The 144,179-nt window shown below is 36.0% G+C and overlaps 3 protein-coding genes and 1 long non-coding RNA gene across 4 annotated transcripts; 3 read left to right on the top strand and 1 right to left on the bottom strand.

Moving 5' to 3' along the window:
- Positions 1-3,888: 3,888 nt before the first annotated feature.
- Positions 3,889-6,612, bottom strand: LOC126709139 (uncharacterized). Its single transcript, XR_007649323.1, has 3 exons — positions 6,473-6,612; positions 5,379-5,465; positions 3,889-4,271 (listed from the first exon to the last, which is right to left on the bottom strand). It is a non-coding gene; the product is annotated as an uncharacterized LOC126709139 (long non-coding RNA).
- A 44,690-nt stretch (positions 6,613-51,302) lies between these two features.
- On the top strand, positions 51,303-60,800 carry LOC126710182 (uncharacterized). Its single transcript, XM_050410567.1, has 7 exons — positions 51,303-51,890; positions 54,229-54,378; positions 55,096-55,173; positions 55,395-55,496; positions 55,611-55,751; positions 59,534-59,889; positions 60,216-60,800. Exons 1-7 carry the CDS (start codon positions 51,305-51,307, stop codon positions 60,798-60,800), a joined length of 1,998 nt encoding a protein of 665 aa, XP_050266524.1. The 5' UTR covers positions 51,303-51,304.
- A 25,067-nt stretch (positions 60,801-85,867) lies between these two features.
- LOC126710180 (uncharacterized) lies at positions 85,868-87,327 on the top strand. Its single transcript, XM_050410564.1, has 2 exons — positions 85,868-86,047; positions 86,722-87,327. Exon 2 carries the CDS (start codon positions 86,722-86,724, stop codon positions 87,325-87,327), a length of 606 nt encoding a protein of 201 aa, XP_050266521.1. The 5' UTR covers positions 85,868-86,047.
- Positions 87,328-93,544: 6,217 nt separating this feature from the next.
- Positions 93,545-118,817, top strand: LOC126709991 (uncharacterized). Its single transcript, XM_050410374.1, has 7 exons — positions 93,545-94,273; positions 94,528-94,677; positions 94,872-94,982; positions 110,832-110,894; positions 112,291-112,404; positions 112,734-113,296; positions 117,872-118,817. The coding sequence occupies exons 1-7, from the start codon at positions 93,727-93,729 to the stop codon at positions 118,496-118,498; spliced, it is 2,175 nt and encodes a 724-aa protein (XP_050266331.1). The 5' UTR covers positions 93,545-93,726; the 3' UTR covers positions 118,499-118,817.
- Positions 118,818-144,179: the final 25,362 nt, after the last annotated feature.

The raw sequence follows: 144,179 nt of genomic DNA, 5'->3' as shown, positions 1-144,179 counted from the left end.
AAAACTTTTCAGTTTTTCCCTCAAACATTTCTAACTGCTCATTGTCTTCTTCGTTTGTCTCTCTCACACTCTCACCGTGTTTCACTCACAAATCCACCATTTTCTTCATCATTTCTACTTCAATCTTCAAGAAAAAGGTATGGGTTTTCTTATTCTCACTTAACATTTCATGATTATGGTTTTGTTTTCTTGATTTGTGAGTTGTTATTGAGATTTGAGATATATAGTGTTCGAACATGGGTTTGGTTTATTTTGTTGAGTGAGTTTGATTGAGTGTTGATGATATTGACAGTTAGATGCTTATCTCACAAGGTTTCCTAATGGTGTTTATGTTTTGAGTTGTGTTTCATGACTGTATTGTTCTATGCATATCATGTTCATGGTAGAGTGTCACAATGATAGTTATTTGTGACTGTGTGATGTTCGTTGATTACTTTGTACTGAGTTGTAACTGAACTATCATCATTTTTGATCACCTGTTGCATTCTTAAATATACAATGTATCAGTGTTGTTTATGCCTTCTTGGTGTTGACTTGGTTCATGTTCTGTGATTGAGTGAGATCTCTCTCTGAATTCCATCGCGTTTTTTTTTTTTTTTTTTTTTTTTTTAATTAACCTGAATCTAATCAAGTTGGTGTTTGTGTCTTGTGGTGTTGCACTTGGTTCTTTACTGTGTGTTTGTTTTTCTGCAAATGTCTCGCTGATCCTCTAAAGGAAAAGAGATTGTAATTGATGTTCCATCATCCCCAGTTGCTAAACGGACTCGACTCTTGTTTTAGTCGTCTAAAGACTCTAATAGTGAGAGATTTAGGACTCCTCTTGATTCACAGACTTACTCAAGCATTTTTGTAGATGCTTCTACTATTGTGGAACGTGTAGTACAATTTAATACCTTGGGAACAACATTTATCCCTAGGATTTTTGAAGCAAGAGATTAGGCTAATTTGTTCAGGAATTTCAAAGACTCGGTTGATTAATTAATTAAGGAATTCTACTCTAATGCCAGATACACCGGAGTAGAGTTGAAATGTTGGGTAAGAGGAATAGAATTCTCCGTCAATACAAAATACATTGCAAAGGTTTTTCACATCACCAGACCAGCAAATGTGGACCTCACTTCATATGATAACAGATTACTTCAGGTAAAAGACATTCTTCAAGTTCTTGGGCTTGATCATGATGTTAGAAGCAAAGGCTCATCTATAGGCACTACACAATTTACGCCTAAACTGACGACTCTAAAATTGATCATGTTCTCCAACCTCTACCCACTGTCTAACACCGCTTTCATCAATCTTGGAAGAGCACAATTTCTGTGCGATCTCATTACCGGAGTTCCGATTGACATTTGTGCCCACATCTTTCAGACCATTGGGAAAACAGCGGCTTGATCAGTAGCACGAACATGTATTCCTTTTTGTAGTCTCATCATGAAGATCATGCTTCTTGAAGGTATCCGTCCTCTAACAGATGGAAAAATTGTGCCACGTCCTGACCAATATCCATGATAACTCTCCAAGCAAGCAAGAGTCACTCCTCTAAAGCACCTAAGAGTGAGCCATTCACCCATGCCACTCCATCTGGTCATGATTCAGCTACACCTATGCATACCAAGTTTCTCCCATTCCTTCTGAGATGCAAACAACTGGCACTCCATTTGCACATAGCTATCAAGCTGATAGGTTAAGCACTTTGATTGAGAGTGTGTCTCAGCGGATTTCCGGATTAGAACGACTTATATACTCCACCAACAATCACGTTCAAATGCGTCTAACAACCATTGAGACACAGTTCAACAAAAGCTAGAAGACAGCCTTTAACTATTCGTGCCAAAAAGGGGGAGAGCACAGTGAAAGGGCATAGTGAAAAGGGGAGTTGTCTACTCAAAAAGAGGAAGCTGATACATTCACTCATACATACCTTTGGATAGTCTAACTTTTGGCTATTTTTTTTTTTTTTTTTTTTTTTTTGTTTTTGTTTTTGTACAGTTATCTGTTTATAGTTTATATATACTTCTGGTCATGGTTACAGTGCTTTTGTGAGTTTGTTTTAAATGATGTTGGTACATTGATTTATATATATATATAAGTTTATATTCAGTCTATGTACTTTGGGTTTTGTACCTTTGCTTTGTAGCGTAGTACTTGTTGTTTAATATTTTGCATTTTCTTAAAGTACATCACTTTTGTGCCCTAGTAGGATCTTGTTCCTAGATACATATATATTTTGTGCATTGGTTGAGTGTTGGACATACAAATGATACTTTGCATTTAAGCTTATTAGCTTGCATGTTCGGATGATCATTCCTTATGTGAATGAGCATTGTGGTCACTATTCTATAGTGATTGCTTGTATGGTCAAGCTATGGTTTATTGCTTTATTCCATTTTGCTTGATCGCATTGTGCTTGCTTCATATGCATTACAAGTTTTCTGCATATAATGATCAAATTGTGTTGTTGTGTTTTAGGAGATACTTGTTCTTATGATTCAAGAGCTTTACAGATTCTAGAGTTAGGTATAAGTGAGTTTTGTTCAACTGTTCCCAACTCACATGTTAAGTTTAGAGTTTGTTTTAGGGTTTTGTCATGGAATAGCTAAAGGGGGAGATTGTAAGGTTGAATTTAATCAACCATCTTGTTGGCTTTATTCCGTGCCAAATTTGCTTGTAATTTAGCAATTAGTAACCCGGTATTTAGGTGGGAATCATGTAAAGGTAGTGTGTGAGAGAGTGTGAAGAAATGCTTAAGACTGTGTAGTGAAGCAGGGACTCGCGGCTAGATCTCGCGGGTGGCTCGCGGCTTGCAAGCCACCAAAAGATGCACACGAGTGAAGCATGCAGAGAAGCTGAACCGTCATGCCAGCTGTAGCACTACAGGACAAAAAGTCCAGACTGGCCATTCAATTAGCTTACGGCTTGGACTCGCGATTCAGTCAAGTCACGAGGCCAAGTCGTGAGCCCACTCTGTTATGGAAAAACTGACTCTTCGCATTTCTTTCTCACTCCAGTATAAATACCCCTTATACCCATGAAATATTGAGAGCTTCTAGAGAGAATTTTGAGAGAGAAACCCTAGAGAAAAACAAGATTGACTCATTCACAATCTTCACATAGTGACTTTTCAAATTCCTCAACTCTCACCCTCTCCATTGTTACATCCTTGAGAGGTTCTTTAACCAAATCATTTTCTCACCTTACCCACATCTGTGAGAAGGTTTTTGGTGCTTTGGGAAGCAGTTTGGAAGGAACCAATTCATATTGGTTGATGCTATAGGTTATAGCAGAATCCGGTAAGCTAAAGAAGAAATAGGTTCGGCGTAACCTCGTTGAAGTAGGAGCTTGGAGGGCTTAGGTACACTGGGTAGATTGGGCTTGGAGGGTCTTTTGCTGTTCATGTATCCCAACTACATTCTTTAGTGGATTATTTACCGCTTGGAGGGCGGCGGAGAGGTTTTACGCCGAGGGCTTCGGTTTCCTCTTCGATAACACATCGTTGTGTTGTCCTTGTGTTTACATCTCTCTTCCCTTAATCTTTGCCATTTAATTTCTGCTGTGGATGTGATTTTATTTGGTTTAGATTGTTTATCAATTATGTTATATGCTTATGTTCATATTCTACACATTAATTGTTTGATAATAAATTTGAATTGGATAATTTGGAAATTGGGGGTCTAAACGTTCATAGTGTTTTATACACATATTGAACTTTCAACTTGTATTACAAAATTCTTGACAAGAAGAGTAGGTAGGAGCAAATGAAAAGAAAGAAAAAGAAGACTTGAGCTTCTATTAATTGTTATTGGTTTGGACAATTGTCACGCCCCAAACCCAAAAGGATCCAAAGCATGAGGGAAGTACCATTAAAAGTGAGAACGTAGGAGGTTTTTTTTTTTTTTTTTTTTCATTTGATAAAATAAATAAGTATATTGATCTCTCCATAATACAAGTCAGAGCTCTATGATACATTTACAAGCAATACAAATTACAAATCATGTGTCTCCAAATACACTTAACAATCCAACGTTCCAAATAAAATAAACACAAAGCCATGATCCTCTCTAAGGTATGCAACCTCAACAGAAAATCTAGGCCTACCACACCCAAGGCTAATAGACCTCAAGTATCTAACCTCCAATAGAATTGATTATGATCTCGTTGAACTTTGCAAGATGGAGTCATCAACTATTAATGGCCCAAGTCTCCCTATTTAATATAGCACTCCAATCACCACCAATAAATTAAGCTCCATGCCCGATGTGTAGCTAATTTATCTAAAAAACTGTTAGAGATTGGGATGAGCTAAAGCCCAGTAAGTAGCATAATTAATGGGGGTGGGGGAAATGCAAGTTTCATGATTATAAACAGTTTGCAAAACATGTTTTAGTTTGGGAAATTGCTAACTGGATACTGCAAGATCATTTTTGTAATAATGTAACAAGAATGATTAAATGACGAAACACAAAGTTTCTCAAAATAATACCATGAAACTGTATATTATAATCTGTGAGCACTAACAATATAATTTCCAAAGCCATAAAATCTACATACGGTAATTTTATCATAAATCTACCATACTAGCACATAGACCAGTCATGGGATCCACCCATTCACAACTGACATGATATTGTCCTCTCTGGTATGCAGACTCTTGGCCCCATGGACAGCAACCTCACCCATACTCTCAAGGTTTTTCTCTCCCCCTATGGGCAGCAGAGAGAGCACGTCAAATAGGACCTCTCTTGCATGCGGTCTCTTGGCCCCATGGGTAGCAGCCTCACCCACACACAATCAAGAAACCTCTTCCTTCCATGAGCAGCAGGGAAGAATGCATCATCCAAAGTGAAAGGGCACTGACCTGGATTTGATTCCATTGTCACAAAGACTACGGAGACCAAATCGGGTGATCACTGGGAAATCACACATGGCATAGGGCTAAAACCACATAAACTCAGGTTATATTACTTTGAAACACATAGTTTATATCCAAGTAATTTCAGAAAAACCTTAAAAAAAAACTAACTTCCACAAGGTTTGCAAGGTTTTCAACTTCATTCTTATCAAAAGATTTTCTAACAATTTCCCACAAAATAAGACAAGATAAGCATCTTTAAATTTTCTAATATACCATAACATCCAAGATTTCCTTATCAAAGATTAAATAAAAGATGCTCATTTTTTTTCCATATCAACAATTCATGCATTTCCCTAAATGCTATACCAAATATGATGTACTTTTCATATATAATAATATATAATAGGGTCACAACACAATACTTTTAAGAAAACACATATATAATTTTCCAAAATGTGTTTGACCCAAAAACAACATTTATAAAACATGGTTATTTTCCAAAAATACCCATTAAAAAGATACTTACCTTGGAAGGCCAACCAATTTTATCTCAACCGGGCACCACAAAATCAACTAATCTAGTCACTAGGTCCATCACCAAGAATATCAGAACCTAGAAACATAATGATCAATCCTATCAATAACAAGGTCTTTCACAAAGTACCATCACACTTATCTCCATAAATCGCAACAATACCCTAAAATCAAACCAAAGGCCCTAAAGTCTAGCTTGCCCATCCTAAGACAAGTACCCTTCCCAAGCAGAAACCAAACAAGCATCCAAGAAATTCATAGTGCTTACACAACCAAAACATTTTAAATTCACTACCGCAAAAATGTGCATCATAAGATAAAATAACATACTCATGAATCTCTTTAAGTACTAAATAGTATATTTAAACCAAGATAAGATCAACCGAGGTATGGAATTAATTCCACAATTTCTCAGCGTTTTAGTCTTACTTTCAGATTCAATACAAAACAGGGCAGCCATTTGTAAAAATTGTTTGGTCAATGAAAGGTTATCCGATTAATTCAAAACTTTAAGGGAACATTCCCCTATATGTATACAATGTACCACAGAAAATTTAGCCCAAAACGATTTTTCTGTTATTTATTAAAAATCATGCATTGCGGCTGACTCAAATCTGTCATGACAACTTTAGAAAATTGCTATAGTTATAAGACTAGCCCAAATTATTTGAGAATTCACCCACATTAAAACCACCAGATTTAAAGCATATTAAGAACAAGGAATCAAATCCAAAATATCATATAAACCACTTATCAAACACTAGGTATGCAAAAACAAAGCACATTTCAGAAATTCAAAGTTAACACTCTTACAAAAAAATCAGCCTCAAACTTCCACAAAATCAACTCATACGATTTGCTCAAGGAAACCCAAGTTTTTAACCATGAAGAAACCCCAAATGATCACCATTTGTAAAAACCCTTAACCATTTAACAATTAAGCCCACCAAGTCAAAAACCCATATACATAATTACAAGAACATCACCCAAGAAGCTCATAAATCTCATGAACATCATTATCAAAGCTTAGATTAAAATAACCTTAGGCAAAAGTATAAAACCCACTAAAAGATTAGATATTTTTACCTTAAATCAAAAGAGATGAATATGCTTTAGAGGTTCCTATAGAGCTTTGCGGTGATCATGCCGGAAAAGATGGTGGAGATGGTGGGGAAGGAGGTACACGGTGGGAGAGAGTGAGGGAGGAGTGCTTGTTATGTTTGGGAGGAAAAAATGAACAAAAGAAAAGTGTAGAGGGACACTTACTTTGACCGGCCAAAGAGGGATAGAGGGAGATATTTTGAGAGAATGTGGTGGTTAGTGGGGTCACACATGTGGCTCCTTAAAAATCTGATTCCCTTTTTTTTTTTTTTTTTTTTTTTTTTTTTTTACAACAATAACAAAATTTTGTAAGAAAAATATCTTATACACAAGTCATGTGCAGACTGGTTTCTGAATCTAAGTTGGAAAATTCAATTTTGAGAGAATGTGTGGTGGTAAGTGGGGTCACACATGTGGCTCCTTAAAAATCTGATTCCTTTTTTTTTTTTTTTTTTTTTTTTTTTTTTTTTTTTTTTTTTTTTTTTTTTTTTTTTAACAACAATAACAAAATTTTGTAAGAAAAATATCTTATACACAAGTCATGTGCAGACCGGTTTCTGAATCTAAGTTGGAAAATTCACTTTATAATATTAGAGCATCCGCATCAGTCCATGGAAACTCTTGCAAAATACAAAAAACAGCTCTTTTTACACAATTTGACCCAAAAGTGCTCCACATCAGTGCTTTTAAAATTGTGTAAAAATGTGTATATTTCTACACGAGCTACAGTAACCGTGGAAATATACACGGCTACTGTAGCTCGTCCATTTATTATTTTATTCATTTCCCGTTCGCTCCCTTTTTTCTCTCTCTTCTCCGTGCTCAACAAACTGAGTAACTTCTCTTCTCCTCATCTTCTTCTTTTTCCTCAGATGCACACAAACACACCCATACACAAACACATCCACACAAAAAAATCAACACAGAGATACGCTTGCTCAAAAAAAAAAAAAAAAAAAAAAAACTAGAGATACAAAAACACACCCACACAAACAAACCCAAACACACAAACAACAAAGAGACAGATCGGTGCTTATCGAAACGATCGGTATTTGATCGGTGCTTGACTGGAACGATCGGAGCTCATGGGTCTTGCTTGATCGAAGCTAGTGGGTCTCGCTTGATCGGAGCTCGTGGGTATGGATCTTGCTTGATCGGAGCTAGGCAGATCAGTGCTTGTGGATCGGAGCCTGATCAGAGCTGTGAATCGGTGCAGCTGTGGATCGGAGCTGTGGATCAGTGCTTTTGACCGGAGCTTGTGACCGAGAGGGAGAGAGATGGGTGGATCGGTGCTTCTGACTGGAGCTTGTGACCGAAGCTTGTGACCGAGAGGGAGAGAGATGGGTGGATCGGTGCTTGTGACCGGAGCTTGTTACCGAGAGGGAGAGAGATGGGTGGATCGGTGCTTCTGACCGGAGTTTGTGACCGAGAGGGAGAGAGATAGACTGGAGGGATGGGTATACAGAGACCAAGAGGGATGGGTATATAGAGAGAAAGACCAAGAGGGATGGGTATACAGAGAGAAAGACCAAGAGGGAGAGAGATGGGTGTAGAGAGAGAGAGAGAGCAACAATCAAATAAAATGGGTGGAGAGAGAGCGCGCGCGTATAAAAAGGGTTAGTTGAGAGATATAATAAAATAATTAAGAAAATTGATTATTTAAATAAAAGAAGTAGTAGAATAGATGAACTGATGTGGGTGTTTTGTAAAAGTAGATGTGTAAAATAGAAAAAATAGATTTTTTCGTGTAAAATAGACAGAAAATTTAAACGAGCTGATGCAGTTGCTCCTATAAGGCAATCACACACAAAGACTGTAAATAAATGTTCAATCTGACCAACAAATTAGAAAGAGCATGGAACCTTAAGACCAACCAAACAACGATATGTATTGGGGGGGGGGGGGGGGGGTGTTGGGCTGTTACAACAATGATATTAATAAACATATTTATAATTTTATATTGATTGATTGTCTTTGTGTATAGGACGCCCATCGCTCAACGAAGCTCAATCAAAGCTTCCACATATTTACAAAGCCTGCTTTGAGTTTGTAAAACTTGTATCCAAGGCAGTGTTATCTAAATTTAGTATTCCCCCTTATACCCTGCTTTATTTCTGTTTTGTTGTCTTTGTATATGTCAATGTAATGACACTTTCATTTGAGATATGCCTTATAACTGAGTTCCTTTTCATTTTCAGTATTTTCTTCGATATGCTACAAGAAAAGAAAACGCCCAAGGAGGGAAGCTGACACAGAGAACCCTCAGGAAAGTAGATACTTTATATCAAAGCGAGAAATGTTCACACTAATTGTATGAGTGTTAAAGAAGCTTTATTTTATTTTATTATTATGACAATTATAGAAGTTTGAGAGAAAGGTAGCACATAAATTTATTTGAGTGGTATAACTTGAGCTTCTGTTGCTATTGGATCTTATCAAGAGAACGATACTTTTAAATGAATTGGTACATTAGTTTGTAAGACTTGCGTGGTGAAATTTGTAATATCCCAACGTTACACTTATTCTTTGTATTGCAGGAGAATTATCACCCCATGGAGATCGAGGGCCTCGATTAGCAGTTCCACCAAATTACAAAACCTGCTGTTTGCCTGTAGGACTTGTCTCCAAGGCAGTGCTAACTATATTTGGTATCCATACACTGTCCAAGGCAGTAGTTCTATTATTGTATTACTTAAAAGACACGAGTCCAATTGGTTGTATGTCTTTAGGATCGGATATGGCATGGAAGGTATGGGAGAGGAAGGTGAGGCATACGTGGTCCATTCTAGTCATGAACAAACTACTGCATCACACTTCAATGTATCAACTTCCAGCTTCACAAAGTAAATCTTCAATTCCTTCCAACTTACCCGGTGATAACTGTCCATGCAAAATTTATTTCTAGTCTATTCTACCTTAACTTTTTTCAAGGAACTAGAAGAATGAAGGAAAATTACAGGATTCCATTTTAAGAGTTTGGGATAAGTAAAAACTTAATCAAGAATTTTTAATTGTGACAAAGAAATCCTGAACTTAAAAAAAAAAAAGAAAAAAAAAAAGAAAAAAAGAAAGAAGAAGTTTCAATGCGTTCTTAAAAGCATTTTGACACAACTCCTATTAAGATGGATGTTCTTTTACTTGTGAACATCCATATTTTACTCGTTAACTTTCAATTTTCGAATAAGTTTCATGCAAATTATTTTCCTTATTAACTGATCAACAATTTGAAGTTTTGTAGTAAGTTTTATTTAAATTAAACTATGTGGTGTCGAGTCTATTGTGTATTGAGGAATGATGAAATCAAATTAGATGATTGATTACCAGCATGAAACTTGAAACCATTTTAATTGAAGTAATTTGAAGTTCAAGATTTAATTTATTACCAGCATGAAGCTTTGGAGAAATTATGTACTTTTCTTCAAAGGGGGAAAAAAAAGAATAAATATGTTGCAGCTGCCCAATAGTTTTTAGGCTCCCAAAAAAGGAAGAGTTTTGGTTTTAACTAGAGTAAAATTTATTGTCTTGTGCAATGACAGAGCAAGAAAAGAAAAAGGAGTTCCTTTTTCAGTCAAATGCAAAAAGTAATGCAACACCGATACTAATTGCAGCAAAGAATGGAATTTCCGAAATGGTTAAGGAAGCCCTTAAACATGATCCCGTGACCATGTATGACATGGATGAGAAAAAGAACATTATGCTATTGTCAGTGGAGCATAAGCAATCTCATGTATATGAGCAAGGTTTTCAGACCCGGTCCGTTCATTGAACCGTAAAAGGGAGAGATTCAAGGATTTTTAAGGTCGAATCGGGATCGAACCGTGATGACGTCTGTGGGGCCCAATAGTTTGTGGGTTCGGCCCGCTCGCTTATGGGGAGTCCACAGACCCCAAACTGAAGGAGGCCAGGGCCCAAGCCCAAAAATATTAAGCCCAAAGGGGCCCGAAGATATGGCCGAGGACAGCTTAGTCCTCGGCAGATCCAAAGTCTCATTGAGGAAAGTGGCATACAAGCAAACTTAAAAGATCGGAAAATATCTCGGGGAAATTGTCCTTAATACCCCTCATTGATATGACATTGCACCTGACAGAACCGGATTCTTAGGCTTTATTAACCATGCCCAACAATGCTGGGATGGGATTGACGGGACAAATATCAGTCCTGGAAAAACTGACCCTACACGTGGACGAGGGACAACGAACGTAGGCCAGTATAAAAGGAAAGGTAAACTAATTAGGAAGAGGCCCCCCATCTCATTTCCTGGAAAAAACTCCAGGAACGAGAATGCCCGGATAATATATGCGCTCCACCATGGAAAGCCCATCGACGGGTAACCGGAGAAAAACACTAGTGCTCCTCGGACATGATCCGAGGAGTTCAATCCCTCAATTTATAAAGTTATTAGGCTTGGATATCCGGATTGAAGCCTTTTCTAGTCTAGGTTTATCTAAGGTTCGGCCTGTACTAACGCCCCGTGACCCAACGCTAGCCTTTCAAGCCCACTCTCTACAAATATTATTGTGGGGGATCTTTCACGTGCGAGCTCAACGTCGTTGTTGGGCCGTTTAAGAGTCGTGTCCCTACAATTGGCGCCGTCTGTGGGAAAAGCTTGCGCGTTGGCACGGGTGGCGCATGAGTCAACTCTCTAGCAAGCAGAGATTCACGAGTTTTTCCCATCTCCGGCGACGTGCAGTTGTTGCTCCGCCATAAGCTTCTGCCAGGGGCTACGCCTTGCACTGCTAACGGCGCAGGCAGCTCTAGAGGCTTCCGGCCTCGAGCCAACTTTCCCCTCCTGTTTATTTGGGCGTATATAAAACAACTTTCTCTCCCTCCTGTTTATTTGAAAAGATAAGGTGGTGGCAGTCAACTCACGCGGCATCCTAAGGTACGCTACAGACAAAACAGTTCTGGCTCAACTTCCAACATCAACTGCAACCACAAGATTAAAGAAGCCTCGTAAAGGCGCACCTCGATCATTGTGACATCAGAGAGTACCGCGTGGCCAGAGATTGCAGAAATATCTTTTAATTCATGGGCTAAGTGGATTCGCGGCCCAGGCCCGCTTTGCGTGAAGGCCTAGGGACTGCGGCCCACGCCGAGAAATAGCCGTCACTGAGGACAACCCCTGCTCGGCGCCTTATGAAATGCCTGATGAAAGGGAGAATCTGAACTCGAAGAGTTTTGGACAGAACCTAAGACTTGTATGGTCCTCGGACTCAAGTCTATGGGAAAATCAAGTACATAAAAGAGAAAACATAAGTCTTGGACAGAACCTGGGACTTGTATGATCCTCGGACTCAAGCCTATGGGGAAACCAAGGACATAGAAGTCCTGGACAGAACCTGAGACTTGTATGATCCTCGGACTTAAGCCTATGGGAAAACCAAGGACATAAAAGTTTTGGACAGAACCTAGGGCTTGCATGGTCCTCGGACTCAAGTCTATGGGGAAGCCAAGTACATAAAAGAAAAAGCGTAAGTTTTAAATAAAACCCAGGCTTTGCGAAGTCTTCGGACTCAGGCCTTTTGGGAAATCAACTGCTCGGATGGAGAAGTTTCTCGGCTCAAATACGGGAAAAAGTTAAGGCCAGTGTGTTAAGAAGATGGCGAAACGAACTGATGATCGTTAGCCTAAGGAAATTGTTCATTGGGAGGGTGACATGTCCTCGGATAACTACTTCTTACACCTCATCGAACACTTAGTCCCCACCTCGACTAATTTTAAGGTAAGTCTCGTTCTTCACTGGTCGGATTGTTATGTCGAATAATAATTTGGTTAAAGTTATTATGACGTCTTTTTATTAGCGAGTATTTTGGCCTTAGTTGTTATTGGTTCAAATGCTATACTACTGTACCGAGCAGAGCTTGCAAATTTATTAAAACATATAAACAGAACATGCGAAATAGAATAACAGTAACTTTTATTAATACAAAAAATTATTACAACGTACAAGGAAGGGCTTAAGCAAGCCTATACAAAAAATGAACTACCGAAGCAGTAATAACATCCGTAATACAGATAAGTAAACCGTCAGGTGTCCTTTAAACTCGCCTTCAAAGTCTCTCTAAAATCTCTGCCTCAGTACTGTTCGTATCAGAAAAAGAGCCTTATATAGAAAAGGAGAAGGAGAAGGAAGAAGAATTGGAACACATGGAAGCACTTCAGCAAGCTTTTGTCGCTGAGGAAAGCAAAGGGAAAAGAAGATGGAGGACATGAGCAGGAAGGAGGAGAAGAAGAGAGAAGAGATGAAGAAAATAGAAAGGAGCAAAAGAGAGAGAAGGGGAATCAAAGGATGGCGCCAGTGAACAAAGAGAGGAAGAAGCAAGGGCATTTAGTCCCTGCCTCAATCCTAACTCTTAGCACACTGGAGCCATATTAGGTATGCTCATGAGAGAGCGGGTGGAGATGATAATGGAGGTTTTCGACTCAGTCACACCGAAAGTGAGATGTGACGAGTCTCTGCTTCGGATTTTGGTTAAAAGAGTGGGGAGGCAAATCTTGAGTCTCCACCACCCTTGCCCCGACCGAGCCATCTCAAGTTTTGTTAGGACATGGCGTTTCTGGGGAAGGAAGGGCTTATTCATGGCTGACTGCTATGATGGACATACTATTGGATAGGATATAACCAGAGGAAAGAAGTGAACTTGGGGAAGAGCCTGAGGGGTTCGAATATGAGAGAATCACCTTTTGTCTTCTCTCTTTATATAGGGGAGGAAGGCAAGGGTACGTAACACGTTCTAATACCCAAGGAAATCTGCAGATAAATATACATCCGTTTCGTTCCTCACACTGTCAGTAACCGTTAGATCTGGGAGGTCTCGTAAAAGGAAGACATTAAAGGTGTGCTTCGAATAACCAAACGGCATAAACGCATCACGCGTAAATTGAGGGAAACGTCTTGTAGACCGGCGCATTCCTCGGGGAGGTGAAGAGTCGCCAACGTTGGTCAAGGGCTGAATTAAATGAACCGCAGTAAAGGCTTGGTATTAACAAAACCCACCTTTCCAACCAATACGTTGGACAGCAGGGTTTTGAGGGGCTAATGTGGGGCCCAATAGTTTGTGGGTTCGGCCCGCTCGCTTATGGGGAGTCCACAGACCCCAAACTGAAGGAGGCCAGGGCCCAAGCCCAAAAATATTAAGCCCAAAGGGGCCCGAAGATATGGCCGAGGACAGCTTAGTCCTCGGCAGATCCAAAGTCTCATTGAGGAAAGTGGCATACAAGCAAACTTAAAAGATCGGAAAATATCTCGGGGAAATTGTCCTTAATACCCCTCATTGATATGACATTACACCTGACAGAACCGGATTCTTAGGCTTTATTAACCATGCCCAACAATGCTGGGATGGGATTGACGGGACAAATATCAGTCCTGGAAAAACTGACCCTACACGTGGACGAGGGACAACGAACGTAGGCCAGTATAAAAGGAAAGGTAAACTAATTAGGAAGAGGCCCCCCATCTCACTTCCTGGAAAAAACTCCAGGAACGAGAATGCCCGGATAATATATGCGCTCCACCATGGAAAGCCCATCGACGGGTAACCGGAGAAAAACACTAGTGCTCCTCGGACATGATCCGAGGAGTTCAATCCCTCAATTTATAAAGTTATTGGGCTTGGATATCCGGACTGAAGCCTTTTCTAGTCTAGGTTTATCTAAGGTCCGGCCTGTACTAACGTCCCGTGACCCAACGCTAGCCTTTCAAGCCCACTCTCTACAAATATTATTGTGGGGGATCTTTCACGCGCGAGCTCAACGTCGTTGTTGGGCCGTTTAAGAGTCGTGTTCCGACAACGTCATAATTGATTTAATAATTAATTAAAGCCTAAATATAGATATTAAATTAATAAAACTAGCAAAATTGACAATATATCTATATATATGAGGGAAATTTAAGGATTTTCAAGCATATATTTAATAATTAAATAAGAAAGTTAATAAAATAAAATAATAACCATGAAAACATTAAAATTAATGATTAATTTTTGAAGTAAAGTTGAATATCTTTAAAGGATTTTAATTTTAATTTTTTTTATTCCTTGTAAGAGATGGATAATTTAATTAAGTAGAATAAAATTGTGTTAAGTTGTTTTTTTTTTTTTCTAAAAAAAAAAAAAATTGCCAAGGGGTTGGACCGCACGGTTCTCACTAGTTCGTGCAGTCCAACCCTAGTTTTAGCGGTTCACGGAATTAACAAAAAATCCGGTTATTTATACTTAAAAAACCGGTTTTATCCCGGTTTTCGGTTTTCATGGTCCAACCTTCTGGTCCAGTCCGGTTCTGAAAACTATGTATATGTGCTTCTACTCTCACTCAAGAAGGATAATATATATATATATATATATATATATACACATATATAAAAGCATATTCTATGAAGCGGATGATGAAGGGAATAGTGCATTGCATCTTGCTACGATGAAAGCAGAATTTGATTGGCCAGTTCCTGGAGCCGCATCCCAAATGCAGTGGGAAACCAGATGGTATGAGGTACGAGCCCAAAACAACCAAACTTACGAGGAATTTTCTTATCATTGATTCCAAGGCCTCTATACATAATATTTTTCCTAGGTTTACAAAATAATGTGATGATCACGATAACATTCTCAGCATTTGATTTTGTTGAGAGAGAGAGAGAGAGAGATCACTCAAAAAAAAAAAAAAAAAAAAATTGAATGCGCTTAATACACCTCAAGACTGGTTCAATTTATTTATTTATTTTTATTTTTATTTTTTGAGAAATTGGACTAGTTCAATTTTGAGTCTCAAAGTACTGAACTTTTAGTTGACTTTATAATATATTATGTTATATAAGCTTTTGAGCTCTTACAATTTTACATGTCATTAATTAATATTTAAATTTACTCTATATTTAACCCTCCATTAGAATCTTGGTAAATCATAATTTCATTAACTAGCTGAATACATAATTCCATAATTCCATATATAAGCACCATACAATAAATGTCTAATGCAATAATATATAATTAAATATACAAATATAATCATAATAAATGTCTATTAATAACTATTATAATGATAAGATTTCATATTTAGACAAAATGAAAATAAAAGAAAGAAAGGATCCTATTATCGTAAACTTTCTCATGCATTACATGAATTACTGACTAGCATATTACATAATAAAAATTGGGTTCTAGAAGTTTTGGTTACGCCAAATTGCTATATTCTCTGTGACAAGTGGTTATAGTCTCACTAATTATTAACTTATTTATTAATTCTTATTGTGTAAATCATACATTGATAATACAATATAAACCAATAATCATTCTTAGTTTACAATGTAAAATTTACATGAATAACACAATGTAAACTAATAATTTTTTATATTTTTAATAAAACGCAGTATATTAGGAAATCCATGCCAAAAAGGTTCCTCTTTCTCTGCAACAAAAAAGACAAAACCCTAGAGGTAGTCTTCATCGAAAACCACGTGAGTGTTGTTGAACAAGGCCGAAGTTGGCTAAGTAGCACATCAGAGGCATGCTCAGTCGTAGCAGGTCTCTCGTCTCGATAACCTTTTCCATGGCAACCTCCGTGCCAGATGATGTCAAAGGTAACAAACACGTCAAGGCATCCAAAATTTTCGCCGCCTCATCCTTTGTCTCCTTCTACACTTCACTCATAGCAGTGGTCATATTCCTTTCAATTCTCACATCTGGGTGTAAAGAAAGAGATTTTCGCCATGCCTTACCATGGAAGCTTTTGTTGGGTTTGATAGCATTCTACATGTCTATAGCTTCTACCTTGGTATCTTTCACAACCGGACATTTCTTCATCTTTAGGGCTCAACTAAAATTTGTGTCTTCCACCTCGTATATAGTGACCTACTTGCTGGTAACCTAGAAAGCATAGACGCGGCTCGGAGGGTGCCGCACCAGAGTCCGATGCGATTGACCGCGCGTCGGTGCCGCGTCTGAGTTTTTTTTTTTTTTTTTTTTTTTTTTTTTTTTTTTTTTTTTTTTAGATTCGCGCCTACACGGCTCGATTCGCGCCGAATCGGCTTCGATTCGCGCCGAACTGGGCTGATTCAGCCAGAATCAGGCCTTATCAGCCATATCGGTCCATATCGGCCGGCGACCGATACGGTCGATACGGCCGAAACATGTCGGAAACGGCCGAAACAGGCCAAAATCGCCGTGAAACTCGCCGGAGCAGCCGAAATTCTGACCTTAGATGTGTTTCTTGTGTTCTTCTTTCTTTGTTTTGTGAATCAAGTATATTAATGTGTTTTTTAAGAATATTTTAATAGTAAAAATATATAGAAAATATAAATAAAAATATTTTTAATAATTTTTTAATCGCCGAGTCCCGCCGCACCCGCACTCTACTTTTTCAAAAATTGCCGAGTCCCGCACCCGCACCCGAGTCCTGAAACGCACCCATGCTTCATAGCTGGTAACAATGTCTTCTATGGTAGTCTTTCCACTCTTCTTTCATTTGATGTGGGCTACCTTCAAGAAGGTGCCCCAACGTAAATACTTGGTGACTATTCCTCACTGGCTTTATTTGGATAAGTAACTAGTAGTTACATTCCAATCTTCTTCAAAAGCATGATGACTCAAGTTATTGATTGATAAATTTTTTCCACTAATATTGATGATGGACTTATACCATGTGTTCTATTTCAATGAAGTAAAACATTTATCTGGATGAATTGAATATTATCTACCTACTTAATTAATTTGTTGAACTACAATTTATCATTGGTAGTTCACCTTGTCTAAATGTTTTATTTTTTATTATCATTATGAATTTGATTGTTTTGAGTTAATCAACTTTAATTTTATATAGAGTTTGTAGGAAATAAAGATATTATAGAGTTGGTCATTTTCATTTAAATTTGTCGGATTAGTCTTTGTCTAAACAATTATGTTCATGCTTTAACATGTAGTTCGAATGCTCTCATCTCTTTTGAGTAATCTCCCTGAGCTAGTTAGAGATTGGATTATAAATTAACTGGGCTATTTAAGAATAATTTGAGCATGACTTGAGAAAATGCTTGTTTGTGTTTGTGTATTTAGCAAACAAACCAGTCTCATACTCATGTTTAAACTTGACTATAAAATGAATCAAGCTCAAATATAATAATATGTTCATAAACAAGTTTGTGTGGATAAGACTTGATTTAATGTGTGCATGAAAGCAAAAAGTATCTGACCTCTGCATTTAACTACGTCAATCTCATTATATTGGGAGAATGTCATTTAGAAAGAATGAGGAGCAAAAATAAGCTTTTTGCTTTTTTTAAAAATGTGCCACTGAAGATCGCTAATGTATTTTCATTAGGAAAAAAGTAAGAAGAATATAATTTCAAATTAGATTGCATAATAATTTAGGGACAAAGTTTTTATTTCCTTCAATCCATTGTATAATTTCAAATTAGATTGCATAATATAATTTCATATGTATTTTTTAATCAAGTCAGGTCACATGACTAATTAAATATGCAATGTGATTAAAATTATATGGTTAATAGTTTTAGCAGTTACCACGTAGTGGGTATGAGTAGTTTTACATTTTTCTTAATTAATCAAGTATATGTCTTATAGTTTCCAAAAATGTCATATATGTTTAAAATTTTATAGTTCCATATGGGATCTAAGTCTCAAAATAAATTCGATAATATTTATTTATAAGGTAGAAATTTGGTACAATTCTTTAGATGCAATACATTCAATTTCATAACTAAGAATTTGTACCTATATTTTCCCTTATTTATATATCCAACGAATCAACTCAACATGATCATATAGCTTCAAGTAAACATATGTTTGGGTTACTTCATAGAGATTTCAAAATCATAAAATGTTTCCAAAGTTTCAGTTCTCTTTTAGATCCTGCACAAAAGGCAATCTTAATATACTTAGATATTAGAAATTACTAGCCGATTTCTTTGTGCACTGCACAAATATGGTATAAATTTATTTTAAACTATTTTATTAGAAATTATCTTTCAGACCATGCATAAACTCATTATGTGATTTAACATTTGAGGAATTAGTTTCAACTAGTTGTTAAACCCGTGCGATGCACGGGAAACCTATTTTGTATAAAGATGAAACATTAAATTACTTAATGAAAAATAGAAATCAAACTTAAGTTTAAAATAAAATGAAGAATTAAATCTTAAATATCCTCAACTATCCATAAAATGTATGAAACATAAAATCTTAAGGTAGTTATTCATTGCCTTACCATATACTGTCGTGTATGTACTACAATGACCAATCACCACTTACCAAGAGATGCAAATAAAACATTTGCTTTGACTTCATCACCGAATTGCAGAAAAAGAGTAGCACAATACGAACACACTACAGATTAAATAATTCCCAGCCAAGCAATAATCTGTAAGAGACAAAAAGGCTTTAACCTCATATAATATATTATAAGCCAACTATATTTCAAAACCAAACAATGCAGCGCAGGCACAATACGCACAGACCAGCAAATATATAGACCAATGCTCAGTCAAACAAAGATTCAAGAAGACAAATATCTTAATATAATATAATTTAATTAATCCCACCACTACTTTCAAGCATCAAAACAACTTTATACAATGGTTGGAAAATATCTCAAACACAGTGCAAACACAGTAAATATGACAAAAACTCATAGACAGTTCATTGAAGCATTTCATCAAAGACATAATTTGCATTCCACAAACGAAAATAGAAATAGAAAATAAAGACAAACCCAAAACAAATATTTCAGTCATTTAGCAATATTCAACAATACCCACAAAAAGAAAATTCCAAAACCTGCTTAAGAGGCTGCGTTAGATTACTCATAGCTTCCTCGATGACATCGGCGGCATCTGAGTTTTGGGTTTTCGGGTTTTGATTTTGGGGAAGGAGAGGATTTTTGCTCATAGCTTCCTCGATGACACCGGCAGCATCTGAGTTTTGGGTTTTTGGGTTTTGATTTTGGGGAAGGAGAGGGTTTTGATTTTCGGGGAAGGAGAGGGTTGCAGAGTTTTGGGTTTTTGGGTTTTGATTTTGGGGAAGGAGAGGGTTTTGATTTTCGGGGAAGGAGAGGGTTGCATGAAAGAATCTGAAAAGAGAGTGGAGGGCATCGGGTATTGAAAGTTCAAAAACGTGTACAAAAACACTTTTGAACGTTTAGACCCCCAAAAATCAATTTAATCAACACAGCAATATGTTAAACAACTAGTGTGCGGAAACTTAACATATGCTATAATAAGGAATTGATTAAACAACTATCTAAGCCACAACAAAATACACCACAGCAGATAATGTAAAGGCAGAGATAGAGAGGAAGGAAGATGCAAACACAGCGATAACACCAGATATGTTATCGAAGAGGAAACCGAAGACCTCGGCGAAAAACCTCTCCGCCGCCCTCCAAGCGGTAATCAATCCACTAGAAAATACAGTTGGGATACAAGGACAGCAATAGACCCTCCAAGCCTAATCTACCCAATGCACCTAAGCCCTCCAAGCTTCTTGCTCCAACGAGGTTGCGCCGAACCTTTTTCTTTTCTAGCTTTCCGGATTCCGCTACTACACCGTAGCATCAACCAATGAATATTGGCTCCTTCCTAACTGCTTCCCAGAACTCCAAACGTCTGTCTCACAGAGATGATAATGGTGAGAACCAGGTTTGGTATAAAGGCCTCTCAAGGATTTGACAATGGAGAGGAAGAGAGTGAGGGAATTTGATGAGACTCTAAGGTAGAGATTGTGGGTGAAACAATCTGGTTTTTCTTTAGGGTTTCTCTCTCAAAATTCTCTCTGGAAGCTCTCTTTCAATCGTGGGTTAAAAGGGTATTTATACTGAAGTGGAGTGGAATGCGAAACATCAGGTTTTTCCAAAACAGGGGTGGCTCGCGGCTTGACCTCGCGGCTTGACTAAGTCGCGAGTTCCAGTCGCGAGTTAACCGTATGGCTAGTTGTCCTGTTTTGTCCTGTAGTGCTCCAGCTAGCATGACTGTTCATCTTCCAGCATGCTTGGCACGTGTGCATCTTCTGGCGGGTTGAAGCCGCGAGTCCAGCCGCGAGTCCCAGCCGCGACACTCTGTTTTCTTGCACACTCTTGAGCAATCTTCACACTATCTCACTCACTACCCTTACAACAATCCCACCTAAATACAGGGTTACTAAATGCTGAATTACAAGCAAATTTGGCACGGAATAAAGCCAATTAGATGGTTGAATAAATTCAACCTTACAGGTATTTTGGGAGAAAAAAAGAGTACCAGATTTAGAAAAAATATATATATTGCCGGTAGCAGTTTAGGCAGCCTGATGTTGATGAGCGACTGGCTTGCCGGTGGATGATAGTCTGACACTCCGATGATTCTTTCTCAATCTCCTTTTTTCTGTCTCTGTTCTGAGGAAGAAGATGTTTTGGTGAAAGAAAGGGTAGCGCATCGTGAAAGAGAAGGCAGAGCATCGGGGGTTTTAGAAAGGTTTTATTATATTTATATTTTTATTTTTTAATATTATGCTGATGTGGAAAATTGTGGGAGCTTCAAAAATTTCGGTAAGGACGTGGTGTAAAGCCTATGTTTTACCTCTCTAATCTCAACATGACACATCATCTTATCACATATTTAAGAATAAGCACAACCACACCCAATCAATTTTAATACCCATATATAAATCCAACCAAATTAGGAGTTTATTGATATGTTATTAGGTGTGGTAGGATGTATTGAATTTTAAGTAAAATACTAATGTGACAATCTTTTATTATATGATGTAAAACCTAAGTTTTACACCTCCATTCTTACCAAATTCAGACTCTATTGTGATAAGCCAAAAATGAATTGACCCGTTGTGATAAATTAACCAATTAATTTAGCCAAGTGAATTAATTAAGTTAATTAACATGCAAACGCGTGGTAGCACATACAAATCACCAATAAACTAATTATGCAGCGGAAAATAAATAACACGGTGATTTGTTTATGAATAGGGAGCCCACCGGGTGATTTTCAGGTCACCACTTCCAAAATTCCACTATTATCAAAACAAGCGGTTACAAGTAAAAGAATCTCAGTACCTTATACCAACCTACAGTTGAACCCTTATCCCAATACCCAATTGGACTTGTTCTGTAGGTGACAATTTCCCCTTTTGATGCACGGCTCCCAAATACGTGACTAACCAATTACACGGATCCCAGTACAGGACTTCAATCACCAATTAGAGAAGGTTGTTGAACAAAGTTCTTTAGTTCATCCCAATGATTAAGATTAAGAAGATACTTGGTCACAAAACCCTACGGTGTACATACACAGCAACTTCTTCACAAGAATGATGAACTAGGGAAAAACTTTGTCTCCGGTTACAAACTGCTTGAACAATTTTTTCTCAACACTTGTACAACTTGTGTACCCTTTGACGGCCCTTAAAATAATCTTTGTATATGTCTAGGGTTAGAAGAAAAGAAAACCCAAACACATAATCCCGGATTAGAGTCAAAACAGAACTAGAATTTTGTTTTTTATAAAGCTTAACAGATAGCTGTCTGTCGAGATGCTGTCGAGCAGCTGTAGAGCCACGGGGCTGGAACAGCTTCTTAAGCTCGATGGATAGTTAGCTGTCGAGTTTTAATGAACAACACTTCTTCAGCTTGAATCTTGGAAAGACTTGCATGTCTTTAACACTTGATCTTGAAACACAGTTTCTTGAAGTATTAAACACATCCTAGATCTACCCAAATACAAGTAAAGTGCATTTTGTTAAAGGATAAGTCAATTACATAAAATAGTGACATATGTTCCTAACAAATGAATCACATATGTCCTAACATATTGAAAATAAAGTAAATATAAAGTTTTGGTCCAATTTGGTTCATTTTGGTCCATAGTCCATTTCGGTCTGATTCGGTCCACTTTGGTATATTCCGGTCCAATTCAGTTTACTTCAGTCTATTCAGTTTACTTTAGCTTAGTAAGGTCCACTTCAGTTTATTTGCTTCATTTCGATTCAATTCGGTCAACTTCAGACCAATTAGGTCCACTTTAGTTCATTCTTTGTCCCTTTTGGTCTACTTCAATCCTTCAAAATCTATATATAAAAAGTGGGAATGAGCAAAGCTATAGTGGTAATGCTACAATTGTTTGGTTTGTTCAAGTCACATTGTTTCACTTTCACTGACCGCTTTTTATTTTTAATATATATATAATGCTACAGTTTTTAATATATATAATAAAATATGAGCACAACAAATTGCCACAATATTTTCACAATTGTTAATTCCTTATAAATCGAAATAAAATAATAAAATATTATACCGGAACTAATCACAACTAAAAATAAAGGTATTTTGAAAAAAAAAAAGTACTATATCCACAACATTTTTCACAACATTTTTATAATAAATCGTAGGTGATAAATTGTTATTACTTCTAATTTAAGCTTACCAATAAAATTACTTTGTTTCCCACCAATAACAACCCGTAACAACTTACGTACTACTTATAATTTGTTGTGAAAATGTTGTGGACATAACATTTCTCTTGTGAAAATGTTAAAATATTTTGTTGTCGTCACAATATTTTCACAATTACTGAAGTGTTAATTCTTTATGAGTCAAAATAAAATAAAATAAAATTATAAAGGTATTTTAAAAATGTTGTGCCATTTTGTTGTGTTTCTAGAATTTTTTTTTTTTTTTTTTTGGTTTAATCAACTTTTTTTGAACCAAAATTCATCGTTTCACATATAGTTTTCTTGGGTTTACTTTTTGTATTTTTTTTTTCTTTATGCACAATTTTAAGTAAAAACACATGGTTTTACACACAAAAAACAAAAACAAAAGCAAAAATTTAGGATAAAAACACTTTTCATCCTTTATGTTTGGGGTAGGTCACAATTTTTCCTTAAACTTTAAAATTAAGCAATTTTCTTCTAAATATTTTGGAAAAGAGAAAATATGTCATATTGTTATTCTCTTAGTTAAATCTTAATGAAAGCTTATCATCTTAATATATTTCATTGTGTAATGTTTAAAATACTCCCACTAAATTTTAACATCCCCCAAAATTTTCTTCACATATTTTGAGTTTTAGATGGTAGTAATACTTGGAAAGTTGGAATGATAACATAAGGTGTTTTATTTGTTACCTAAAGAACATTGATTTTCTAGGTTTTAATTTTTGAAATTTATAATTTATCTAAAAGAAAATTTAATGACACATGCATTTTGTTATCTTTTTTTTTTTTTTTTTTTTTTTTTTTTTTTTTTTGCCTAAATGGGTGTTCATTAAAAACTAAGTAAGCTAAACATTGCACCTAGGCTCTTGTAGAATGCTGAAGAAATTATGAATGACAAAATTTTCATTATGTATGGTTTAAGGTATTTGATGAAGAGCATTAATTGTAGCATATGACATCATACATTACGAAAATTTAAATATTGTGACAATGTCTTAGCAAAAATCAATTGTATATTGTTGGAAGATGATGATATTTGTTATCATTTTTAGAACTTTTTAGAGAGTGAATATTACCTTTAGTAAATAAGTACTAAGAAACTATTATAATAAAATAAATATTCATATGTTAAATAGCTACCATAACTTTGTGTGTGATCAAAATTCTTATATGAATGAAATTAATTTTATATAACATACATTTTTTGATGTATATAATTTCATATTTCTTCAAATAGAAATTTTATCTTAATTTTGGCCACCATTTGAGCTTCACTAGCATCACCCTTAATCACTGTGGGACTCAAGAAACACCATCCCTGGTTCTTCTCCTACTCGTACAGCCCATACAGCATATTACCATGTCTTATTGGCCCATCACTTCCGGCACTGGCCCCATAGTCTCTCATCAAATTAATTGGGTTTAGAGTGCATGTTGGTGTTATATTATTGAGTGAGATTGGAGGACCGTTAATTACTAGTACTATGATTTTCTAGAATACTGATAATTTATGAACGATGTGATCCTTTGGTTTCTCGTAAATATTAACTCTCCTTTTGTCTTTTGTATATATGGATCACGATATTGTTGTAGGCAGTTCACCATATGCAAGCCTGATATATTTATGGGTTTTACTAATGCATGCTTTTAGCGCATACATTAGTAAACCATTTAAAGAAATTTTTTATAAAAAAAATGAAAAAGCGGTGAACTTTTTAACAGCTTTTTCAAGGACAAAATGGGCTTCTGCCCTTTTCCACAAAACTAATTAGCCTTTTGCCCTTCTTCCCAAACTAAATAGAGAAATGCCCCTCTTTTGAAACTCGACTTTTTCAAAATCGAGTTAAACCCTATAGTAACGTTTTTAAGAACCTATAGTGACGTTTTTAAGGACCTATAGTGGCGTTTCGTAACTTGATATCCATAAAATCGAGTTATAGGCAATTTTATTGCCTATAACTCGATTTTGTGAATATCAAGTTATAAAACGTCATTATAGGTTCTTCAAACGTCACTATAGGTCCTTAAAAACGTCATTATAGGGCTTTAGATTTTTTTTTTTTTTTTTTAACTCGATTTTGAGAAAGTCGAGTTTCAAAAGAGGGGCATTTCCCTATTTAGTTTGGGAAGAAGGGCAAAAGGCTAATTAGTTTTGTGGAAAAGGGCAAAAGCCCATTTTGTCCGCTTTTTCAAAGAATTTTTTGACAGCTTTTTCAAATCATTATAAAAAAAATGGATGGTTATTGTATGTCTTAAGGACATATATTAACTGGACCCTATATTTATTATGGTAGGGTTTGGATCCACGTTGCGAGTTTGTGTTTCCTTTTTTTTTTTTTTTTTTCAGCAGTAGATTTTGACTTTTCTTTTGTGAACAGTGCATGGGTGCACTGTTCACGGGACTCACGAACTCCACTTTTAAACCAATTTTTTTATTAAAAATGGGTTTCACGGTACTATTCATACATTTAAAAATTATTTTGCTACAATGTTTTCAGTTTTCAATTTCAGCAAAATAAATTTTATCCAAACGTACCTTATATGTACCTACCGATTATCCAGTTGCAAGCAGCATTTACTTTTCACGTGACTTTCTTGATTTTCTTGATCTCTTCCTTCTTTCTTTGGTTTTCTATTCCAGTTTATAATATAGTTGTCGTATATAGAACCAAAATTAACAAATACTACATAATATAGCCGGTATAACATACTTTAGGCCTTTATAAGAGACCATTTATTTACCAGACTTATACATGAAAATACAGTAAATTGAGCAACTTAATTATTCACCAAATTCATATCTAGATCACAACCCGTGTCCATACCCTACAGCCAATAAACTTGAGCATGCATGTATGAACTTATGCTTCAGTATTACACAATTTAGGCCTTTATAAGAGACCATTTATTTACCAGACTTACACATGAAAATACAGTAAATTGAGCGACTTATTATTCACCAAATACAAATCTAGACCACAACCCATGTCCATACCCTACAGCCAATAAACTTGAGCATGCATGTATGAATTTATGCTTTAATTAATTCAGCTTGTTCGATCTTCACAGGAGCAAGATTAGGATCACCTAAAATGGCTTCTAAGTCCCCTCTCTCACCTTCCAAAGTACAAGCTTTCAACATTGCCACAACAATCCCACCCACACTCTTTCTCATGGGGTCCCTGGACCCTCCCCATTCACACAGAACAAGTTTCTCATTAGATCCGTAAACGTATCCGATAGACTGTCGTTTAGCATGTCCAAGTGACCATAGTCCTTAGTAACAAAATGGGCACATGGGGGTTTGCACTCATTGAAATACTGTACGTGGTTAAAACCTTCTGGAGCAGATGGGAATGGCTTCAAAAGCTCTTTCTTTGGACCCAAGCCAGTGCCAATTACTGTAACAGGAATTGATATGTTGAAAGATCTAGGGACATTGGTGAGAATATAGGGTTCCAGTTTCCCATGTTCAGTTCCGGCCACGGGGTCGATGCCTAGTAGCACTGAAAATTTTAACGATGTATTGGCATGTCCTAGTGCTAGTGCAAATGCCGCTTGTCCACCTCTGCAAGCTTGAGTAGGTTTGCTTGAATATTTTCAGGAAGCTGGGGTTGGAGGCCATTGGATAGCCAGTCTCTCACTCTTGCAGCTGATTCAATTTCTTCCGGTCCGCTTGGTGCTGTTAACATGTTGGGTTTGTATAACTAAAGAAGAAGATGAGAGAGAGAGAGATCAGCAACAATTGGAAAAAGATTTTATCTTAATAAATTTGTTAATTGAATAGTAAATAATATCTGATTTGAACAAAATTTTATATTCATAATAAGAACATAAAGAACATGCAATCTAATGACTAGATTTTATAAATTTATATCAAATAAAAATATATAGGAAAAATTTGAAATATTTTTTTCCAAACTAGTTTTGAGAGAAATCTTATTCACAACAATTTAGAAAAGAACTTTTTAAGACCATTAAAATATAATTTTTAGTATAGACTATTTTTCACCTTTTTTTTACCCATAAGAGTTAATATTGTTTATTGTGATTAGAATAAAGTCACTTTTATCTAGCATCATTATTGACACCACTTTTATTATACGTCAACATAAAAAGTTTTATAAAAAATATGTTTTTCTTTTTGAGTTTAGGATAAATTACACCACTTTTAATAGTTAAATGTCTTGTAGAAGATCTATTGCTTTCTTTAATATAATTTAGTCATTCCATCTCATTTCGTCCATTAGCAAAACTTTTTTTTGTAATTTCATTAGCCTATAGTTTTACATTAGATAACCCCCTTTTCTTTGCATATCATTCAGTTTGCATTTCTTCAAATATAGTTAAATTTTTGGGTAAAATACTATTTTAGTTTCTAAATTTTATTAAAAATATGTTTTTCATCCCTAAATTTTAAAATGTTTTTCTTTCATTCCTAAACTTTGTGAAAAGTTTTTTCAATAGTTTAGAAACAAAAACAAGGATTAAAAAAATTAACATTTTTAATAGTTTAGGGATGAAGAACGAACTTTTGGTAAAGAACTTATTAAGACCATTAAAATATAATTTTTAGTATAGACTATTTTTCACTGTCTTTTACCCATAAGAGTTGATATTGTTTATTGTGATTAGAATAGTCACTTTTATCTAACACCATCATTGACACCACTTTTATTATACGTCAATCATAAAAAGTTTTATAAAAATATGTTTTTCTTTTTGAGTTTAGGATAAATTACACCACTTTAAATAGTTAAATGTCTTGTAGAAGATCTGTTGCTTTCTTTAATGTAATTAAGTCATTCCATCTCATTTCGTCCATTAGCAAAACTTTTTTTTTTGTAATTTCATTAGCCTATAGTTTTACATTAGATAACCCGCTTTTCTTTGCATATCATTCCATTTGCATTTCTTCAAATATAATTAAATTTTTGGGTAAAATACTATTTTAGTTTCTAAATTTTACCAAAAATATGGTTTTCATCCCAAAATTTTAAAATGTTTTTCTTTCATCTCTAAACTTTGGGAAAAGTTTTTTCAATAGTTTAGAAAAAAAAATAGGGATGAAAAAAATAACATTTTTAATAGTTTAAGGATGAAAAACGAACTTTTGGTAAAGAACTTATTAAGACTATTATAATATAATTTTTAGTATAGACTATTTTTCACCGTTTTTTACCCATAAGAGTTGATATTGTTTATTGTGATTATAATAGTCACTTTTATCTAGAACCACCATTTACATCACTTTTATTATACGTCAACCATAAAAAGTTTTATAAAAAATATGTTTTTCTTTTTGAGTTTAGGATAAATTACACCACTTTTAATAGTTAAATGTCTTGTAGAAGATCTATTGCTTTCTTTAATATAATTTAGTCATTCCATCTCATTTCGTCCATAAGCAAAACTTTTTTTGTAATTCCATTAGCATATAGTTTTACAATAGATAACTAGCTTTTCTTTGCATATCATTCCATTTGCATTTCTTCAAATATAATTAAATTTTTGGGTAAAATACTATTTTAGTTTCTAAACTTTATCAAAAACTTGTTTTTCATCCTTAAATTTTAAAATGTTTTTCTTTCATCCCTAAACTTTATGAAAAGTTTTTTCAATAGTTTAGAAACAAAAATAGAGATGAAAAAAAAATAACTTTTTTAATCATTTAAAGATGAAAAACGAACTTTTGGTAAAGTTTTGGAACATGAATAAAATATTTTCAATAGCTTAGGGATGAAAGACGAACTTTTTAATAGTATAGGGACCAAAAATGAACTTCTTAAAATTTAGAGATGAAAAATAAACTTTTAATAAAATTTAGGGACTAAAATAGTATTTTACCCTAAATTTTTTTTGTAAATTGAATGCTAATTATAAATGTAAGGACGGGTTTTAATCCTTGGCCCAAAGTGTGATTGGATCCAAACCCAATAGGCCCAATACAATGAATTTGTAGAGAGTTGGTTGGAGAACTAAGCTCTAATGAATGACTTAAAAGTTAGAATGGATTTTAACTAACAATCAAACAGAGAAGGACTGAAGTTCTCTAAGTAAATTTGTCCTTGGCCCAATCCGAGGACGTTTGTTCCAGTATATATTGATTGAAAAATGTTACAGATATAGTTCAAGTTGTTACAGTGCTTTCCCTTACAAATTTCCGATCCTCTCTCCATGGAGGGTCTCTTACATTATATAGTTCCTTTTTGATGATCTTGATCCTACACTTGTTGATCATCCAAGCTACTACTTGAGTGTTTGTTCTATCAAACACCCCCTTTGACCCTCTATAAGTTGGGGTAGCTAAGGTAGCAATGTTCAGGGGTCTTCTTAACATAAATGCGGCCAGAAAGTTAGCTGTAGAGCATTCAATGCGGTTGCAACAACTTTTCCTATGATATTTCCTAGCTCCCATTCTTTTAGCATGTTCATAATGCATGTTGCTTTCAACGAAATTTTATGGAAGGTCACTTGGAGTGATAGAATATACCTTTGATCTGTACTTTGTTTATCTGAGGAGACAATCCTCCTCGGACCACCTTTCCCAACCTTTCCACTTGCATGTTACTTATGGGACTCCGAATCTAACACCTTCACTACTGTTTATTCGTCCTAGGTCCAATCAATGCTCTTGGCTAAGGCCCAAGGCCCAATAGATAATTTTGGGCCCAAGGCTGGACAGAGGATTAAGACTCCTCCTAGTGGATGTTTGGTGCATATCTTTGGCATTGATAACACTTCTTTATGTACTCTTGTGCTTCTTTCTGCATGTTTGGCCACCAGTAGCCCTAAGTGATGGTTAGGTGAGATAAAGATCTGCCTCTAGTGTGACTTTCACAAATCCCTTCATGTGACTCCTCAAGGAGTAGTTCTGATGCCTTAGGATGTATGCATAGCAAATATGGTCCAAAAAAAGAGCGTTTGTACAATTTTTGGTCCTCGGATAGCCAGAACCGAGGAGCTTTCCTCCATATCTTATCAACTTTCGATTTCTTCTCGGGCAGGATTTCCTCCCTTAAGAATAGTACCAGGGGGTCCATCCAGCTAGGTCCTACTCTAATCGGGTGAACGTGGACCATCTCTCTCTTCGCGTCTGTGGGTTTGTACAAGTCCTCTACCAGGATGACCCGAGGTAAGCTCTGCGCCAAGGAGATTGCAAGTGTGGCTAGGGAATCAGCATATGTGTTTCCACTCCTAGGGATATGTAGTAGGTTGAAAGATTCGAACCCTGATTGCAAATTTCTAACTTGACTCAAGCACCCTTGCATTCTCTCGTCTCTCGCTTCTAAATCTCCCTTCACTTGGCCAACGACCAATCTTGAGTCTGAGAACATCTCTACTGCTTTTCCACCCATTCTTTGAACCATGATCATTCCCATCAATAAAGCTTCATACTCAGCCTCGTTGTTCTTGGTCGAGAATCCCGGTCTTAATGATTTTTTGATGATGATTTTCTCAGGTGAGACCAGAACTAGACTCACTCCGGATCCTATTTGATTTGTTATGCCATTAACATATACCTTCCAAAATAAAGGTTCTTGCAGGATGATTGCGCCAACTGATTTTCCATCCATGTATTGTGTTTCTACTTCTTTCTCAAGTGAGGATTCAACGAATTCTGCCACCAAATCTACGAGAACTTGACTCTTAACAGAGGTACGAGGCATGTAGTTGATGCCAAAAGCCGTTAAGATCGTACCCCACTTGGCAATCATCCTTATGTAATCAGCACTTTGAAGCAGGGCTCTGAGCGGAAGCTGAGTTAGGGCAACAACTGTGTGTGCTTGGAAGTAATGGGGGAGTTTACGTGTAGCATGTACCACCACAAAAATGGCATTTTCCAATGGTAGATAATGGACTTAACCACATGTAGTGACTTACTCACATAATAAACTTGTCTTTGTATGCCGCTATCAACTCGTATCAATACTAAGCTTACAGCGTAAGAGGCCACGACAATGTAAACAAACAGAATCTCATCCATCTCAGGACTGGACATGATAGGTGGCCGAGAGAGATATTCCTTAAGTCATTGGAAGGCTAAAGCACACTTCTCGGTCCACTCAAATCCCTTCCATTTATTCATCAGTAGAAAGAAGCGTCTGCACTTGTTTGCCGACCGAAAGATAAATCTGTTTAAGGCAGTTGTCATTCCTATTAGTTTCTAGACCTCCTTGGGATTCTGAGGTGATTGTAAGCCATTAATTTCTTTAATCTAATTGGGATTGACTTCAATTCCACGATGGGTGACCATATAGCCCAAAAACTTGCCTGATCCCACACCAAAAGAGCACTTAGAAGAGTTAAGGTGCAATTTGTGTTTCCTCAGAATTTCAAAAATGCTCCCGAGGTCTCCTATATGCTTGGACACAACCTTACTTTTCACCACCATGTCATCTATGTAGACCTCGATATTCTTGCCTAATTGTGACTCAAACATCCTAGTCATCATCCGCTGATAAGTAGATCCCACGTTTTTTAGACCAAAAGGCATCACCTTATAGTGATAGTTTCCAATAGGGGTGACAAAAGCTGTCCTCTCTTGATTGTCCAAGGCCAGTGGTATCTAATGGTATCCCTGGAAGGCATCTAAGAAACTCATCCAGGAATGACCTACTGTTGCATCTACCAATTGGCCTATTCGAGGCAAGAGGAAGGGGTTTTTTGGACAGGCTTTGTTTAAGTTTGTAAAATCTACACACACTCGCTACTTCATACTTTTCTTTTTTACCACCATGGTATTGGCCAGCCACTTAGGGTAAAATGCCTCCTTGATAGCCCCCGCTTGCTTAAGCTTCATCACCTCGTCTCTGATAGTATCAGAATGATCTTTGGATGAGTGCTGAGGTGGTTGCCTTTTGGGGGTGACAGATGGATTAACATTTAAATGATGGCAGATAAAGCTCTAATCCACTCCTGTGGCTTCGTAAGCGCTCCATGTGAACACATTAACATTTCTCCTAAGAAACTTTACTAGCTCTTCCTTTTCCTAAGGAGGTAGCTGAGCTCCGATCTGAAAGAACTTCTCAGGATCATCACTAACCATAACCATTTCTAAATCTTCACATTTTGCATCCTCGGCTGGTCCATTGACGGGCAATACCAGAGCTCTTGATTGCTATAAGCCCCTCTCAGCAGAGGTCGAGGACTCAGTTTCGGGCTGATGTAAGATGGCAGCCACCAGGCACTGCCTAGTCGTGGACTGATTCCCCACAATCTTCTTGATTTGAACTTCCGACAGATATTTCGCCTTCTAGTGCAGAGTAGAAGAGACTTCTCCAAGAGCATGAAGCCAGGGCCTGGCCACAATGGCTGTGTAGAGGGAATAAGCGTCCACCACGATGAAGTCCACCTTCACCACTTTTGAACCAGCCTGCATTGGTAGTCTAATCTAACCCTTAGGAACGACAACCTTTCCATCAAAACTCACCAAAGGGGAATCGTAGGCTGTTAGGTCTTCAAGTCTTAACTTCAACCCCTTGTACAAGTCGGGATATATAATCTCAATGCCACTGCCTTGGTCCACCATAACTCTCTTCACGTCATACCCCACAATCCTGAGTGTATGCACCAAAGCATCATCATGGGGCTGTATGGTCCAAATTTTATCCTTATCCGAAAAGCTTAACGCCGGTTGGATACTCATTCTAGCCCTCTTTGACTCAGGATTAGTGTCCTCAATAGATAACCGAGCCACATACATTATTCTGGAGGGACAAGAACCGGTCCTCACTGGAGTAGAAAAGATGACATTTATCATGCCCAAAGCAGGCCTCGAAAAAAACATCTCTTCGGGGTTTTGAACCTGTCTGGCCCCCCTGGCCACTGGAATGATGCAAAAACTGCTTTAATTTTCCTTCCCGAACTAGCTAGTCCAAATGATCCCACAAGTTTTGATAGTCTTCCATAGTGTGTCCCTGGTCTAGGTGGTATTGGCAATAAAGACTCTGAATGCCCCTCATGGGGTTTCCTGTCATCTTATTCGGCCATTTGAAGAATGACTCATGCTTAATCTTCTCCAGAACCTGGTGCATCGGTTCTCGGGATACCGTGTTAACCACCTGAGCACTGGCAAACCCTGACTGCCCACCAAAATCTCGTCGAGGTCAGTTGTTGTTGTACTGGTCCGACCTAAAATCCCTCCTCTCCTGAGGGATAACCTTGGCCTTTCCTTTCCCCTGCTGTTGGTCTTCCTCAACCCTTTTATACTTATCAATCCAATCCATGAGCTGACGCACACTAGTAACAGGTTTTCCAGTCAAAGACTTCCTTAAACAGTGCTCGGTTGGGAGGCCGACCTTGAAAGTACTGATGGTTACATCATCAAAATCACCATCAATTTTATTAAACGTCTCCTAGTATTTGTCCAAGTATGTTTTCATGGTCTCCCCTTCTTGCATGGATAAGGACATGAGGGAATCCAAGGGTCGAGGAACCCTGCTACAAGTAATAAAATGAAAGCTAAATGCCTGGGTAAGCTCTTTGAAGGAATCTATGGAATCCGCCCCTAAGCCATCAAACCATCTCATCGCTATAGGTCCCAGACTAGATGGGAACACCATATACATCAAGGCTTCATTCTTGGAATGGACGACCATTCTTTGGTTGAAATGGCTCACATGCTCCATAGGATCCATTTGACCATTGTAAATGGTGAATGTTGGCTAATTAAATCATCGAGGAAGTCTTGCCCCGTTAATCTTGTGCGTAAGGGCGACTAATCTTGTGCGTAAGGGCGACTTGGAAATCTGGTTCAACGCTTTGCTCATAGTGTCATTTCCTAGGCCTTTGCGAGGCAGGCTCTTATACCTACATTTATGGTGGTGCTCCTCTTCGTAGGAGAAAGACTTGCTAGGTGGGGTTCTTGATCTTCTTCTAAAACTAGCATCCTCTCCTTCATCAGAGGAGACATTAGAGTTGGAAGGGGTTCGCTTTCGCCATGCATGGCGCAACTCCTTTTTTAGATGGTCAATCTCCCTTTGCATGGCTCTATTATTCTGCTTTTGAGAGACATGACTTCCAACTCAAGAGTGGCTTCTACTAGTATGTGTAGTGTGCACGCTACCCTCTTGATCTCTTTTGTGTTCAAGATGGACCCTGTGGATTCTTGTTGATGGGGACCTGATCCTATCATAATTAACCATTGCACTCACTATTACATAAGTTCTTCCCACAAACAGCGCCAATTGTAAGGACGGGTTTTGATCCTTGACCCAAAGTGTGATTGGATCCAAGCCCAATAGGCCCAATACAATGAATTTGTAGAGGGTGGGTTGGAGAACTAGGCTCTAATGAATAGCTTAACAGTTAGAATGGATTTTACAATCAAATAGAGATGGACTGAAGTTTTCTAAGTAAATTTGTCCTCGGCCCAATCTGAGGATGTTTGTTCCAGTATATATTGATTGAAAAAGGTTACAGATATAGTTCAATCTGTTACAGTACTTTCTCTATGGAGGGTCTCTTACATTATATAGTTCATTTTTGATTATCTTGATCCTACACTTGTTGATCATCCAAGCCACTACTTGAGCGTTTGTCCCATCAAACACCCCCTTTGGCCCTCTGTAAGTTGGGGTAGTCAAGGCAGCACTGTTCAGGGGTCTTCTTCACATACATGCGGCTAGAAAATTAGCTGTAAAGTATTCAATGCGATGGTAGCAGCTTTTCCTATGATATTTCCCAGCTCCTATTCTTTCAGCATGTTCATAATGCATTTCCCTTTCAACGGAATTTTATGGAAGGTCACTTGGAGTGATAGAATATACCTTTAATTTGTACTTCGTTTATCCGAGGAAACTATCCTCCTCGGACCACCTTTCCTAACCTTTCCACTTACATGTTACTTATGGACTCTAAATCTAACACCCTCACTACTGTTTATTCATCCTCAGTCCAATCAATGCTCTTGGCCAAGGCCCAAGGCCCAATAGATAATTTTGAGCCTTTATCCCTACAATAAACTCAAACGAGCTTTTAGAAAATGTCAAAAACCTCATTTTAGTTTCACAAATAATACTTCATTCGTTAAGGTGTTGACATAGATAATAGATACCCTCCTATATATGACCACTTACATGAAATTAAAAATTAGGCCAAAATACTTGTATTCTAAATTATAAAAGTATCCAAAATCTTAGACAATGTTTACCAATTTAACTGGTTATATGATAGGGAAAATCAAGAAAAACAAAATAAAAGTAATACTCTCAAGGGGATAGTTATCATCATATATACTATATATAATAGCAGAAGTTAAGAGAAAGTGGATTCCTACAACTAAGGCCGTGCTGACAAATAGGATAACTGCCTATCCAAAATTCAGACACGTTTCACTTTAAAAAGCGATACATTATATTGTTTTAAAAGTACAACACCGTTTGACTGTTATTTTGGTATATTAAAAAAAAAACCAAAAAAAAAAAAAAAAAACACGTTGCAATTAAAAAAACCCTAGCCATCTTTTGTCATTAGACTCCGCTGGACATTTTCTCTCTCTAAAAGAAAACGCCTACCGATACTACGGCACAGAGGAAGGGAAAAACTTGCGATCCAGTGAAGATTTGTACGGCCGGCCATCACCATCCCATGCCAGACTTAGACAATCAAGCCATATTGTGATGCAGAGAAACGAAAGAAAAAAAAATTTAGAAACTGCAATCCAGCGAAGAATCGTGCGATTAAAGGTTTCTCTTCTTTCTTTTTTCCGTTTCCTTTTGGATTTTCTTTCTTCATATGTTTTTTGGTTTGAAACACGCTATTCTGATCTGTGTGTATATGGATTTGCACCGGAGAGGTGGAACTGTGGGTGAATCTGAACTTTCGATCGGGCACTTTCTCCTTCCCTTTCTGTATCACTAGGTTTTTTTAGTTGCAAGCCTTTTGTTTATTTTACTTAAACCGTTTTTAATAAAAAAATTAATATATATATATATATATATACACACACAAAGCCATATGTTTTGTTTATAATTTTAGACAGTGGGTTTTTTTTTTTTGAGAGATCCATTTGGGCATTATTTATGATTCAGGTATTTTGGTTAGATTGGTTATGATTTAGGTTCTTTGGTTAGGAGTAGTTTTGTTTAATTTATGTAAATAGACGGGTTAGAATTGGTTTAATCTCTTACTCTATTGTCTTCTTTAGGTTTGCTGTCAATTTAGGGATTTGAGATACGGAGATAGAGTTCGGCGCAACTCCATGACTAACATAATCGGAGCTAACAACAAACCGACGAAAGGTACGTATCAATTTTCTGTGTTCGGATATGAACTTAAATTTGGATGTTCATTCTCTTTCTTTAGATGTTTTGTTGTGAATATTAATTCTTACAGCATGATTTGCATTCAGAAATGCATAATAGTGAAAGCTTTTCAAACTTGACAAAACCAAATCACAAATGCATCCTATATAGATCCCTATCACTTTTTTAATCTCTATACTTCTGAACATTCGTTTGTTTAATTAATGACTTTTCAAGCTCTTTGAATTGCTGCCTCTCCTCTCTTTTTACTGTTTTCTCTACTAGAAAATGAAAAACCCATTTCTTTTTTTACTGTTTTCTCTTCCAGAAAATGAAAAACCCATTCCTTCTTTGATATCTAAAATTTCAAATACAATTATAAATAATTTTTTTCATTTACTCTATTCCTGTTTCAATTGGCTTTGATTTGCATGTTTTAGCCAGCTTCTGTCTTTACAAATTGATTTCTTTTGCCAATTCTCTCTTCTACTTAATTTACATCTTTACTGCTGCTTTTTGTTATTCGAATTTGAATTAAAATCCGGATGTTTATTCTGTCTCTTTCAATGTTTTGGCCTCAGATTATAATTTTAGTTTTTCCTACTTTATTAATATTATAATCTTTTCCAAATTGGAATTATTATATTCTTTGATTATTTACTACCTTCTTTGAAATTGAAAATTATAGGTAATACTAAACAAAGGTGCACAATGTCATCAGAGACAATCTAAGTCATTATTTGTTCTGCATTCATAGGGATAGGTAGTTGGTAAAAGAAAAAACGGCCAAATAAAAGCTCTCCCTCCTTCCAATTGTTAATTTGACACCCATTCTATTTCACTTCTTTTCTGCAGCACCTATATCCAAGGTCAGCATTTTGTTACTTGATGTGTTATACACTTTATTTTGATGCTTTCTTTTTGATTTATTGTAATCCTTTTTTTTTTTTGGGAGTGGCATCATGGGGTTTAGTCCTTGAATATGTGTAGGAAAAAATATGTTCGTCGTTCAATAATGGTTGATTTCTTAGCGTTTAATTTTTTTAAATGTTTGTAGGTTTTGCTGATTGGGCTGCACTGAATAAGTATATGATTCATAAAGTATTTCATGTTCACATAATTTTTCATATGTGCGTGCATCCAGCCTTTGGTGTCAGTTTTTGAGTTTTTATTTAAAATTTTGCTTTGCAACTCAATGAAAAGATAAAAAGAAGGTAGTGGGCTGATTTTATATTGATGAGTAAATACTGTTTTGCTGCATTATTGAATCAAGATTTAAGGTTTGGCTACCTTTTTCCATAATTTCCTTCTTTTTTTTCCCAATTTCTTGAGCTCTGTTCTATTTAGTTTCTCTTTTTTAATTATTTTCTTTTAGTTCAAACACAAGCTTCTGATATGTGAGTGTATATTTATGTTAAACCTCCTGCTATATATTGATCATAGATTAAGAAAGGTGAATGAAGAAAAGCACCAACTATATTGACCTATGCTGTAGATAGATACTTTAATAAAGAAAGGAGGAGGGTAATGATTGTTGTTTATCGATTTTTACTGAAAAGTTTACTGAATATAAAAGTAATTGCATTTTCTTCAATGATCAAAATGAAACTCATGTTTTCAACTTGAAAGATAGTAGCTTTAGAGATTTACAGAATATCCATCCAGCTTGGCTTTTCTCAAATTTGCTTTAGGCATATGTAAGGTAGTACACTTCCAAAGTTTCTTATTGAGTTAAAATAAAGGAAAACATTATGAAAGTGTATGTAAATGATGCTGACAAAATGTGAATAGGTAAAGTTTTGCTGCTGACAAAATGCATCCATCCGGGTCTTCAACACCAGTTGATGGTGCCCAGTTTGTTTCACTTGCACTGGTTCAATTAAAATCTGCCATTTTAGAATCTCAAGGGAGTCTATTACCTCCACAAGCAGTATTTACTTCAGTTGAAATTGAATGTTGCAGATTTTTTTTTTTTTTTTTTCCTTTGATTTGGTTATGAACTAAGAAATATAAGTTAGTTTTGATTTAAGCTTTTGGGTTGGGTTAGTTGTATAGTGAAAAGGCATGTCTGTTTTATTTCAATGTAATTTGTCAGGCTCCTAAGTAAATACCACCAAAGTTCAAAATGTGAAGTTGTATTTCTATTGTAAAATTTTATTATATTTTCACTTTGACACTTGATTTGCTGTCATTTTTAACAGCATGATCAAATGATTAAAATAAATAGAGTGAGAAGTATGATGTGTTGAGATTTGAATACAAAGTAGATTTACCTGCTAAGCTGACCATTATTTTAAGTTATGTGTGTTTGGCTATCTACATAAGCTCATTAGATTATTGTATAAGTAAAAAATGCTATGTAGAGTCATTTTTGGTGAGTAGGCACAGTTTTGCTGGTAGCAAAATTGAAATTGAATGTTACAATTTTTCATTTTTCATTTTTTAATTTTTTTTCTCCTGGGTTGTGATGATTGAGAGTCTTTAGAATGTATAGTGATAATAATTTCTCTTCTACTTATGAGATTTCAAATGATCCCGTGCATTGTGCGGGTTAAACACTAGTTTCTATAAAGGACAAAGTTTAACTACAAGAATAAAATAAATATTATAATTCATCTTGAAAATTTAATTGTTGAATTTCATGTTCTTTATGTTCTTAATATATATGTCAAATTTTATATTAATTTTGTCATTTTATAAAATATGATGAAAGTTTATGATATTTCAAATCTCAAAAAAGGTTAGCATAATTTATTTTAAATTTTTATATAAAACGTGGTTAAGTTAGGATTTCGTTCCCTAAATTATTATAGGTTTTATTTAAATTTTGTCGTTGAATCAATTGTCGTGATTTAGTCCTCAGAGCTTTAATAATATCTCAATTTCACCTATATTTAATTTTGTGTGGTTTTTTCTATAAAACATACACACAAGGTCTGAAATTAATTTCAGTCAAAACAAACGTAGCCTAACGCTTTGTTTGTTTCACTGGAAAACCTTCTGTAAAGATAGTTTTCCACATTTTCCAGTGTTTGGTAGCACAAAAAAAACCTGGTCAATGGAAAACTATCTTTGGTCAATGGAAAATTCTAATAAAAATAAGGCTTATTTTCTATAAGCTGTTTTCCAAAAAAAAAAAATTGGAAAACAATCTTTCTCTCATGCGTTGCATCTTTTATAAATATTATCTTTATCTATAGCCGTGGGAAATATAATTTTTTGGCGCCTTCTCTCTCTCATGGTAAGTTTTCTCACTTTTTTTCTCTTCCCTTTGCTTTTTCTCTCCTCACACCCTCACCGTCACTAACTTTGGTCTCTCCTCTACCCATAGATCTCTCTCTTTAACTGTCTCTCTTCTCTCTTTTCTCCATGTTTCTCTTCCCCTCTGTAACACAATTCTTTGATTAGATTTTTCTTTACTTCACTAATCGATCAATAGCTCCGACTTGCAAAGGAGAAAAATTTTCAACGGTAATCATTTCATTCCTCTCTACCAAAATCCCAATTCTTTGCTTTGAATTTCAAGCTTAATTTTCTTTTTTCTCTAAGAAATTTTCAATTTGATGGATTCCAGGAAGAAGTTACTTCTTTTTCGTACATAAAGTGCAAAAAAATAAAATAAAATAAAAAATAATAGAAGAAGAAGAAGAAAGAATGAAAGAAGTAAAAGATGAAAATTTTAAACATAGTACCTATATTGCTCTAAATTGCTTTTACATGGGACAATCTTTACCGTGGACTAATAATATTGTTATATAATGAATGATAATTGTTTAGGAGAATTGCATTTGTTGGCAAATACATTTTTTGTTGGCAGATCCTATGTAGTGATGATATATTATGCAGTACATTATGTAAATACATAATTTAAAGTAATATTGAAAACTTGTGGTTGACCATAGTAGACAAATGGTTGATATGTGTGTGTGTGTGTGTACGTACGTACATTATTGTCTATATATATGAGCAAGATGAATGGTAGTGATCATGAAAATTTGACAACTAATTAATTTTGTTTGTATCTATTGTCAAAATTTTAGATTAATTAGTATGAAAACCAAATTCATTCTTGATTTTTTATTTATAATGATTATATTAGTTAGTTTACATAATAAACATGTTTTAAATTATATAAGAAATATTTTAAAAAAATTACATACCAAACACCAGAAAACATTCTCAAGTGCATTTTCAAGGACGTTACCAAATACTGGAAAATAAGATAGTTTTCTAGAAAATGCTCTTTGGAAAATGAACAATTTTTCAGAAAACATTAATATTGAAACAAACAGAGCGTAAGGTTTGCTTATAATCCAATGTAGCGAAAATTTTGAGAAGTACGAAATAGAAAAGAAATAAACCAAGAAAGTGACTCAAATCCATGTAGCAACTCTTAGGAAACGGAAATGAAAACATAGTTTATGTTTGTATGGAAATCTTTAGAGGTGGTGCGACGATGAAAGCGAAAATACAATTAACTTTAATTTTCATTTGGTGCTTCAATATATAGCTAGCTCGCACTCGATTGTTAATTTTCTAATTCTAACGAAAAATGTTAATTTGTTATGAAGACCAATTTGCTGCTTCAAAATACATACCATATATTAAAAAAGAACAAGAGCTTAACTTAATTAATGTATGCGAATTATATATACCTGAGGAGCAACGACTGTAAAACCATGAGAGGATATGTGTTCAAGGAGCTGAGAGTAAAAGCCGTTACGGAGGAGGAAGCCATGAAGAAACAAGATGACAGGGTATTGGCCACTAGTAGTTGGCGTAACAATTAGCACTGGTTTGGGAGGTTCGAGCCACGGCTTGATATCTCCACTTTCTTGGATGTAAAAGGAAATTTTCCTAGAGAAAAAACAGTTATAGCCAAAGCTGGTTTAGCTTCCAATTGTGCCATGGTTTTCACTTAGTGTTGGTTGTGTGTGTATTTGTGATTCTATAAGAGATCAAAGGAGAGAACACATTTTATAGGGAAAAGTTAATCGATGCTTTAAAAATATTAGTTTAGGAAATATTTTTAGAAATATTTTATAGGAAAAGAAAAAATAAATAATTTTTTGACAACCTTTTTATGTTTTTCATGAAAGTGATATAAAACTTTTCTAAAATAATTTATTAACAAATGTTCTAAATAATCTGTTTACTGGATTCTATTTTATATCGTTCAGAAAGCTGGCTTTTTTTTTTTTTTTTTCAATTATTTATTTATTTATTTATTATCTCTTTGGTCGAAATATCTTGATTAGGTTAGACCATTAACTGCATAGAGAGGCCACATCATTTAATGAAGTACTTGCAAAGGTTATATATTTGTTAGTTATAGTCAAGTTAAGGGAAAAGAAGAAGTTGGTAACATTCTTTTGTTGGATTTTGTTAGCTTCTCCTAAAAAGGACCACATCACTTAAATAAAGAACAAATTTTTACAGTTTGCTTGAGTGAATTTGTAATTGGACTATATTACTTATATATGGGAATGTAATTGATACGTATAAAAAATAAAATTGTTGTGCACCTTTTTATCATAAATTGACATTTAAACATGTTGTAAAATTGGTTATGTTTCAAGAATTTTTTTTTCATTTATAATTACGCGTTTGAATTTACTAAAAAAGTAGAAAGTCATAATACTTACTAGATTAAGTGTGCAAAAAATTCAAATTAAAAATGATAACTTCATAATTTGGGGTATTTACAAATATTATTCTTGTACTTACGCACAGTGTTAATGTGACCCTTGGACCTACACATTAAGTTTGTAACAAATTAGACCTTTGGTTGGTATTTTCAATTAAAATTAAATATTTTTTATAGAGAGTTTCAACTTTTAGTGTCCGTTCTTGATGATAGTTTTTTATTATTAGACCAAGACACCAATCAGTTTTTAGTATAAATGAAGATTGAATCTTAAATCTCTTATTCAATCATCAGAAATTTTACCCGTTAAGTTACCTGAAACCCAAAAATTAACCTATTTAATTGCACAATATATACTTGATAATATTGAATTTTCTTAATGAGATAAATTCAAATTACAACTGGTTTAATTTACCAATATTTTACCTCTTTCTTAGGAGAAAGTATACCATGTTTCGATAATACCAACTCAGCATCTATTTTGGTATTTCTTTCCCAATAAATAAGTGACACATATTTCAAAAAACCACATTAGACTATTTTAATAAATTAATCACAATCTTCTATACTATCGGGAAGATAAATTAATCATTTATTGGAGTAATTTGATGTGATTTTTTGAAACATATGTCACTCATTTATTGTAGAAAGTATACCATGTTTCGGTAATACCAATTCAGCATTTGTTTTGGTATTTCCTACCCAATAAACGAGTGACATCTATTTCAAAAAACCACATCAGACTACTTCAATAAATTAATCACAATTTTCTATACTATTGGGAAAATAAATTAATCATTTATTGGAGTAGTCTGATGTGGTTTTTTAAACAGGTGTCACTCATTTATTGGGTAGGAAATACCAAAACAGATACTGAGTTGGTATTACAAAAACATGGTATACTTTCTCCATTTATTGGGTAGGAAAAACTAAAACAGATGTTGAGTTGGTATTACCGAAATATGGTATACTTTCTCTTTTCTTAGATAGTTCATGTCATCAACATTATAGAAATTGATGATCTAAAAAGCATTAAATCTCTCTTCAGCAAAAAAAGAAAAAAGAAAAAAAGAAAAAAAAAAGTATTAACTCTCTCTAGCCTCCACTGTCTTCCTCTCTCTTTAAAGTTTAAACTCAGACCCTCTTTCGCAGTCATAGCTATCAAATTGCTAAATCTAACCATATCCTGTGCTTCATATCCCACTACAAGTCGATAACTACTTTTTTATGAGTTAAATTACGCATCCCCAACTGGACCAATAAGAATCGTTTAGATCCCAAATAGGAGGATCCACATTTAGTGCATGCCTTTTTTTTTTTTAATGTTTTTATTTTATAGAAAAATTAACAAATAATTTAAGGCATTGATTTAGCAATTATTTTTAGAAATTTTTATAGAAAAAAATGCCTTAAGTTCCTATAAAAAAAAGGCCTAAAGCCTTGTAAAAAAATCAAATTCCTTAAGTCTTCTAAAACAAAATGCATTAAGCCTTATAAAAAAAAGAAAATAAAAAAGAATGCATGAACCCATTAATTGGACTTTAGGTAAATTGCAAATAGTACCCCTAAAGTTTAGAGGTATTTGGATATTACACCTTAGATTTTTAGAATTTGAATTTTACCCCCATGAAGTTTAAGCGTGTTTGGATTTTACATTCTGACGTTTCAAAATTTGGATCTTACTTTCTAAAGTTTGGAGGTGTTTAAATTTTACACATCCAAATTTTAAAATTTCATGGTGTAAAATTCAAATACCCCCAAATTTTAAGGAGTAAAATCCAAATACCTCTAAAATATAAAGGATAAAATCTAAATTCTAAAATGTCAATGTATAAAATCCAAACACTTCAAACTTTAGGGATGTAATTTGTAATTTACCATTTGGACTTTTTATTTTCTTTCCACTGAGACTTTGGGTAAATTTTTATTTTTATTTTTATTATTTATTTATTTATTTTTTGAGGTAAAAGACTTTGGGCAGTTGGGTGCGAGAGAAGTTTTATTTTAACCTGCCATGTTTACTTTCATTTTCTACAATCACTAATTTTCCAAATTATAACACACTTAGGTTGCATTTGGGACAAGTTTATATTGGATAGTTTCTTTAACTATTTACCTTATTTTTGTTACTACTTATGAGTTTTATTATGCTTTTTTTGTACCATTTATGAGTTTCACATTACTATTTCAGTTAATTTTTTACTTTATCTATAATAATTTTAGTAAAAGAATTTCATTTTTAACTAAATAAGCTCTTCTCGAACGATTTTTAATCAAAATATAAGACTCCAATTTTCTTTTCAATCACCAGCCTACCACTCCGTAGAGCGCTTGAGTCGCTTTTTTATTTTTTCAAACTTTATCTTCCACCATAGTTTTCAAGAGAGCTTTCATTAAAAAAATAATATATCTCATCCTGGACTTTCTTCATGGCCCGGTGGCACTGATATGATGGTGTCCGTCAACTTGTTACTATTAATGGAATTGGAGAAAAAGGAGACGTGAAACAAAAAAAATAAATAAAGGGTCAATTGCAACTTTCTCTGATTGAATTTTATATTATCAAGTTTTAAATTTTAAATTTTACCCCTTGATGTTTAGGGATATTTAAATTGTATTGATATTTAGAAATATTTGAATTTTACAGACGTTTTAAAATTTGGATTTTAGTTTTTAGATTTTATGAGTGTTTAGATTTTCCTCTCTAAAGTTTGGAGGTGTTTGGATTTTACAATTTAAAGTTTCATCATTTTGGGGTGTAAAATCTAAATAGTTACAAATTTTAGGGGGTAAAATCCAAATTCTGAAATCTTAGAGTGTAAAATCCATACACCCTAAACTTCAGAGAGTAAAATTTAAATTCTGAAATTTTAAAGTATAAAATTCAATCACACCCAAACTTTAGGAGTGGAATTTGTAATCCACCCATAAATAAATAAGAGAGAGAGAGGTTTAGAGTGACAGGATACCTACCTAGCTAGTTGGCTCAGAGAGGACAAGACAACAATGGAAACCATTTAATGCTTTTTATAATCACTAATTTGTATAACGTCGACATGGTTCAAACCAAAAGTTGCCTACTCATAAATAACTCATTCAGTACCCTGAAAATAATGGAGAAAAATTATTCAATTCCAAGTCTCCTTTCACACTCATAAGTCATATTTGATTTTAATGGATGTCCGAGTAACGGTTAATAATTAATTTTAGAAAAATTTTGATAATATTTTTATGAGAAATAAAAAAATTGTCAAAATGTTAGGGTATGTTTGGTAATGGTTTTTCTCTCTTATTTTCTATTTTTTTTAAAAAAATCTATTTTTAAAACTAAAAAACTTATTTGGCAATTCAAAATGGACAGAAAACAAAAACTGTTCTCAAAATTCAATTTATGAAGAAAACTGAAAACATGCAAAAGACTATTTTCAGTTTCTAATTTTCAAAAGTCAATAAAAATACACACTTAATTTAATGAATTTGTCTCATTTAATGAGTTAGCATTAAAGTTCAAATCCTAATAACAACATTTTTTAGTATTTTCTATTATTTTTTCAAAATATATATATATTTATATTTTTTATTTCAACTAACCAAACATGTTTTTGATTTCAAAAATACAAGAAAATTATTTTTTCTTTATATTCTCAAAAACAAGTTTTTGAAAATAGAAAACAAGAACGGTTACCAAATATTTTTCCCAAACTTTGTTGCTTTTGCTAAGTTTTTTTTAAAAAAATTAAAATTGATAAAATCCTACTTAAATTCCATTATATAACAAAAGGAATAAGTGAATTAGTCTTTATTAATTATTATTATTCAAAAGGGAGATGTTAGAAAAACTAAAATACAAATGACCTTTAGTTAGTAATTTTGATTCTCTTTCTCCTCTCCCCTCTTCTACACTTTTGAGAAACAAATAGCTTGCCTTGTGTGGTAATAGGAGCAGGATTCCCTAGAAGGTTGCACCCATATATTATACGACATCCAGAAAACTTTTACTCTCAAGTATTGCACATCTCTTATCACCGAGGCCGAAAGGTTTATAATTTTACCACCATGTTCTCCAAATACAACACATCAAAGCCAACCTTAGTCTAGTTCGTTGTAGGAAAGCAACTCTCAGTGTGGTTTAAATCAAAAGTGGCCTACTCATAACTCATTCAATTCCCCGAAAATAATGGCGAAAATTGATTCAATTCCAACTCCCCTTTCAGACTCATAAGTCATATATATAAGTCATTTATAAGTAGGGACTATCTATGACTAATCGATTCACATCTTGAAAGATCATCAAAAAAGGGTCCACATCTTGAAAGTGTTGAAACACATGATCAGTCAGTACATCACAAATTAACAAACAAGTCCAGTTGTCGTGTACTGCGATGACTACAATGAAAAGAGTAAATGTGTTCATATAGCAGAGATCTTGTTGCGTTATTTATTATGCAAAGTGATTTTCCTTTGAGATGATTCAATTACGAAGTTCATGAAAGCTTTATAATGGGGTACTTTAAGTTTTGTTTTTCAAGTAACACATGACTTCATCTAATTCGCTCAAATGTCCTATTTTAAATAACATATGATAATAGTTCATTAGATTACTTATTTTGCTTTAAGTAAAAAATCGACACATCTTTTAATAATTCATATTTAATGACACTTTGGCAAATTCTTATTAGTTTCTTTAATAGCTATTGTTGGACTCCCTTATATTACTTGATATGTTGTGATGGACTGGTTTAAACATACGTACTACAAGAATATGATGAAGTAATTATGTGGTAATTTATAATTGGTTGAAAATTTGTCTCTCAACATGGGCTATAAAAAATTACACAATCAAGGTGTTGTATCCAACACAGCTATAATATATTAGTCATTATTTTCAACTAAACAAATATCTATTTTTATTTTGGTGGTTGATAAGGGATATGTTTTCACTTTGTTAATAAAAGTAATTTTTATTTTTTTCTATCTTGGAAGGTGGCAAACTACAGATATGAGCTATGTGAAAGTTGGTTTAGATGACCCTTTCAGTTTAAGGAGGGACATTTGTTTTTGTTTTGTTTTTTGTATTTTGTTTTTCTGTTTTTTGTTTTTTTTGTTTTTTTCATTTGTAACTACCTTGCTATCTAGTACATATTGTTAGGTTCTAAATATTTAGGTTAAATGTTTAGATTCCAAATTTATGTATATTGGCAAATCGAGAACAAAAACATGTTTAATTTAGGTGTTAGACATTGCTCATGATGGTTCATGTCAAGATTCAAGAATAGTCAAGTTGCAGTAAGAGGTGTTCGGAATCTGTGAAGCTCGAACGATTGAAAGAAAGGCTCAACTGATTGAAAGTCATATTCAGCAGAATTTAAACCAGGCCCAAAGTCTGCGAAAATGTTTAAGGTTTGTGTCCAACACTATTTAGTATAAAAGAAAAATCCTAAATAAGTTTCAAAAAATTCTTGGAAATCTTGTAAATTATTCCTGTGAGATTTGTGAGGTTTCTATAACTTTCTAACTCAATAAGCATCTACCGAAAACTAGATCTACAATCAAGAACTAGGGGAGACAAGTTGCTGCATAAAGATCAACTATTGATAGTGATCTAAAACTTTTGAGTGGGATCTCAAAGTCACAAACATGGGTGTCTGTGTTCAGCAAATTCAAATAGAAGAGTTCATTGATTCGGAGCTATAAGTGGTCATGTGAGTAAGTACTACAAGAGGTAGCTTTAGATTTTAGGAAGAAAATCTATTGTAAAAATTTCATTCTATCATAGTGAATTTGTTTTCCTTGAAGATAGTTAAATTAAATCATCCCTAAGTTTTTTACCATGAAACTATTAGTTCCATTGGTTTTCCTAGATCATTATGTTGCTATCTTCTTTATATTTCTACACTTTGTGATATGATTGCTTGAGTTTGACCTAAATCTGAATAATTAACCTAAATAACTACTTGGCTAATTAAGTAGGTTAAACAAATCTAGTTTACAATGGTCTAAACAAAAAAACACATATTATAATTTTATATTTTAGATAGGATTTCTGTTATTTGTAAATATTATATATATATATATATATATATATATGAGATGTGTTCAAATTACACCTAGTTTAACTCTTTAAGAGTTATACCATTTTTGTACCATAAATTTCTAATAGATCCAATGATTGAAAAAATAGCATTAAATGATTAAGGATTTCCACCTTATTTACCTAATTAATAATCGATTTTCTCTATCCTCATTTACTACTTTCCGTAGACCTTATTGGGTGTTGTTTAACTGTGTCCCTTTCTTCCTTTAAAAAAAAAAAAAAAAAAAAAACTTTTTGCAAGCTTAGTAACGAAAATTATTCTTATTATAGAACACACTTTTGGCACTGCCATCTTCTCTCATTGATTGACACTCCACAAGATTTGATGCTTTCTTTACATAAACACTCTTCTCGTCCTGCTCCCTTCTTTATTTTATTTTGTGATCTCATATCCACCCTATCTTCAATAGATTTGAGTTTTGTCATGTGTTTTTGCTATAATGTGTTGAAAAGTGGAAACCACAAGGCTCTTGATCATTTTATGAATTGTTTAGGGATAGTTCTGGCAGACTAAGTGTACTTATAAAATCACAAATTATATATCCTTAAATCTTACTCACCGGCACCCAAGGATTTTGAGAGAAGAAAAGTTTGAACTTTTTTAGTCTTTGTTTTTTGCCTAGATTCATATATATCCAGCAATTTTAGGAAGAAAGAGACACAGTTAAACACCCAATGAGGTCTATGGAAAGTAATAAATAAGGATAGAGAAAAACTGTTATTAATTAGGAAAATAAGGTGAAAATCAATAATCATTTAATGCTATTTTTTCAACTATTGAATTTATTAAAAATTTACGGTACAAAAAAAGGTGTAACTTGAATCCATCTATATATATATATATATATATATATTCTACAACAAAATATCAATCTCAATATGAAAATTATAGATTTTCAATCTAAAAAAATTATAATATGTAATTATTATAAAAAAAAAAAAAAAAAAGACTTAAAACTATCATCTTAAGCTTCAAGTTACATTGAATTGACCCTATTCCCTAAAAAATAAACTCCTAACTCCACCATTTCTATAGTTATTGCGTGTTCATTTCTCTAGCATCGAATTCTTTACTTTTTATTTTTTAGAAGAATCAAATTCTTGAAATGATATCAATACATTGTACATATTTTAATCAAATTCTTTAAATAATGAAGATGTCCCCTTTCATTTAAAAAAGTTAACATGTTCCCTGGCCTCTTTCACTTTTTTAAGGATTACTCAAACGATATGGAATATTAGCTTAATTAAACTCCAAGTCTTATGGGGCCCGTTTCAATGCACAATCTCCTTTAAAATCATTAGCCAACATGATGCTATAAATAAACGGGTAGATTTCCGTGAGCTTTGGACAATATTGCATCAGAAAGCTAGCTCAACACCAACATATAGTCTTGGAGCCGACTTGGTGGCCAGCGACATTTTTCCTAGTAAGTAGAACTATTTTTCGGTAAGTGGCCAGAGATATAGACCAAAAGTAATATCTACTCTCTTTAATGATTAAATTGATGCTTCTTAGTTAGTTTCAAAAAAAGAAGAAAAATCAATATATATATATATATATATATATAATATGATTTAATTGGCAACCTCACTCCTAGGCTATTTGCCATATAGAAAGTGATCTGCATGTGAGTACGGGACTGCTTAATTAGTATGCAGATCCGAAGTACACGTTATAGTTTTCCAATATGTCAAATATGTTTAAAATTTTAAGGCTCCCTCCTGATGGAGTAATGATCAACCCAAGATGATCATATAGGTTCCAGTAAGTAAACCTATGTTAGGGTTACTTCACAAATTTTTCAAAAGCATAAATTTTCCTACGTTTCAGATGCCTGTACTCTTTTAGATGCTATACAAATGTCAAATATGTTTATAAGTTTACGGCTCTTTAGTTTGTTTAAAAGTGCTACTTTAGTTAGAAGTCTAACGTGAGTTTTTTATTATAAAAATAGAGAAAAACTGAAAGAAATAAATCTAAAATTCAAATAGAAATCTTAAGTCTACAAAAATACTAATTTGGAAACTAAATAAAATGAAATTAATTAAGGATGTAATATGTTTCTTTCCCAATTCTACCCTCAAATATTGACATTATTTTCTTCATTGTTTCTGGACCTCAATTTGTTAGGATTCTTGCCTTTTGCCACTGAATTCTGGAAGGATGACTGCTAGAAGTGCTAAAATTGAATTGGAAATAAAAATACAGGAAGAGGATGAAATGCCCACAGACCCTGAGGTACTCAGATGTTTTATTTCATACCCTTGATATAATATACTTTCTTCTCATATAAAGATGAGTCTCATATATAATATCCACATGTGAGACATATATAATCTTATGTGAGAGGAGGATGTGTCACTAAATTCACTCTTAGAGTTGTAACATTTAATTTGAATTATAAAATCCATCAATTTTAAAAAAGATTTAGATTTTTTTGAGTATTTATTCAATATTTTAAGAGTATACATAATAATAGGTTTCACTAAGTAAATTCGTGAACTTTCCTATTTTCCTTTCATCCATGACATAATTAATGTTTATTAATTTCATCAAACAATTTAAAATCATTTTCAAGAATATAATCAAACACCTAAACATAAATTTTTTTTATTGAAAATGTTTTCAATTATAAAAAAATATTTTACATATAAACTTTTAAAATTTTATAACAAAACAAACGGGCCTAAGAGATGCAATCTTGATGATTCTTTTCTACAATAGAGGTGATGGATAAAAACGAGATTTAGTAACATCTTCAAGTCAATAAGGACATTTGCAAATTGCTGTTAGAGTACTCTTTCCATTGACTGCAGGTAACTAAATTCAAGAGTGGTCTTTATATTAGTCCAATTTAATATTTTTGTGACTTCACAAATCCACAACATACACACGATACGTACTAAAATTTCCACAATGTGGCAACCATTCATACCTATATTTATAGGTTGCAAAAATATTGTCTTATTTTGTATTCTATGTGGACGTTTGACATGACTTAAAAAGCTAGTTTTTTTTATTATTCAACTTATTTTTTACTATTATTTATGAGTTCTACTAATTTTTTGATACTATTCATAGGTCACACTGTATTATTTCAACTACCTTTTAATTTTATTTATAGTATATTTAGTAAAAAATTTTCAGTTTCAACAAAATAAGTTGTTGCCATTTAACTAATTATATGCATAATTTTTAGTGTTTTTTCCATTTAACTAAAATATATTTATTTTGCTCAAAGGGATGGTATGGGGTTCGGGGGATTAATGCATTAGCATGAAACTCGTTTTCTAGTACATATACAATGATTACAAAAAATCCATTGTTGCAAACTTGTTCTACAACCCTAATCCTAATTTATGTCCAATTTTCATCTTCATTGTTCTAAGTAGATGGATGCTGTTGCACATTGGTTTGAAGGAGAAGTCGACCCAGCATTGGAGGAAGAATTCCAGTTTGAAACCTGTCTCGACCTTGAACTCCATCCCTTGAAGGACGAAGCAAAAAAATTGTCTCAAATTGCTGCCCAACGTGATTGGAACGAAGTTCGTGAGATATGTGAAGAAAACTGGCTTTTAGATGTCCAGATTACCAAGTTAGGAGGCACAGTACTCCACATAGCAGCCTACTATAAGCAAGAAAATATTTTTGAACTTCTTCGACACCAATTAGTTCCGGGGAGTCTTCTCGCAACATATTGTTTAACAAAGAAAGACAGTAAAGGAAATACCCCTCTCCACTACGCAGCATCGGTAGGGAGTGAGAGGATGTGTTACCACATCATCAATATGACAGCGCCAATAACGGTACTAAATGTTCGTAACCATGAAGGTGAGACCCCTCTCTTCTTAGCAGCACTTCATGGTCACAAAGACGCTTTCCTTTACCTCAATCGTGTATGCGGCCCTGGAAAAGACTACTGTATAAGAAGAAATGGTGACACCATTCTTCACTGTGCCATCTCTGAAGAACACTATGGTGAGCTTTTTTTTTTTTTTTTTTTTTTTGATAAACAAGCAAGAGCTTTTATTAGAACACAGCACCAGGCTCTATTTACAATGGAATACTTTCTTCAGACTTGAATTTTTCACCATGGATAATTTTGTTTCTTTAAATCCAAATATGGTAGACTGTAGTAGCTCCCCATGACAGATTGACAGCTTACTAATAACAGTTTGTAGACTACTCCCTTTTCCATTAATTTGTTCATACCCAAATCCACCACCTTTTCCCATTCAGTTGGAGAGTTTTCAAACAAAGATCCATGGTCTTCCTCCAAACTCTCTTTGTGATATCACACTCAAATAAAAAATAATCACTACATTCCCAATTGTTTCTGCAGAAAATCACAGTATATGTCTCTAACTCTAATGTAACCTCATTGAGCAAGCCTATCTCTTGTAGAAAACCGATTGAGCATAGTTAACCAAAGCATAAAAGCGTGTGTTTTGGTTGAGCAGAAGGAAACCTTGCCTGATTACACCATTTAAATTCTTCCTTCTTTGGTGTCATTCCAAGTATCTAAGGTGTATGGTGAGCATCATACATACATACATACAAACATACATATATACATATATATATATATATATATAATATCAAATATATGTATGTATGTATATATATCCCCCAAAAAATGTTTTATTTCATCAATTAATTAAGTTATGTTTCGAATTTCGGATAGCATGTAAATGGATTATTAATCTTTCTAATAATTATGACATAAGTAAACAAATGTAATAACACAGTTGATGAAAATTGGCTATAGTTGTGCAATAGGTTGTTATTAGATACATACGATAGAATATGTTAGAGATATATTAGCCCATTAGTATAGGTCCAAACCTAATTCTACTTTGTGTGCAAGCCAAGTTTCCTACTTGTACTAAAAGTTTATTAGTTTAGGGTTTAGTCTACTATATATACACACAAGGTTGTCAAAATCGGGATCCTACGTAAGATCGTTGGAGGTATGTGGGATCGTGAATCGTAGGATCGGATCGTGGATCGTAAGATCCTACATTATTTAAGGAAAAAACAAAAAATACACATTGGTATATTAAATAATCAAATAAATTATACATTCATTGATATAATTACCATACATCATTACATCCATTTGTAAGCATCATTTAAAGAGACCAAAAACCTCAAAATATGACACTCTATTGGGATATTTTTTATTTGAGTCCAACTGACACTCTCTCTACATTAGAGTGGAAAAACTTGGTCTATTGGGATTTTATTTTTCATTTGGGTCCAACTGAGTCTTCTGTCAAGTTAAAAAAGATTATAAGAAACCAAAGTTGTTTAGGATCGTCAAAATCATGCGATCCTACCGATCCTGAATGATCGCTAAGATCCTTGAAAGATCTAGATCGTTTTGAGTAGGTGGAATCGTAAAATCGTAGGATCGTAAGATCCAGATCGGGATTTTGACAACCATGTATACACATGTTATGATTTATTGTAACACAGGATTTGTATTACACTCTAATATATTATTGAGGTAACACTTTAGGTTTTCTTCCGTGGATGTAGGCCGTTAGGCTGAACCATGTAACTCTCGTGTGTTACTATATTCTATACTTTATGCTTTCGCTTCCGCATTTATACTAGCATATTCAACATGGTGTATCAATGCTAATATTTAACATGGTACCAGATCCACCTTCCTGTGGCTATTGTTTTCTGTCTTTACGGTATATTTAAGAGCAATCTTTGTCTTCCTCGGTATTTTTTTTTTTCGTTGCGTTCATCTTTTTTGGCTTTTTACTGCTACCGTCAAAACTCTCCAGTATAATCAAGCCACCATTTGAAGTCGCATCAACACTACACGACCATTGCCTTTCTCAAACTACCGTCACAGAGCCAAACTTCATTTAAGGGATCTTCTCAACCTTATCAAATCTCAAGATTACTTCAAGTTTCCATCCTGAGTTTGAGAGGGGGTATTAGAGATATATTAGCCCATTAATATAAGCCCAAGCCTAATTTTATTTTGTGTGTAAGCCAAGTCTCTTACTTATACTAGAAGTCTATTAGTTTAGGGTTTAGTCTACTATATATACACATGTTATGATTTATTGTAACACAGGATTTATACTACACTCTAATATATTATTGATGTAGCCCTTTAGAGTTTCTTCTGTGGATGTAGACCGTTAAGCTGAACCACATAACTCTCGTGTGTTACTGTGTTCTATATTTTATGCTTTTATTTCCACATCCATACTAGCATATTCAACATGGTGTATCAATTCTAATATTTAACAGAATATATTATTAGATCACATTTGGTTACTGTGCTTGGCAGAATTGTCCCTAATTATACTTCACCGGTATAAAGAACTTGTAAACCTTGGTAATAAGAAAGGCATGACCCCTCTCCATCTTCTCGCAAGTAAGCCTTCTGCATTCAAAAGTAGCAGCGATCTTCGATGGTTTGGAAATATCATTTACCACTGTAAGTGTTTTTTGTTGAATTTTCAAGTTTGATTGTGTATCTCTAGAAAACAAACATCAAGCCACTGGTTTTTTCTTTCTTTTCATTTCCGCTGCCCCACTTCCTCTTTTAATATGGGATTATGAATCAATTTGAATTTAATCACTAAATTAAATTTTCAACCCTTTCAGAGATATAATAATATCACATATAATAGAATCCAAACCGAATGTAAATTAGCTTCTAATTGTACTTTAATGTTTTGCCAAATAATGCAGTCATAATTTTTAGTATAAAAAATGAGATAATTACCTCACTTACCTAGGTAAGAACAACTTATCATTATTACCGTAGTCTAAAGTTAGCGTGCGTAAGAACAAGTTATATCCTAGTTTACATTTATTTCTATAAATGTAAATTGAATTTTGGATGTATTTCACTACATCCACATCTAATTGAATTTTGCTATAATATCTAACAGGCAATTATTGTGCATATCTGTAAATTAGTTGTTAGCTAGGAGGATGAACGAAAATAAAATTATGGGACCACTCTTAGAGCCTCTAAAACAACAACAAATCGTGTAATTAAGATAAACAACCTACGATAAGAAGTCACCTAGTAACTAGGGAGATTATACTTTGTTTCGGTGTGGTATGGCCCGATCTTACTTCATCAACTTGGAGCATGAAAAAATAATTTACAATGTGCTTTGTAACTGAGTTGCTTTCATTCCAGCGTTTGTCATAGCAGACGAAAAGGAATTAATTTGGCAAGCAGATGCAGAGAACTTTGCAGGACAAGTTACAGACGGAGGTAGACACCAATGTCACAAATGTTCACACACACATACACATCACAATGTGTTACCCAAAAAAAAAAAAGTATACAGTGTGTTCAAGTAGTTAGAGAAAATTTTTGAATAAACCAACAACAAAAAAAAAAAAATTGGTTTCATGACTTGAGCTTCTATTGTAATTGGTCAAGTCAATGATATTAACAAACAGACTGATAGTGGTTATTGTCTTTGTGTATAGGACGCCCATCATCTGACGAACCTCCAATTCAGCGTCCGCTTAATTACAGAACCTGCTTTGACTTAGTAAATCTTGTTTACAAGGCAGTGTCATCTCTATGTGGTATTCCGCTTTGTACTGTGTTATTTTGTCATCTATATAAGTATGTACTGAACTCTTTGTAACACTCTTTCATTTAAGATATGCTTTACGACTGGAATCCTTTTTCATTTTCAGGATTAAATTACCCATGGAGGGAAGGTGATATAGAGAACCCATTACCCATTCGAAGGCCTCAGATATTACAAGCTCCACCTAATTACGCAACCTGCTTTTCGTTTGTAAAACTTGTCTTGAAGGCAGTGCTATTTGTACTCGGTATTCACTCACGCTCCGTTGTTTTCTGTTCTGTTTCCTTTATATATTTCCTTGCTCACATTGCCTTGCACATTGGTGGTATAATATGTCTTTAGAACGTTCGGAGTTGATAAGGAAGGTAAAGAAGATGAAGGTGAGGCACGCATGGTCTATTCTGATCATGAAAGAACTGCTGAAAAACGCTTCAATATATCAGTTTTCACCAGGACGCAAACGCTTAAATAATATGCATGAAAAAGGTAACCATATAATCCCAGTCTATTCTGCCTTAATTTTTTAGGGAAATAATTACATTTTTTTATTTTTTGTTTTTTATCGAATCCGAATGATTTTTGATGATTTAAACAATTTTTTTTTTTTTTGAAAATTTGATGATTTAAACAATTATACTTTAAAGTAATTGATATTTAATTTCTTAATTATTAAAGCCTAAAATTGATAATAATATAGTCTTTTAAAAGTAAACCAATAAAATGAACTAGTAAATGGTGGTTATGATATGTAGTGGCAGGACAATAAATTACAAATCCCACTCTGTGGTATACCTTTAAAATATGGAGTTACCCGGTATATTTTATGTGTATTGTGTGATGCTTATCTTTTTCGTGGATTGAATTATGAGGCATTTACCTTACGTATGGTTTATTAATTGAACTTAGGGCACATTTGATATGCTAGATAGAAATTATAGCAGGAATAGTAATTTTTATTATTGGGAATAAGAAGTGTTGTAATGGAATAACTAAACTTGTTTATAAGTTTAGTTGTGAGTTGTAAAATTAGAATAAAACTTAAGATTTATTTTAAAAAATATCTTACTCATATAATTATATTTCTTAAAAAATAATAATTTAAAAAAAATTGAGAGAGAGATGAGTTATTTTTTATAATTTTTTTATTTCCATAATTGTTATGTGATTAAGGAAAGTTTGTTTATTTGGAAATATATTAGGACACGTTCGGTACATTGTAATGGTGATTGAGTAATGCTAAAAACACAAACTATTTTACAACATTTTTACAAATTGCTGATGTGGCTTTAGTAATTTTCAAGTAATTATTGGTAAGTATAAATGTGAAGTTAGTGGTAGACTCATATTAGAACTAATAAAAATTTGCCATATCAAGAATTTGTAAAAAATTTGTAAAATAGTTTGTGACTGTATCATTACTCATGGTGATTACATATGAATAGAAATAAATATTACAAGGAATAAAAGAAGTTGTAATGAAATAACTATTACTATTCATTTCTTTGGTAACAATAAAATAAAGATGTTGAAGTAAAAGCCTAGATAAATTAAATTTCCTAAAATACCATTCTTTTTTAAAATTATATTTACAATTTTTGTGGTTCTACCTTTAACATTTTATTAAGTACAAATTAAATAATTTTACAATTAATACATGTGTTGTTTGTTCAAAATTAATATTTGCTTAAATGTTAAAAACAAAATTGATTGAGAGGATAAAGCTCATGATTCAAAAATGAAATGGCAAATATCCCCATAAAAAAAAGGAAAAGATCAATTAATATTTTTTTTTATTAATTTTAAATTGATTACTCAAAAATATTAATGTAGAGTAAACTAATGGCACGAAACAACCCCAACTCTCATGGATTGTAATATTGTTTTCTGATTTGGACCTTCATTTGTACTTCGTTGTTTTCGTTGTTTTCATTTTGTAATGAAATAGCCAGTTTTGTCGAATCAAAAACAAAATAAAAAAACTACTGTCAATTCCTTATTCATCTATTAACCAATATCCCAAGGACTAGTTTCGTAGAGAAATATAGCAGCAGAAAAGGGACCTACCTAATTGTTGTTTGTGGGTCTAAATCTAATATGGCGGAGAGAGAGAGAGATGTATATTAGCGGCAAAAAAAAAAAAAAAAAAAAAAAAAAAAAAAAAAAAATTGACGGGGGAGCCAAGGAGATTTTAGGAATTTAAAATTTGCAGGTTTAAGAAATAGAGATTACATATAGCTTTTTAAAAGAATAGCTATTCAGCATTTTAAAGAATAGTCATTCCTTTATGAATAGCTATTCCTTGCCACAAAACACAACCAAATTACTGAATACGTGTTCCCCATGAATAGCTATTCCTTACAGTGTACCAAATTTCTCCTTAATGCTAGAAATTATTTCATCTACTCAAGAATAGCTATTACAACCCTTTTGGAGAAGAATAATTATTTCTCATTTTAAAAAAATAACTATTCATAAAGAATGACTATTCCTTATAATAAAAAATATAACCAAATTAATTACTAAATAGAAAAAACATAGGAATAACTATTACATTACCGTATCAATTACAGTCTACCAAATATGTTCTTAATGATGTGATGAACACCTACATCACATACAAAGTGTATCACAACACTTTCTTACATCACATTGGAATTGATTCTCAAAGAATGGTGGAGCCTCTACCATCCAAACTTTGTATTTTCTACAACTAGAGCATGAAATGTCAATCTGTGTGCCAGGATACTGCTCATTCGTTCAAGGGAAAAAGTTGTTACACAAGTTCAGTTTTTTTTTAGTGTGTGCGAGAGCATGTGTGTAATAAATACAGCTCTTCATTCAATATACCAAACACACCATCCCCAGAACATTACAAGACCTTGTGAAGGAGAGGGCCCACTGCAGTATCATATGGTTCATCATTCACCAGAACTTTTATCCTCACCATACAATCCCCTTTCAACATGATATCTCAAATGCGGTGAATTCAATTGTGAGAAGGCAGGTCTCCCCTCAACTCCTCCCCCCGTCTATGGTTATTAAAAAAAAAAAAAAAAAAAGTTAGGAAGAAGGGATTTGAACTCTGGAAATATCCATTAAGAAACACAAGAAGATATTTAGCCACAAGACTTTTGGTCCTGCAAATAAAGTTAATTGAGGTGAAAAGAAATGAATAAATTGAAAAGTATTGGGAATACATGTGAGAGTAAAGTCCCACACTGAATAAAAATGACAATAACAAGTTTTTTTTTTATTTTTTATTTTTATTTTTTTTTTTTTATGAATAACAATAATGAGTAGTTAATATAATATGAACAAAATTTAGGTATAATACCTTAGGTATTGTTCTTTAAGTTCCTCACTTAAGATTAAGCCATATGTCTACTTAATTAAAAAATATACTTCCATTCCATGAGGAAAAATCCACATGGTAGAATTTTAAGAGGGGAACCTAAAAAACAGTATCTAAATACTGTACTTAAGTCTTGCCCATATAATATAGTTGAGTACAAACTCATAGACTTAAGTGTTTGTGGGGTGTGGAAGGCAAGGGCCGGGGTTCAAATCTTCAGGAGGGAGTTTCATACACATATACACTTAGATTAGATTAGAGTAAAATTTCTCTTTTGTATTTTTAAAAAAAAAAAAAAAAAAAAAAAGTCATTTGAGTTAAGTGGTGTCATGTTACATTAACCACCCAACCTTTTGAATATTTTGGAACTACTCAAGAACAACTCAATCAAAATTAATTGGTACTTAAGACTCATACATGAAATTCAATAATTTCATACATGAATACTTGGTATATTTCTGGAAAGATGCTTTTAATTTATCTATATGTCATGTTTATTCTCCAACTAAAATAATTAGAAATTCAGAATTTGATTTATTGCCAACCTAAAACTTTAGAGAAAATAATGTATATTAATTTCTTAAATTATTATAAAAAAAAAAATATGTTGCAGAGAAAGAAAATTATGAATTTTTTGTTAAAGTTGAAGTAAAATCTATTGTTTTGTGTAATGACAGATAGAGAAAAAAAAGAGGAACACATTGATCCGCCTCCAGATGTAATACTATTTGCAGCAAAGAATGGAATTATCGAAATGGTTGAGGAAATCCTTGAAATTTATCCTGTGGCCTGCAATGAGGTGGATGAAAAACAGAAAAACATTGTGCTATTGACAGTGGAATATAAACAACCTCATATTTATGAGCTCCTACTCTCACTCAAGGAGCGGGACTTGTTAGAAGCCAGCTTATTTCATGAAGTGGATTGTGACGGTAATTCTGTATTGCATCTTGCTGCGAGGAAAGAAGAAAATTATAATTGGCCAGTTCCAGGATACGCATCCCAAATGCAATGGGAAATCAGATGGTATGAGGTACGAGACCAAACCAACCAAGTTAAAGAAGACATTTCTTGATCATTGATTCCAAGGACTTTTTTATATATGTGTAATATTTTCTGTAGGTTTGACTTTCTAGGTTTAATCAGATTTACATAATAACGTGAAGACTAGTATAATACAAATTATTTCCCGATAAGACTTTTATTTGATTTTGTGAGAGAGAGATACAATGGTGTCGACCGACTGGACCTTGCTTTTAGAATGAAACTAATGTATATTTTACTTTGTATAGGTTCAGTAGGTGTCCAAACACAGATATAGTGAAAGAATAACCTTGTCTATTTTATTTTGGAATACAGTACATACAGAACTCGATAGATAGAAGCATCCTTCGTCGCCTCAACAAGAGTGGCCAAACCTCAGAGGAGATCTTCACTGAAAGCCACAAGGATCTTCTTATAAAGGGCGGCGAGTGGCTAACCAGCACATCAAATGTAGGCATGGTTGTAGAAGGTATCTTGGTCACGGTTACCTTGACCATGTCAACCACAGTGCTTGATAGTGCCAAAGAAGGAAACAAACACAGGAAGCCATCCAAACTTTTCACCGGCTCATCATTTGTCTCCTTCTGCACTTCACTCTTAGCAGTGGTCATGTTCCTTTCAATTGCTACATCAAGGTACAGAAGAAGTGATTTCCGCTTTTCCTTACTAGGAAAGCTTTTGGTCGGTTTAACAGCATTGTACTCGTCTGTAGTTTCTACCTTGATATCTTTCGCTAGCGGATTCTTTTTCATCTTTCGGGATCAACTGCTATCTGCAGCTTCCTCGTATGTGCTGGCCTGCCTTCTGCTTATAATATTCTTTTCTCTCACCCAATTTTCGCTATACTTCCATTTGGTGTGGGCAACCTTCAAGAAGGTGCCAAAACGTATTACAGAGTGACTATAACTAACTGGCTTCCTTTGGAAGATTAACTAGTATTTACATTCCTATCTTCTTCTTTAAGTGCCAAAACGTTTGCTCTTTTTCCGATAAGATTGATTCTGGACTTGTATTGTTTATGTGCTCTATTTCAATAATGTAAAACATATTTATCTGGGTGAGTTGATTATTTATCTACCTTTTTAATTAAGTTGTTGGCCTACAATTTATCTTGGGAATTCAATTTTTCTGAATCTTTTATTTTTTATTATCAATATGAATTTGAGTGCTATGATGAGTTCAAGTTTATATAGTTTGTAGAAAATGAATAGTTTATAGAGTTGCTAATTTTTTAATCAAATTCGTTGATTATTTTTCATTATCTTAAATTAGTCATTGTCTAAAAAAAAAAAAATTTCTTTGATGGACCTGTAATTCTAAATAAATCTCTAAATGTGCAAGAATGGAGGTCCTTCATTTCCTACAAAATATATTAGAAGAAGAAGAAGATAAAAAGAAACGTAAAGAAAAGTTTAGAGTAACTGGATATATAGAGAGAGAGAGATAATGCTTTTATAACCAATAATTTCTATATTGTTGACATAGTCACTACTAATGTTTCAAGTTAAAGTGCAAATATCAAGTTAAGAAAATTGGACATAACTATGATATTATGTGTGCGTTTGGGACAAAGTGAAAATTTCAGTTTATTTGCAATTTTAGTTTATTTTTGTTACTATTTATGGGTCATTTTGTATTTTTTGGTACTATTCATGAATCCCACTGTACCATTCAACTAGCTTTTACTTTTATTTATAGTACTTTTGGCAAAAAATTTCAGTTTTAGCAAAATAAACTATTTCCAAACGGACATTAAATTAAAATTATAAAATACAAATTCCACATATTTTGACTCACTTTCTCCTCTCCCTCCTCTCTTCTCTTGTTGAAATTTGAGAAACAAATAGTTTTCCTGTTGTTCTAGTAGGAGCAGGATTGCCTAGAAGGTTGCACCATCCAGGAAATTTTCTCTTAATTAAGTATATTGCATATATCTTCTCCAAAAAAAAAAAAAAAAAAAAAAGTAGTATATTGCACGTATCTTTCTTACCAATGGGTTTTTACGAGGCCGAAATGGTGCTTACGTACTACCATGCACGTACTCCAAATACAACACATCAAGGCCAACCTAACCTAGTTCGTAGTAGGAAAGCAAATCATAGTTCAAACTTCAAATAGAAAGTGGCCTAATCATTAAATTCCCCGAAAATAATGGAACCAAAAAGATTCAATCCCAAATCTCCTTTTAGACTATATAGTCATAACTAGGGACATATATATGAGAATATGACTAATCCTCACAGGCCCCCTTCTGAACTAGAAATAAATTAAGCACCACATGTTATCATGAAACACATGATCTGTAACATCCCGGTCCCAGTCAATTAGACCAAAAAAGAAAAAAAAAAAAAAAAAAAAGAAGGAGGTTATATAAATCTTGGAGAAAATTATGATTTTGGTGTCATGGGTCACTTGATGATGTTATATAAATTTTGTGGGAAGTACTTATAAAGTGTGGAGGTTTCGATGTTAGATATGACACCTTGAATGATTTATGAGTATAAATGGGAGTCTATACCTTGCATATTAAATTGTTTTGAGAAATTTTGGAAGTGGAATACATTACATGTGAGGTTGAATACTAGGCTTGCCTAATTAAGTTCTTACTTGGCAATTCCTAATTTGTAGTTAGATACAATTTCAAGCTTTGTGCTCATTGTGATAGGTTTGCTTGATATTGTTTAGGTTCTAGCTAATCTTCCTTGAGCTTGGAGAGTTGGGCTTTTTGCAAGTTGTAAGGTAAGTAGCTTTTTAATGGGATTTTGAAAAATAACCATGTTATATAAATGTTTTTGGTTTAGACACGCTTTTGGAAATTACCTATGGTAATTATATTTTCCTAAAAACTATTGTGTTGTAACGTAATATATATATATATATATATATATATATATGATCATATATGGAAATGCATCATATTTGGTATTGTATTTGGGGAAATGCATGAATTGTTGATATGTAAAAATGAGCATCTTTTATTTAATCTTTGATAAGAAAATCATTGATTTTATGATGTATTGAAAAATTTAAAGATGCTTATCTTATCTTGTATTGTTTGGGAAATTGATAGAAAATCTCTTGATAAGAATGAAGTTGAAAACCTTACAAAATTTGTAGAAGTTAGATTAATTATTTAAGGTTTTCTGAAATTACCTGGATATGAACTGTGTTTCAAATTAATGTAACCTGTGAGTTTATGTAATTTTAACACCATGCCATATGTGATCACCTGATTTGGTTTTCCATAGTCTTTGTGACAATGGAATCAAAATCTAGGTCAGTGCCCTTTCACTTTGGATGACACGTTCTTCCTTGCTGTCCATGGGGGGAAGAGGTTCCTTGATTGTGTGTGGGTGAGGCTACTGCCCATAGGGCCAAGAGACCACATGCAAGAGAGGTCTTATTTGACGCGCTCTCTCTGTTGCCCATGGGGGGAGAGAAAAACTTTGAGAGTATGGGTGAGGCTGCTGTCCATGGGACCAAAAGTCTGCATACCAAAGAGGACAATATCATGCCAGTTGTGAATGGGTGGATCCCCCGATTGGTCTATGTGGTAGTGTGGTATATTTGTGATAAATTACCGTATATTAGATTTTATGGCTTTGGAAATTATATTGCTAGTGCTCACATATCATAGTATATAGTTTCAAGGTATTTACTTTGAAAAACTTTGTGTTTCATTATTCAATTATTCTTGTCATATCATATTATTATTATTGAGAATGAAACTTACATTTCCCCCACCCCCATTAATTATGCTACTTACTGGGCTTTAGCTCATCCCAATCTTTTATAGTCTTACAGATTAATTAGTTATATCATGGGGATGAAGCTTGCCTTGTCGGTAGTGATTGGAATTTTATGCTGAATTGGGAGACATACATTACAAATGGTTGGTGATTCGATCTAGTTGTTTTTAAGGAAGCTAGTAGTAGTTAATTTATTAGAAGTTGGGGTCTTGAGGTTTGTTAGCCCAAGAATTTTGTTGGGATTGCATATTTTAGAGAACATTAGGATTTTCTATTTAAATCATTTGGAGTTTTGTAATATATTCATGTATTATGTGGAGGCACATGATTTTTGGTTATTGTTTGTAAATGTGTTATAGAGTTTTGACTTGTAATGTGGAGATTTTAGTATGGTTGTATATTCTTATCCTTTGGAAAAGAAAGGAAAATAAAGATCTCCTATAGTTTGATTTGCCAAAAATGAAAAATCTACAGGTACCCTTAGGATGTTTTTCTCATGCTTTGGACCCTTTTGGGTTTGGGGTGTGACATGATCAGTTAATACATCACAAACAAGTCCAGTGGACGACGGATGTTACGCCACCTATGGAGCCTCGAGATGAGTGCATCATGAGAATGGAAAGTGCGGATTTGCAAGAATCTTCTAAAACTGAAAATCTGACAAGATTGACAGAGATTCTCTCGGACAATGATAAATTCCAGGCGCATATCAAGGAGATTGATATTTCCCTCAATAATAACTTTGATTTTGTTGCATTGACTAATAATCTTGATGATGATATTGATTGCAGGAACGATGAAGGTGTTAACAAGGAATTGGCTGACAGTAAGAGTGGTAGGCCTATTCTGGTGGAGATGCTAAATCAAGGCCGAAGTTTGAAGGCCATTGCATTTAGTGGGCCTCTAACCAATAGCCCAATTATAAAAACTTGGAAAAGAATTAATATGGGGCCGAAAATTGCAACCCTAGTTACTGAGGAGACCCATGCTGGGAGTAAAAGAGGAGCCCAAGATCATGAACAGAATGAGTTAGAGAATACTCTAAAAAAGAAGAAAACAGACACGGAGGTGGCAGAAATAAGCAGGCTGATGGTTATGGAATTCAATGAAACGGTGGTAGCTGCTTGGCAGCACCACTGAGGATAATGATTGCGTTAATCTTGATAAATTTCAGGCACATATCAAGGAGATTGATATTTCCCTCAATAATAACTTTGATTCTGCTGCGATGACTAATAATCTTGATGATGATATTGATTGCAGGAACGGTGAAGGTGCTGACAAGGAAATGGCTGACAGTAAGGGTGGTGGGCCTATTTGGGTGGAGATGCTAGATCAAGGCCCAAGTTTGAAGGCCATTGCATGTAGTGGGCCTCTGACCAATAGCCCAATTATAAAAACTTGGAAAAGATTTAATATGGGGCTGAAAATTGCAACCCTAGTTACTGACGAGACCCATGCTGGGAGTAAAAGAGGAGCCCAAGACCATGAACTGATGAGTTAGAGAATACTCTAAAAAAGAAGAAAACGAACACGGAGGTGGCGGAAATAAGCAGGCTAATGGCTATGGAATTCAATGAAATGGTGGTGGCTGCTTGGCAGCACCGCCGAGGATAATGAGTGCGTTAATCTTGATAAATTCCAGGCGCATATCAAGGAGATTGATATTTCCCTCAATAATAACTATGATTCTGCTGCGTTGACTAATAATCTTGATGATGATATTTATTGCAGGAACGGTGAAGGTGCTGACAAGGAATTGGCTGACAGTAAGAGTGGTGGGCCTATTCGGGTGGAGATGCTAGATTAAGGCCCAAGTTTGAAGGCCATTGCATGTAGTGGGCCTCTGACCAATAACTCAATTATAAAAACTTGGAAAAGAATTAATATGGGGCCGAAAATTGCAACCCTAGTTACTGAGGAGACCCATGCTGGGAGTAAAAGAGGAGCCCAAGACCATGAACAGAATGAGTTAGAGAATACTTTAAAAAAGAAGAAAACAGACACGGAGGTGGCAGAAATAAGCAGGCTGATGGCTATGGAATTCAATGAAAGGGCGGTGGCTGCTTGGCAAGCAGCACCGCCGAGGATAATGAGTGCTTTAATCATGATAAATTTTAGGCGCATATCAAGGAGATTGATATTTCCCTCAATAATAACTATGATTCTGCTGCGATGACTAATAATCTTGATGATGATATTGATTGCAGGAACGGTGAAGGTGCTGACAAGGAATTGGCTGACAGTAAGGGTGGTGGGCCTATTTGGGTGGAGATTCTAGATCAAGGCCTAAGTTTGAAGGCCATTGCATGTAGTGGGCCTCTGTCCAATAGCCCAATTATAAAAACTTGGAAAAGAATTAATATGGGGCCTAAAATTGCAACCCTAGTTACTGAGGAGTCCCATGCTGGGAGTAAAAGAGGAGCCCAAGACCATGAACGGAATGAGTTAGAGAATACTCTAAAAAAGAAGAAAACGGACACGAAGGTGGCGGAAATAAGCAGGTTGATGGCTATGGAATTCAATGAAACGGTGGTGGCTACTTTGCAGCACCGCCGAGGATAATGAGTGTGTTAAGCTGGAACTGTCGGGGGCTTGGGAACCTCCGAACAGTTCGAGCACTCTAGAAGGTGATTGCCTCTGAAGATCCCAGCTTAGTTTTCCATATGGAAACTAAGTTGTCCAAAGAAGATATGACATGTAAAAAGTACACGCTTGGATTCACGGAAGGATTAGTAGTGGGCAGCATTGGAAGTAAGGGAGGTTTGGCCTTACTGTGGAAGAAGGATGTCATGGTAGACGTTCAAACATTTGGCCCATGGCACATAGATTCTGAAGTAGGAGGAAATGACAGTTCAGGGAGATGGAGGTTTATGAGGTTCTATGGGCAACCAGAGACAAGTAGAAGGGAGGAGACATGGCAGATTCTTGAGAGGTTAGGAACTTCAAATTCACTACCTTGGTTGTGTATAGGGGACTATAATGAAATACTAAGTGATGTTGAGAAAATGGGTGGCAATCCGAGAGCACCGAAACAAATGGAGAGGTTCAGAGAAGCAATGAATAGATGTCGTTTCAGAGACTTGGGCTATGTGGGATCACGGTTTACTTGGAACAAGATTTTTGCAAATGGAGATTGTGCCCTAGCCACTCCAGAATGGTACTCCCAATTCGCAAATGCAAAGTTGCACCATCTATCCACCATGACTTCAGACCATTGCATGCTCACCATAAAGTGGGGTCAGAATGGGAGACGAAGGAGAGTTGGTGCAAAACTTTTCAAGTTCGAAGCCATATGGCTCCGTGACCCTCGATGCAAGGAAGTAGTACGTGATGCATGGGAGCATGGCTTATGTACTTCCATAGGCCATCCACTGAAAAACTACATATCCTCGTGTCATGCTCAACTCACTCAGTGGAATAATTGAGAGTTTGGTCATGTTGGCCGCCAGATTAAGTTGCTGAAGAATAAACTACAAGTGCTTGAAGCTTTCCTAGGGAACAACATGGACAATATTCGACAGGTCAGACTAGCCTTTAATTCTTGGCTAGACATGGAAGAGGTAATGTGGAAGCAAAGGTCTCAAAACAGGTATCTGAAGGAGGGAGATAGAAACACAAGCTTTTTCCATACAAAAGCTTCAAACAGAAAACAACAGAACTAGATTCAGGGATTAGAGGATGATAATGGCTTATGGCAGGAGGGGTTGTATGATATTGAGCATGTTTCTATGCAGTATTTCTCTTCTTTGTTCACTTCTCCTTGGCCTGGTGAAAATACAGAGCTCCTTAATGTAGTTCTTCCTTCAGTCACAAATGCAATGAACCAACTCCTAGCAAGAGACTTCCAAGCTTCAGAGATAGCACAAGCAATAAAGCAAATGCACCCCCATACTATGCCAGGACCTAATGGATTGTCCCCTCTATTTTACCAAAGGTTTTGGTCCTTCACCAGCAACTATGTTATTCAAGCTGCCCTTGACTTCCTCAATCATGGTATTGTTCCTCCTGACTTTAATGACACCCATATTGTTCTGATTCATGACGTTCATAATCCTAGGAAAATCACTGATTATAGACCCATTAGCTTATGTAATGTAGCTTACAAAATAGCCTCTAAAGCAATAGCTAATAGATTGAAAAATGTACTATCTATTATTGTTAGTGAGAACCAAAGTGCTTTCACAAAAGGGCGCTTTATAATTGATAATGTACTGGTGGCGTTTGAAACTATGCATCATATTAGCCAAAAAAAAGACTGGAAAAGTGGGAGAGATGACTCTAAAACTAGATATGAGAGTGGAAATGCTTGGAGAATATTATGGGGAAGATGGGTGTTCACCATAAAATGATTGAGGTGATCATGAGGTGTATATCTACTGTCACATATTCTATCTGTATTAATGGGCAAACCCAAGGCAGAATTGTTCCCTCCAGGGGCCTTCGCCAAGGGGACCCACTATCACCTTATTCATTTCTCTTCTGTGCAGAAGGTTTGTCCGCTTTACTTCATCGTGCAGCAAAACGACAAACCATCCATGGAATTGCAGTGTGCTGAAGAGCCCCAAGAATCTCCAATCTCTTCTTTGCTGATGATTGTTTGGTGTTTTGCCAAGCAACTCTAGAAGAGTGCAATGAGCTCCAACGCATATTCACTCTATATAAGGCTGCCTCAAGTTAGCAGCTTAATAAAGCCAATACCACTCTATTCTTTAGTAAGAATACCCCACGTGCACTTTAGGAGGAGATCAAAAATAGATTTGGAGTCCAGGTCATCCGTCAACATGAAAAATATTTGGGTCTCCCATCCTTGGTGGGTAGATCCAAAAAGAATACTTTCAATGACCTTAAGGATAAGCTTGGGAAGAAGCTTTCAAGATGGAAAGAAAAGCTATTGTTGAATGCAAGAAAGGAGATTCTAATAAAATTAGTAGCCCAAGCTATACCCTCATATACCATGAATTGCTTTAAGTTACTGGATTCACTATGCGATGAGCTAGCTAGGATGGTCAGGAAATTTTGGTGGGGGCAAAATAATGGTGTGGACAAGATGGCTTGGCTTAGCTGGGAGAAGATGTGCACACCAAAGAAATGTGGTGGGATAGGCTTTAGGGATTTGAAAGCATTCAACTTGGCCTTGCTAGCCAAGTAGGGGTGGCGGCTCCAAACTTGCACCAACTCTCTGTTCCACTGTATTTTCTGGGCAAAATATTTTCCTCATGGAGACTTCCTTTCTGCATCTTTGGGAGCTAAGCCGTCTTATGCTTGGAGAAGCATATTTTCTGCACAGCAGATTGTCAAAAAAGGTAGTCGTTGGAGGATAGGAATTGGGGCAAAGGTGCAAGTCTGGGGTGACAGATGGCTTCCTATATCCCCTACCTACCAAGTAGTTACACCGTGTCCAGAAGTTGGCTCTAATGTGCTAGTGACCACCCTTATTGACCACCAGAAAGGAGAGTGGAATCTAGAGGCCCTTCAATGCATTCTCATGCCTTTGGATGTAGAGTCTATCCTATCCATTGCTCTGAGTCCAACTCTGCCTGAAGACTGTTTTATATGGGCTCTTAGCTCTTCCGAAAAATTTTCGGTGAAGTCAACCTATAAGGTCGCTTTGCGAGAAAGGAGTGAGCAATTATCTAAGGAAAGTTCTAATGCTACGTGTATGAAGGAATTCTGGAAATTCATTTGGCGCTTGCAAGTCCCAAACAAAATCCGGAATTTCACGTGGCGGGCATGCAGAAATATCTTGCCCACGAAAGCTAACCTGTACCGTTGTCAAGTAACTCAGGACAGCAAATGCGAGGTGTGTGGAAATGCAGAGGAAACAACATGATACTTGTTTTGGCAGTGTCATCATGCTAAGGAGGTATGGAATGAGGTGGGTCTTGCTAAAGATCATGTCATGGATAGTTGCCCCGAATTCTTGGATTTGCTGTGGTATGCTCAAAACGTTAAAAAGTGGTCGGAGGAGGATATCGAGTTGATGGTCACGACGGCGTGGGTTATTTGGACAAACCGAAATGAGGTCCTGCATGGGAAGAGTAGAAAGCCAGCCATTGTTCTTGCTCAGTGGACAAAAAATTATTTGGAGGAATATTTAACAACCAACCATGAAGTTCGGCCTTACCATGAATCTGTGGAAGCAGTGTGGCAGCTCCCTAAACCACCCTGGTACAAGGCGAACATGGACGGTGCGACTTTTGAACAACAGAAGGAGGCCGGTATCGGAGTTGTTATCCGAGATCACCATGGTGTAGTTGTGGCAGCGTTGAGTAAGAAGTTGACAGCTCCACTGGGTGCTCTCGAGACGGAAGCTAAGGCCATGGAAGAAGCAGTTGAGTTTGCTTGGAATATGAGAATCAGGGATTGTGTGTTTGAGAGTGATGCGCAAATAGTAACGAATGCCATGCTTCACCTCACTGAACCGCCTTCGTCCATTGCCAATATCATAGCTGGTGTCGTATCCCATCTTCACAGGTTTCGGTCTATCCAGTTCAGTCATGTACTGTGCACTGGAAACAAAGTAGCCCACACGTTGGCATAGTATGCCAGAGGTGTGTTGTCCTTGCATGCATGGGTAGAAGAAACACCAAGTTGTATTGAAAACCTGGTGACCCAGGATGTAACGTTTTTGTCGTGTTCTGAATAAAGTTGTCGTATTTCACATCAAAAAAAAAAAAAAAAAAAAAAAAAAAAAAAAAGTCTAGTTGTCGTGCAATGACTTGAAATAAAGAGCGAAGTAATGCTAGAACCACAATTTATTATACAATTTTTGCCATAATTTTTCATATGATAAGTTGTAGTAAAAATTGTACAATAATTAAGTTATGGTTCTGATATTTTCCTAAAAAGAGAGTAAAGAATATAAGCCATGACATAAAAAAGAAAGAATATGCCTTTGTACTTGTTATTTTATAATTTTATATTGTAAATAGTGTTTCTTTTATTTATAATTAAGATTTTTTTATAAAAAATATCAATTGATACAAATTTTTTGAAAAAAAAAATATAACAAATATTATTAGAATTTCTTTTTTAAAAAAAAATTGGTTACTAGCAATATAGAATTTATAGCAGAAAATTTAATGAAGATATTTCAAACGAAGAATAAATTTATCAAAAATAGTTAAGAGATAATGAAATAATCCAACTTAAAATTTTTTCTTTCCAAACTTTGTTATAGTTGCTTTTGCATAATTTAAAAAAAAAATTAAAATTAATAAAATCCTACTTAAATTCCATTATATAATAAGAGGATTAAGTGAATTAGTCTTATTATCATTCAAAAGGGAAATGTTAGAAAGACTGAAATACAAATGGCCTTTAGTAGTTTAGTTAGTAATTTTGTTTATAAAAAAAGCAAGAATATATAGATTTGAAATTAAAAAAATTATAATATGAAAAGTTAAAATAAATGTTATATAAATAATATTAAATTATTAAAAATCTGACTTGTAGTTGTCCTACTTCAAATTTTATTAAAGCAACCCTGATTTGGCCCACGTCACTACTGCATAGTACCATAGTTGCGTCTTCATTTCTCAGGTATCAACTCTTTACTTTTTTTTTTTTGATAGGAGTATCAACTCTTTACTTAAAATATGACTCATTGCTATAACGTATTCTTTTTTTTTTTTTTTTTTTTTTTTTTTTTTTTTTTTTTTTTTGAGAAACCACCCCAGGAATAGGGGGGAAGCAATTCATTTAGGAAAGTCAGAAAAATACATAGAGGTTAAGTCCGGAGGAACATCCTCCATCCAGACTTGATAAGAAGGAAAATTACAAGCCATTCGAGCCAAACCATAAGCCACTCTATTCCCTTGTCGGCGAGTGTGGCAAAAGGACACCTTGTGAAAGGCCTTGGATAGGAGATTAATGTCCTTAAGAATGTGACCAAAGCTTGAAGACACGAAGCCCCCATTGTTAATGGCTTTGATGATGACCTCTGCGTCACCTTCGAAGATCACCTGGCCAAAGTTCAGTTCCCTTGCCAGGCTGATTGCACTACGCACTGCCAACACTTCCACTGTCTCTACAAAAGTAGGCAGAGGAATAGGATGTGTATAGGCAGCCATAACAAGACCTTTGTCGTTCCAGATAATGGCTCCCAAACCAGCTAGGCCTTTGGAGGAGAAAGTTGCACCATCAAAATTAACCTTCAGCCAACCCGGAGGTGGAGGAGACCATTTAGGTGGCCTGACCGTGGGAGGAGCACGATGGGGAGTGGAGGAAGCAAGCTGGAATTCCTGGAGGTTTTCAAAGGCCATTGAGTTGATTTTTTCAATTGGAAGTGCAGCTTCACCAACACGGATCTGATTCCGACGAGCCCAGATCAGTGCTACTGTCATGGCAAATAAATCCGTTCGGTTGCTTTGATCCTAGCTTAGATGAATAATATCCAGCAGAGAAGTGCAATTCACAGCTAGCTTGATTAACCAACTAAAATGAACCTGCCACACAGGAATCAAGCTTGTGCAAGACCAAAGTGCATGGAATGATGTTTCTTTGTCGAGATTGTAGTGAGGGCAGGAGTCATCAGTCAATATTCTTCTCTTCCTGAGGTTCACTCTAGTGGGTAGGGCCTCCGAACTAGCTCTCCACATGAGAGTTTTCACTCTATTTGGAATTCTAAGGTTCCAAATACCCTTCCAAACTTTTTTAGTCAATGACAAATCAGAGGTAGAAAGACCGTCAATCATTTCATAGTCCATGATCAGTTTGTAGTCGGATTTGACGGAATAAACCCCATTAGAATTCCTGGACCAAAATAGCTTATCCTCACAGCTTTCAAGGCTTAGAGGGATGGCTTTGATCAAAGCGGCTTCATGAGGCAAGAAGGAGTTATCAACCACATTTTCAAGCCAGCAACTTTTATCATGGTCAATTAAAACAGAGACTTTGGCATCATTATCAAGAAAGTCCGGAGGAGAAATTACCTTTTGCGGCCGGGGAGTTGGGAGCCAGTCATCATGGTAAATACGAATAGAGGCACCATTGCCCACTCTCCATTGCAGACCTTTTTTAATCACAGCCTTGCCCTTTGAGATACTTTTATGCAAACGATCCGTTACCTTCCTTGGCATCAAGAATGGAGCCATTCAGGAAGAACTTCGTTTTAAAGAACCTGTGAAAGAGAGAGTCTTTATTTTCCAGCAGCCGCCACACCTGCTTAGCAAGCATGGCTTTATTGAATTTTTGTAGCTCTTTGAATCCCATACCTCCCAGGTCTTTTGGCTTACACAGTGCGCTCCATTTAGTCCAGTGAATTTTTCTTTGATTCCCCCGCTGCCCCCACCAGAATTTTCTGATCATGGACTCAATTTCTTCACAAAGAGTAATTGGGATTTTGAAGCAACTCATTGCATAGGTTGGAATTGCTTGGATGACTTCCTTGAGGAGAATTTCTCGCCCCGCTTGGGATAGCAACTGCTCCTTCCAGCCTTGGAGCTTAGCTAAGACCTTCTCTTTAATGAACATCAAGCTTGCTTTTTTGTGTTTTCCAACTAAGGATGGAAGGCCAAGGTATTTCTCATGTTGTTTGACCTCCTGAACTCCCAAGAAATCCTTAATTTGGTTAAGAGTATTTGGCGGGGTGGACTTGCTAAAAAAAAGACCCGTTTTGTTTCGGTTGAGCTGCTGACCAGAGACTTTCTCGTAGACTTTCTTGTGGCAATTGGATTCTGGCAAGTATGGAGAACGATGGTGTAGAGATAAGCAAAGATTCTGAGGGCATATATATATATATATATATATATTTTTTTTTTTCTATTTTTTGGTTTTTGTTCTGGGAATTAGGGATTTGTTGAGGAAGATAGATTTGGGCTTTTTTTGTTTTGTTTTGTAATTAGGGATATGTTTACTTGAAAGAAATTTCCTATATTTTTGGGTTTTTTAACCATTTTTTTTTTGGGTTGAGAAGATGGGTTTGTTTACATTGTTGTACCAACTTTATTTTATTTTTTGAATTTTTTTCGACAAATTTATAAGGGTCAATTATAAAATTTTAAAGTATAAATTAAATTTTTTTGGATGATCTGAATTTTAAATTTTTTGCTGCCAAATTCTAAATTTTGAGAGGGGTGGGGGTAGGAGGGAGGGAGTGGCAGTAAAGAAAAATAAAATTTTGCTGCCAAATTTTAAAATATACATTCTTTCTTTTAAAGCAAATTAGCTATTTACGATAGTTAGCATGTTTGTCGTAAATACAAACTCAATTAGAAAAAAAAAAAAATTTAATTGCGATGGATAAATGTTGTCACAAATGTGAAAAGTAAGGGGGGAATTTTCCCTCCAAAATATTTTACCAATTTCGATGGCTTCATGTTTGTCGCTAATACCCTTTTTTATATTTACGATGGAATCATGTTTGTCACAAATAATAACACCATAAAAAAAATATATTTTGTATTTTCGATGCACAAAGGCCGTCACAAGTGTTAATAGTACTGACGGTGTATCTTTTGTCGTCGTAAATAATACCCTCTTTTATATTTACGATGGAAGATTGTTTGTCGCAAATACTAACACCATAAAAAATATATATTTTGTATTTTCGATGTACCAAAGTCATCACAAGTGTTAATAGTTCCGACGGTTTTTCTTTAGTTGTCATAAATAATACCTTACTAGCGACGAACATTTTTATGCCGTCGTAAAAAGTAAGGCAGGAACATTTCCCTCCAAAAAAAATCACATTTTCGACAAAAATAATAAGCATTTTTGATAGACTCATTTTGCCGTCACAAATGTGTTGATATTTGACGAGTCATTGTCGATGGAAGAGACTTGCCGTCGAAAAAGCTAGTTTTTACGATGGTTTTTGTAATCGTCGAAAAAGTTTCGTCGCAAATAGCAATCTTTTTTGTAGTGTTCACAAATTATATTCATTATTATATCAGCTTGTCAATGTTATTTATTTTGCTTTTAAAATCCACCTTTCACATTTATAAGACTTAACATTTCATTTACAAACTAATGTGACAATCTTAATAAATAATTACTTTTCTATAGTGCTACGGATACTATAAATTTTACTACATTGAATTTACACACTAATGTGTCGCTAATCATATATAGAAAGGATATATATAAATGAAGATTTGAATTTCCTTTCAAGGAAATTCAAATCTTCATTTAAGGGTATTCTTAAAATAAGAAAAATAAATAAATAAAAACTTCATTTAAGAGGTGGTTGAAATCTATCAATCATAGTTATGACTACATTAGGTTGTAAATTTTATGTAGTAAAACTCATAGTATACTTGGCATTTTTTATACGTTTTTGTGATTAATTTCATATCAATTTGTAAGTGTTATATAGTAAAAGTTATAGTATTTTTAACATCACTCTCATAATATTTAGAGTAATGCTAGAGATATTATAAATTTTACAAATTGATATGTAACTAATTAATAACAAAATAAGTAATTTTGATATTCATTTATTATGCTTTTTAAAATTCACAAATCATATTCATTGCTTCGTAAGTTTGTTGATGTTAAATTATAAAATTTATAGTAGTTTTAGTATTTTTCTTATGTTAGATCTTAACTAGGTTTACATAATATTGTGAGGAGGATAAGACAAACTATTTCTCAGCACTTGATTTTGTTACATGCACACACAAAAAAGCTTGTCGATCTTGGATGAATTATCAACCCATTACTCGATCAAATCAGCATGTCGAAAGCTAGTACAAATTGTTACAATTGGTTCACCGATTGGACCTTGCTTTTAGAAAGAAACTAATGCATTCCTTAGTTTGTACTTTGTACCATGCTTGGACTAAGGTTAATGCATGTATATATTCATTTATGTAGTAACAGAATGCATTAGGTCCTCTCCATTGAAATAGATATGAAAGTATAACCTTGTCTTTTTATTTTCGAAATGCATGCAGTACATTAAGAAATCTTTATTGCAAAGAAGCTTCCATTTTCTCAGCAACAATAATAGCCAAACCCTAGAGGAGGTCTTCACCAAGAACCACCAGAAACTTGTTGAACAAGGAGGGAATTGGCTAAACAACACATCGAATGCATGCTCAGTGGTAGCAGGTCTCTTTGTCACAAGTACCTTTTCCACCGCAACCAACGTGCTTGACGGTTTTGAAACCACAGTCAATAAGGCATCCAAAATTTACGCTTGCTCATCCTTTGTGTCCTGCTACTCTTCACTCATAGCAGTTGTCATGTTCCTTGCAATTCCCACATTTGGGTGTAGAGAAAGAGATTTCCGCCACGCTTTACCACTAAAGCTTTTCCTGGGTTTAACAGCATTCTACATTTCCATAGCTTCTACCTTGGTGTCCTTCACAACCGGACATTTCTTCATCTTTAGGAATCAACTAAAATTTCTGTCTTCCACCTCCTATATAGTGACCTACGCTCTGGTAACAGTGTCTTCTATGGCAGTGTTTCCACTCTACTTTCATTTGGTGTGGGCTACCTTCAGAAAGGTGCCACAACGTAACTACAAGGTTGATATTCCTTGCTGGTTTTTGGAAGAGTAACTAGTATTTACATTCCTATCATCAAGAATCTGATGGCTCAGGTTATTGATTGACACACCTTCTCCAATAATATTGATGCTGAACTTGTACTGTGTGTTCTATTGCAATAAAGCAAAACATATTTATCTGGGTGATTTGAATATTATCTACCTTCTTAATTAAGTTATTGAACCAAAATTTATCGTTGGGACTTCAATTGGTCTAAATGTTTTATTTTTTTATTATCATTATGAATTTGAATTTGAATGTTTTGAGTCAACTTCAATTATATATATTTGTAGGAAATAAAAATTTTATAGAGTTTGTATTTTCATTTAAATTTGTTGGATTAGTCATTGTATAAACAAATATGTCGATCTTTAACATATAATTCCAATGGTCTCATCTTTTTAGTAATCTCCCTAAGTTAGTTAGACATAGGACTATAATGATCCGTTTGAAGGGGGGAGGAGGGGGAGTAGAGTAGAGTAGAATTGGTCCAAAATTAGTATATTTTCAGCCAATTCTACTCTACTCCCCCTCCCTCCCCCCTTAATTCAAATAGGCCCTAAATAATTGAAGTTTTACAATAGCGACTTAGACCACTAATATCTTATTGCTATCTCGAGTAGAAAACTTACTACCACGACCACGTGACAGTTCCAAGTCCATGGACTACTTCTTTCTTGGATTCACAGCAATCACAAGTGATAGTTTTTAGACCCCTTAAAACCAATTGATTTAACCTAGGTAATTAGCCAAGTTGTTACTTAGTCCACTTTAACAAGTCTAGGTTATCACAATAACAATGATCAAATCAAGCAAAGTAGCGGAAAATAAATAACACAAGATATGATCACCTAGGAAACCAAACCGGTAAAAACCTGGGGAGGATTTGACCTAGCTCTCTTCACGGTAAACTTGAATCCAATATCTTGAAAGAATCGAAGGTCATACAATAAGACTTACAAACCCCCACGCTCAACTTCTTATTGCTACCAACCAGTAGAACTTACTGACACGACCACGTGCAAGCTCCGAATCCACGGACTCCTTCTTTCTTGGATTCACCACCAGATACAAGCACACCCGCTTGTGTTTTCTTCAAGCTTCAATGGCAGCAACTGAGTTGATCATCAAGGTGTAGATAAATCTTCTCCTCGAAAACTATAAGCTTGTGTAAAGGAAAGCTCCTGTAGATCTCACAAGAGATTTACACAAACCGCAATATGAGCAACACTAAATCGTGGCTAGGGTTTGCCTTTTATACTTAGGACAAATAAGAAACCCTAAAAACGTTTTAAAACACCTAGGGCTGAGTTGGAAAAATCTGCAGAAAATCATTCTGCCCGAGCTTCGATCGATTGAGCCTGTCTTTCGATCGATCGAGCTAGGCCGAAAGACACAATGCTTTCCTACTTTAACTCGATTCCAACTTTACATAAATGCACAACTTTGAGCTAGACTAAAACACTTCTAAACACATTGTTTTGATCATGGTTTGCCAACAATACAAATTAGAATTCTAAATACATAAAATCCTAAGTCTTTAGAACCTAACAAACTCCCCCTTTGGCAATCCGTGACAAAACACAACTAGAAACTCAAAGTTTATAAAATAAAAAGCCATTTACAAAAATAATGCTCATAAAACAAATTCAATCATAACTACTATCCATCAGTTGCAAGTGTAGACAGCAGCTCAATTGAATCAACTTGTATATTTCCTGAAACACTAAACAAACTGCATAACCGCATGTGTGGAAACAATACAAGTAAACAAATTAACTTCTTGATTTCAAACAATACACAATAAAGACATATATCAATGAATAACTCATAAATATAAATCAATAAACAGTTTGAAACAAGAAACATATAAAGTATCAACAAAAAATAATACTCCCCCTAACATGAATATCCCAACAAAAACATAGCAAGAGCTAAAAATGTAAAGTACAAAGTGAAGCACCTAGATACAATCTAAACTCCACAAGCTCCAACCAAAAAATATACTCCCCTGAAAGCAAAAACTCTACAAAGTACTCTCCCTTTTTGTGACGAAATGCCAAAGGGCAAACAAAAATCCATCATCAAAAGGGAGGTGGTCTAAACTGCGCCAACTCCACACGCAAGGCACGGATCTCATCGAGCACGTCCACCAAAATCTGTCCATGAGCTGCCTAAACGGTCAAGACATGATCCAAAGTACGACGAATGTCTGAATCATCCGAAGCAGTCGGTGGAGGAACATCAGCATCAGCAGTAGCACCCGATGTCTCAACAGCATCAGCACCTATAGAAGAGGGAGGAGGGGGAACAGCACTAGATGGCGCACCTTTAGGACGTGAAGGAGCAACTCTTAAGTGAGCAGCCCTCTGGTTAAGAAAGGTGGCACCTATGGGAGCAACAACATGCACAAGCTTACCAGATGGGAAACCATCTAAACCTAAAAAGAGCAAAATCCTATGAATGAAAATAGGATGAATAAGCGCATGCCCTTCGGCAGAACTCCTATGATCCTCGTTCAAAGAGCGAAGGAACAAATGAGGAAAACTGATAGACGCTCCAGAAACAAACGCATACAAAAACACACATTGCTCTAGAGGGATGGTATGGAAATGAGAAATAGGCCACAACGAATGACATGCTATCCTAAAGAAAAGATAGGCAGTCTCGATAAGCTCAGCAGACGTGATCCGAGGATCAGAACCCCACTGGATAGATGACCCAGTGATGTATGACATGACAACATCTAATGAGGGTGACTCATCATAGGGATAGTCAGGCTCCCGAACAACCGGAACCCCAAGAGCCTCAGCCACTACCCGAGGGGTAATGGTGAACTCAACATCTCGTATCCAACTCCTAACAAGGGTGTTGGAATCATAGACGTGGCAAGAGAGGTTCGAGAAGAACTCTCTAATCAGGGCGGTCGGGGGTGGATAATCTATCTCTAAGAGAGACAACCAACCTCTAGACTCAAAATTAGCCCTAATGGCCGGATCAAGCTCATCTAACACAACAGCTCGCTCAGCCCATATCTTACGCTTACTGTTCAAAGTCTCAAAGGCTTCTCTGCACTTATCATTCCTAAACACCTCACTCCTAGAGGGAGACTCAGAGGAAGTGGAAGGGGTCCTATGGGCTCTAGTTTTCCTAGGCATGATGCTAGGATAAGGACCAAAACACAGAGCAAAAGAACAAAAACACAAAAGACAAAACCAAGGGCAGATTGCAAGTTAGCAGAAAAAAAAAATATATATATATATATATATATATAGAGTAAAAATCTATATGATGCATGAACAATTTAAATGATATGATGCATGTTCTAATGCAGTGCAGTTAAGTTCACATTTACAAAATTGGCTTGAACATAGAGGTATTAACACAAAAACCCCAAAATTTGGAAAACCACTTGATCAATTTGAAAGATATTGACGAATTGATCATCATACATGATAGAGTTCAAAAATTAATGACCAAATACATCAATTTAACAAGCCAATTTCATCAATTTAACCCAAATTGAACAAAATCCCCAATTCGGAACAATTTCAAACCCTAGAATTTTCAATTTTTCAAAAACCACAAAATTGATCAAATTAAACTACAAGAATCATGATAATAACATCCTAGAACAAAAACCCAATGATTAATTTCACCAAAAAAGGTTTGAAACATCAAAAACCCCAAAATGTGAAAAGTGCCGAAAATACCCAATGAATATACATGAAAAATGCACGAAATCATGAAATAAAATGTGAAAGGAAGGGTAAAAAGGACTTACTGGCCTTGGAAGACAAAAACCTTGCAAAAATCTCGGAAGAAAACAACAAAAAATCTTTGGTGGAGCCTTAGCCAAGTCAGAGAGAGAGGAAAGGTTGAAAAACTTTTTGAAAAAGTACCTTTGAAAAAGACAATCTGACTTTTTAAAAAACATGTTTCACAAGTTTCGATCGATCGAAAAAACAGCCTCGATCAATCGAAACAGACAGAGACTCTATCAAAACATTTTGAAAAGAGTTCGATCAATCAAAAATCAGTTTCGATCGATCGAAACAGACAGAGGCTCTCTCTAATATTTTTAAAAAATTTTGATTGATCGAAAAACAGAATGGATCGATCGAAATGGGCAGAGGCTCACTAAATTTGAGGAAAAACACAATTTTTTGAAAAACATTTAGAATCAACTCAAAGCATTGAAATTTAAGAACAAAATGCATGAGTATGTGATGATATGATTTTCAAAACAAGAAATTTAAGCCCAAATTCCAAAAATAAAATTTCTTGCATTCTCCACAAATTTTCAAGCAACAAATTAATTTTGCACAAAATTCAAAGTATTTGCAAAACTTGGTTGGTCAGACCATAAACACACACAATAACATGTACAAAGTTTAGCAAAGAGTAACTCGTGTAGTGTGTGCAACTAGCAAAAGCTTGAGATACATGTGAAGTGATATGTGGATAGCAATCAATCACAAAGTCTACAAAATTCATCACAAAGAATTTAAAAGAGACTATCACATAAAGAGTTATATCATATAACTCCCACATCTCCTAAATCATAAGCTTGCAATCATGTAAGTTACTTGAAATTATGTCTCATAATATACATATCAATTTTTAGTCATGTGAGTTTGGCATAAAGCCTAATAGTACACACCAATTTTAAGTATTAAGCAATTTAAACAGAGACTTCACCTTATGTTCTTTTTGTGCATGTGCTACACTTTCTCGTGCAATCTTATGATATGCACTAAGGTGTTCATGATTGGCTAGTGAACAGTGGTGAGATGGTTATTTATGCCTTTCTCTAAAGGTTCAAGTCCGACATTCAAAAGCATGTTACTTCAAGATTAAGACAAAGTAATCAAAAACCATAAATATCTTTCCCACACAACATGCACTACAAAGCTTTAACTAGTAAAGTGCAATAAATAAGCTCATCAAAGTTAAACAAGGTACAAACGACATGTTATGTGAAAATAAATTGACCAACCTTGTTTTCAAAAACCAAGAAGAATAGTACAAAAACAAAATTTGCTTCCTTTTTCTTCCTTTATTTTTTTATTTTTATTTTTAATTTAGAATGAAATGCATAAATGTTATGCAATGCAAATCCTAGAAAAAAAAAAAAAACACAACAAAACCAAAGAACAATGGTTACAAAGGGTAGAACAATGAAGCACAAGGACCATGTTAAAAAGACTCAGTTAGTTCGAGTCTTTTGCATCCAAAATCTTTTAGATGCACCATGAGCATCAAAGTTCTTATTCACATGGGAATGATTACCAACTTCAGGATTGGAATAAAGGTTTAAAGTTTTTACCAATTCACCAATGAGTACCATAGGATCTTGTGCTTGAGGTACAGGTACTTTTGGTTTGTTTGCTCTCTTTGCAGCTTGCAGCTTGTAACAGTTTGGATGAATGTGTCCAGACTTTCCACAAAAGTGACAAACTCATGTAGGCTTATCATGTGTCTTGTCCTTAGATAGGGTAGGCTTCTTAGACTTAGACTTTTTCAAATCAACCCTAATCTTCCTAGATGATGAAACTTCTATGGGTTTGACAACCTCACTCACAGAGGGTTTAACAGTTTCACTCACTATCTCACTTACAGAAGGTTCAGAAGAAGAAGATAAAGGAACAAACTTTGTGGAATGGGGAGCAGACACAGAGATGCTTTCAACATAACCTAATCCAGTTTTGTCAGAAGAAGACTTTTGAACACTCAGCATTTAATCAAATTTAGAACTAGCAGATCTAGCAACCGATAAATCAAGTTCCAAAGATTTAACTTTATCAAGCAAAAGCATATTCTCAGTTTTCACATTGTTCAAAAGTTCATTAGCATCAAACAGTGTAACAAGCAAATTCTTCTTATTAAGCTCAAGAGATTCAATTTTCTTCAAGCCTAGTTCAACATTCATAGCATCCTTTGCAGCAACTTTGCAAAGTTTATTATAGGCCTCTTGAAGATCTGCATCTTCAGAGAGTTCTCCATCAGAAGGGTTCTCTTCAACAGATATGCTCTCATCGACTACAATAGTAGCGGTGAAAGCAATGAAGTTTCCATCTTCATCACAATCAGACTCATTATCAGAAACTTCACCATCACTAAAGGTTACAGCTATAGCCTTACCCTTAGACTTCAAATAGGTAGGACATTCAGATTTCATGTATCCATACCCTTGACATACAAAACACTGAGAGTCCAAAGAATTATTGGAAGATTGACCTACTTTTTCTCTAAGTTTATCATTATTGTTAACCTTAGTGGGATCATGCTTCCTAAAGTTTCTAGGTTCAGCAGTGTTTGTGCCTCTTGCCTTTCTATTACTATTCCTAAGAAAGTTTCTAAAATTCTTGGCTAGGTAGGTAATTTCTGTAGCAGAGAGCTCATCATCAAATCCACCACTTTCAACATCATCAACTGACTTAAGAGCCATTGATTTGGATTTGGTAGTTTTGGGTAGATCCAACTCATAAGATTGAAGAGATCCTACAAGTTCATCAACAGGGATGGAGTCCACATCCTTACTTTCAGTAATGGCAGTCACCTTGGGTCTAAAATCTTCAGTTAAAGATCTAAGAATCTTCCTAACAATTTTAGGTTGATCATAAATTTCACCCAAGTTAAAAGCAGAATTAACAATATCATTCAATTTAGCATAGAATTCATCAAAAGATTTATCATCAGACATCCTCATGCTTTTAAATTTAGAAGTCAATTGTTGCAATTTATTGATTTTAACAGCCTTTGTGCCTTCATGCACAGTCTGGAGGATATTCCAAGCAGTATGAGCAACCTCAACATTAGAGATTCTCTTAAATTCCTCCATAGAAATAGTGTTAAAGATCGCATTCATAGCCTTGCTATTAAATGCAGCTGCTTCTTTTTGAGAAGTTTCCCACTCACTAACAGGAGTAGTGGGCTTCTCCCATCCGTATTCAACGGAGTTTCACACTCTCTCATCAATAGATTTCAGGAATGCTTTCATCCTTACTTTCCAATAAGCATAATTATTCCCATCAAAGTGAGGAGGAATAACTAGAGAGTGTCTGTGTTCCATGACAACAGGGGTCAAGGATCAGCTCAGTGATCAAAGGATCAACAACAAAAGAGCAACCCGCTCTGATACCACTTGATAGTTTTTAGACCCCTTAAAACCAATTGATTTAACCTAGGTAATTAGCCAAGATGTTACTTAGTCCAATTTAACAAGTCTAGGTTATCACAATAACAATGATCAAATCTAGCAAAGCAGCGGAAAATAAATAACACAAGATATGATCACCTAGGAAACCAAACCGATAAAAACCTGGGGAGGATTTGACCTAGCTATCCTCAAGGTAAACTTGAATCCACTATCTTGAAAGAATCGAAGTTCATACAATAAGACTTACAAGCCCCCACGCTCGACTTCTTATTGCTACCAATCAGTAGAACTTACTGACACGACCACGTGCAAGCTCCGAATCCACAGACTCCTTCTTTCTTGGATTCCCCACCAGATACAAGCACATCCGCTTGTGTTTTCTTTAAGCTTCAATGGCAACAACTAAGTTGATCATCAAGGTGTAGATAAATCTTCTCCTCGAAAACCCTAAGTTTATGTAAAGGAAAGCTCCTCTAGATCCCACAAGAGATTTACACAAACCGCAATATGAGCAACACTAAATCGTGGCTAGGGTTTGCCTTTTATACTTAGGACAAATAAGAAACCCTAAAAATGTTTTAAAACACCTAGGGCTGAGTTGGAAAAATCTGCAGAAAATCATTCTGCCCGAGCTTCGATCGATCGAGCCTGTCTTTCGATTGATTGAGCCAGGCCGAAAGACACAATGCTTTCCTGCTTTAACTCGATTCCAACTTTACATAAATGCACAACTTTGATCTAGACTAAAACACTTCTAAACACATTGTTTTGATCATGGTTTGCTAACAATACAAATTAGAGTTCTAAATACATAAAATCCTAAGTCTTTAGAACCTAACAACAAGTACTCCCACTTGTGTTTTTCTTTAAGCTCTTTATGCAGCAACTGAAGCAATCACCAAGCTCTCGATCGACATTAATCTTGATCTTGATAACCCTAAGTGTGTATGAAGGCAAATACTTCTAGATATCACAAGAGATTCACACACACAGCATAAACAACAACAACAAAACGTGGCTAGGGTTTTTCCTTTTTTACATAAGGCAAAACATAAAACCCTACACATCATATGGGTCTGGGCTGAGTTGGAAAATTCTGCAAAAAAACATTCTGCACGAGGTTTGATTGATCAAATCTAATTTTCGATCGATTGAGCCTTGCAGAAAGTAAACAGTAATTTTCTGCAATTACTCGATTCCAACTTTACAAAAAACATACTTTGAGCAGCCTAAATCTAGACTCTAAGTTTTGATCATGGTTTTCCAACATTACATATTGAAGTTCTAAAACATGTAGATTCTAAATCCTTAGAACCTAACATATGTCAATCTCCGTATATTGTGATAATGTCATTCAAAAAGAGAGAGGAACAAAAAAAAGTTTTTTTGCTTTATTTACAAAAATAAATCAAACATTAGTGTTTGCATAGTAAAATTTGAGGTGAGATTTTAATTTTTAATTTTCATTTTTCAAAATTGACCCCACCGCGTTTTGTATTTCAATTTATGAAAACTGTTTTAAAAATGGCTTACTCAACAAGCCCTTGCTTTTGGGATATTGATCAAAAGAAAAAACTAGAACCTGATTTTTTTTTTTAATTATATATATATATATATATATATTTTTTTTTTTTAAATTTAAGCCAAAAATGGTAGAACAGACATCTTCCTTTGCCTCAATTCCATCTGTAACAGCAACCTAGAGAGTAGAGATCCCTATTACATATAAAAGGGTGGTGAGACTATTCTACAGTACTGCTCCCTCAAGAGGGAGTGTTCTAAACTAATATTTAACTTCAGCAAAAAGTTTTGTCATGTTATTATTTGTTTAATTTTTGCTCTCCAATAATGAAAATAAAAATAAAAATGCTAATAGCAGTACTATATAAAACCTTAGCAAATTATGAGACCCCAAAATCATTTTACAGCTTAATTACTTTTAAATCCTTAACTACGTACTTAATAGCCTAAATTTCAAGTGATTAACCAAATTTCATATTACATACATATATAAACACAAGCTAAATTAAATATAAATCAATAGAAACTTAAGGGACCAATAGAATTCATAGAGTAAATTTCATGGACTAAGAGTACAGTTTCATCAAAAGTTTAAATTAGCAAAAAAGTAAGAAGAATATAATTTCAATTTTAATAAAAAAATTGTAAAATTGAATCAGTTCTGATTTGGCCCCGAAAGATAATCTCGATCTTTGACTCCTTTATTACTATAGTTATTGCGTGTTCATTTCTCTAGTATCAAATTCTTTACTTCATCTTTTTTTATAAGAATCAAATTCTTTAGGTGATATCAATATTGTAAATAATTTAATCAAATACTTTAAAATAGCATGTTCCCCTTCTTTTAAAAAAGTTAACATGTTCCCTCGTTCTCTTTTTCAAGGTAAGGTTCTAGGTTTTTTTTGGTAAAGAAAAAAGGCTTAAATTTGTGTACAAAAGACGAAGAAGAGAGAAAGAGCGATTACTCATTAATGATATGGAATATTAGCTGAATTATGCTCCAAGTCTTATGGGTCCCGTTTCACTTCACAATCTCCTTTAACATCATTAATTAATTAAGCAGGTGCACTAATAACCAACATAATGATAATGCTATAAATAAACTGGTAGGTTTCCGTGAGCCTTGGACGATATTGCATCAGAAAGCTCAACACCAGCATATCATATAGTATTGGAACTTGGAAGGCGACTTGGCAGCCACTGACATCTTTCCTGGTATAAACAACTTCAGTAATTACTTTGTTAATGAATTGCCACAACAATTTTATTTTTTTGTCTGAATTAATGTGTTATGTTCAATTTAATTATCTATATGTAATTCAAGTAAAGAACATCTTGCATTGGGTTTCTTAGGGGTTCTCCTTTTATTGACTAAAGTACACTTTTGGGCCTCAAAGTTTTAAGTTTTGTTTCTTACACTTTACATTTGATTCTGTTTTGATATTGCTTATGTTGACTATTTTTGTTAATAATCCAATAGTTTAGTGCCCTTACTATTTAACTATTTCACAAAATACTAATTCTAAAATGTAAGAATTGTAAATAGAAAAAAAAAATATTATGGATAATCAAATATTATGTAAGAATTGTAAATGGTATGCATGTCATCAAATAGAATATTTAATTATAAATCAAACTAAAAAATGGCCATATTTTGCAGGATATATATTTCAATTAGTGTTTTTTTTTTTTTTTTTTTTTTTTTTTTTTTTTTTTTTTTTTTTTTTTTTTTTTTTTTTTCACATAAGGATGGCAATTGGTATGGGGTTCGGAGGATTGCAGATTCATTTACAGTACTCAATGATTAAAAAAAGTTCCATTGTTGCAAACTTGTTTCCACAACCCTAATCCTAATTCTGTCCATTTTTCATCTTCACTGTTCCAAATAGATGGATGCTGATACATATTGTCTTGAACAAGAGAAACCATTGGATGATGATCTCCACTTTGAACCCTATCCAAACCTTGAATCCCATCCCGTTGAGGACGTTGCAGAAAGATTGTCTCAAAGTGCAGCCAAAGGTGAATGGAATGAAGTCGGTAACATATGTCAAAAAGACTGGCTTTTAAATGTTCCGATCACCAAGTTAGGGGGCACGGTACTCCACCTAGCAGCGTACCATAACCTAGAAGATATATTTGAACTTCTTCTACAACAATTAGCTCCCGGAAGTCTTCTCGCAAAAACTTGTTTAAAGAGGAAAAACTTCAAAGGAAATACCCCTCTTCACTATGCAGCATCAGTGGGGAGTGTGAGGATGTGTCGTAGCATCATAGATAAAGCAGACTCAACAACATTGCTAAGTGTTCGCAACAATGAAGGCGAGACTCCTCTCTTCTCAGCAGTACTTCATGGTCACAAAGACGCTTTCGTTTACCTCGATTCTATCTGCTGCCCCGAAGAAATCTCCAATTACTGGACAAGGAAAAATGATGACACTATTCTCCTTTGTGCCATCTCTGAAGAACACTATGGTGAGTATTTTCTTGCTTAAGAGGAACACAATGATGGGTAATTTTAGAGTTCATTCCTCTCACGTATGAGTCTTAATAATTAAATTCATGATGAAACTCATTATTAATGTGAGAGAAATGAGTATACATTTATCTTATTCTTAGAGTTCCTATAATTTTCCATTGTTAGATATGTTAGAATATTTAAATTTCATTTCAATATTGTTCTTGGCAGAATTGTCCTTAATAGTAGAATTGTCCTTAAATTTCATTTTTAACATCCATCTGAAAAAGATCACATTTACTAGCAGCAGCAACAGCTAAGAGGGCACGAACAGATGAGATACGAGCAACTGGAGCAAAAGTCTCTTCATAATCAATCCCATACTCCTGTGTAAAACCTTTTGCAACAAGACGAGCCTTGTAGCGCTCAATGGACCCATCAGAGCGAGTCTTGATCTTATAGATCCACTTACAACCAACCACAGACTGTCCATGAGGGAGAGTGACCAGATCCCAGGTATGGTTTTTGGTTAATGCATCAAGTTCCTCTTTCATTGCAATCTGCCATAAAGGGTCAGTGGAGGCCTCACGATAGGTTTGAGGCTCGTGAAGTGTAGCAAGGGCAGTGTAACAATGATAGTCAAGTAAATGTGTAGGAATGGATCTTACCCGGGTTGAGTGGCGATGTGGAATGTCTTGTGGAGGATCTTCAGGCGGAGCAGGAGCAGGGGACCCAGGCTCAAGGTGGGGTAGCTCGTCATCAACCTGTTCATCTTCAACCTGTCTAGGAGAAGCATCAAAAATATCTGGAGAGAAGTCCAAAGAAGGATCAAAAGTATTTGTAGAAGGAACAAGAGACTCGTCTGGAAAGATTTCTAAAACAGAGGAGTTAGTCAAGGAAGAACGAAAGTGAGAGAGCTCAACAAACAATCGGTGTTCCCAAAAGACAACATTACGAGAAACACGAAGACGATGAGAGACAGGATCATAACACCTATACCCCTTTTGAGTTTCGCCATAACCAAGGAAACAACAAAGTCTAGATCGAGGTTCAAGTTTGTTGTGCTCATGAGGCTGAAGAAGAACGAAACAAGCAAATCCAAAGGATCGAAGGTGATGATAATCAGGAGGTGACCCAAAGAGACGCTCATACAGAGTCTGATTATGGATGACAGCACTTGGAATGCGATTAATCGTATGAACAGCATTAAGAGCAGCTTCACCCCAAAATGGGGCAGGAACTTGGGCAGAAAGAAGAAGAGCACGAACAGTGTCAAGAATATGACGAAGTTTTCTTTCGGCTCGACCATTTTACTGAGAGGTACCTGGACAAGTTAGATGATGCACAGTGCCATAGGAATGTAACAAAGCTTGAAAAGCATATTGAGTATATTCAAGAGCATTATCAGAATGAAAAGTTTTGATACGTTTGGAGAATTGGGTTTCAACCATTTTGGCAAAGTTGCTGTATATTGGTAAAATTTCAGAACGAGATTTCATAGGAAATATCCAACTATAACGAGAATAATCATCAATAAAGACAACAAAATATCGAGATCCACCAATACTAGCAACAGAAGAAGGTCCCCAAATATCAGAATGAATTAACTCAAAAATACTATTAGAAATGGATTCACTGTTATTAAAAGGCAAAGCTGGTTGTTTTCCTAACTGACATGAAGTACAATCAAAATTGTCTTTGGACACAGAACCCAACAGACCCCTAGAAGCTAACTGTTGTACCCGAGAAGATGATGCATGACCAAGACGAGAATGCCAAAGTGCAAGAGATGGTAAGGAAGAAACTGCAGTAGCTGCAGCAGCAACAGAAATAGGAGCAACAGGTGGAAGATGAAGATTGTCCACGGGAAACATACGCCCAACTCTAGGGCCGGTCCCAAGCTCTTGTCCCGTCCTCGGATCCTGCACAATACACCCAGAATAGTCAAAAATAAGGCGATAACCTAATTCAGCTAATTGTCCCACAGAGCACAAATTATAGGATAGGTCAGGTACATGGAAGACTCCAGGAACAGAAAGGTTAGAGGTTGAAACAAAACCTAAACTATTTCCATGCATGGTGGAACCATCAGCTATATGAATATTTAGAGGATGTGGTGCAGGGTCAAGTTTGGAGAATAAGGATGAGTGAGGTGTCATGTGATTGCAGCAGGCAGAATCAAAAAGCCAAGTTTGAGACTTACCGGGTAGAACAGATAGGGCAGTGGAAAGAGATGCATTACCAGCCATACGAACAGCCTGATCTATGATCTCCTGTAGTTCAGTGGGGGAGAGGTTGATAGTGGATCCAGAAGACTAGGACTCAGCTGAGGTGGAAGCCATTGGCGGAGTAGGCTCAGTATTAGCAACAGCAGCAGTAGATTTGTTGCGACGGAAACAAGTCTCAATGGTGTGGCCAGAACGCTTGCAATAGTTGCAGACTTTTTTGTTGGACTACTTGCGACGATTGTGAGAGCCAGAGGAATCACTTGATTGCTGAGGTTGCTCTATGAGTGGAGTAGATGGAGTAATAGCCAAAACATTGAGCTTATTCTGGGCTTGAAGGGTTCAAGACGAGCTTCTTCTCTAACTAACTCATTCACAGCAGTATCAAGAGAGGGAGCAGGACTGCGATTTAGAAGCTGACCTCGAATGGGCTCAAAGTCCTTGTGAAGTGATATCAGGAATTCATAGAGGCGAAATTCATCTCTGATGGAAGCATATTGCTGAGCATCCTTTGAGCATGCCCAAGTTGGATCAGAAAGGTCAATTTGGTCCCAAATGTAGCGAAGCTGATCATAATAGTCATTGATGGATTGCCCTGGTTCTTGCCTGAGTTGATGCAATTCAACCACTAACTGATATTTCATGGATCCATGAGTAGTGGAGTACCTTTTGGCCAACATATCCCATGCAGATTTTGCATCATCAAAGCTGCCCAACAGATTGGAAATAGAGGGAATGGAAGTGTTTCGAATCTATGTGAGGATCATGTGGTTATGACTATCCCATTCAATCATGCGACCAAGAAAAACAGCATCTTCTTCACTTGCTCCCTTGACAGGAATAGTCATTGCACCAGTACAATAATGCCAGAGCATGCGACCCTTAAGAAAACTGCGCATAGATTGAGACCAAGATAAGTAATTTTTATTCCCCTCCAATACAGTATTGATGGGGCGAGGAACAAAATTATCCTTTTTATCCATTTAGAGACACAATATGCAAAAACAGACAGCAGAAATGAAATCTACGCGAAAAACTGGGTAAGGAGAACCTGGACTGAAAAAGTCAACCCTGAAAAAGTCAACGGTCAACAGTCAACGGCCAGTCAAAGTCAACAGTCAACCTGAAGTCAACGGTCAAATCCAGATTCAGAAGGTGACGTCAGCGGATGACGCAAGCAGTGACGTCAGCAAGCTGTTAGGGCTGACGTCAGCGAGGCTATTGAGGCGCGTGGAGGCGCGTGGAGGCGCGTGAAAAGAAGCTGTGGCGCGTGGTGGCACGTGTGGCGCGTGATCGGCGGAACAGCAACTTTGAATGGCGCGTGGGGGCGCGTGCAGTCTCCGATGGCGACGAGGCTTCCACGAATGTGTAGATCGGCGCTGGACGATCTCAGTGGTACCTTCAAAATCGTAATCGGAGCAATAATTGCAGCGGAGCAGTGGTCTGTGCAGTGTGAAACTCCTTAACGACGGCGGCTGCAGGTCCGGAACCCAAGGACGACGGCTGGATGACGTCGGAAGTTCAACGGCGAGAGGCTGCGGTGGCAGTGTGATGGCGGAAGCGTTGTTAAAAGGAAGCCACACTAATGAAGACAAGACTGCTAAGAAAAGGTCAGAGCAGTGGCTCTGATACCATGTTAGAAATACTGGAAGATTGTATTGTATTTCATAATGAGAGAATATACATCAGAGCCTTATATAGGAGGCGTAAGTGTGCGGTACAAGTAAAGTGTAGTACAAGTACAAGTGTGCTATACAAGAAAGGTAATTGGGCCTAAAGCCCATAATATAATATAATATACATTAACAAGGGCATTTTTGTTTGGATAACAAATCAAATAGGCCGAGGTCCATTTACCGAATGGATCAAGCTCAGATTATAGACAAGGCCTGTGCAAGGAAGTCATCAGATTGACTTAAAATGGGCCCATAAAAATCCCAGCCCGTGACCACAAAGTTTGACCCTAGGCAAGTCAACATACAACAACAGCATGGTTGGAGGCCCACACAGCAGCCCAAAATAAAGGAGGGTTAACCAACATAAGTTATGGATGTCAAAAACAACAATGAAAAACAATGAACCAGTCCAAACCTTCCAGGCCCAGTAACAGTCAACAAAAATGAGCTCAGCTAAGCCAATATCGAGGTTATTTTTCCCTTTTTAAATTTTAATCTTAGAGATTCAAATTTTTTTATAAATTTTTTTACAAATTGTTGATGTGGTGAGTTATTATTGGTAAATGAAAAAATAATATTAAAGGTGAGCCTAGATGAAAATCAATAAAAGGTTAGCCACGTTAATATTTTGTAAAAATGTTCTAAAATAGCCCGTGGCTATAGTATTACTCAACCTTGCTTATGCACGAAAATGATGAATTATAGTAGTGCTATTAATATTAGCTTAAATTATTAAATATATAGAATATTAGTTTGACTAGGATATTTGGAAGTACTAAATGGTTTTTTCTTACAATTTTCACAATATTGGTTATGCCAAATTTCTCATTATACTACTATTACGTATAGATTGTTTACGCCAAATTTCCTAAAACTACTGTTATATGTCACCTATTATGGCAATTTTGGCTATCGCCAGTATAAACCCTAAACCTATAGTGGCGCTTTTGAAAGTGCTGCAATAGATATGGTCTATATCGGCAATCTGTAGGTCTATAGCGCCGCTTTAGAAGGATGTACAAATTGTAGCGGTTTGAAAATGCCGATATTGGTCATATTTTTTTGTTAAATTTTTTTATATAAAAATAATAATAATAATAAATAGTAGGGCTTATCACAGCTGTTCAAAAGTACTGCAATAGGTCCAAAATTGAGAATATATATATATATATATATATATATATTTTTTTTTAAAGAGCTATTATGGCAATTCTAAAACGCAGCAAGACATTTGAGACGAGGATATTTTCCTGATGAATTAATATTTGCACAAGTCTTTTTTTTTTTTTTTTGGGTAACTGTACAACTCATTAATTAGCTTATTATTCTTTTCTTAAAGTATGCACCATTGGCATTTCGTGTGCTTTCTCATTTAGCACCAGGACTACTTAAAAATTTGCCTCCTCATTGAAGCAAAGTATATTCGCCTTTTCTTTTCTTCCTCCTCTCTTTCTCTTTTTCAAAGGCAAGGTTCTAGTTCCTTCGCTTTATTATGGTAAAGAAAAAGCTAAATTCTTGAACAATAGATGACAAAGAAGCCGCCCTAGCCACGGCTCATTCCTGTTGAAGCAGTTCGTTACACACTAACTGATCAAGGTGATGCCTAATAACAACAACAACAACTAAAAGCAGCTTAGAATGTTACTATAGAAAGTAACTAGACATTGATTCTAGTTGTTGTATGTTCTAGATATTTATTACTTTTTTATTTCCTTGTTTTCTGCCATCCTTCATCGTGGCAGTAACGGATATTAGGTAACGGTTATAACCATCCTCATTTTGGTTGTGATTCTCAGTCAGTGGTGTATCATGAGGTTTTTCATCCTCATTAGGTAACGGCTATAACCATAGATTTGAAATACTATCTAACTATAAATAATAATAAAAAACATGTTCCCTCTTTCTCTTTTGCACGGCAAGCTTCTAGTTGATTGAAACACACAGGAGGTTGTACGCAGGAGGTTCTATAAAAATTCAAAAACCTAAGAAGCAGATTAAAAATAATAATAATAATAATAAGGAGGTTCTACCGTGAAGAATATTATTGAGAATTTCTTGTCATGCATATTATAAAAGACATTAATTATTTAAATTTTTACTGCTGATGTGCAATAATTCAGTATCGTCTTGGAGGAAAAATTTCTTCTTGATGTTAAAGAGATGGATATTACTCTTTATATAAAGCTGGTTTGGATTTTCCATAAAACTAGATTAGTCTAATATTGTGAACTTAATTTTTTTTGAGTTGATTTTCTTTTGCTTGTCATATTAATTAATAAGGGTTTTTATTTATTTATTTATTTTTTTGGAATAAGAGATATTTATTACTACTAGAGAAATGAACAAGAGAGGCCTTTGCCGTCTAGATCCGCAAAACACGAGGTACCAAGTTCTCAGCATGAAGCATGGAATAATTATCCACTTTTCCTTTTTCTTCTCTCTCCTGTGGCAACATCATAGGCCGCTGTTGATGGTATAAAAATTGATAGACATTTCCGGTACTGTGAGAGTGAGCTCCACAACCATCTCTTTTGCATGAATAGAAGTTTGTCCTCCAAGATGACTTCAACTTTAGTTCCTAGCAATAGTTATAGAACCGAAGAAGATGTATACAGAGAAATCAAGTCAGGTCAGTGGGATTTTGTTGTTAAGGATTATGAGACAAATTTTAGATGGGTTCACAGTGCTGGGCTGATCAAGATGTTAGGTGGAACGGCATTGCATTTAGCTGTCTCCGACGGTGTAGAAAATATTGTTGAGAAACTTGTGACAATAATTTGTAAGAAAGACGAGCAGAAGAAGGTTCTAAAAATAAAAAACAAGCAAGGGAATACCCCTTTGCATGTGGCAGCATCAACAGGGGGTCTGCGGATGTGTATCTGCATTGCTGAAGCTAATCTGTCATTGGGGAATGAACGTAACAAGGAGGGTGAGAGCCCTCTCTTCTTGGCCGCTCTTCTTGGTAGAACAGAGATCTTCCTTTGCCTCCATTACATCTGTGAAAGCCAGCTAAACAACTCCTACTATAGAAAAAATGGTAGTGAGACTATTCTACATTGTGCCATCGAGAGGGAGTGTTGGGGTGAGCATTTTTATTTGTTGAAAGTCACTTTACCAAACAAATAACTTATGAACTAATGTTGAACTCTAGGAAAAAAATTATTTCACGTTATTATGTTTAATTTTAGCTCTCCAATAATTTGATAGCAGATGATCATATGAAAATAATAGATTTTACAGTACACTGGTGAAATCGGCTGCTAATTATTCATCGAAAAAAATATTGTCTGCTAATTGAATACTGCTAAAGAATATTTTAAACGTTTTTGTTGACAGATCTGGCATATCAGATACTTCACCAAGAAGGACTACTTGCTACCTTTATGGACGAGAATGGAATATCGCCTCTCCATCTCTTAGCAGATAAGCCTTCCGCCTTCAAAAGTGGTTGCCGCCTTGGATGGTGGAGCAGCATAATTTATTATTGTAAGTGTTACCTGCTAAATTTTCAAGCCGCAAATATAAATATTTTGTTAGTGGTTGAAATCAGAATTGCACGTACATTACTTTATTTCTATTTGTTAATATTTACTCATACACATCTCTATCATCAAAGGGTACTTTGATTTATACCTGTTGTACAACATAACTTGTCATTATCCTCTATTGTTATTTGGAAGGTATAGCGGTTGATGCGCCCAAAAGAATCGACCCGAGAAGATTGATTAAAAAATGCACAGTAGAAAAAAAACACGAATTCATTCAATCTCTGTTGAGTATGATTCGAGTTGGTAAGTGTAATGAATAATTACATTAAAGTTAACTTATTGCTGTTTACAAAAACAAAAACAAAACATTAATTAAGATTAGTTAACTTATCTTAAAGGCATTACAAAACTTCTTCTTCATTTTTTTTTTTTTTTTTGGCCCCGGGGGGGGGGGGGGGGGGGGGGGGGGGGTGGGGGGGGGGGGTGTGGGAGAAACAAAGGCATTACAAAATTAATGATAGAACACAAATCAATAAATCATGGCAACTTTTTTTTTTTTAAAGAAAGAAAGAAACATGCTTACTACTTTTATTTCAAAGTAAAAATATCTTTAGAAACACAATCAATGAGATCAGGAGGAACAGACTGTTACAAATCAATACTACCTCTCTCTAGAAACTTCTAGAACTTCTCATACAATCTCTCTCTTTCTAGAAATTTCTCTCTAATTCCGAACATTTCTCTCTTGCTCTCTTTCCGGAATTCTCTCCAAGATAGTTCTCATATTTTCTCTAGAAGCTTCCCTACACTAGTGAATTTCAGCCACAAATTTATAAGGTGTCTAGAAGGTTGGAGAAAGGCATTAATTTAATGCCAATAAAAAGGAAGAAGCTAGAAGCTTCAAGTCAGCTTCCTAACCAACATACATCTAGTATAAATAGATGTAGTGATGGGTGAAATGAGTGGAAGTGTCATAAAGCACCAACGTGTGTGAAGTAGAGTGTGAGGTGGTGAAGTGTGTGCCATAGGTAGCAAGTGTGTAGAGTGAAACAGAGTCAAGAGCTAGTGTGTGTAGGTGTCTAGAAGTGAGGGGTATGCAAGTTTATTTGGTGAGTAAGTGCTGTGTTTGTAGTGCACTAGTGTTAATGTATGGGAGTCAAGCATTAGTGCTTGTAAAGTGTTCTAATTCAAAGAGTCAATTTTAAATAAAAGGTCTTTTTTTCAACAATCTAGTGTCAGAGCTTTTGCTACCTCAACAATCTAGTATCAAAGCAGGGCAATTAGAGACCGTGTTTGTGGTGTTTAGGATGGTATTTTTGGAGGTATTCATTTTGCTCGTGTACAGTATGGAATTGTGAATCTCGTGGTCTGGGACCAAGCTTATTTGGTAGAGCGAGAGATTTCACCAAGTTGTGATAGCGGACCTCCAAGTTGTTGGTAGCATTAGAAGGCTCAATAACCAGAATTACAACACATGGTTGACTTGTATGGAGTCATACTTGCAAGGGCAAGATTTATGGGAGATCGTGGCTGGTGGCGAAACCATACCTCCTAAGAATGCTGAATGAAAGTTCAATTAATGTATATAACACTATGAACGTTTAGATCCTCAATTTATAAATTACCAATTCAAGCTTAATGTCAAACAATTAATGTGTAGAGTATGAACATAAGCTTAATAAAGAATTAATAAACAATCTAAATCAAATAAAATCACATCCACAACAGAAATTAAATGGAAAAGATTAAGGGAAGAGAGATGTAAACACAAGGACAACACATGATGTGTTATCGAAGAGGAAACCGAAGCCCTCAGCGTAAAACCTCTCCGCCACCCTCCAAGCGGTAAACAATCCACTAAAGAATGTAGTTAGGATACATGAACAGCAGAAGACCCTCCAATCCTAATCTACCAAATGTATTTAAGCCCTCCAAGCTGCTACTCTAACGAGGTTACGCCGAACCTATTTCTTCTTTAGCTTATTGAATTTTGTTACTTGACCATAGCATTAACCAATATGAAATTGGTCCCTTCTTAACTGCTTCCCAAACACCAAATGGTCTTCTCACAGATATGGGTATGGTGAGAAAATGTTTTGGTAATGTACCTCTCAAGGATTTAACAATGAAGAGAAAGAGAGTAGAGGAATTTGAAGAGTCTCTATGCGAAAATTGTGGATGAATCAATCTTGTTTTTCTCTAAGATTTCTCTCTCAAAATTCTCTTTAGAAGCTCTGATATTTCGTGGGTATAAGGGTCTATATATAGTTGGGTAAGAAAGGAATGCGAAGAATCAATTTTTCTCAAACAGGGTGGTCTGCCGACTTGGCCTCACAATTGGACTGAGTCGCGAGTTCAAGTCACGAGCTAATGGCCTAGCCAGCCTAGGACTTTTGTCCTGTAATGCAACAACTGGCATGACTTTTTAGCTCCCTTGCATGCTTCACACGTGTACCAGCTTTGGCGACTTGCCAGTCGCGAGTCAGCCGCGAGTCTCTGCATCTTTGCACAATCTTGAGCATTTCTTCACTCTCTTCACTCACTACCCTTATATGATTCCCACCTAAATATAGGGTTACTAATTCCTGAAATACAAGAAAATTTGGCACGGAATAAAGCTAACAAGATGGTTGATAAAATTCAACCTTACAATCTCCCCCTTTGGCTATTCCGTGACAAAACCCTAAAACAAACTCTAGACTTAACATGTGAGTTGGGAACAGTTAAACAAAACTCACTCACACCTAACTCTAGAATCTGATGAGCTCTTGAATCATATGAACAAGAATCTTTTAAAACACAATAACATAATATGATCATTGTATGCAGAAAAACTTGTAATGCATATGAGGCAAGCATAATACGATCAAGCAAAATGGAATGAGAAATAAACCAAGGCTTGACCAAACAAGCAATTACTATAAAATAGTGACCACAATGCTCATTCACATTTAGAATGACCATCCGGACATACAAGCCAATAAGCACAATGCAAATCACTTGCATGCCCAACACTCAATCAATGCACAATACATAAAGTATATGCATCTAGGAAAAAAATCTTATAAGGACACAAGAGTGAGAGTACTTAAAGAAAATGCATAACATTTAGCTAGAAGTACTAGGCAACAAAACATAAAGGCTGCATAAGCATGGTACAAACCATAAAAGCCTACAAAACACATGGAAACAAACCCTAAAAGCTTACAAATGCTGGGTACAAATGTACCATAAACAAGTTCCATAAAATACTGAAAAATCATAAGCTAATATGAAGCAAAATATTATACAGAAATATTGAACATAGGCCTGCTTGTTGAAATCTCCCCCTTTGATAGTCTTTTCCCCCTTTGATCAAGCTATTTCTCCTCCTTTCATTGTATTCCCGCATGAACTTCATCTTCCCCTTTTTGTCATGGAATAGCTAGGCCATATCCTCTTCTAGCTTCCCCTGAATTAGATCCAATTGAGCTTGTAGGGAGGTGAATTGCAGATCCCACCGAATGTTGTGATGAGGTAAGATAGATGTGAGTCCGGACATCTTGGTGCTCAACTCGTGGATAGATGTCACAATGTTGTCGAGTTTGTTGTCAAAGGAGAATGAGCTGGAGCAAGAACCACTGGGAGAAGTGGAAGTTTCCGTTTTGACTTTCTTCTAACTATGACCAATGCTAGCGTTGAATGTACGCATGACTATTGTCAGCACTCTCAATTTTGGAGGAAGAGAGGAAATGCTGACAGAGTTTCCATTTGATGAGAATTCCAAGTCTTGTCCAAGACCATCCCGAAGAAGTTCCTCATCTTGACATAGATCATCATAAACCAGTGAGTTCTTGAGCATTGGCCTGTTGATGTGAAGAATCTCTGCCAAATATGCGGGAGAAACTGAGAAACTTTTTCTTCTAACCCAGCACTTGAGTTCTCCGCCTTCCACAATTGTATTGGCATAAAATTCTTTTACCGAATTCTCATAAGCGTCATCAATGTCGGAGAGAAGTGATTCCATTCCTTGTGAGCAAACCATTTTAGGATGTCGATGTCAAAAAGTGACGATTGATCAACAACCCTCTCAAGTAATGGTGTAGCATCTCTGAAGTAATTCTCATGAGTCTGAAAGGCAGCATAGGATCTGAACTTGTTGGGATCAAACACTCCTGATGATGAACGAGTCCGTTTTGTTCTAGGTGAGAGGTCATCAACATCAATGACAGGCTCCTTCCCTTTACTACTACCTCCTTTCACAGCTACTTTCTTGAATGGAGACATTTTCACTCTGCATCATATTTCACCATAAAGAACACAAGAAATCCCACAATACCACAAATATTATTAGCAATGGGTTAGTTCAAAAATAAGGATAATGAAGAAAACCCTAAAAACTTGAGATAAAAGTCCTAAACAAGACAATGAGTGTGTGTGTGTGTGTGTGTGTGTGTTATTAATGACCTAATATTCACTCAAGATAGTAGATCAGAATATAACCACCAAAAATCACACAATGATTTCACCAGAAAAACAGATACCCATATACAATCAAGAGATATATAAATATCAGTAGAAACACACAATCCAAAAGGAATATGTAGTAAAAGAGAAAGATAAAGAGTATGAGACAAAACCCAAACCTTTCCTTGAAGATTGAGAAAGTGGTGACAAAATAGTTGAAAATGCTGTGTGTGAGCATGGTGGTGTTGAAAGAGGGAAAGTTAGATCAGAAAATGAACAGTCACTGGTTGCGAGGGAAAGAAAGGAAGACCCTTTTGAAACTAGTATTGAAAAAGACTTTTTTGTGCAACACACGCGAATTTCACAACTGAATCAAGTCGCGTGCAAGCCCCCAGGGCCAGCTGGCAGAACACTTGAAAGAAAACTTTTGAAAACTTTTCTAAGTGTTTTTCCTGACTGGAAGTTCCACTCGCGAGAAAGTTGCGAACTGAGCCGTGAAAATCTCTGAGTACCCCTCGCGATTGGACCTTCCACCTGTGAACAAGTCGCCAACCTGATCCACGAAAAGCATGAAACTCCAAATTTTTGAAAAAATATTCTAAGTCTTTTTTGCGACTAAAGGATTTACTCGCCAATGAGTCATCAGTGAGTCGTGAAAAATCTCTGTATGGACTCGCGACTGGGGCATGCGACTGGTTCTACCTGCCACTGAGTCGCCAGGACAGGGCAACATAGTTTTTGAATTTTTGACAATTTTTGTAAAAACAAAATACTTTCCAAAAATAACTAAAACATTCAAAAATCTTTTTGTGATTGATCAACAAAGATTGAGCATGTAAAAACACATTTAAGCAAGTACAATCACACGAATGAATATGACATTCATTGAACATAGACACGTGTGATGTGTGTGGATATCAAAAATGAGATAGTCCTTAGTCTAATGTGAAACTCCAATGATCAATTCAATCAAAACATACACAACTAGCACTAGATAATATGACCCATCTCAATTATAGAGAAATGCATATATGACTTCCCACAAAGACTTAAGTACAATATCTTTGAAGCTTTTCATTTGGCTCCATGTTTGACGTATCATTTTATCTTTTTGAATCAACATATCTCATTGTGAGATCGATGCCTGAAATTTTGGATATTTCACTTTGATGAGTTAGCCTTTGGTTTTTTCGGCATCATATAATTTTAATTTTTGGTCGCTTTCCCTTTTTCCTAGTTAAATACTAGTATCTACAACAGGCTTTTGTAGCTCGATATCTCTTTTCATTTGGAGATTTACATTTGATGAACTCTTTTAGCAAAAACAATAAAATAAAAGAGTGGGAAGATATATAGACACAAGTCTATACATGTCTCAAGATCAACAAAACCATTCACTAATCATTCATGACAAGGTTGAAGATCTATTTACAACAGTTACATAGATTTCAAGATTTCTCCTACAATAATATGAGTGCATAGGAAACAAGCTAAGCTCGTAGATGCACAAAGTCATTTGCACAAAGGTACAAGGTAAAACATATTTTGAGACAAAACTCAACAATGTTGATTAAACTTTTTGGATTTCTACTTTTTATGTGGTTTTTGGATTTTTGACACACAAGAAGGAAAAGATTGATTAAAAACAATTAAGGAAACACAACTAAAGCAGATAAAGCAATAAACAATAAAAGATCATGCTATACAGATAGCCAACAAAGTAATGTGTGTTTGACAAACAAATTAACTCAATATAAAGATGTGAAGCACACAATACACAAGAGATTCAAGGAATTGTACCAACACCAATGGTCTTACGGAGGGACTCAAACCGTGGACCATCGAGAGGCTTGTGAAGATGTTCGCCTTTTGATTGTCTGTGTGTATGAATTCAAGGCATACAACTCTTTCTTCCACCAAATCCCGAATGAAATGGTAACGTATTTCTATGTGTTTAGACTTTGAATGTTGAACTAGGTTCTTAGAGAGATTTATGGCACTGGTGTTATCACAGAAAACACACATTGTATCTTGAGGAATCTCATAGTCATGAAGTAGCTTCTTCATCCAAAGGAGTTGTGTATAGCAACTTCCAGCGGCTATGTACTCTGCTTCAGCTGTAGAGAGAGACACGAAATTTGTTTCTTGCTCATCCAAGAGAAAAGATTGTTACCAAGGTAGAAGCATCCTCCTGAAGTACTCTTTCGATCATCCACACCACCAGCCCAGTCTGCATCTGAATAACTGGCAAGGCATGCATTTGAGTCCGTTGAATACCACAACCCATAATCTGGAGTTCCATTGATATATCGTATAATTCGCTTCACTGCAGTCAGGTGTGATTCCTTTGGAGTAGCTTGATATCTAGCACAAACACCAACATTGAATGCAATATTCGATCTACTAGCTATAAGATAGAGTAGACTCCTAATGATACTCCTATACAAGGTTGGACTCACTTCCACTCCAAAAGAATCAACATTCAGCTTTGTAGATGAACTCATGGAAGTGGAGGCATACTTTTTGGAGTCTAGTCCAAACTTCTTGACAATGTTTCTAGCATACTTTTCTTGTGACACGAATATGCCTTCCTTCTTTTGTTTGACTTGAAGGCCCAAGAAAAATGTAAGTTCCCCCACCATAGTCATCTCAAATTCTGTCTTCATCTCCTCAGAGAATTCTACAGCCCGATCATCAATGGTAGACCCAAATACTATGTCATCTACATATACTTGAGCCACGAGAAGATAATTTTCTTCATTCTTGACAAACAAAGTCCGATCGGCATATCCCCTTTTGAATCCTCTTTCCAGGAGGTAATGAGTAAGTCGATCATACCACGCTCTAGGAGCTTGTTTTAAGCCATAAAGGGCTTTCTTCAATCTTAACACATGATTAGGGAAGTGAGGATCCTCAAAGCCTTTAGGTTGTTCAACAAACATTTTTTCATTCAGGTATCCATTTAGAAAAGCACATTTTACATCAATTTGGTAGAGTTTGAAATTCATAGTGCATGCAATGGACATAAGAATTTGAATAGACTTAAGTCTGGCCACAGGAGCGAAGGATTCATCAAAGTCTACTCCTTCTACTTGAGTGTATCCTTGAGCTACTAACCGAGATTTATTCTGGATTATCTCCCCATCTTTAACGGTCTTGTTTTTGAATATCCATTTTGTGCAAATGACATGAACATTTTCAGGCCTTGGAGCAAGTTCCCACACATCATTTCTCACAAATTGATTCAACTCTTCATGCATTGACTCAACCCAATTTTCATCTTGGAGAGCTTCTTCTACCCTCTTTGGTTCAAATTGAGCAAGGTAGCAATGGTATGTTACATGATTGACCAAAAGTATATTTCCTTTTCTAAGGCGAAGACCTTCATCTAAAGACCCTATAATGTTGCTATCCGGATGGTTCTTAATCACTCTTGATGATGGCTTCTTTGACGTGGAGACTTCATCATTCCGTGAAATGGGAGGATGAACTTTCGGAGGAGTGAGAGGACTTGATGTTTTAGATATTGATCTTGTTTCCATTCTTGGGTTCATGGGAGTTGATTCTTCTTCCGGTGTAGGTCTTTCAACTTCTATATCAAGAGCTTTGACCTTAATAGTGGGTTCTTTGGTGCTCGGTCTTTCTCCATCATCGACCATCTCTACCTTTGCTATGGCATCATCAATTTTTACATTGATGGACTCCATTACTGTCATAGTTCTCTTGTTAAAAATCCTATATGCCCTGCTAGTAGTAGAATACCCAAGAAAAATGCCTTTATCAATTTTTGCATCAAATTTCCCCAGGTTCTCCCGATCATTTAGAATGTAGCACTTGCTTCCAAACACTCAGAAGTACTTTACTCTCAGCTTCTTTACATTCCAAATCTCATAAGTGGTCTTCTTTGTTCCTACTCAGAAGAATATTCTATTACCAATATGACATGAGGTGTTCACGGTTTCTCCCCAAAACTTTTAAGGAATTTGCTTGCTTAGTAACATAACTCTTGCCATCTCTTGAATCACTCGATTCTTCCTCTCTACCACTCCATTTTGTTGAGGAGTTTTGGGGGCTAAAAATTCCTGTTTAATTCCATTCTTTTCACGAAATGCCTCAAATCTTGCATTCTAATTCCTTGCCATGATCACTTCTTATCTTAACAATAGGGACCTCCTTTTCGTTTTGTAGTCTCTTGCAAAGAGTTTCCAATTTCTCACATGCTTCTAATTTTTCTCTAAGAAATTCAACCTAAGTATATCTTAAGAAATCATCAACAATGACCATAATGTATCTCTTTCCTCCTAGACTTTCAGTTCTTGCAGGCCCCATTAGATCAACGTGGAGAAGCTCTAAACATCATGAAGTAGCAATAACATTCACCTTGTGATGGCTTACCTTTGTTTGCTTTCCCATTTGGCATGCACCACAAATTGTCTTCTTCACCTTTCCAAACTTTGGAAGTCCCTCAACTGCTTCAAGTTTAGATACTTTAGCTACTTTTTTGAAATTTGCATGCCTAAATCTATGATGCCAAAGTTCCAACATGTCAACACGAGCACTTCTACACGAAATGGGTGTCGTAGGAACTACTCCATAGCAATTATCAGTAGTTCTATTTCCCTCCAAGACTTGAATGCCTTCTTCATTAATGATTATGCATCCCTTCTTTGAGAATTAGACAAGGAAATCCTCATCACATATTCAAGTGATGCTTAAGAGATTTTCCTTCAGCCCTTTGATGTATAAGACATCTTTTAATTAAAGGTAATCCTGGTATCTCAATAGTCCCTTTGCCGAGAACTTGAGCATGACTCCCATCACCAAACGTCACTTAGTCACCAACCTTCTCTTTGAGTGTCTTAAACAGTGATTTATCTCCTGTCATATGACGAGAACAGCCGCTATCAAGATACCATAAGCATGAGTTAAATACCTTCAATGAGTTGTGCACAAATAGACAAGCATGAGACAAACATTCTTGACCTTCATACAAAAATTTATCGTCAATTTTCATGCTTCTATTAGATTGAATTTTCTTTTTTAGATTATCAACCTTCTCACAGAATATTCTATTTTTTCTTTTGTACTTCTTAATCAAAAAGTTAGATTCAGATAGGCTATTGTGTAAGATGTGATTCTTATTCTCAAAATATTTCAGCATGTGAACAAACATCCTAGCATGTTTCTTTGTTTTTAATAAGAGTTCATTGATAGGACATCCTTCAAACACACTCATAAAGTCATTATCACAAACATTTAAACCACAATTCAGCATGACCTTTTCCATAGCTGCATCCAAAACAACGGGGTCTAGGATCGCGCTTAGGTAATTAAACCCTAGCAAGTGCACCCGCTCTGATACCAATTAAAAGTTCAATTAGTGTATATAACACTATGAACTTTTAGACCCCTAATTTACAAATTACCGATTCAAGCTTAATGTCAAACAATTAATGTGCGGAATATGAACATAAACTGAATACAGAATTGATAAACAATCTAAACCAAATAAAATCACATCCACAGTAGAAATTAAATGAAAAAGATTAAGGGAAGAAAGATGCAAACACAAGGACAATACACGATGTGTTATCGAAGAGGAAATCAAAGCCTTCGGCATAAAACCTCTCCACCGCCCTCCAAGCGATAAACAATCCACTAAAGAATGTAGTTGGGATACATGAACAGCAGAAGACCCTCCAAGCCTAATCTACCCAATGTACCTAAGCCCTCCAAGCTCCTACTCCAATGAGGTTACACCGAACCTATTTCTTCTTTAACTTTCTAGATTCTGTTACTTGACCATAGCATCAACCAATATGAAATTGGTCACTTCTTAACTGCTTCCCAAACACCAAATGGCCTTCTCACAGATATGGGTATGGTGAGAAAATGTTTTGGTAATGTATCTCTCAAGGATTTAATAATAGAGAGGAAGAGAGTAGAGGAATTTGAAAAGTCTCTATGTGAAGATTGTGGATGAATCAATTTTGATTTTTTCTAGGGTTTCTCTCTCAAAATTCTCTCTAGAAGTTTTGATATTTCGTGGGTATAAGGGTCTATATATATTGGGGTGAGAAAGGAATGCGAAGAGTCAATTTTTCCCAAACAGGGTGGTTTGGCAACTTGGCCTCGCAAGTGGACTGAGTCGCGAGTTCAAGTCGCTAGCTAACAGCCTGGCCAGCTTGGGACTTTTTTCCTGTAGTGCAACAGCTGGCATGACTCTTTAGCTCCCCTGCATGCTTCACACGTGTGCCAGCTTTGGCGGCTTGCCAGTCACGAGTCAGCCGCAAGTCCCAGCCATGAGTCTTTGCATCTTTGCACAATCTTGAGCATTTCTTCATACTCTCTCACTCACTACCCTTACATGATTCCCACCTAAATACAGGGTTACTAATTGCTGAAATACAAGCAAATTTGGCACAGAATAAAGCCAACAAGATGGTTGATAAAATTCAACCTTACACTGAAGCTTTGTAGAAGTGGAAGATTGAAATCGAGAAGGCTTTGTTTGCAATCAAGACAAGTATCGAGGAAGAGATGTTGGAGCACAGGTGAGTAAACACACCAAAGGAAGTATAGGACACCTTTTCGACACTATTTGCAAAGAAGAATGATGTAAGGCTATAATTTCTTGAGAACGAGCTAATGTCAATGGCATAACGAGATATGATGATCAAGCAATACTTCACCAAGATAAAGTCTCTCTGTCGCGAAATCTCTAAATTAGATCCTGCATCAAATATTTCTAATTCAAGAATGAGAAGGATAATCATTCATGGGTTGAAACCCTAATATAGAAGTTTTGTAGTTGCCATTCAAGGTTGACCTGTCTAACCATCATTAGTAGAATTACAAAACTCGCTCACTAAAGAGTGAAGAGAAGGCACTCTTTAGCAATCAATATAAATACCGACCCAAGAGAAGATTTAATGTGGGTTCTAAGAATAGAAATAATAAAGATAAAGAAGATAAAAAGAGCTCTCAAGATGGAGGAGCTCAAGGAAGTCGTGACAATAATGAGAGACGATCCACAAGTTACAAAAATTGTAATGTCAAGTGTTTCAAATGTGGAAAAATGGGCCACTTTGCTCATGACTATCGATTCAAGTGGAAAACAGCTCAAGGAAATACAGCAATGTCCAGCAACCTAGAAGATGATAATGAAGAAGAATGGGTTGTCGAATCGTGTCTGGTTGTGATAGAGCTAGTTGAAGAAGCAATGCTAATAGTCTTAAAGAAAATTGAAGAGAAAATGCCTGAGAGCATGGGCGAGCAATCTAAGAAAGATCAGTCGATAACTGATGAGTTACAATCTTTTGAAGATAAAGGTGAGCCAGAACAGAAACCCAATCCCGAGTATGCAAATGCAACAGTCACAGAAGAAGGAAACATGCAAGAGCCATCAACATATGAAGAAGCATTTCAAAGAGAAGAATGGAGAAAAGCAATGGAAGAAGAAATTCAAGCTTTAAAGTAGAATCAAACCTGGGATCTTGTGCTAAGGCCCAAGGATGTGAAACCCATTTCTTCTAAATAGTTGTATAAAGTCAAGACCCGCATAGATGGATCGGTAGAAAGATACAATGCTTGCCTGGTAGCTCAAGGATTCTCTCAACAATATGGGCTAGACTATGATGAAACATTTAGCCCAGTGGTAAAGATCACCACCGTACGTGTCCTGATAGCACTTGCAGCAAGTAAATCTTGGAAGCTACAGCAAATGGATATAAAGAATGCTTTCTTGCATGAAGAATTGGATTGGGAAATTTACATGGAGCAGGCAAAGGGATTCGAGAGCAAAGCCCAACCAGATTATATCTATAAGTTACAAAGAGCACTTTACGGGTTAAAACAAGCGCCAAGGGCATGGTACAGTAAGATTGTAGAATTCTTAATTCAAAGTGGTTATTCAGTAGCTCCAGTAGATTCAAGTTTTTTTATTAAATTATAATGAAGCAAATTAGCAGTTGTGCTTGTATACGTTGATGATTTGATCATCAGTAGAGATGACGAAGATGAAATTCATCGAATGAGAGAAAATTTAGTAGTCCACTTCCAAATGAAGAAGCTTGGAGAGCTTAAGCACTTTCTTGGATTTGAAGTTGATCAAGTTAAGGATGGCTTATTCTTGTGTCAGCACAAGTATGCAAAAGACTTACTTCAAAAGCTCGGGATGCTCAATTGCAAACCAATCTCTACGCCTGTGGAGGTCAATGCTAAGCTATGTGCACAAGAAGGCAAAACTAGAAAACCCAACCATGTATCGACGATTAGTAGGTAGTTTAATCTACCTAACATTGACACGGCCAGATATTTCATATGCAATTGGAGTGGCGAGTCAATACATGCAAAATCCAAGGAAGCCTCACTTGGAAGCAATTCGCCGCATATTGAGGTATGTAAAAGGGAGGAATGACTATGGTCTCCTATACAAGAAAGGTGAAACTTGCAAGCTTGTTGGATATTGTGATGTTGACTACGTTGGAGATCATGACACACGTTGTTCAACTACTAGATATATGTTTAGCTTGGGCACAGCGGACAGTGTCCTTATCAACCACTGAAGTAGAGTATAGAGTAGCAGCAGTAATAGCTTAAGAAAGTACGAGGTTGATGTAGCTTGTGGGAAATTTGCATCAAACAATTGATTATGCAATGCCGCTACACTATGATAATCAATCAACAATAAGCTTGGCTAAAAATCTAGAGTTCCATGCAAGAACCAAGCATGTGGAGGTGCACTATCACTTTGTAAGAGAAAAGGGACTACAAGGAGAGATAGAAATGGTCTAGATTAAGACAAAGGACCAAGTTGCAGATATATTCACTAAAGGACTTAACGCAACAAAGTTTGCAGACTTTAGAAAGCAACTTGGTATGATGACAATGGCGAAATTGAGAGAGAGTTAGTCTTGAGGGGGAGTTTTAAAAATCAATACTCCCTCTCTTTAGAAACTTTAGAACTTCTCACACAATCTTTCTCTTTCTAGAAATTTCTCTCTAATTTCGTACATTTCTCTCTTGCTCTCTTTTCGGAATTCTCTCCAAGATAGTTCTCATATTTTCTCTAGAAGCTTCCCTGCACTAGTGAATTTCAGCCACAAATTTATAAGGTGTCTAGAAGGTTGGAGAAAGGCATTAATTTAATGCCAATAAAAAGGAAGAAGCTAGAAGCTTCAAGTCAGCTTCCTAACCAACATACATCTAGTATAATAGATGTAGTGATGGGTGAAGTAAGTGGAAGTTTCATAAAGCACCAACGTGTGTGAAGTAGAGTGTGAGGTGGTGAAGTGTGTAGAGTGAAATAGAGTCAAGAGCTAGTGTGTGTAGGTGTTTAGAAGTGAGGTGTATGCAAGTGTATTTGGTGAGTAAGTGTCGTGTTTGTAGTGCACTATTGTCAATGTATGGGAGTCAAGCATTAGAGCTTGTAAAGTTTTGTAATTCAAAGAGTCGGTTTTAAATAAAAACTCTTTTGTTCAATAATTTAGTGTCAGAGCTTTTGCTACCTCAACACAGACTCTATCCAAACTAACAAAGAAAAGGAATTTCTCGCTCTCTAAAAGTTCAAATAGTGTAAAAACACCCTTGAACGTTTAGACCCCCAATTTACAAATTAACCAATTCAAGTTTTATATCAAACAACTAGTGTGCGGAAAATGAACAAAAGGTATAGAACAGAATTGGAAAACAATCTAAACCAAATTAAAATCACAACCCACATCAGATAATAAAAGACAAAGATAAAAGGGAAGGAAGATGCAAACACAAAGACAACACGTGATGTGTTATCGAAGAGGAAACCGAAACCCTCGGCGTAAAACCTCTCCACCGCCCTCCAAGCGGTAAACAATCCACTAGAAAATGTAGTTGGGATACATGGATAGCAATAGACCCTCCAAGCCTAATCTACCTAGTACACCTAAGCCCTCCAAGCTTCTTGCTCTAACGAGGTTATGCCGAACCTTTTTCTTTTCTAGCTACCCGGATTCCGCTACTAGACGATAGCATCAACCAATGTAGATTGGTTCCTTCCTAACTGTTTCCCAGAACACCAAACAGCCATCTCACAGTGATGAATATGGTGAGAACAAGGTTTTGGCAAAATACTTCTCAAGGGTTTGACAATGGAGAGGAAGAGAGTTGAGAAATTTGAAGAGACTCTAATGTATAGATTGTAGGTGAATCAATCTTGTTTTACTCTAGGGTTTCTCTCTCAAAATTCTCTCTGGAAGCTCTCATTCATTTGTGGGTATAAGGGGTATATATACTAGGGTGAGAAATGAATGTGAAACGTCAGGTTTTTCAAAACAGGGCTGGCTCGTGGCTTGACCTCGCAACTTGACTGAGTTGCGAGATCCAGTCGCGAGATAACCGTATGGCCAGTTGTACTATTTTGTCCTGTAGTGCTTCAGCTAGCATGACTGTTCACCTTCTGGCATGCTTGGCACGTGTGGTGCATCTGGCGGCTTGCAGCCGCGAGTCACCCGCGAGATCCAGCCGCAAGATTCTGTTTTCTTGCACACTCTTGAGCATTCTATACTCTATCTTACTCACTACCCTTACAACAAACCCACCTAAATATAGGGTTACTAAATGCTGAAATACAAGCAAATTTGGCACGGAATAAAGCCAATAAGATGGTTGATTAAATTCAACCTTACACTCTCTAAGCTAAGGCATGTGCAATTGTTGGAGAGTATGTGAGGAAAAAAAAAAGCTCTAAAAAGAGCGAGCATAAGACAAAATGTCTTTTACAATATGACCAAAAGAAGATTGCAGAAAATTTTGATGCCATATGGCATTTATTCAAATTTCCGAATCTCCCTCAAAAATGGATCTGTAAAAGCCGAGTTCTTGAACAAATAGCACCACCCTTCTAGCCGCCAAAGTCTCCAATAAAATTACTGAAGATGGCATAGGGATCCTCTCGGCCAAGGCCACCATGACTTCCCTTTGAGAGTTTCGCACTACTACACCAATACCTGCTTCCTGTAAATCTTCAAACATCGGCCCATCAAAAATTGTCTTCAACTCATCATGATTAGGAGGTTTCCAGGTAGGCCTGATAGCCCGGACTAGTTTAGGAGGGAGTTGCCAAGCTGTTTGAAATTCCTGAAGTAGAGTGACAGCATGGTCTGAAAGATTAACCAGTGGTAGCACTTTCTCCCCAACTCGATTTTGTTTCTTCAATTCCAAACTTCCCAGCACGTCATAGCAAACACACAGAGATTACAATGCTTATCTCGGATAAGATCAATTAGCTCCGTTAAGGAATTTAGTCTAGAGCCATTTGAATGCAAACCTGAAAAAAAATTCTGCCACACACCCAGAAGTTCATCATAGCCCCCTAAAGCATGGAAAATTGTCTCAAATTCCTTTTCACATAAACTGCTAGTGGAATTTTTTTTTAACACTCAATATATTAAAATATATAAACAATACAATAAAATAATATATTCAACTAAATAAATAACAACCACAATTATCAATACATTAAAATACTATTTTTTTTAGCACCCCACATTACAATATTATTTTTTTGTTTTGAGTATAAGCTACAGTGAGCTACTATATATATCTAGCTACTCACTGTAGCTTAAACTCAATTTTTTTTTTTGAGTTTACCTTAATTTAGCAACCTTACTCGGATCAAGCTAGTTTCCCAATATCTAGTGCTTATTAATTTATTATTATGTGACAAAGGCAAGAAAGCAGATGAAGAGAATCCTGAAGGATCGAATGTCAGTCCCAAATCGAGACATGAAGGTGAGGAATGCAATTGTAGTAAGTGTGTTCTAATTGTTAAAGAATACTGCATCGATTGGGTTATTCATATTGATCCTCTCCACCTATTAAATCTTACACATGCCATTCACCTTAATGTCTGTTAAAAATAAAGATGGCGAGAAAAAGGAAAGAATATAAACTATGTCAATCTGTAACTTACATAAGCAAATCTCAATATACAGAGGATGAGCACTAAATATTGGGGCCTAAGCTAGTTGACTTAAATAAACAAAGGATCCTTGATTGAGACTAAAATCAAGGACAATCAACATTATCCCTGATTTTAGTCTTAGTCAAGGATATATACAATAAATGCTAACATATATCATACTAAATTTCCCCTCAAACTGGAGGTGGTGTGAAAGAAGCCATATTAAATTTTGAGACAAGATCCCGAAGACAGCATACTGAACACATCAACGAGTTGGTCCTCAGGAGAGACATAGTTAATGAAGGTTGTCTTCTTGTAGGTAATGATGAAGTGACAGTCAATCTCAATGTGTTTGATGCGCTCATGAAAAATATTATTATGAGCAATATGAATAACACTATGATTATCACAGTGAACAAGAATGCAAATGGATTAGGAGCACCTGTTGGTCAAAAGCCAACAAAGCTAGAGAAGCTCAAAGGTAGCATCAACAACAACACAATATTCTACCTTGGTATTGGAATAGGCAATGATTGGTTGCTTCTTGCTATGCCTAGATACGAGAGAGGTGACTAGTAAGAAACAATAACCAGTAGTGGAGTTGTTAATATAGTCCCTAGCCCAAACGGTCAAATGCCAACAAAGATAGGACTAAAAGGAGAAGTAGGGGTTACGGAGGAGAGTACCCTTGATGTATCAAAGGGTACAAAGGATAGCATCATAGTAAATAGATCTAGGAGTGGCCATGAATTGACTGACCAGGTGAAAGGCATAGGCAATGTCCAGACAAGTGACTGGATGTAAGGTAAACCAAGCTACCAACCAAGTAACGATTGAGTGTGACACCAAGAAGAGGTTCGCCATAAGGGGCTGTGAACTTTGTGTTGACTTCTAGCGGACTACTGATGAAGAACCAAAAGAGTAAATGGGATCAAATCTTGTTCTAACTAGATGCAAACACTTAAATTTATAAGGTTTCCCTAGAATCCACAAGAAAAAAAATAGAATCCACCAAAAAAAAAAAAAGTCTAAAAAAATATTATTGATAATTAATCAATTTGAGAATTTGAAATTGATTAAAATCAACTGGGTCTAAATTTCCCAATACCAATAATATATATTTTTATTAGTTTTTTAGTTTATTTGCTTATGTATAGTTTTTTTAAATCTATTCATGAATCTTATTATTCGTAGATTATAATGATCTAATTTTATTTTGTGAAGGATCCCTTGCTGAAAGTGAAGATCATAAGCATTATTCATTTTGGAAATATTGTTTGGCCCCCTTTATGATTATCATGTTTGTTGGCAGTGCAATATCGCGCATTCTTGGATTTGGTACATTATCGTATTACCCTTTTAGTCTTGCCTTATTTTTTGTTACTTCATTTTAAAATGGGAGAAGTGTAGTGTTTATTAAACACAATCTATTACACGCATGAAGTCACAATTTCAGTTGCAATTTCATGTGGATGTAAATGAGTGTAACAGCTTCATTCATAGGAAAATGTTAATTGAGCACGTCTTTTGTATACCCTTCATTCTCACCGTTAAGGTGTGTGCAAAAGAGGTGAGCACTGTAAATATGTTCATGGAACTATATGTACATTAATATATTTGTCTGTTCATATATAAGATAAATTCTGTTATATGATTCTGATGATCAGGGGAAATAAAGAAGATTAAAGAGACGCACATGTTGTCCGATTTGATCATGAAAACTGTTATCGGATCTACAGTCCACGGGCAGTACTTCCATAGAGGGACGAACCCATTGCTAACTGAAGATAAAGATGAGTTCGTGATTATTGAAGATGATATGGAAGACAGTTCAACATCGGTACCTCCAGAATATATTTGGAAGGATATTGGCGACGACGAGACACCCATCTCAGCAATAAAAAAAAAAAAAAGCTACGAGACACCCATATTGAATGCGGCAAAAAACGGAATCTTAGAAATGGTTGAGGGAATACTAGATTATTTTCCGATGGCTATACATGACGAAACTAGCGAAGGAAAAAATATAGTACTGTTGGCAGCGGAGTACAGACAAACACAAGTATACGACCTATTCCGCAAGAGAAATTTACGGAAAGAAAGCATGTTTCAAAAACTGGATAAAAAAGGAAACAGTGCATTGCACCTTGCAGCCACACTAGGAGAGCAGAAGACGGGGCTAGTTCCTGGGGCTGCATTGCAGATGCAATGGGAGATCAAGTGGTATGAGGTATGAACCGAAAAGCACCTTTATTTTTTTTTTTTTTTTTTTTTTTTTTTTAAATAAGAGTGTTATTTATCAAAGAAACAAAGATATAGACACCAATCCACGGGAGAAACCTGCTACTCATGCATCACAGGGACCAAATTAGCACTATCAAGAGGCACCTAACTATATATGATACCATTAAACACTTGAATTTTTGTTGTCTCCAAATATGGTACACTGATGTAGCCAACAACAATTTGCAAAGGATGAATTTGGACCCTCCATTTTCATGGCATCTAATTCCCATTTGAGTATCTCAGGCCATGTAAAGCCAACTTGACTTGTACTATGTTAGCTTTACAAAACCTTGATTTAAAATTCAACAAAGTACTCACAAGAAAGAGAGAAATGAAAATTTTATTAGAATACTTCAAACTCACAAACAAAGAAATTAGGCTACTGCATTGAGAGCTCACTAAAACTTTTTTTCTCACGTACTTTCACACCATACATCTATTCCCTTTTATAGGGTGAAGTTATAAGAGTTGTCATTATTGGCATGACTCTTTGTTTCATAACAGAAAATTCTAAAATGTGGAAGACTCAAAAACACAAACGTTATAGAATGACAATAGACACAAACAGTTATGGAAAAACAAAAGACACAAACTGTTATGAAATATCAAGAGGCACCTTTTGGTTTACCACTTCTAACACTCCCCCTTAAACCAAAAACATCTTCACACCAAGCATTGTCCTCAATCTTCTGAATCTATCAACTAGTAAGGCTTTGGTAAAAATGTCTGCTACTTGCCTTTCTGTATTGCAACACTAGAGCTTTACAACTTTCTGTTTCACATAATCTCTCAAGAAATAATACTTCATATCAATATGTTTGCTCCTTCCATGTTGAACTGGATTTTAGAAAGTTTTATGCCAGACTTGTTATCCACATAAATAATTATGGATTCTTCTTGTGGATGATCAAATTCTTTTAATAAATTCTTCAACCATATTATTTCACAAACAGAAGAGGATGTTGCCACATATTTAGCTTCACATGTTGACAAAGCTACAATACTCTGTTTTTTGGACATTCAAGTGAAAGTTGTTGATCCAAGATAGAAAACATACCCAATAGTTTTTTTCCTTTCATCTTGATCACCTCCCCAATCACTATCTGAATATCCATATAATGTGGCATCATTATTATATGAACATAAAAGACTAAAATCCATGGTACCTTTTATATATCTTAGGATCCTCTTTGCTGCAAGCCAGTGAGATTCCTTTGGTTTCTTCATATATTCGCTCAAAAGACCAACACTATATACAATGTTTGGCCTTGTGATTGAGAGGTATCTTAAACTTCCAAACAAACTCCTAAATAGAGTTGGATTTATAATTTTCCCATCTCCTTCTCTTGTCAATTTTAGATCACTGCAATAGGTGTATTGACAGCATTGCAATTTTTCATATTAAATTTGTCAAGCAATTCCTTTGAATATTTTTTTCTAACATATGAAAATGTCATTTGGTTGCTGTCGTACCTTAATCCCAAGGAAAAATGACATAAGTCCAAAGTTGGTCATCTTGAGCTCCTTAAACATAGCTTGTTTAAGCTCATGGAACATTTGCTGACTGTTTCTTGTGAATAACAAATCATAAACATAAAAGCAAGTTATAAGAATTTCACCATGGGCATTCTTCTTGATGTAGACTGCATGCTCATAAGGACACTTGACAAAACCATTTCCTTGAAAATAGCTATCAATACAAGAATTCCAAGCTTGATGAGCTTGCTTTAGCCCATATAAAACTTTCTTCAAACGATACACCTTGTTTTCTTCTCCTTCAACCACAAAACCTTCAGGCTGCTCTACATACACCTCTTCTTCAAGTATGCCATTTAAGAATGCCGATTTGACATCTAGTTGGTATACTTTCCAACTATGATGTTCTGTAAGAGAAATCAATATCCTTACCATTTCAAGTCTTGCTACTGGAGCAAAGACTTCTTCATAGTCTACTCCATACTTTTTCTTGTAACCTTTAGCTACAAGCCTTGCCTTATAGCGCTCAATCCTCCCTTCAGTTGTGTGCTTAATCTTATACACCCATTTCACACCAATGGTTCTTTGATCGAGAGGAAGTATAGTCAATTCCCATGTGTTTTTTTTTTTTTTTTTTTCTCAATGGCATAAATTTCTTCTTGCATGGCATTTCTCAAACAATTCTCTTTCACAGCTTCTTTGAAAGTAAAAGGCTCATGGTCCACATACAAACAAAAGAGATTTTTCTCTTCAGTTTGTGCATAGATATCTTCTAGGCCTCTCATTTTGATTGGTGTTGGAGATGGAGAAATGCTACCTGGGCTTTGGATTGATGAAGTACCTGTTGATGATGCATAGCGGTGGGGTGTTGAGGAATGTCTCTCTGAACCTTCATAATTCACATCTTCTTCTTGCTCTTTTAACTCAGGTGGCTTCTCTTTACTTTTGATGTCATCATTCCATCCCTATAACTCTTCTTCACTGAAAATGACATCTCTACTCAACACTACTTTTCTTCACCATACGAACATCTTTAATACTCTCTCTATTACTTTTCAAACGATTAACAATTACAAGTAATCGTGAAAAATAATCAGAAATAGTTTCACCATCTTTCATGTGAGCAACTTCAAACTTGGCACGAAGAGTTTGCAAATGAACTATTTTCATACAATCAACACCCTTGAAAAAAATTCCTTGAATCTCCCATACTTCATTACTCGACTCTTCTTTGGCAATTTTCTCAAAAGTTGACTCATCCACCCCTTGATAGAGTAGAAACAGTGCCTTCTTGTCTTTCTTCCTTTGATCCTTGAACAATTTTTTTTGCTCTACGTTGCAGGTGTCTTGCTCACTTGTGGGTTCTACATACTCATCAGTGACGAGTTCCCATAGCTCTTGTGATCCAAATAACGCTTTCATTTGAATCTGCCAACTCTCATAATTTTCTTTCGTCAATTTAGGAATTTATGGTTGCACCATAGTAGAAGACATCTTCACTAATGGCGTAGACAAAGACTTTAGGCTCTAAGAAGTTGACTTTGATAACACTTTGTTGGCTTTACAATGCCTTGACTTAAAATTCAACAAAGTACTCACAAGAAAGAGAGGAATGAAAATTTTATTAGAGTACTTCAAACTCACAAACAAAGAGATTAGGCCATTGCCTTGAGAGCTAACTACGACTTTTTCTCTAACACACTTTCACATCATACATCTATCCCCTATAAGGTGAAATTACAAGAGCTGTCATTATTGTCATGACTCTTTGTTTCATAATAGAAATTTCTAGAATGTGGAAGATTCAAAGACACAATCGTTATGGAATGAAAATAGACACAAATAGTTATGGAAAAACAAAAGACACAAACTATTATGAAATATCAAAAGGAATCTTTTGGTTTACCACTTCCAACCTACCACACAAACTTAGTAGATGAGGAGACCAAAATGTTTAGGAATGGATGTAAGTTGCCATATTAATTCCCACCAATCAACCTCCTTATACTTAGCCTTAATTTCATTCCAAGAAGAGAAGCAAGTAAATCTCCCAGATTTTGAAATCAACCGTTGGACAAAGTTTTCAACAGATGAGAGTAATCTGTAATGGGTGAGGCCTAGTGGACCTGTTAAGATGGTGACATGTGTTCAAAAGTGGACGTGTTATAATCTCAATGAGTCCAGTGCAATTGGACACTGGACCCAAGCCTCACCCACCTATAATAACCCAGCTTGGCAATTTGCTATAATCTTGCTAGAAGACCATGCCAAGAACCCTCTTTCAGAATATTAGAAACTTTAGCATTCAAATCACTCTTGCAGAATTAATTATTAACCCTATTTTAAAATACTACTAGAAACTTCAACGTGCAAATTGGTAGTTGATTACCTTTCTCATTAAATGATATCAATGGTCCATGAGAAAATTATTAGATGCTTTTAAAGCACAATGATATGGTGCTCTCTCTTTTCATTATATCATAAATGTAAAAGAATATAGCACCATGTATTTCGAAATCACTACCCTTGTAGGATTGTTCCAAAGTTTGGTTGTGTTAGGTTTTCGCTTTAAATTTAAAGTTTCTAGGTCAAATGTTCAAATTCACAACCTTAGATGCAATGAAAGAATAACCAATCTTTTTTTATTTTTTATTTTTAAGTTTCACACTTTCTTGTTGGAAGTTATATCATTCTATCCTCTAATATAAAGTAAATGACATTTTAAGAAAACCATTACATTTTTATCTTTCAATTTAATATAAATTATCTTTCATACATAACCTTGTTAATGATCCTATCATCCTATGGTCAAGTGTCTATACCCTATATAAGGGGAATAGTTTGAATTTGAACATTGGATACAGGAAAAAAATTTTGGGAAGGTAATTAAAATTTGGGAGTGATACTCGTGAAGCAAAAAGAATAAAAATAAATAAATTCCAAATTATTTTTTCATTTTCTTGATGAATTTCCAAAATCCTAATAATAATTATTTTCTTTTTGTTGTTATTGTTGTTGTTTTCCTTGGTCTTAATCAATACAGCACATAAAGAACTCCATGCCACGAGGCTTCCTTCATCTCTCCAACAAGGACGGCAAAACCCCAGGGGAGATCTTCATGGATACCCATAAAAAACTTGTGGAAGAGGGTGGGAACTGGCTAAGCCAAACATCGAATGCATGCTCAATTGTAGCAGGTCTCTTTGTCACAGTTGCCTTTAACATGTCAACTACCGTGCCTGGTGATGTGGATGACAATGGCTATCCCCGCCTCGAAAAACAGCTGGCATTTAATATTTTCGCCATCTCATCCTATATATCCTTCTATTCTTCACTGTTAGCAGTCATCATGTTCCTTGCAATCCTCACCTCTGGCTACAAAGAAAGCAGTTTTCGTAGTACCCTACCAATGAAGCTTTTGTTGGCTTTAACAGCGTTCTACTTGTCTATAGCATCTACCGCAATATCTTTTTCTGCAGCACACTTCTTCATTCTAAGAGAAAGACTGAAATCTGCAGCTTTTCCATCATATTCATGGGCAGTCCTGCTGCTAATATTCTTTGCTATAGCAGGGTTTCCATTGTACTTTCATTTGACATGGGCTATTTTCAAGAAAGTGCCACATCATCACCACATGATAACTCCGGCTGGTTTTCATATTAACTATTAGGACAAAACTTAGGTACAGTACTTTAGATGATATTTCTTAAGTTCCTCTCTTAAGATTCAGCCATATAACTATTTAATTAAAAAATAAACTTTCATCCCACGAAAAAAAATCCACATGGCAGAATTTTAAGAGGGGAACCTAAGGAACAACACCTAAGTACTGTACCTAAGTCTTGCTCTAAACATTAATTAAAAATGCTCCTTCCTAGCTTATTCAAGACCCTGATGAGTCAGATTTATTATCGATAAAGTCATTTATATCTTATGATGATCAACTTGTACCGTGTCTTAGGTGTGTGTGATCTATTGAATACTATCTTTCTTCTTAATTAATACCAGCGAGATTTTCTGCAATTGCTAAAGGATTATAAGACTAGAATTTTATCATTGGGAATCTCAATAATTTGTCTAGAGCTATCATGATTCATGACTGCCTGCTCCTGCATTACTTTCTACCTTTTAAAAAAAAAAAAAAAAAACTTATTTTGCATCATCAATCACTATTGTTAGGAAATTTAGACCGCGGTTGATAGAATGAATAAGTTTTAAACCCAAATTGTTAATTAGATTTATTATGAATAAAACTTGTTAAAACAAACAAACATCAATATCATGACAAAATCATGTAACAAAAAAATAAATAAGACAAGATATGATGAACCAGGAAAACCTATGAAACAAACTAATTTCATAGTAAAAAACCTGGGGGAAAACCTTCCTAAAAACCAATTTGTTTGTTTTTAGACCCCTTAAAACACAATTACTTAGTCCAAATTTCAGATCTAGGTTAACACACAATCATATAATCATATCAATGTAAAGTGCAGAATATAAAGAACACAAAGATATGATGACCCAGGAAACCAAACCAGTAAAAACCTGGGGAGGATTTAACCTAGTTATCCTCAAGGTAAATTTGAATCCACTATGAAAGAATTGAAGTTTTACAATAGCAACTAAGACCACTAACATCCTATTGCTACCCACTAGTAGAAAACTTACTAACACGACCACGTGATAGCTCCAAAACCACGGACTCCTTCTTTCTTGGATTCTCTAGCAAGTACAAGCACTCCTGCTTATGTATCTTTAAGTTTTTATTGCAGCAATTGAATGATCATCAAGTTCTTGAATCGAATTCTCCTTCTTGATAATCCTAAGTATGTGTGAAGGCAAATACCTCTAGATCTCACAAAAGATTCACACATAGAGCAAAAGGAGCAACCTAAAATATGGCTAGGGTTTTCTCTTTTATACTTAGGGCAAAACATAAAACCCTACACGTCATATGAGCTTAGGGCTGAGTTGGAAAATTCTACACAAAAACGTTCTGCCCGAATTTCGATCAGTCGAGTCTAATTCTCGATCGATCGAGCCAAGCAGAATCATACTATAACTTCTGCAGCAACTCGACTCCAACTTTACATAAAACGCATACACTTTGAGCAAGTCCAAACAAGACTATAAAACCTGTTTTGATCATGGTTTGCCAACAATACAAATTAGAGTTCTAATACATTAGTTTCTAAGTACTTAGAACCTAACAAACTCCCCCTTTGGCAATCCGTGACAAAACACAAACTATAATGCCCAAAGTTTACAAAGAAAAGCCCATTACACAAATAATGCCCATTATAACAAATCCAACCTAACTACTATCTATCAGTTGCAAGTGTAGACAACAGTACGACTGAATCAACCTGTATATTTCCTAAACCACTTAAACAAAATGCACAAACGCATGTGTGGAAAATACAAGTAAAACACAACTAACTTCTTGATTTCACATAAAACAAAATAAAGACATATACCTTGAATAACTCATAAATATAAATCAATAAGCAGTGAAACAAGAAACATATAAACAAAAACAATGTATTTCCCCCTATCAAAAAATACATCAAGAGCCAAAAAAAAAAAAATGTAAATACACAATGAAGCACCTAGATACAATCTAAATAACTCCACAAGCTCCAAAACGTAAAAAACTAAATACACAATGAAGCACCTAGATACAATCTAAATAACTCCACAAGCTCCAAAACATAAAAATCTCCCCCTAAAACAAAAATCTCCTCTACAAAGTACCCAAGTATACTCCCCCTTTTTTGTGATGGAATGCCAAAGGACACTTAGAATTCATCATCAAAAGGAGGTGGTGAAGGCAAACGTCGAAGATGCTCTAGATCAGCTCTCATAGCATAAATCTCATCAAGCATGTTCACCAAAAGCTGACCATGAGCCGCCTGAACGGTTGTGACAGTCTCCAAGTACGTCGAATGTCAAAATCAACTGAAGCAGATGGTGGAGGAACAACAATAGCAGTAGCAGCAGCATCATCAACAAGATCAGCAGACACCTCACCAGAAGTAGTACCTGTAGCAGAAGGAGGAGGGGGTGCAGTACTAGAAGGCTCAACATTAGGGCGTTTAGAGCTTGGTCTCAATTGAGTAACCCTCTACCTAAGAAAGGTGGCACCTATGGGAGCTACAATATGAACAAACTTAGAAGCGAGGAAATCCTCCAACCCTAAATGTAACAAAATCTGATGAATGAAAATCGAAAAGAAGAGAGCATGACCAGTAAAGGCACTCCTATGAACTTTGTTCAAAGAACGAAAAAACAAATGAGGAAAACTAATAGGAGCATTCGTGACAAGAGCGTACAAAAACACACATCGCTCAAAAGGAATGGTGTGAAGATGAGAAATAGGCCACAAAGAATGACAAGCTATCCTAAAGAAAAGATAATGAATCTCAGTGAGCTCAGCAGTGGTGATCCTAGGATCAGAACCCCATTGGATGGAAGACCCAATGATTTATGACATGACGTCATCCAAGAGAGGAGACTCATCATAAGGATAGACAGGATCCTAGACCACGGGTACCCTAAGAGCAACAGCCACTACCGAAGGGGTAATGGTGAACTCTACACCTTGTATCCAACACTTAACTGGAGTGTTGGAATCATAGACGTGGATAGAGAGGTTCGAGTACAACTCTCTAATCAGGGTTGTAGGAGGAGAATGGTCTATATCCAAAAGAGGCAACCAATCCCTATGCTTAAAATTAGCCCTAATGGCAAGATCAAGCTCATCTAACAACACCTGACGCTCAGCCCAAATTTTTCTCTCAAGGTTTAGATTGAAATACTTCTCTTCATTTTTCAGGCTCGGAACCTCTCACTATCAAAAGGCGGGTCAGAAGAAGTGAAGGCATCCCTATTGGCTCTAGTTTTCCTAAGCATGGTGCTAAGGAAACGACAAGGCACACAGAAAAGTACCAAAAGGAACAAAAAGAAAAACCAAGGGCAGACTGCAAGTCAGCACAAAAAAAATATATATAGAAATAACAATCTATATGATGCATGAATAAATAAATGTCAAGATGCATGCTCTAATGCAGTGAGAATAGGTTCAATTTAGGTTCAAATTCACAAAATTGGCTTGAGCATAAAGTTTCTAACAAAAAACCCAAAATTTAAAAAACCACTTGTACAATTTTTAGAAAATTGACTAATTGATCATTAGAAAAGATAGATAACACCAAATAATGATCAAATAAATCAATTCAACAAGCCAATTTCATCAAATTATACCTAATTGAACAAAATCCCCAAATCGGGTAGATTCAAACCCTAGAATTTTCAAATTCTCACAATTCACCAAATTGATCAAATTAAACCATCAAGATCAGTTATATAACAACTTATAACAAAAACCCATTAATCAATTTCAAGAAATATGGCTTGAATCAACAAAAATCCCAAAATCTAAGAGGTTCGAAATTTCCCCAAAAAAAGCATGATTTAATACATGAAAACATAAAATAAATGAAAAAGAAGGGGCAAAAGAGTCTTACTGGCCTTGTAGAAGTAAAACCTTGCAAAAATTTTGGAGGAAAATGACAAAAATCTTGCTTGGAGCCTTTGACCAATCGAATAGAGAGAGAAAGAGTTTGAAAATTTTTGAAAAAGTGTATGAACACGTGAGAAACTTAGTTTTTAAAAAAATTCTCTATACGATTTTTGATTGATCGAATATTAGATTCAATCGGTCGAAAATGCTTCGATTGATCCAACATTAATCGAGCACCAATCAAAACAGACAAAGACTCAACAAATTTTTATCGCAATTTCGATTAATCGAAAAACAGTGTGGCTAACTTTGTGTCTTATTCTTGTTATTTGTCGCAGGTAGAACCCCCTAAAGTTGAGGAAGCTCTTTAGGATAAAAGCTAGGTTGAAGCTATGCATGACGAACTGTTTCAGTTTCAAAGGAATGATGTCTGGACTTTGGTACCTAGACTAGAAAGTGAGCACGTCATCAGCACAAAGTGGATATTCCGCAATAAAATTAATGAGGAGGGTAATGTGATCCGCAACAAGGCTCGTCTTGTAGCTCAAGGATACTCACAAATGGAAGGAGTAGACTATGATGAGACATTTGCTCCGGTAGCCCGTATAGAGTCCATCAAAATTCTCCTAGCCCTAGTATGTCACTTGAAGTTCAAGCTCTATTAAATGGACGTGAAGACTGCTTTCTTGAATGAATTCTCCTAGCCCGTATGGAGTCCATCAGAATTCTCCTAGCCCTGGTATGTCACTTAAAGTTCAAGCTCTATTAAATGGACGTGAAGACTGCTTTCTTGAATGAATTCTCCTAGCCCGTATGTAGCTCAACCAAAAGGATTCATTGATCCACACTTTCTAGATCATGTGTTGTATCTCAAGAAGGCACTTTATGGGTTAAAGCAAGCCCCTAGAGCTTGGTATAATTGGTTCACACAATACTTAGTGTCACATGGGTTCACAAGAGGAAAAGCAGATCAAACTATCTTCATAAAAAGGGAAGACGGTGAGTTGATAGTTGCTCAAGTCTACGTTGATGATATCATCTTTGGGTCAACTAAGGATGAACTTGCCTATAGCTTCTCAAAACTCATGCAGGCTGAGTTTGAGATGAGCATGATCGGAAAGTTGACTCACTTCCTTGGATTGCAGATTCGTCAATAAGATTCAGGTATATTCCTATCTCAATCTAAATATGCTAAAAATCTTGTGAAAAAATTTAGTTTAGAATCTGCTAGTTCTGTTGGAACCTCTATAAGCCCAAATGTTAAACTCACTATTGACTTGTTAGGTAAAAGTGTAGATTCATCTCTTTATAGAAGCATGATAGGTAGTCTTCTTTACCTTACTACTAGTAGACCTGACATTAGTTACAGTGTGAGAGTGTGTGCTAGATATTAGGCTAATCCCAAAGAATCTCATATGATTGTTTTGAAAAGAATCATAAAGTATGTCAAAACCACTGCTGACTTTAGTGTGTGGTATAGCAATGACACAAATGATGTCTTAGTTAGGTATTCTAACGCTGATTAGGCTGGGAATGCTGATGATAGAAAGAGTACATCGAGGGGTTGTTTCTATGTGGGTAATAATCTTGTCTCCTGGATGAGCAAAAAGCAAAATTCCATCTCTTTATCCACTACAGAAGCTGAGTACATCGTTGCCGGTAGCTGTTGCACCCAACTTCTATGGATGCAAAAACTCCTCCATGATTACGGTATTTGTCAATAGCATCTTACCATCTACTGTGACAATAACAGTGCCATTAACATCTCTAAGAATCCGATTCAGCATTCTTAAACTAAACATATAGAGATTTGACATCACTTCATTAGGAAGCTTGTTAAAGATGGTACTCTTACTCTTGAGTTTATTCACACTGATGATTAGAATGTTGATTTGTTTACCAAACCTCTTGACAGCAAACGGTTTGAATTCCTTCGCCAAAACATTGGTGTCATCTCCATGGATTGATCTCTCCTTCTCCTCCGTCTTCCTCATGTACTTGCATCTAGTTTTATGCAATGCTTTGTTTAACATGTTTTTGTTTGGTTATTTTTTAGTTTTGCTTTATTTTGTTTTTCATATAAAAAAATTGAAAAATCATAAAATACAAAAATAGTGTGTGTTTATGTACATTGGTACTTGTGTACCTAGGATGACCATTGAAACAAATTTTTCTAAACTTTGTATCTTTTGTAGCTTAAATGAGCATCTCTATGCACAACTAAGCAAGAGAGTTTTGTGGCTCGTGTTTGTGATGAGTAAGATTAAGTAATCTCTTGTACTTAACACTTGTATCACTCTTTTTGACGGGAAGCACTAGAAAATCCTAAAAAAAGACATAAATAACCATCTCACCACTATTGCCTGCCAATCATGAAATGACATTTGTATACTTTGGCATAGCAAAAATGGAATGTCAAATGCTTAACATCATTGGGTATTTCTTTTCTATCTCTTATATGCCCATGCATGGTTTGCTTAAAAGAAAAAATATTCAAAGAAAAATAAAAAGCAAAAATATCAAAATGCTTTATATATGATTGCAAGCGTGTATTCTAGGAGATGTGGGAGTTATAGGATGTACTTCGAAGGTGATAGTCTCCATCAAATAGTTATGATTGTGTGTGAGTTAAAGTGATTTTCTCATATCTCAAATCGTCATATCATATAGACACTTATGCAATCTTGCGATGTTTTTCACACACAACACACAATATTCTTTACTCCTTTGTTACATGTGCAAGTACAATATGATTTGGCCATCACAAGGAATACATGTGTTAATGTATGTTCATTAAACTGTCTTAACTTGTTTTTGAAATATAAAATTAGTTAAATTTGTTTTGTGTGTGTGTGTGTGTGTGTGTGTGTGTGTGTGTGTGTTTTGGGATCTATGTGCTTAACATTTTTTGTATTGAGAGATGTTTTTGAGAGCTTAAAATGTTGTTTGGATTTTTGGTTGAATAGCATGCTTGATTGCACTTATATTTGTGTTTTTCTCTTCTTTGAAAAATTGTTTTTAAGCAATCTCGATAGATTCTCAATAGCCCTTGACAGATAAGCTATCTATCGAGACCCTTTAGCTTTTTCTTATCGTCGATAGGTAGTTCGATCCATTGAGAAACTTTTAGTCTACTCGATAACTATCTCGATCCATCGAGCTTCATTGTTGAGGAAACCTTTCATCAGATCCTCGATAGCTAGTTCGATAGCCAAAACACGCCTTTTTAAAGCTCGATAGCTCTCGATCGATCGAGCTTTATAAAGTTTCTATATAAAGGCTCCTCGCGATTTTAGATCACTTCTCCTCGATCTCTCTAGACTGATTTCAGCCTTTTCACCTCCCAAACACACTTTTCTCTCTCTAAACTTCATTCCCAAGAGTTTTTCGACCTAAAGATCATCTTCTTTCATCTGGTATGATCTTTTTCACTCATTCTATCATGCATTTCATGTTTTATGACCTAACTTTTGGTTCTTTTTTTTTGAGAAATTTTGGGATTTTTCAAAATTAATGAAGTTCTTGTGAAATTTTTGGGATGGGTCTTGTTTAAATGATTTCTAAATCTTCATGCATTGCATCACATGTGCATTATAACAATGTTTCATGCATTTTAGATATGTGTTTACTTTGTTGCTATGTTGTGTGTTGATAGGTTTGGATTGGGCTGAGCCTATGATGCATTTAAATTTTGCATGTCACATATTCATGAATTTTCAAGCATACATACCTTCAAGTTTCTATATTTGTTATATTGTATCTTGTTGGTGCTTTTCTAATTGTCTCTCTCTCTCTTTCTCTTACGTTAGTTGCATCATGGCACCTAAACATAAATCCATTCCATCCTAAAACCCTCTTCATTCCGGGGCATCTTCTTCTTCTTCTCTATATGACCCCACTCCATCTCACGTATGGTTCCATGATGAGAAGGCCAAATCGAACTTCTCGGAGAACTTTTCACGACGAGGCATTCATTCAGAATGCCAAGTCGTTCTGTTCGATTTTTCTGACACTAACCTAGTATGATAGCCTCAGTGCTAAATGTTAGTTTGAATGGTATTTCTCTTGTTGGAACTCTTGTGGTCGTCCTATACGCCCAAAGGACATTTTGTAGTTCTTCAGGCCATGCCCCCTTTGCCCCCTCAAGCCTAGTTTTGATAATTTTGAGCAAGCTTTTGTTCATCACTTCTGTTTGGCCATTGGTCTGAGGGTGTCTTGGAAAAGAGTAGTTATTCTTGACTCCTAAGTCTTGGCAAAATTTTCGAAACTTAGGGTTGTCAAACTGCTTTCCATTGTCTCTCACTCACAACCTCACTCACAGGGGGTTCAAAAGAAGATGAAGGAACAAAGATAGTGGAATTGGGTGCAGACACATTGATGCTTTCTACAAAACCTAACCTAGTTTTGTCAGAATGAGACATTTGAACACTAAGCATATGATCAAGTTTGGAACTAGTAGACCTATTAGATTGTTCTCTACTAGTAGACCTATTAGATTGTTCTCTAGCAACATAAAGCTCATGTTCCAAATTCTTAACTTTATCAAGCAAAAGCATGTTCTCACTCTTCACATTATTCAAAATTTCAGTACATCAAACAGTTTAACAAGAAAATTTTTCTTATCAAGCTCAAGAGAGGCAATTTTCTTCAAGCCTAATTCAATGTTCATAGCATCCTTTACAACAACTTTGCAAAGTTTATTGTAGGCTTCTTGAAGATCTGCATCCTCGAAGAGTTCCCCATCAAAAGATTTCTCTTCAGCAGATACACTTTTATTAACTACAGCAGTGGCAGTGAAAGCAATGAAGTTTCCATCCTCGTCACAACCAAACTCATAATCAGAAACTTTACCATCACTAAGGGTTACAGTTATAGCCTTACCCTTAGACTTCAAGTAAGTAGGATATTCAGATTTCATGTGACCATACCCTTGACATCCAAAACACTGAGGACCCATAGAATTATTTGAAGATTGACCTTGAAAGTTCAAAAACGTGTACAAAACACCTTTGAACGTTTAGACCCCCAAAAACAACTTAACCAACTCAAGCAATATGTCAAACAACTAGTGTGCGGAAATTTAACACATGCTATAATATGAAATTGGTTAAACAACTATCTAAGCCATAACAAAATAAAACCACAGCAGATAAAATAAAGGCAAAGATAGAGAGGAAGGAAGATGCAAACACAAAGACAACACGCGATGTGTTATTGAAGAGGAAACCGAAGTCCTCGGCGAAAAACCTCTCCGCCGCCCTCCAAGCGATAATCAATCCACTAGAAAATACAGTTGGGATACAAGGACAGCAATAGACCCTCCAAGCCTAATCTACCCAGTGCACCTAAGCCCTCCAAGCTTCTTGCTCCAACGAGGTTGCGCCGAACCTTTTTCTTTTCTAGCTTCCTGGATTCCGCTACTAAACCATAGCATCAACCAATGAAGATTGGCTCCTTCCTAACTGCTTCCCAGAACTTCAAACAACTGTCTCACAGTGATGATGATGGTGAGAACCAGGTTTGGTATAATGCCTCTCAAGGATTTAACAATGGAGAGGAAGAGAGTTGAGGAATATGATGAGACTCTAAGGTAGGGATTGTGTGTGAAACAATCTTGTTTTTCTTTAGGGTTTCTCTCTCAAAATTCTCTCTGGAAGCTCTCTTTCAATCGTGGGTAAAAGGGGTATTTATACTGGAGTGGGAGAGGAATGCGAAACGTCAGGTTTTACAAAACAGGGGTAGCTCGCGGCTTGACTAAGTCGCGAGATCCAATCGCAAGATAACCGTATGGCCAGTTGTCCTGTTTTGTCCTGTAGTGCTCCAGCTAGCATGACTGTTCATCTTCCAGCATGCTTGGCACGTGTGCAGCTTCTGGCAGCTTGCAGCCGCGAGTCCACCCGCGAGTCCACCCGCGAGTCCCAGCCGCGACTCTCTGTTTTCTTGCACACTCTTGAGCAAACTTCACTCTATCTCACTCACTACCCTTACAACAAACCCACCTAAATACAGGGTTACTAAATGCTGAATTACAAGCAAATTTGGTATGGAATAAAGCCAATTAGATGGTTGAATAAATTCAACCTTACAATCTCCCCCTTTGGCTATTCCGTGACAAAACCCTAAAACAGACTCTAGACTTAACATGTGAGTTGGGAACAGTTGAACAAAACTCACTCACACCTAACTCTAGAAGCTGTGAAGCACTTGAATCATATGAACATAATACTCCTGAAACACAACAATACACCATGATCATTGTAAGCAGAAAATTATAAATGCATATGAAACAGGCAATATGTGATCAAGCAAAGATGGAGTTAATAAACAAACCATGGCTTGATCAACCAAGTGAACACCACAAGGTAGTGATCACAGTGCTCATTCACACTTGGAATGAACACAAGGACATACAAGTTAACAAGCACAAGGTAAGACACTTGTATGCTCAACACTCAACCAATGCACAGCACACAAGGCATATGCATCTAGGAACAAACCTACTAGGGCACAAGAGTGACAGTACATTTAGATCAAAGTACTGATTTCAACAAAAGCATAAAAGCTGCACTAAGCAAGGTACATACCATAAAGCCTACAAACTATGCATAAAACATTAACCCTAAAAGCTTACAAAAGCACATGGGTACAAAAACACAGAATATCCTGAATAACAGTTTAACAAAACACAATATATCAACTTAAAGAGAAAAATGAAACTGAAAAAAAAATAAAGACACTCCCCCTTAGATAATGACGCTCCCCCTTAGGGTAATATCCTCCCCCTCTGATTATGCCTATCACTCCCCCTTTTTGTCATGGAATAGGCTAGTCATCCTCTTCTAGCTTTCTCTGAATTTGATCCAATTGAGTTTGAAGAGAAGTAAACTTCATATCCCATCGGTTGCTTTGATGGTGTAGAGAAGCAGTGAGTCCAGACATCTTTGTATTTAACTCGTGGACAGAGGAGACAATGCGATCAAGTTTCTCATCGAGGGAGAGATTGCTGAACTGAGAGTCACTGTGAGATGCAGAAGTTTCTGGTTTGGCTCTCTTCCGACTATGTCCAACACTTGCATTGTATGTACGCATGTTGATTGGACTCGGTTTGGGGATAGGAGACTCATCAGCCGTTGGATAAATTCCCTTGAGCTTCAAGATCCGTGAAATGAGACTGCAGAAAGGAATGCATATCCGAGACTCACTTCGAAGAACCGTTTTGCGCAGAACATGAAAGATATGAGCACAAATGTCGATTTCTTCATCAGAGATGAGATCATGAAGAAACAAAGCACGTCCGAGGTTCATATACCCAGTACTTGATAAAGGGTACAAATTGTGAAACATCACAATTGTAAGCACTCTCAGTTTCGGAGAAAGAGAGGAAACACTGATGGATTTGCCATTGGGTGAGAACTCCAAGTCTTGACCAAGACTTTGTTTGAGAAGCTCCTCATCAGGACATAGATCATCATAGACCGGTGAATGTCGAAAAATAGGTCTGTTGATGTGAAGAATTTCTGCCAGGTATGTAGGAGAGACAGAAAAGCTCCTTTGCCTAACCCAGCACTTAAGTTCATCTCCTTCCACAATTGCGTTAGCATAAAATTCTTTAACCAGCTCTTCATACACGATATCCGGATCAGAGAGAAGGTAATTCCAATCCTTGTGAGCAAACCATTTCGGAATGTCAGTGTTATGAAGTGAGGACAGATCCACAGCTCTTTCTAGTAATGGTGTGGCATGAAGAAAAAAATTCTCATATGACTGATAGGCTGCATATGATCTGAACTTATTGGGATCGAATCGCTGTGATGAAGAGCGAGTCACTTTCGGGAGAGGTGTGTCTTCATCAACATCAATTACGGGTTCCTTCCCTTTGGAAGAACCTCCTTTCACAGCAGCCTTTTTGAATGGAGACATGACCAGTCTGCATTATAAACAAGGGAAATGACAGAACACAATCCAACAGACTATATCAGCAGTGGGTTAGTGAAAATTTAGGGACAATGAAGAAACCCTAACAGCTGGATGAAAATGGTCAGACAATAACAATGAGAGACACACATGGCCCAAATTGAACTACACAGAAGAGGGAGGCCAAAAATAACCACATAATCAGCTGGAAAAGGACCCACATTCAACAATACATCAATGGATTACCACACAGGATCATAGTGAAACACGACATCAAACAGCAGATCAGACAAAAATAGCTAACCCTAGCTAAGCACATAATGAAGAACACAACCACCAAAATAAACTAGGTCAAAACCAGAAGCACAAGCTACCTTAAGCTAAGTAAGGATAACGAGAAACAGTTGAGCTAAAAACCCATCACAAAACCACACTCAAAAGTGAATAATCCAGAGGGAAAATTGAAAGTTCAAAAACGTGTATAAACACCTTTGAACGTTTAGACCCCCAAATTACAACTTAACCAATTCAAGCTTTATGTCAAACAACTAGTGTGCGGAAACTTAACATAAGCTATAAACAGAATTGGAAATCAATCTAAGCCAATTATAAATCACATCCATAGCAGAAAATAAAAGGCAAAGATAAAGGGAAGAGAGAAGCAAACACAAGGACAACACACGATGTGTTATCGAAGAGGAAACCGAAGCCCTCGGCGTAAAACCTCTCCGCCGCCCTCCAAGCGGTCAATAATCCACTAGAAAATGTAGTTGGGATACATGAACAGCAATAGACCCTCCAAGCCTAATCTACCCAATGTACCTAAGCCCTCCAAGCTTCTTGCTCCAACGAGGTTGCGCCGAACCTTTTTCTTTTCTAGCTTACCGGATTCCGCTACTAGACCGTAGCATCCACCATCCTTGGCATCTTCCAATGCTTCCCAAAGCTCCAAAAACACTCAACACTCTGATTGGGTGTGGGTAGTGTTTGGATAGAAATCTCCTCTCAATAGGTATGACAATGAGAGAGGGAATGAGAAGAGACTACAAAGGTTTCTCTCTAAGAATGAGTAGCTCTCTCTAATTGGGTGGGTGTTTTGAAGAAACCTCTCTTAGGGTTTTTCTTTCTGAATAGCCACACATATCTTGTGGGAATGAGGGGTATTTATACTGGTGTGAGAATGGAATACGAAGAGTCAGTTTTTCCAAAAACAGGGCTGGCTGGCGACTTGACCTCGCGACTTGACTGAGTCGCGAGTTTAAGTCGCGAGCTAACTTAATGGCCAGTCTGGATTTTTGTCGTGTAGTGCTCCAGGTGGCGTGACTGTTCAGCTCCCCTGCATGCTCTGCACGTGAGCAACTTTTGGCGGCTTGCAAGCCGCGAGCCACCCGCGAGTCCTAGCCGCGAGTCTCTGCTTCACTGCACTGTCTTGAGCATTTCTTCACACTCTCTCACACACTACCCTTACATGATTCCCACCTAAATACAAGGTTTCTAAGTGCTATATTACAAGCAAATTTGTCATGGAATAAAGCCAACACATGGTTGATTAAATTCAACCTTACAAAAACCATGACAGCAAGTAAAGTAGAGTGCAAGACAGAAAACCATACCTGTTAGTCGACGATTTTTAGCTGAGAAGAAGCAAACAATGGAGATCGACAATGGAGGCACGGTGTGAATGGGAAAGTGCAGATGAAAAAAGACAATGAACAGTCACAAAAAGATCGAGGGAAAAACAAAAAGTTTAAAAACTGCCCCTGTATGTCCAAAACACGCGATTTTCGTGACTGAAACAAGTCGCCACACAGTCGCCAGATCAAGCCGCCAAATTACTCAAGAACAAAAATTTGAAAAATTTTTCTAAGTGTTTTTTCGCGACTGGAGGGTCTACCTGCGAGTGAGTCGCGAGCTGAGCCGCGAAAATCTCTAAGTGAACCTCGCGACTGGACCTTCCACTCGCGAACAAGTCGCCAAAAATGACCAGCGAAGATGCGAATGAGGCTCGCGACTTAACACACCCGCGACTGAGCCTCCAAAACAGGGCAAAAACTGGATTTTTGAAATTTTCAGATTTTTCAAACAAAATACTTTCCAAAAACACATAAAACACTCAAAAATCTTTTTGTGCTGGAATTAACAAAGATTGAGCATGTGAAAAACACATTTCATCAAGTACAATCACACAAATGAATATGGCATTTATTGAATATAAACTTGTGTGTAGTGTGTGGATATCAACAATGAGATAGTCCTTCGTCTAATGTGAAGCTTCAATGATCAATTCAACCAAGGCATACACAATTAGCACTAGATCATGTGACCCATCTCAATTATAGAAATATGTATATATGACCTCCCACACAACTTGATAGCATAACTTGGAGCTTATCATTTTACTCCACTTTCAAACATAACATTTGATCTTTTTGCTCTTTTGAGGCAATCATCTCTCATTGTGAAAGTGATATTTGACATTTCACTTTAATGAACAAGCCTTTGGCTTTTTGAATAAACATTCACTTTCACATAAGGTCGCTTACCCTTTTTCCTAGTCAAATACTAGAATGTGCGACAGGCTTTTGCAGCTCAAAATCTCTTTTCATTTGGAGATTTACATTTGGTGAGCTCTTTTTATAAAAACAAAAATTAAGAGTGGGAAGATATATAGACACAAGTCTATGCATGTCTCAAGATCAACATAACCATTCACTAATCATTCATGACAAGTTTGAAGATCTATTTACAACAATCACATAGATTTCAAGATTTTTCCCACAGAGATGTAGGTGCATGAAAACAAGCAATGCTCGAAAATGCACAAAGCCATTAGCACAAAGGTACAAGGCAAAACAAGTTTTAAGACAAAACTCAACAAAGTCAATCAAGCTTTTTGATTTTCTAATTTTTATGTGATTTTTGGATTTTTGACACACAAAAAAAAATGATTGAACAAACATAAAAAGAAGCAACATTATACACAAATGTACAAACCAACAAGAAACATGTTGCACAAAAAGCTAATCAGAAAGGTGTGTGCCCCAACACAGACAGATTTATCATATTATAAATAAGTGAAGCACACAACACACAAGAGAGTCAAGGAATTGTACCAACACCAATGGTCTTACGGAGTGATTCAAACCGTGGACCATCGAGAGGCTTGGTGAAGATATCCGCCTTTTGATTGTCCGTGTGTATGAACTCAAGACACACAACTCTTTCCTCTACCAAATCCCGAATGAAATGGTAACGTATCTCTATGTGTTTGGATTTTGAATGCTGAACAGGATTCTTGGAAAGATTGATGGCACTGGTGTTGTCACAGAAGACACACATCGTTTTTTGAGGAATTCCATAGTCATGAAGTAATTTCTTCATCCAAAGAAGCTGAGTGCAGCAACTTCCAGCAACGATATATTCTGCTTCTGCAGTAGATAGAGACACTGAATTCTACTTCTTGCTCATCCACGAAACAAGATTGTTACCAAGATAAAAACAGCCGCCTGAAGTGCTTTTCCGATCGTTTACACTGCCAGCCCAGTCAGCATCTGAATACCCAGCAAGACAAGCATTTGAGTCTTTTGAATACTACAGACCATAGTTTGCAGTACCATTCACATATCGAATGATTCGCTTAGCAGCAGTCAGATGAGATTCCTTCGGATTAGCTTGGTACCTGGCACAAACGCCCACACTGAAAGCAATGTCCGGTCTACTGGCTGTAAGGTAGAGCAAACTTCCTATGATGCTCCTATACAATGTGGGACTTACTTCAACTCCCGACGAATCCACATTCAGTTTAGTGGAAGAGCTCATGGGAGTGGAGGCATGTTTTTTAGAGTCTAGTCCAAACTTCTTGACAATGTTTCTGGCATACTTCTCTTGAGATACAAATATACCCTCCTTCTGTTGTTTGACTTGAAGACCCAAGAAGAATGTGAGCTCCCCCACCATGCTCATCTCAAACTCCTTCTTCATCTCCTCAGAAAATTCAGTAGCACGATCTTCGATAGTTGCCCCAAACACTATGTCATCAACATAGACTTGTGCCACAAAGAGATAATCTTCATCATTTTTGACAAACAGAGTTCGGTCGGCGTACCCTCTCTTGAAACCTCTATCTAGAAGATAATGTGTAAGACGATCGTACCAGGCTCTAGGCGCTTGTTTTAAACCATAAAGTGCTTTCTTCAATCTTAATACATGTTCCGGGAAATGAGGATCCTCAAATCCTTTTGGTTGTTCAACAAATACTTCTTCATTTAAATACCCATTCAGAAAAGCGCACTTAACATCCATTTGATAAAGCTTGAAATTCAAAGTACACGCAATGGACATGAGGATTCGAATGGATTCGAGTCTTGCCACCGGAGCAAATGATTCATCAAAATCCACTCCTTCTACTTGTGTGTATCCTTGAGCCACTAACCGAGACTTGTTTCGAATTATCTCTCCATCTTCATCAGTTTTGTTTTTAAAAATCCACTTTGTGCCTATAACATGAACGTTCTCAGGCCGTGGAGCAAGTTCCCACACATCATTCCTCACAAACTGATTCAGCTCTTCATGCATTGACTCAACCCAATTCTCATCTTGAAGAGCCTCTTCAACCCTTTTTGGTTCAAACTGTGCAAGATAACAGTGATATGTTACATGATTGGCTAGCAGAATATTTCCTTTCCTGAGGCGAAGACCGTCATCAAGTGATCCTATGATATTACTTTCAGGATGATTCCTGACAACTCTTGAAGATGGCCTTTTTGAAGTGGAAACTTCATCACTACGAGAGATAGGAGGATGAACTTCTGGAGGAGTAAGAGGACTTGAAGTTCTAGACATCGATCTCGTTTCCATTCTTGGGTTGATGGGAGTCGATTCTACTTCTGGTATAGGTTCTTCACCTTGTATATTCAAAGCTTCTACCTCAACATCAGGCTCTTCGATGCTCGGCCCTTCTACATCATCAATCATTTCCACCTTAGGTAAGGCATCATCAATCTTGACATTTATGGATTCCATCACAGCCTTTGTTCTCTTGTTAAACACTCTATACGCTTGACTTGTAGTAGAGTAGCCAAGAAAAATACCCTCATCACTTCTTGCATCAAACTTCCCAAGATTTTCTCGATCATTTAAGATATAGCATTTACTTCCAAAAACCCGGAAATACTTCACTTTAGGCTTCTTCCCATTCCATATCTCATATGCAGTCTTCTTTGTACCAACTCGAAAGAAAATCCTATTTCCAATGTGACACGAGGTGTTGACAGCTTCTCCCCAAAATTTTTGAGGTATTTGCTTGTTAAGCAACATGACTCTCGCCATCTCCTGAATCACACGATTTTTTCTCTCTACCACTCCATTTTGTTGTGGAGTTTTGGGAGCTGAAAACTCTCTTTTAATTCCATTCTTCTCACAGAAGGACTCGAATCTTGCATTCTCAAATTCCCTTCCATGATCACTTCTAACTTTGGCTATCGGTATCCCCTTTTCGTTTTGTAGTTTCTTGCACAGAATCTCCAACCTCTCACAAGCTTCTGATTTTTCTCTAAGGAATTCAACCCAAGTGTATCTTGAGTAGTCATCCACAATGACCATAATGTATCTCTTCCCCCCTAGGCTTTCAGTTCTGGTGGGCCCTATCAAATCAACATGAAGTAACTCCAAGCACCGAGAGGTGGCTATCACATTTACCTTGTGATGACTTGCCTTAGTTTGCTTCCCCATTTGACATGCACCACAAACGGTCTTCTTCACTTTTTCAAACTTAGGAAGTCCCTCGACTGCTTCAAGTTTGGAGACTTTTGCTACTTGTTTGAAGTTGGCATGCCCAAATCTGTGATGCCACAGCTCCAACATATCCACCCGAGCACTTCTACACGATATTGGTGCCGCGGGAACTATTCCATAACAATTATCTGTAGTCCGATTTCCTTCCAAAACCTGAATCCCCTCTTCATTGATGATCAAACATCCTTTCTTAGAAAATTGAACCAGGAAATCGTCATCACAAATTTGAGTGATGCTCAGCAAATTCGCCTTCAGCCCTTTTATGAACAGCACATCTTTCAACAGAGGCAAACCGGGTATCTCAATGGTTCCTTTGCCTAGGACTTGAGCATGGCTTCCATCACCAAAGGTCACATAGTCACCAACCTTTTCTTTGAGTGACTTAAACAGTGACTTATCCCCTGTCATATGGCGAGAACACCCACTGTCAAGATACCACAAACATGCATTAAACACCTTCAATGAGGTATGGACAAATAGGTTCACATGTGACAGACATTCTTGACCTTCAAACACAAACTCATCATCAGTTTTCATGCTTCTTCTAGATTGATTTTTCATTTTCAGATTCTCAATCATCTCACACAGCATTCTATTCTTTCTTTTATATTTCTTAATCAATGACTTAGACTCAGATACGCTACTGTGTAAGACAAGATTCTGATTTTCAAGATATTCCAGCATGTGAATAATAACTCTAGCATGTTTCTTAGTTTTTAATAACTCTACAAGATCATCAGTAAGACACCTTTCAGACATATGCATAGAGTCATTTTCACAAACACTTAAGCTACAATTCAGCATGGTATAAACCAAAACAACAAACACAACACAGGGGTCTAGGATCACACTTAGGTAATAAAACCACAACAAGTGTACCTACTCTGATACCAATTGAAAGTTCAAAAACGTGTACAAAACACCTTTGAACGTTTAGACCCCCAAAAACAACTTAACCAACTCAAGCAATATGTCAAACAACTAGTGTGCGGAAACTTAACACATGCTATAATATGAAATTGGTTAAACAACTATCTAAGCCATAACAAAATAAAACCACAGCAGATAAAATAAAGGCAAAGATAGAGAGGAAGGAAGATGCAAACACAAAGACAACACGCGATGTGTTATCGAAGAGGAAACCGAAGTCCTCGGCGAAAAACCTCTCCGCCGCCCTCCAAGCGGTAATCAATCCACTAGAAAATACAGTTGGGATACAAGGACATCAATAGACCCTCCAAGCCTAATCTACCCAGTGCACCTAAGCCCTCCAAGCTTCTTGCTCCAACGAGGTTGCGCCGAACCTTTTTCTTTTCTAGCTTCCCGGATTCTGCTACTAAACCATAGCATCAACCAATGAAGATTGGCTCCTTCCTAACTGCTTCCCAGAACTCCAAACAACTGTCTCATAGTGATGATGATGGTGAGAACCAGGTTTGGTATAATGCCTCTCAAGGATTTAACAATGGAGAGGAAGAGAGTTGAGGAATATGATAAGACTCTAAGGTAGGGATTGTGTGTGAAACAATCTTGTTTTTCTTTAGGGTTTCTCTCTCAAAATTCTCTCTGGAAGCTCTCTTTCAATCATGGGTAAAAGGGGTATTTATACTGGAGTGGGAGAGGAATGCGAAACATCAGGTTTTACAAAACAGGGGTAGCTCGCGGCTTGACCTCGCGGCTTGACTAAGTCGCGAGATCCAGTCGCGAGATAACCGTATGGCCAGTTGTCCTGTTTTTTCCTGTAGTGCTCCAGCTAGCATGACTGTTCATCTTCCAGCATGCTTGGCACGTGTGCAGCTTCTGGCGGCTTGCAGCCGCGAGTCCACCCGCGAGTCCCAGCCGCGACTCTCTGTTTTCTTGCACACTCTTGAGCAAACTTCACTCTATCTCACTCACTACCCTTACAACAAACCCACCTAAATACAGGGTTACTAAATGCTGAATTACAAGCAAATTTGGCACGGAATAAAGCCAATTAGATGGTTGAATAAATTCAACCTTACAGACCTACTTTTTCTCTAGGTTTGTCAGTGTTGTTAACCTTAGTAGGATCATTCTTCCTAAATTTTCTTGGTTTAGCAGTGTTCTTATCTTTTACCCTTCTGTTGTTGTTTCTAAGGAAATTCCTAAAGTTCTTGGCAAGGTAAGCAATCTCTGTAGCAGAGAGCTCATCATAAAATCCACCAACATCAACATCATCAATTGACTTAAGAGCCATTGATTTGGATTTGCTAGTCTTAGGTAGGTCCAACTTATAGGATTGAAGAGATCCTACAAGTTCATCAATAGGTATGGAGTCCACATCCTTGCTCTCAATGATGGCAGTCACTTTGGGTCTAAAATCTTCAGTCAAAGATCTAAGAATCTTGGTAACAATTTTAGGTTGATCATAGATTTCACTCAAGTTATATAAAGAATTAACAATATCATTAAGTTTAGTATAGAATTCATCAAAAGATTCATCATCAGACATCTTAATGCTTTCAAATTTAGAAGTTAATTGCTGCAATTTATTGATTTAATAGCCTTTATGCCTTCATGCACAGTCTAGAGGATATTCCAAGCAGTATGAGCAACCTCAATATTAGAGATTCTCTTAAATTTCTCCATAGAAACAGCGTTAAAGATAGCATTCATAACTTTGCTATTGAATGCGGTTGCTTCTTTTTGAGAAGTTTGCCACTCACTAACAGGAGTAGTGGGCTTCTCCCATCTGTATTCGACGAAGTTCCAGACTCTTTCATCAATTGATTTCAGCAATGCTTTCATCCTTAATTTCCAATAAGCATAATTATTCTTATCAAAGTGAGGAGGAATAACAAGAGAATGTCCGTGTTTCATGACAACAGGGGTCAAGGATTAGCTTAGTTATCAAAAGATCAACAACAAGAGAGCTACCTGCTCTGATACCACTTGTACATTTTTAGACCCCTTAAAACACAATTGGATTAACCTAGTTAATTAGCCAAGTTATTACTTAGTCCAAATTCCAGATCTGTATTCGACGGAGTTCCAGACTCTTTCATCAATTAATTTCAGCAATGTTTTCATCCTTAATTTCCAATAAGCATAATTATTCTTATCAAAGTGAGGAGGAATAACAAGAGAATGTCTGTGTTTCATGACAACAAGGGTCAAGGATTAGCTTAGTTATCAAAAGATCAACAATAAGAGAGCTACCTGCTCTGATACCACTTGTACATTTTTAGACCCCTTAAAACACAATTGGATTAACCTAGTTAATTAGCCAAGTTATTACTTAGTCCAAATTTCAGATCTAGGTTATCACAATCAAACAATCATATCATGCATAGCAGTGGAAATATAAATAACACAATGATATGATGACCCAGGAAACCAAACTGGTGAAAACCTAGGGAGGATTTAACCTAACTATTCTCAAGGTAAACCTGAATCCACTATGAAAGAATCGAAATTTTACAATAGGACTTAGACCACTAACATCCCATTGCTACCCACCAGTAGAAACTTACTGACACGACCATATGCAAGCTCCGAAACCACGGACTCCTTCTTTCTTGGATTCTCTAGCAAGTACAAGCACACTCGCTTGTGTTTCTTTAAGTTCTTATGCCAGCAACTGAATGATCATCAAGTTCTTGAACAAATCCTTTCTTGATAACCCTAAGCTTGTGTAAAGGAAAACTCCTCACAGATCTCACAAGAGATTTACACAAACCGCAATATAAGAAACATCTAAAACGAGGCTAGGGTTTGCCTTATATACCTAGGGCAAAAACATAAAACCCTAAACATTTTAATGAATTAGGGCTGAGTTGGAATTCTGCAGAAAAACGCATTCTGCCTAATTTTCGATTGATCGAGCCTAAGCTTCAATCAATCGAACCAGGCTGAAATGCACTATCAATTCCACATCATCTCGAATCCAACTTTACATAAAAGACACAACTTTGAGCAAATCAAAACATAACTAACAATTGTTTTGATCATGATTTGCCAACATTACACATTAAAGTTCTAAATACATCAGTTCCTAAGTTTTTAGAACCTAACAACATTCATAGCATTCTTTGCAGCAACTTTGCAAAATTTATTGTAGGCTTCTTAAAGATCTGCATCCTCAGAGAGTTCCCCATCAGAAGGGTTCTCTTTAGCAGATACACTTTCATTGATTACAGCAGTACCAGTGAAAGCAATGAAGTTTCCATCCTCGTCACAACCAGACTCATCATCAGAAACTTCACCATCACTAAGGGTTACAGTTATAGCCTTACCCTTAGACTTCAAGTAAGTAGGACATTCAGATTTCATGTGACCATACCCTCGACATCCAAAACATTGAGGACCTATAGAATTATTTGAAGATTGACCTACTTTTTCTCTAGGTTTGTTAGTGTTGTTAACCTTAGTGGGATCATTATTCCTAAAGTTTCTAGGTTCAGCAATGTTCTTATCTCTTGCCCTTCTGTTGTTGTTTCTAAGGAAATTCTTAAATTTCTTGGCAAGGTAAGCAATCTCTGTAGCAGAGATCTCATCATCAAATCCACCAACATCAACATCATCAACTGACTTAAGAGCCATTGATTTGGATTTGCTATTCTTAGGTAGGTCCAACTCATAGGATTAAAGAGATCCTACAAGTTCATCAATAGGGATGGAGTTCACATCCTTACTCTCAGTGATGGCAATCACTTTGGGTCTAAAATCTTCAGTTAAAGATTTAAGAATCTTCTTAACAATTTTAGGTTGATCATAGATTTCACCCAAATTATATGCAGAATTAACAATATCATTAAGTTTAGCATATAATTCATTAAAAGATTCATCATCAAACATTCTAATGCTTTCAAATTTAGAAGTTAATTGCTGCAATTTATTGATTTTAACAGCTTTTGTGCCTTCATGTACAGTCTGGAGGATATTCCAAGCAGTATGAGCAACCTCAACATTAGAGATTCTCTTAAATTCCTTCATAGAAACAGCGTTAAAGATAGCATTCATAACTTTGCTATTGAATGCAGCTACTTTTTTTTGAGAAGTTTGCCACTCACTAATAAGAGTAATAGTGGGCTTCTCCCATTCGTATTCAATGGAATTCCAGACTCTCTCATCAATTGATTTCAAGAATGTTTTCATCCTTACTTTCCAATAAATATAATTATTCCTGTAGGAACCAAGTACAAGACTTCTGGGCCTTAGATCACTTGGGCTCACAATTTATTTGTAGTGGGCTTAAGGATTTCCTACAATGGGTCGTTCTCGGCAGAGAGACTCAAAGCAACACTCAGTTGATACTCTCTCCTTGACTGTTTTCTCTCAATTTTTCTGAACTCTTTCTTCTCCCAACTTTCTTCTATTTATAGCCAAGGTTAGTGGGGAGATTATGATTACAGCCACCGTTAGTGCTACTGAAGGTCCAATATTATCTGATTAAAGTGAATGTTTAGGTGAGAGGGCGGTGCAGCATTTATGATCTTGGAACTTGGCTCCATCTTGACCGATTATGTTCGGCAACTCAGTTCCCTGTGAATATCACATTTTCCCGGGAACAGTTCATATATTTGACCGGGAACGTTTGACCGATCACTTCTTGGAATTCAATACTCTACGCTTGTTTGTACATTAAGGAAGCTCCAAGAAGGGCGCAGGATAACTGAACCTTTCTGCTGGGCCTGTGCCCAAGGCCGGTATGGGACTCGGCCCAGGGCCTGTGTGGGACTGGGCCCAGGGCCTGTATGGGACTAGGCCCAGGGCCTGTATGGGCCTAGGATCTCGATGCCGTACAATTCCCATCAAAGTGAGAAGGAATAACTAGAGAATGTCCGTGTTCCATGACAACAGGGGTCAAGGATCAACTCAGAGATTAAAAGATCAACAACAAGAGAGCTACCTGCTCTAATACCACTTGTGTGTTTTTAGACCCCTTAAAACACAATTGGATTAACCTAGCTAATTAGCCAAGTTATTACTTTATCCAAATTCCAGATCTAGGTTATCACAATCAAACAATCATATCATGCATAGCAGCGTAAATATAATTAACACAATGATATGATGACCCAAGAAACCAAACCGGTAAAAACCTGAGGAGGATTTAACCTAGCTATCCTTAAGGTAAACCTGAATCCACTATGAAATAATCGAAGTTTTACAATAGGACTTAGACCACTAACATCCTATTGCTACCCACCAGTAGAAACTTACTAACACGACCACGTTCAAGCTCCGACACCACGGACTCCTTCTTTCTTGGATTCTCCAGTAAGTACAAGCACACCCGCTTGTGTTTCTTTAAGCTTTTATTGCAACAACTGAATGATCATCAAGCTTTCAATGAAATCTCCTTCTTGATAATCCTAAGCATATGTGAAGGCAACCACCTCTAGATCTCACAAGAGATTCACACACACAGCAAATAGAGCAACTTCAAAAACGTGGCTAGGGTTTGCCTTTTATACTTAGGGCAAAACGTAAAATCCTACACGTTTTAATAGGCTAGGGCTGAGTTGGAAAAATCTGCAGAAAAAAAAATTCTGCCCGAGATTCGATCGATCAAGTCTAAGCTTCGATCGATCGAGCTAGGCCGAAAGTCACTAATACTTCTGCAGCCACTCAATTCCAACTTTACATACAACGCATATGCTTTGAGCAAGTCTAAACAGGACTAACAACTGTTTTGATCATGATTTGCCAACATTACACATTAGAGTTCTAAATACATTAGTTCCTAAGTCTTTAGAACCTAACATTCACAACTAGACATTTCTTCATCTTCAAGGATCAACAAAAATTTGTGTCTTCCACCTCGTATTTGGTGGCCTACCTGCTGATAACATTGTTTTCTATGGGAGTGTTTCCGCTCTACTTTCATTTGGCTTGGGCTACCTTGAAGAAGGTGCCACAACGTAAATACAGGATGAATATTCCTCACTGGCTTTTGGAAGATTAACTAGTATCTACATTCCAATCTTATTCAAGGGTTCGATGGCTCAGGTTATTGATTGATAAACTTTTTTACACCAATATTGATGTTGGACTTGTACTGTGTGTTCTATTTCAATAAAGTAAAACATTTATCTATTTATTTATTTTTGCACATAATATATATATATATATATTTATATATATAAATAAATATATGTATGTATGTATTTATATTTCTTTTTTTACTTGAGCGTATAATCAACCTCATGCAATTCATTTAAAAACAATTTCGTTAAAACAAATGAGTTTTGCTCTAAAAATTACATTTGTATATTCAAAGCCTCCATGTTTAGAAAGAATTTCACTTAAATTTAGCCAAACCAAAATAAACCAAAAAGCTATGTTAATGTGGCTTAATAGAAACGTAGCAATAATAAATGTTATGTTTAAGATTTTAAATATTACAAGTTTGAGATCTATATTTTTTTTCAACAAATTTGGATTTAGAATAGGTTCTCTCTACTCAAACCTGTCTTTTGTCATTATGTAAGTGCACAAAAATGGACTAAATGTAATGAATGGATAAAAGTGGACCAAAATAGATCAAAATGGTCCAAAGTAGACCAAAATGAACCCAATTATACCAAAATGAACCATATTGAACCGAATGGACTGAAGTCAGCTGAAGTAGACCGAATAAGACAAAAGTGGACCGAATAAGGAGAATGGTCCAAATAGGATTGAATAGGACCAAATTGGACCGAAGTGGACAGAATATGCTGAATAGAAACAATGTAGACCGAATAGGACTAAAGTAAATAGAATGGACCAAATAGGACCAAAGTGGGCCAAATTAGACCAAAATGGACAAAATAGGACAAAATTGGACCAAATAATAATGAATGGGACCAAATAGAATCAAAGTGGACTGAATAGAACCAAAGAGGACCGAATAGGACCAAATGAATCAAATAGGATAGAATAAAACCAAAGTGGACCAAATAGGACTAAAATGGACCGAAGTGTACTAAATAAGATCAAATTGGATGGAGTAAGACCGAATAGGACCAAAGTTGACTAAATAGGACTGAATAGAACCAAAGTGGATCGAATAAAACTAAATAAGACCGAATGGACTGAATAGGACCAAAGTGGACTGAATATATATTTTTTGCATAATTAGATTGGAATGGAATGCTCTAAACCACAAATA

The sequence above is a fragment of the Quercus robur genome, chromosome 12, assembly GCF_932294415.1.
Source record: "Quercus robur chromosome 12, dhQueRobu3.1, whole genome shotgun sequence".
NCBI classification, from domain to species: Eukaryota; Viridiplantae; Streptophyta; class Magnoliopsida; order Fagales; family Fagaceae; genus Quercus; species Quercus robur.
This window is presented reverse-complemented; position numbering and strand designations above follow the sequence as displayed.

What these genes read in the sequence shown, in the direction of transcription:
- LOC126710182 (XM_050410567.1), top strand. Translation starts at nt 51,305, where the DNA reads ATGGATGCTGTTGCACATTGGTTTGAAGGAGAAGTCGACCCAGCATTG. An exon ending in GGCAGTGTCATCTCTATGTG is followed by an intron (nt 55,497 to 55,610) that starts GTATTCCGCTTT and finishes TTTCATTTTCAG; the next exon opens with GATTAAATTACCCATGGAGG. An exon ending in GGCAGTGCTATTTGTACTCG is followed by an intron (nt 55,752 to 59,533) that starts GTATTCACTCAC and finishes GTGTAATGACAG; the next exon opens with ATAGAGAAAAAAAAGAGGAA.
- LOC126709991 (XM_050410374.1), top strand. Translation starts at nt 93,727, where the DNA reads ATGAATAGAAGTTTGTCCTCCAAGATGACTTCAACTTTAGTTCCTAGC. An exon ending in GAGCAGCATAATTTATTATT is followed by an intron (nt 94,678 to 94,871) that starts GTAAGTGTTACC and finishes GTTATTTGGAAG; the next exon opens with GTATAGCGGTTGATGCGCCC. An exon ending in TCCCAAATCGAGACATGAAG is followed by an intron (nt 110,895 to 112,290) that starts GTGAGGAATGCA and finishes TATTTTGTGAAG; the next exon opens with GATCCCTTGCTGAAAGTGAA.
- LOC126710180 (XM_050410564.1), top strand. Translation starts at nt 86,722, where the DNA reads ATGGATGCTGATACATATTGTCTTGAACAAGAGAAACCATTGGATGAT.